Source organism: Thunnus thynnus, chromosome 2, assembly GCF_963924715.1.
Source record: "Thunnus thynnus chromosome 2, fThuThy2.1, whole genome shotgun sequence".
In the NCBI taxonomy this organism is placed as follows: domain Eukaryota; kingdom Metazoa; phylum Chordata; class Actinopteri; order Scombriformes; family Scombridae; genus Thunnus; species Thunnus thynnus.
Window position 1 is genome coordinate 4,583,660 of NC_089518.1, and position 121,896 is coordinate 4,705,555.

General features: G+C 39.7%; 2 protein-coding genes and 1 long non-coding RNA gene across 3 annotated transcripts in view; 2 read left to right on the forward strand and 1 right to left on the reverse strand.

The window, feature by feature from the left end:
* The window catches only part of ptar1 (protein prenyltransferase alpha subunit repeat containing 1), a 17,830-nt gene extending 11,336 nt beyond the window's left edge, over positions 1-6,494 (forward strand). Inside the window, exon 7 of the mRNA XM_067600155.1 lies at positions 3,243-6,494. Within this exon, the coding sequence (XP_067456256.1) occupies positions 3,243-3,621 (379 nt within the window). The 3' untranslated portion in view covers positions 3,622-6,494. The remainder of the gene's footprint in view (positions 1-3,242) is intronic.
* A 19,792-nt stretch (positions 6,495-26,286) lies between these two features.
* apba1a (amyloid beta (A4) precursor protein-binding, family A, member 1a) lies at positions 26,287-118,133 on the forward strand. The gene is made up of 15 exons (XM_067600159.1): positions 26,287-26,486; positions 66,028-66,134; positions 68,089-69,769; positions 82,437-82,535; positions 82,658-82,697; positions 87,035-87,180; positions 92,205-92,237; positions 98,769-98,855; positions 100,049-100,234; positions 102,824-103,003; positions 103,820-104,032; positions 105,159-105,278; positions 105,400-105,540; positions 108,186-117,984; positions 118,043-118,133. The coding sequence occupies exons 3-14, from the start codon at positions 68,189-68,191 to the stop codon at positions 108,255-108,257; spliced, it is 2,898 nt and encodes a 965-aa protein (XP_067456260.1). The 5' UTR covers positions 26,287-26,486; positions 66,028-66,134; positions 68,089-68,188; the 3' UTR covers positions 108,258-117,984; positions 118,043-118,133.
* On the reverse strand, positions 83,816-87,028 carry LOC137190641 (uncharacterized). Its single transcript, XR_010930271.1, has 2 exons — positions 84,079-87,028; positions 83,816-83,999 (listed from the first exon to the last, which is right to left on the reverse strand). It is a non-coding gene; the product is annotated as an uncharacterized lncRNA (long non-coding RNA).
* Positions 118,134-121,896: the final 3,763 nt, after the last annotated feature.

The window sequence follows — 121,896 nt, forward strand, 5'->3', positions numbered from 1 at the left end:
AGTTACTTGTTACTTTACGAATGAACATATTTTATGAAAACAAAACGTCTTTATCAAGGTTTTGTCTATAATTGAGTCCTAAAAGCCTTTTCTTGCACCATTTATAAAATCAATGAACTCCAATTTAAAAACAGGTTGAATTATTTGTACTGCACTAACGGAAGGGTTTTGGACCCAATTATAGACAGAAGCAACATGATCAGATTTTTGTGTTATAGATAGAACAGCCCAATAGTATAGAAACTTGTTAATGATTTCCAGCTCAACAGTACGCTACTTTTACATTAATACATCAATAATAATAATCCAATTAACTAATCTATTTTCAATGTTCAATGGGGCCGTTTTTCTGCATATTAGAATTCTAACTTTTAATACTTTAGGTACATTTAACTGATAATACATCTATTAATAGTACTTTCATTAAAGTCATATTTTTAGTGCAGTACTTTCATTTGTATTGTTATGCTTGTACTGTAATTTTTATATTGCTGTAAGCATCTGAATACTTCTTCTTAGGGCTGCTCTATTAATCGAATTGTATTTTCAATCACCGTTTTTGGCTTCCAACAATTATGAAAACAAGATAAAAGAGATAAAATGATTATTGTGCCGCGTTCCGTTTCGCAATGATGCTCTGGTTTTGTCTTGTTATAAATCTAGTGCATCATGTGTCAGATAGCGGTGTGCCCGAATACAAATACATTATTCGGCAAAGCACAAATAGTGGGTTTTATATAAATATTTGTTTCATACAAATATTTTAAAAATGATTTGTTGGGGGTGTTCCCCAGAGATAAAGCTGAGCTACTGACACAAGCAAAGTGCTCCCAGGGGACTCTCCATAACCTGTTGTTCCCCTTCTCCTTTCCACAAAGTTAGGATGTAAAAAAATAGGCAATAAATGAAAAGTGCAAAGCAATAATCACCTCACAGGCTCTGTGTTATGGGTGTATAAATAGGTAGAGGTCTGTCTGCAATGGGGCGATGAGTAAAGTTTTAGCTCAGTAGTCAGCGCAGTCGTCTATGATCTGGGAGACTCCAGTTCAAGACCAGATGTGGGGACCTCCTTCATAAGGTAGTTTGTTCATGAACACTTATTGTAACACTTTAATTTTCTAAAATTAAAAGTGTAATAAAAACAAAAAGTGGATTTTTAAGCCTCTTTCCACTTTTAATCAAATACAAATACAGATACAGATAATTTTGCTGCCTCAACAAATACAGATACAAATACTGGGATCTCTGCACATCCATAGTGTCGGAGCAGCCAGACAGCACAGCGAGAGACAGACAGGCAGAATGTGTCTGAATTTAACAGTCACATATTCAACGATGGAAATGGACTTATTTAGACATCTACAGGCTACTTTGTTTTAGTTTCAGTCAGACTTTGGATGCTATTATTTTAGATATGATATCTTTCCTTTCATCCAGCTGTTCAGAGCTGTGCTTTCTCTGTCCGCAGTCTTATTGTGCACATGCTTCCTTGTAAAAAGCTGATTAGAAACCTGATTCTGCTCATACATGGCAGAGAAATCAGTGTTCTCCAGGGAGTAAAGTCTACCTGTGGAAACCTGGTTTCTCTGATCCCAGACTCAGATTACAGGAAGAAGGTTTCTGGTTCACATGACAGTTAAGAAATCAGTTCTGGAGAAAAGCGACTGTAACCTGCTTACTCAAGTGCATGTAAACACACTGCATGATAATACAAGTCAATGACCTCTCCCTTCTTAAAGTACCATGATGAATGATCAATCATTTTAGTATTGATCACTCTCCACACAACATGCATCTGAACAATCACTACAGTAATATGATCTCAATTATTTTGGTCTAGTTTAGTTTTATGTATTATTTTTATATATTAAATATATGTTTAGTAGTTTTCAATGTGGTTGTGGAAGTGCACTACAACATACTTGATCTTATTTATTTTTATTAAATGTATATAATTTTATTTATTTATTTCATTGTTTTTTTGTTTTTCAGTTGAATTATATTTCAAGTTCAAGGAAATCCACTGTTAAAAAGACAAGTTTATCTTTTTAAAGTTCAATAAATGCATGATGTTTCCGAAGTCGATGAGTAATCATGTTAAATTATCCTGATCTCAATATTGAGCAAAATAATCATGATTGTGATTTCTGCCCTACTTCTTCCACAAAAGAAGGAACCCTGAAGCTTTGTGTGTTCTGTCCTAAATAGGATGCTTCCTTGTACTTTGGATAGAACCAGTATTGGTATTTAATATGCATATTGCACAAGAGTGAAACTCTTGTGTTTCTGTGTCAGGAGACAACAACATGTGATGTGACCTAAAGCTGGATTTCTGCTTGCTGTAGGAGGTTAACGGTCATCCTGCTACCTGTGTTGTAGGCTTTGATTTATGGTTTAACGTGTGTATCATACGTGATCGGGCAGTAATATCCTTCAATTATATTCCCTACAGTATCTTTTACATAATTTCATTCACTTGGAGATAAATGTGAGAATGGGAAAGGCTGCCTTCATTACTGATTATGAGCCTCCTCCATGCAGTAACCATATTTATGCTCATGGTGAGAAAAGGCATGCAGTGAAAATGGCTTTCCTAGATATATGTTCCATCAAAGAAGTTCATTTTCATGACTGACATTTTATCCTTAATGCATAAACAGTTTTGTTTTTTGTTCACATGAAACTGATGTTGCACATTCTAGTTGACCTGTGAAACCTAGAGTGTCCCAGCTGTCAAGAGCCTCACTTCAAGCTGCAGTTTTAGTTTGAATACCCTAGTTACGTTGGGTCCAGTCAGTAGCTGTTATGAACATGTTTTAAAGATGTGAATTTTCTGCAAAATGTGCTTTGTTCATGATGGGTAAAAAGGGTAATAGTCAGAGACAAGACATGATGAGTCTTCCTCCTCAGGTTAAATGGGTAGCTGTTCTAATAAGATGAAACTTTAATGAGCTCCCCACAAAAATGGCTAATATTATTGATAGTGGTGTTTTTCAGATAATAGCCTCAGCTTTAATGCACTATATGGCCAAAAGTATTTGGACACCCACTATTACACCCATGTGGGATTGTTGTACATGTTATTCAAAAACCACAGAACTAAGAAGCTTAGCCCAATCCATGAAAAACCCTCAGACTAAAGGTACACTACATATATATGGACACTGTGCCAACATACTGTACAATGTTATTTGTCCAGTACATTTGAATATGATGCCGGATGTATTTTTCAACCCTTCCAGGCGGCACGTCTTCTATCTGTGGCACCACTGGAGGAAGGAACACCAGCATCACCACTGCAGCAGCAACGGAGGCAGCGAGTCGGTCCACTTTAACGACGGCGACCTGGGCCTCCAGAAGACAAGTGCTCAGGGCTATGGAGATCAGGAGGATGTTGTAAACGGACAGAGGCATTCTGGTGAAGCTATGGAGGTAGACGGGATGTCTTTGCCAGATTCGCACGACAGCAAGCGTCTGAAGAGAGGCGCCTGCCACCCAACCTTGCCCTCAGAGCACAGTTTTGTGAATGGAATCCTGGACAGCTGCTGTAACCCTGAGCAGAGACGCTTTGCCCTGGCATACAGGAAATGGTTAGACACTGTCATTGGTCAGCAGCCTTGAAAGCGAGAACAATTGGCCCTATCCTTTCTCAACATTGAAGTTGCCTTTAGACACAGATTTCGGATCAGCTTACCTACTTATAGCGCTGACTTTAACCAGTAGAATGATGCAGTGATGACTTTAGAAACCAATCCCGGGGCAACCTAGTTAATATCCTCTCTTCCTGACAGTGAGTAGAGAGGATGGGGTCTGAGAGTAAGGCTGTTTTGGCTTCACCCAGTCCGTTCTTCCTCTTAAACATCTGGATTCTCTTGAGCTTGGTCTAAGCCAGGAACCCCTTCAGAATGGAAATCTGCTCACACAAAGCAAACCGGCTCGCTATGTCTGTCAGTAGATTCTATTCTTATTTCAGGTGTCTCAATGCCTCAGGTCAAAGTCCCACCGCCTTTATTTATTGCCAACTTGGCATTCATCCACACAGCTTGCATAATAAGTTGAAGTATTTCAGCAAAGAACTAAATGAAGCTGCCACATTATCTTTGCAGAGGTGAGAGCAGAGCAGAATGACAGAAATGACTAAAAACTCACTATCAAAACACTTGTTGGATCTGATTGTATAGAAAAACAAAATGGCCAATATTACATTATGAAATAATTATATGAATAGTGATTATTATTATGATCCAGAGGGGATTGGTGACATGTCAGTGGGATAAATGCCGTCATGCAATAAAAATACATTTAAAAAGGGCATTTTTGATAATGTAGCTATAATATAATGAAAAGTGAATTCAATAAAACCTTTACTAAAAATCATTGTATTTTTATATTTTACTCATTTATTAAAATGTTTGTTACTACTAGTTTTTTTTTTTATTTTAATTTTCTTGTTTGTTTTTAGCATTGGCCATTTTGGAGTTCCATAAATTTGAAGCAGGTGTTAAATGACAGCTTTGGAGTGATAGTGACTCTGATTATAAGGATTCTCTCAGCTGCGTGGTCGCTCTACTTTAGATGAATGTCTCGCAACGGCAGGTTTTAAGCACAGCCACACAGATTCTTTAGATTTCCATTCTGAAGGCAGTAACATTTATTAACCATGTCATTTTCTCTTCATCTTTTCCTCTCTTGATCTCTGGTTGCTGCTCCTGGTTGATTTTACCCTCGTACTTTTACTGATGTATATAGTGAATAAGACCTTACTATGTAGCCAAGTGCTAACTTACAGTAGCTTGCAACAGAAAGCCAAAAAGCTGGTCACTAGCTAAGAGAGTACGTTCTGTTTGCTATGTGAAAAGTTAGTCATAGCTAACTTGCAAGTCTTACCTTCTGTCAACCTGAAGCACTAAATACATAACCAGAGAATGTTAGCTTTACCAGTTTAGCGGTACTGATGTTTGACTTTAAAGGAATATAGTGCTAGGGAAGTGAGTTCCTCCTACATTCACTGGTGCTACATGCTGCCGTTACTACAACTACTGCATCTGTTACTGGTGTGTAGTGTGCAACAGGTGAAAACTGAACTGCACTTTTGACTATTTGATCATAATAAGCATCGTTTTGTGAGGTATCACTGATAAACAACAATATTACAACTATTTTTAAAATGTCTGCTATTTGCACCTGGTTAGTTAACAATAGGCCTAGCTGCTGTATTTCACTAGCTTGTCAAACAATAGAGGTATTATCAAAAAGGTCAAAATCTACATCACATCACATTATCTTTGTGTTAAGGAATAATTTGTAGCACTCCTTTTAAAAGTTACATGCTGTATCTGCACATGTCATCCCATCAATAATGTAAAGGATGAAACTGACACTTCCTCCCACTACATTGCCTCAGCTGGATTGATAAGGGAAGAATGGTATTATTGAATTTGTATCTGACAAATCTGAAGTCACCTGTATAGCAGATGATTGGTTGGAAAATATGATGGGCTGCATTTCAAAGAGGATCCATCTTTGTCACTCAAAGATGTTGTTACAGTACATATGTGAGCAAATGCGGGACGCATTAGCATTCACTACAACGGTGATGTCTTAGTGGGAACCTCAATGCAGCGTCTGTATAAAGAGGTTTGATTGGATCGCCTACATTGGCTTGTTCTTAAAGACAGAATGGCATGTTTGAGGGGAAAAATGGAAGGCTTAGTCTAACTACTGCACCTGTAAGTATAAAAGCCACCTGAGACAGCACAGATGTCCACTCATTGTTATACAAACTAGTCCACAAGTGTATCTAACTGCTTAAGACGAATTCATAATTTTCACAAGCCACATGTTCAAATCTTGAACAGAACTCACCACCTTCCGATATCAGATCAAAAGGTAGACGGGTGATAGCAGACAAGTACACAAAGCCATTTAGAGCATTCAGTCATTAGTCTGTAACATTTGTGATGTTTCTTTTCCAGGTTTTCCTTGTGCTTCCATGTAACCCTTACCATGCTGTATTTGGCTTCTCATAAAAAAAAAATGTAAGAATTATGAAGTAAGATGCTTTTATCACCTCAAATCACTGTGTACATGATCATAGATAATCTTGAAACTAGTATTTTTGAGCCATGTATTCTTAAGTTTTGGTCACCATGAATGGGTGTGGACATTTTTAGAACTTTATGGGGGGGTATTTTAACATCCTTGCAGACCTAGAACACAAACTTTGAATACAAGACTATCTATGCAGAAATATTTTTAAAGGTTCAACAAGCTTTTAAAAACAATAATGTAGCTTCTGTTTTTTCTAATTTATTCTTCTGTTGACATCAGTGGAGGGTGTGTCCTTAATGAATAATCCTTAGCATCTTATTAATTTTCTATTTATTTATAGAATTAAGTATAGAATTAAGAATACTTATAAATAAGTATTTTATCTTCACTTTCAGTGTTTTGTCATCCGCTTACTAAGAAAATAAAGTTCATCTGGGATCAAGTGTTTTGTTTTTTGACCTGTTGTTTATTTTGCACGACTGCAATGATGCATAAAGCTCCAACAAAAGCCTGAGAATGAAAGACTTCAAGGTGTTTACTTAGTATTGACTGGGTTAAAGGTTTTTACTGGTCATTACCGTTGGTGAAACATTACAAACTCTAAATATTGAAACAAAATGGAAATTTTTATTTGCTGTACACACAGCTTTTGGAAATTTTGACCTCCAAATTTTCATCAACCTTCTTGAAAACTGGATAGTTTTTTATGCAGCTTTTGATCTCATATTACCAGCAGGAAATTCCTTATTGGCTTCTGAGAAAGTGTCTCAGGAAGTTATGATATATGTTTTAGGGGTCCCACAGGGCAGTTTCCTTCTCTGTATAGATGCTGCCACTGTATGATTTCATCAGGCAAAATAGAATCAATGATCAATGCTGACAGCAATTTAGTCATTTCAGATGAGGCAGATGATTCTAAGGGTTTGACCTCACTTATATATTTGCTATTAATATTTGGATGAACGCAAGGACATTCTTTTAAACACCAAGACTAAGATCTGTCAACTCAGATCAAATCAAAAGAGTTTGGGGTCAACTTGATTCTGATTTAAGTTTCAAAACCTAAATCAGCATCGTCACCAAAACAACATTCTTCCATTTGAGAAACGGTGCATGATCATCAACAGAAGGGAATGTACATTTGGCTTTTTGCAGAAATGTTTGGCTGATGAGCACTACAGTTTCCTCACATTTAATTTGCTTCTGCAGAATAGTTGCAAATCTATGTCATTCACAGAGGATAAAGTTGACTTCAAGTGCTCTCTAATCATATAAAATAGTTATCTGATGAGGCTATGGAAAGGGCTTAAACCCCTTTGGAGGATCTATAGAAGGTTCTGACAGATACACACTGCATGAATAGCGTTTTTGCTGCTTTCAACTCAGTTCATTTTGCTATATTCCTCATTACTGTGGATACATTTAAACTTGCGCTAGTTCTGCTCAAATACTCTTAGCTCTCTCCTCCTTTTAGTGACTTTTCTCGCTGATCCCACAGTTGTTAGTTATTTTAGCTCAGCAGTTAGCTAGGCAGCTACCTCTGCCTCCTTTAGTGATAATGGCACGTGTAATAAATATAGTTTATTTGCAGTGTTGGAAAAAAAACGATCATTAGCTAATGTAGTTAACTGACCTAGTGTAGCTCCTACTCCACTGGTAGCTCCCGAGTGTTAATGATTCTTTACATGATTAAAATGAATGATTTAAGTTTAGAACAATATTTAACAAATACTAACATTTTTGAGAGTACAGTGATCAGGTTTCCATACTTTCAGCAATTCAAACCTTGCTGATTTGACCTGTTACTCCATAACTGAACAAAATAATTTCAAAGAAACCAAAGCTGTCATTAAAAAAAATAAACCTTTTCAAAAACTAACAAAAATACATTTGCAACAAATTAACAAACTGGATCTTAAACTGGTGGTCTGGGGCCATGGGAGGGTCCAGGAGCAGCAGTGTGCTCGTTATGGATCGTGCGCTTTCACTTTGCGCACCAGCAGATCTGTTTCCTCTGCAGAGAAACGCTCCCTCTGACTACTTAGCAAATGCGCCGTCATAATAGCAATCCGCCAAGGTGCAAGCGCATCGTGCTTTTAAAGGGAATGGGACATGACACTCTGATTGGTTTATTGCATGTTACACCCAAAACACACCCATGACTAATTAGGAGATTATGGACAACCCCTTTGAACCATGCACCTGGCGCATTGACCATTTTTTGTGCCGTTAAAATAGCAAAAGTAGATTTGAGCACACCCTAAATGCACTTGCGCTATGCACTTAAGACCGTGCACTTTGGATCGTTAAAATAGGGCCCTGTATCTCTGTCATCCAAAGCAACTCGAGCCTAATTATCAACCCTAAACCTAAATTTAATTATAACTCATTCGAAAGTCTTGTTCTTAGTCTTTCACACTCAACCTGGAAAACTTTACAGCCAATTTTATTAGTTATAGTGTACCATCAAACATAGTCCTTAGTGCAGCTGGCAAACGTCCCTCCCTGGCTACCGTAGGGCTAGACAGGCTGTAGCACCGCCCATTTCCTGGTTGCCAATTTTGTTGGTCTGATATATAAGCTGCACTGAAAAGACCTGGTATGCCGCTGTTCTCCTCTGGCCCCGGGTGCGACAGGTTGTGACTGTTAGCAAGATAACGCTCTGGTAAGGTAGTGCTTTCAGTCCTGTTTTATCCACCAGAGGTCCCGTCCCCCAGCAATCACCTGCTCCCATGTGTTGAGTCTTCTGCCTGATTATTGCGCCATTTGCACATAGAGAGGTAAATATTGATATGTCTGCTTAGAGTATGCCTTTGTTTGGCAGTGTGTTAATCAATTTAACCCGTTTTCTTTTGTAGATACTGTGACTGCCACTGCTGTTTTGTTTTGCTTCGTTTTTGTTGTTTTGATTAGTTTTGTTTGGTCTAGCTTAATTTTTTTCTCCACATTTTGTTTTCATGGTTGCTTTCATAAAATAATTGGTTAGTTTGCTTTAATAGTTTTATTTTTCTTTGTGGTATTAGCCTTTAGTTTCATTATGTGGTCTCTGTTATTGTTAGGCTCTTTTGTTACCTCTTGCCGCCCATCGTGGCGTTGATCATTTCCCCCAAGAAACTAGTAAGGTAGTGTGCCGTCGTTGAACCAGTGTTTCTTTGTTGTAGCGCTGTAGGACCTGTGGCGAGTGTGGCCGCCTGGACGGTGGAGGGTTTTGGTGATAGTCCTCACTGTTGCTGCTCACCCCCATAAACACGTGTTTGGTGGTCATTTTTGCACTTCTTTCACAATTTTTTTTTTCCTTTTGGTTTTTTTCTTCTTCTTGTTAAATTATTAGTTATTTTATTAATACATTTTGTAATCTTGGGGGAACTCCTTGTCTCAGTCCATCACTTACCATCATCTGTATCATTATCAGGGATCTGTGGCCTTTTATCTGGTGTGAGTTGAATATTAAAGGGTCAGTACAGCCTATAATTCTAACAGAACCAAATTTGGGCCTTGCCTGTCTGGGCCCAGCCACATTAATACAGATAAAGTAATTATAATAGGTGATTTTAATATTCATGTGGATGTCGATAATGATAGGCTTAGTACTGCATTTATCTCATTATTAGACTCAATTGGCTTCTCTCAGAGTGTAAATGAATCCACTCACCGTCTTAATCACACCGTTAACCTTGTTCTGATTTATGGCATTGAAATTGAACATGACACAGTTTGTCCACGAAATCCTATTTTATCAGACCATTACTTCATAACAAAACTGTCTTCACTACATGTCTATCTGATAGTGTAGTAGCTAAATTTAAGGAAGCAATTCGATCAGTATTGAATTCAGTGCTATGTCTCAATTCTACAAAGGACTCTGCGAATTTTAGTCCCTCCCAAATTGATCATCATGTTGATTGTGCCGCAGGCTCATTGTGAATAACACTTGACTCCATCCCTTTAAAAAGGAAAATAATAAAACATAAGAGTTTAGCTCCATGGTATAACTCCAAAACTTGCAAATTAAAGCAAACATCGCAAAAATTTGAAAGGATTTGGCGTTCTACCAAACTAGAACAATCTCGCTTAAAACATATAGGAAGGCCCTCTGTAATACCAGAGCTGCCTAATACTCAGCATTAGCTGACCCTTAGTTAGCGCTTCTTTACTAGATATGATCAATCTGTCTTTAGTAATAGTCTATGTACCACAGTCCTTTTACAGTAGTTGTAATTAAACCTCTTCTTAAGAAGCCTACTCTTGATTCAGACGTTTTAGCCAACTATAGACCTATATCTAATCCTCCATTTCTCTCCAAGATCCTTTAGAAAGCAGTCTCTAATCAGTTATGTGACTTTCTACATAATAGTTTATTTGAGGATTTTCAGTCAGGGTTTAGAGTGCATCATAGTACAGAGACAGCACTGGTGAAAGTCACAAATGACCTCCTAACTGCATCGGACAAAAGACTTCTCTCTGCACTTGTCTTGTTTGATCTTGATGCTGCATTTGACACAGTTGACCATCACATCCTATTACAGGGATTGGAACATTTAATTGGCATTGAATTTATCAGTCCAATTTATCAGATCTATCTCAGTTTGTAAAGGTTAATGATGAATCCTCCATGCATGCAAAAGTTAGACATGGAGTTCCACAAGGTTCTGTGCTTGGACAAATACTATTCACCTTATATATGCTTCCTTTAGGTAATATTATTAGGAAACACTCCATAAATTTTCATTGTTATGCAGATGATACGCAATTCTATTTATCAATGAAGCCTGATGAAGTTAGAAGAATCAGTTAAACAAACTCCAAGCATGCCTTAAGGACATAAAGACCTGGATGACCCGCAGTTTTCTGCTACTAAACTCATAAAAAACTATAGTTATTGTACTTGGCCTAAACACCTTAAAAACTCATTATCTAATGATATAGTTACTCTAGATGGCATTACCCTGGCCTCCAGCACCACCGTAATCTAGGAATCTGGGAGTCATCTTTTATCAGGTCATGTCCTTTAACTCCCACATAAACAAATCTCAAGGACTGCCTTTTTTCACTTAGGCTACATAATATTGCAAAAATCAGGCACATCCTTTTTCAAAAAGATGCAGAAAAAATAATGCACGCATGTGTTACTTCTAGGCTGGATTATTGCAATTCCTTATTATCAGGCTGTCCTAACAAGTCTCTAAAGACTCTCCAGCTGGTCCAGAATGCAGCTGCACATGTTCTGACAAAAACTAGAAAAAGAGATCATATTTCTCCCATCTTAGCTTCGATGTATTGGCTTCCAGTAAAATCCAGAATTTAATTTAAACTCCTTCTCCTCACCTACAAAGCTCTTAATGGTCAGGAACCATCACATCTAAAAGAGCTCATAGTACCCTATTACCCCACTAGAACACTGCACTCCCAGAATGCAGGCTTACAGGTGGTTCCTACAGTCTCCAAAAGTAGAATGGGAGGCAGAGCCTTCAGCTATCAGGCTCCTCTCCTGTGGAACCATCTTCCAGATTCAGTCCAGGGTGCAGACACCCTCTCTATGTTTAAGAGTAGGCTTAAAACTTTCCTTTTTGATAAAGCTTATAGTTGGGGCCGACCAAGCTCGCCTTGGACCAGCCCTTAGTTATGCTGCTATAGGCCTAGACTGCCGGGGGACTTGATGCACAGAGCTCCTCTCTCCTCCTCTCCATCTGTATGTATTCATATACCATTAATGCATGTTACTAACTTGGCTTCTTCCCCGGATTTCTTTGTGCTTTCTCATCTGCAGGAGTCCCTGGCATCCAGGCTGTGAGCCTCCCCGATAACAGTAGTCTGTAAGGAGAATTGATTTGTAATTTGTGCTTTCTTTCATTCTTGCAGCTTACATCATGCACTGTAGCACATGGGATGGATGGATGGACATCGGTTGAAAAAAACTGAAGTCAAAAAAGCCCTCGTATACAAATGCTGCTTAAAGACTGTAAGTAGTTGAATGTTGTGCAGCTGAATACTTTTACAGGCACTGTTCTAAAAACATAGTCTTGCTGAGAAGAGGCAAATTTATAGTTCCGATTTTCTAAATGATGTATACATGGAACTAGCTGTTGTTGTATTACAAGTTATAACCTGTTATTACACAGCCATCTGAAATACTTGTTTGGTTTTTTTTGGCCAGTTAGGAAATGTGCAGTCAGTCTTAAAAACTGACAATGATAATGGCAATCTTTTCACAAATAACTAACTAACCAACTTTTTGGATGTTATGTATTGTTGTGCAGCTGTGTGGAACACTGTTACAGACACTGTTCTTCAATCAGTCTTACAGAGAGACACATTTATAATCTATTACACAGCTAGCTGAAATACTAAATTGTTATTGGTCAGTTAAGGCAATCTGCAGTCAGTTATTTCTGAAGTGATCGCCATCGTCAAAACTGTTGTCAAGCTGAAGCCTTATCACATTTCTCTTAAAAGTGTGCTACATGAAGCATTGATGTGTCGTAGACTAAAGCTGGCCATTTTAATAAAGGGTTTTTTTCCAGCATTTTTAAGTGTCCTTGATATATATGGCTCCATACTAGCTCTAGTTTTGCTCATTTTTTTCCAAAGGAGAAATAAAGGAGGCATTTATCATTTAACAAGTTATCTCCATTAAGTCTCAGGTAAGACTCCTGTTGCTAATTGTCCTGTCTCACCTATTTCTCTTTGTGAATTTTAGGTGGAAACATATCAGACAAAATGGAAACTAAAATGAGGCTGAAATGAGAATCACAATTTTGTCTGTAGAAGAGCAAGCTTTGAGCAGTAACATTTTCCTCTTTAGAGTCTTTTCTGAAGATTATTTGAAGATTATTTTGCAAAATGTCCAACTTTTTAGGTCCAAGTTTGAGATGTATTCAGGAGCCACTCTCTCTCATTCCAGAACATTTCTTTGCTTTGTAAACTTTACTTTGTGAACACGAAGACCACACTAGAGCTGAATAAATCAAAATGCATGTCAATACACCCCTAATCCATACATATGACTGAAGAGGGTCCAGTTAACTCACTTCTATATTTCACATAGATTAAGATGAGTAAATATCAAAATGAGGTACAAAACGGCTGATAATAATAAATGAGTAATACAGTTCATATTGCTACCAGTGATAAATGCGCTAACCTTTCTGGCAGAAATACAGTAGATATTAGCTACCACTGATGAATGCACTAATCTTTCTAACAGAAATACAGTAAATATTATTAGTTACCAGTGATGCATGCACTAACCTTTCTCAAAGAAATACAGTAGATAGAACTACCTAATATCACTAACTTTCCTCACAAAAAGATGGTTTATCTTACTAGCTACCAGTGATAAAAAGCTTTTAATTCAGCAGACTGGTAGAAAATTTTGCACTAAATTTGCCTTCAACTGCTAAGGGGCTAATGTTAATGTTAACTTAGCATTTTCTGCAAAAATGTAGCTAGTAAGCAAACATTAGCTAGTTAGCTTATTAACTTTAATATCTTACTAGCTGCCGGTGATGAGATGCTTTTAATTCAGTAGACTCGTTGAAATTTTTCAACTAAATTTGCCTTCAACTGCAAAGGCCCTAACATTAATGTTTACTTAGCATTTTCTGAAAAAATGTAGCTAGCAAGCCAACATTAGGTAGTTAGCTTGTTAACTTTAATACTTGGATTCTGGTTTCTCTGAAGTGATAACAGAGTAGCTTAGGTACACAGTAACTAGTAAGTATTTTGTATTTACTTAAACAGTATAATTTCAGTAACTTTAATACTTACCAATGAAGCAAGCTCTGGATGGTTGGTGGGGAGCTTCATTTGTGGTGAAAGCCGCACGTTAGTAAAAAACGGCACGTCATTGACTGAAGCCTTGTTTGATTCTATTGGCTGCTGGAGGAAAGGGGTAGGATTTCCTCTCAGAAAGCCCTGAAGGCAAACTTCTTCCATGTACGTGCAGACTCTACCTACTTAGGCACACCACAGGGGTACCAGTATGGTGATGGTGCAGACCCATTTACAGCGCACAGTGGGCTGAAGTTGTCATAAAGTAGCGACAACAAAGCCCGCCCATTTAGAGGGAAAATATGGTTATGATCAGTCTGCTTTCGTACTGTCTTTGTTCTACGTTTATTCCATGTTCCTGGTTAGTGTTCCTGTGTTTGTGTCTCCTGCGTTCCTGGTCTGTTCCTGTGAGTTTTGCATTTTCATTAAATATTTCTGCATCAGATCTTGCCTGCCTGCCGTCTCTGCATTTGGGTCCACCTGCTCCACTCACCCACCTCACTGACACCGACAAGTATCTGTAAGACTACCACTACCAAATTGTCCTGGTTTTCACCACAATGAAAATAATTATAATATTATACTTGTTTTCAGTGCTTACATAGATGTCTATACGGTGGCTGTGAAGTGCAAATCACAATGACAAATAGAAAACACAACAACAACAAATTGCAAAGCAAATTAACAAAAGAGAAAACACAACAACAAATCGGAAATCACTACAGTAAAACAGAAACCACAATCACAAAAGCAGAAAACACAACTTCTACCAGAAAAGGTAGGTATCTGCTATCGACAAGGCTTGTCACTGATTGGATGCTCTCCTATTGCCAAAGATCGTTGCTGATTGGAAGGATGCACTGTCCATCTTTTTAACAAGAAATAAAGACACTGCACACCTTCATTTGGGGTCCGTATACCCTCTGTCCAAAGCTGTGTTCAACATGTTTCATAACAGGATAAACAGACAGTGCATTATTTTGTTTTTCTGTTTTTTGTGTGAATGAAAAAAAAAAAACGGAAATCTGCATGCTTTCCCTGTTTTCGTCTTCAAATCACAATTGAAATAGAAATTAAATCCAAACCAGAAAATAACTTGTTTTTCGCTTTTATTGTTAAATCTATACTATACTACTGCATCTCTACAAAAACATTGTCATTGACTATGTTTGCTGTTGCATAGATAGATAGAGGGTGTGATTTGGGGGGAATCCCCGTTTGCTTTTTTTATCCACCTCATATGGATTAAGGCTATGTTTCACCCACAGACCGTATGAAATATCTAAATAAAAATAGGTTATTTAAAAAAAAAAGTAAGCAAAGCACTGCAACGTGAGAACAGTCTATAGTACAAACAACAATAAAATCAGAAATGGACTAGGCTACGTGTTGACAAAGTAAATGGACCAGGGGTTGCCTCCTTCCCTGCTCGGAGATTTGCAAAAATGTGGGTAAAAGAGGGGCAACCCCTTCACAGAAAACTAACGATACTGAAAGGAGTGTTGGGGGGGATTTAATTCTGGCATGAGAAATTAAAAGTTAACCGTTTGTTTTGTTGTATAGGATCACATCTCCCATGTGGACAGGCCATGAACTTCACATCACATCGCTGAGAGTGAAAATATCACACTACTTGATAAGTTAAATTTTAAAAAATGGATTAAGATATTCCTGCTGTTGGGTATTTGACCCCTGAAACTGGTCTGTGGTATAATTGACCACTACAGGGCTCCGGTCAGAGAGCACAGAGTCATCAGTGTCATTTAACTCCTTTACTTGCAGAGTAAGAGTAGTACAAGTAGTGCAGATCGTTACAGTTTCTGAAATAAAGAACAAACAAATATTACATAATGGCTTTGAGTTGTCACTGTTAATATCTGTTGTTACATGGCTAATCATAACCAGTACTAATTAAAACGTTTAAAGTTTGCAGATGAGATCTACATCTTCTCAGGATGAATATTAACCCAAACTGGTGCAGTAATCACTCCTGTTATAATAACACCTGCTGAAACCACCTCAACTGTGTTCACAGTCATACAGCAAACTAACTAGGCTAACAAATTAGCTTAGCACCTAGCGAGGCTAGTTTCTGAACATGCTAATTGCTGAACAAATAATGAACACACTTAGCATAACCTAGACAATGCCATGTCATGAAATACAGAGAGAGTTATCATGCTACATGCACCTTATTGCAGTAATATTGCAACTTACATCATCAGTGACTTCTGCTCCGGGAAAGCCGGCAAACGGAAGAAAAGGAAGTGTAAACAAGAATCGTAATTTCACAATAAAAGTCTCTGAATGTACAGAATTCCCAACAGCCGCCCCCCATTTGGGCAGCAAATGTGTAATAATGGAATTCTTCAAGTGTCTTTAATATTGTCCTTGAGAGCATGGAGCTGGATTAGGCGAGCAACTGGTCTTATGTAGACTTTACCTTTCACCAGGACCTCTACAGTTCTGATGCATCTGTCCTGACTGGTGACTGTCTTAACAACCCTCCCAATGGACCACTGAGCTCTGGGGAGCGATGGATCAATTATCAGGACGACTGAGTCCACAGTCACGTTACCTGATGACCTCTGCCATTTCTGCCATGTCTGAAGAGTAGGTAAGTAGCTCCGTATGTACTGGATCCAAAACTGGTCCACAAGAACCTGACAGTGGCGCCATTGTCGCCGCCCTATGCCCGATGGGACATAGGCCACTTGAGGTAGCGCTGCATCTCGCTGCCCCATGAGTAGGATGTTAGGCGTTATGGGGCCAGGGTCGGCGACGTCAGCTGACACGTACCCTAGCGGTTTCGAGTTTAAGATCCCCTCTAGTTGAGTTGGTGATGTCTGACAGCCTGCCGTCCTCGCAAGATCCAATACTGCCTGCGTATCTCTGCATACACCCGCTCTGTGCCTGGGTGCAACAGACGTTCATCAATGTCTTTGATGAGGAGTTCTGTTGCGGGATGCCTTGGGTCTAGCATGATAGGGTGGATCTCTCCTATGCTTGGGTTCTGCAGTCTCCGTAGCCTCCCTCCCACTCGGAGTACGCAAATGGAAGAAACGGCAGCAACTTCTGGGAAGCTATGGGCTTGACACCCTCTCAACAGGAAGATCTCTGCATCTTGGTGACTAATGAGCTGACTGTTTGCTTTGTCCACTGCCGCCCCATGAGCTCCCTGACATACCTGCCGACCTGCCTCCACCAACCCCTTCCACATACTGAATTGAGAGGCATCAGGGATGCTGATGCTGGGCTCTACAGTTGTAAAACAGCAGAAGGTGATGCTTTTCAGTTCTGATGAGCCCACTGCTGTTGCATGCTCAGGCTTCTTTGGCCAATGTTCAGCACTCTGCTTCAGGAATGGAGGCCCGTGACTCCGACTAGACTCTACCAGAGCCAGGAGTGGCTTACTCCTTGTTATGTCATCAGCCGGATTACTCTGGGTGTCTACGTACCGCCAAGCCTGTCTGTCATTCAGCTCCTGTATCTCTGACACTCGAGTTCCAACAAAAACTTTATATCAACAGGAGTCTGATTGGAGCCACTCCAATACTATGGTGGAGTCAGACCACAGGGTTGTCTGTTGGATGGTGAGTGTCAACTCAGTCTCTACTAGCTTGGCTAGTTGAGCACCAGCCACTGCGGCGCAGAGCTCCATGCAGGGCATAGACTGTTGTCTCTTAGGCGCAACTCTTGACCTAGCCATCACAAAGGAGGTGTGGATGATGTCTCTTACAGGTACAGTGAGGTAGGCCACAGCCCCATATGCCCGTTTGGAGGCGTCGCAAAAGATGTGGAGATCGTACTCTGGGTCGGCACCTTCCACAGAGAATGGTGAGTAGCAGCAGGGAATGGATACTCTGCTAAGGTGTTGCAGCTCATTCTCCCAGGCTTCCCAGTCATGTCGTAGGACTGCAGGAATATCAGGATCATCCCAGCCCCTCTGTTGTGAATGGCACGATGAACCCCAAAGGGTTGTACGGACTGGCCAGTACCTGATATGCCATCCTCACTGTCAGCGCAGCATGCATGATGGGCTGGTACTGGTAGCCAAGGGTGTCAGCAGCACAGTTCCATCTAAGGCCTGTGGTTGGCTCCAGTGGGTTGGTCTGGTTTTGATTTAACCACTGTTCTGTAGTTGAGGATCTCAAATCAGGGGGAAGATGGGCTGACACAGTTGGTTGATTGCTTGCCCACTGCCTGAGATCAAACCCTCCTTCAGCCAGCAGGACATGCAGTTGATCTACTCTTTGTGTGGCTGCAGGTATGGTGGGGAAGCTCTCGAGGCAGTTGTCCACATATTTTCTGCACCGATAGCAGCATACCAGGATAACTGTCTTGGTGTTTACGAGCATGTTGCTGTAAAGCAAAGATGGCACAGCATGGGCTGCTGGTTGTATCAAATGGCAGCACCTGCCATTCGTACACATCTGGTTGGATCTTCACAGTGTAGGTCTCTCCAGCTGAACCGAAGGAGCGGTCTGTCCTCAGGCAGGAGTCGGACCTGATGAAACATGGAGCGGATGTCTCCGCTCACAGCAACCTGGTGTTGCCTGAATCATAGGAGGACACCAAGCAATGAAGGACCAAGCGTGGGCCCAGGCAGGAGTTGGTCATTCACTGAGGCACCCTTGTACCTGAACGAGCAGTTGAAGACTAACCGTGATTTGTTATTGTAGCAAACAATAACAAATCACGGTTATGGGGGAGATACCACGCCTCTGTAGACTGATCCACCTCCTTGGGCCCAAGCTTATTGACATACCCTGCCTGGATAAGCTCGCCGATCTCAGATGAGTAGAGAGCTGCCTTCTGCAGGTCTTTCTTGAGCCACTTCTCTGTGGCCCTCAGGTGAGCCATGACAGAATGTGGGGAACTATTAAGCTTAGGTGCACCAGTCTTCCTCAAGAGAGGGGTGGCATAACGCTGGACTCCCTCAATGTTGACTCGCTGGGTTTTGATTTCAAGAAGGTTCATGGCTTCCTAATCCTCACAAGAGCAAACAACCATTTTCTCATTGCGAAGGGGCAGCACATCGAGTTGCCATAACCTTTCGACATTTCGATACAGGAGGTCATTGGCGCCAGCAACTGAGGTAAGAGGCACTGCTGCACTGAGGTCTGTTCTGGCGCCCACCTGTCAGCACCTTGCAAAGCCCACCCGAGGGCAGTGTGGATTGCTATGGGTCCACCGTTAGCTCCTCTTAGAACTGGCTTAGTGGCAGTAATGAGGTGTACATGATCTGACCCGAGCAACACCAGTGGATGCACATGACTCTGCGTAAGTTAGTGTGCCTTCTTTGAAGCATTTGCACTGGGTAGGTCTGCTTCACCAGGTCTAGACCTGAAGCGGTGAATGCACCCCGCACTTTGTAGCACTTCTGCGGGTTACCTTTGGGGGAGATTTCAAAGTTGACCTTTGACCCTGGGAGGGGTGTAATGTCTGTTTGCAGAGTGCATAAGGCAAGAGTCTCACACTCACCTTTCAACTGGAGCTGCTGGGCAGCAGCCAGTAAAATCATAGTCAATTGTGCTCCATCATCCAAGACAGTGAAAGTCTCTATTAACTTTGAATTGTTGTGCAGCAGGACCGGGACCACCTTCAGGAGCACTTTGCTTGATGCAATGCTGGGTGTCAGATAGACTCGACCTTCTGAGGCCCTTGACTGTGGATTGATGGAGCGACGTTGGGCTGCATCATGTAGGACCTGGAGGTGTATGCCATCGCATTCGCCACAGGGTTTCTTGAGGTTACATGACCCAGGCACATGAGCTCATGCACACTTCCAACAGCGCCTTCCTTCCCCTAGCCACTTCACCAGGTCTGCCACTGGCTGCTCTTTAATGTTGCGACAGCAGCTAATGTAGTGCTCCTTGCTGTCACAGAAGAGGCAATGTATCTTGAATTGTCTCTTATTATTGGATGGTGTGGGATTACTGGAGACGCTGGGTTGTGTGGGCTCTGCACCATGATATACAGCTACACTTTGCCCTTAGACAGGGTCTTCTCCTGTTGGCAGCGCTGCACCAATTGGTTGGACAGACGTTGCTGCTGGGCTTTAACCTAAAGCCATCCATTCAGGTCCTGCAGGTTGTAGGGGTTAAGACTTGTGCTGTTGAGCTTGCCCTGCAGCTGCAGATATTCAATAAACCCATCTCTGTGATAATTGGGTAGCTTACTAAGTAAGTGATGGACATGGGAGCAGCAATTGAGCTCCATACCATGTGGTCCCTCCAAGGAGAGCAGCATACTCACCAAGAGGTGAATTCGTAGGGAGAAGCTCTGGAAAGTATGGGCATCACATCAGATGTGGTTAGAATGGCTGCTATCTCACTTTGTGCCAGCTGGTGTGGCTGACCATACTGGAGCTGCAGAGCTTGCATGGCCGCTGAGTATTGATAAGGGTGATGACGGTCCGATCATCTTGGCCTCAGGCAGCTCGAGATGTTCAAGCAGCACATGATGTTTGTACTTCTCATTCAGCTCCAGGTGAGGTTCAAGCAGGTTATCTAGGGCCAGCTTCAAATTAGCAAACTCCTTTTCACTATCTGTGGAGAAGTCTGGGATTTTGGTTTGCGGCACACCATACTGAGTGAGGTGGTGGGCCAAAGCTGAATGGGGGCACAGTCTGACTAGATGGCAGCTGTGGCTGAACAGTTAGAAGTGAATCACATACTTCTCGAGCAGATAACGGATGCTGAGGTAGTGCCATTGAGGAAGGCTCGGGAACATAGTGAAGTGCCATAGCTTGAAGCCTGAGGTGTCACTTGTAGTGGGTAATAGTGCAGTGCAGCAGGATAACTGTAAGATGCAGCGGTGGGCTTATAGGCAGGGGCTGTAGCAGTTAGCTACTGTCGTGCTTGGGGCTGGAGGCCTCGTCCAGAATCATCATAGAGGCGAGGTGGCACAGTGGTCTGCAGTTGCAGAGGGGCCGGCTTGGTGGGGTACTGCTGACCATGCCATGGTGTCACCATGCCAGATGAGATGGTGGAATGGGGGGAGCATGGACTCTTTAAAGGGGCTGGGTGTACTGGTGTAAATGCAGAGTTTGTTCTCTCCCTTCCTGATACAGAAGTGTAGTCTCTCACCCTAGTCTCCCTCTCTGGTCCCAAAGACACACTCGGTGTTATGTGTCCGCCAGCCTGGGGCTCCATGTTATACACCTGCTTTACGGGTGGAGGAGGAGAATGGCTTGGAGAGATGGGAGTTGTATGAGGGTGAGGGACTGAGGCTGATAATGTGCAAATTCATGGGTCAAGTTCAAGTTCTGTAATTGTTTTATTAAAGTTCATAATTATTTCATAAATGTTACTGTAAAAGCTGCAGGAAATAGCGTTACACGCATTTATAGTGTATATAGGCCCACTGTGTTTCTGATTTATTTGAATGAATGAATTAAAACATTTTGAAAACATCCCCCTCTGATTTTTTCACAAATCGCTCCCTGTATCTGTCTGTCTGTCTGTCCGTCTATCTATCATATAGCAAGCATAGCCAATGCCAATGTTTGTGTAGAGATGCAGTAGGGGCCGATAGTATAGATATAACAATAAAAGCGAAAATCAAGTTGTTTTCTGATTTGGGTTTATTCCAGTAGCCAATTTGAAGACGAAAATGTTTTGCTCTTGGTCTAAGTTTGCAGACATCAAGGCCACACAACAAAAAATGCAGCAATCTCTTTGTCACTCCAAGGCATATGAGATGCATGTAATCCAATGGAAACTGCTGTACACAGAGTATGCCAGCATCAACTAAAGGAGATGGCCCATGTTGGTGCTCTGGATACTGGAGCTGGCTGAACCTGAGATCAGTCCTGGATTCATGACTGGCTATGGACAGGAATGTTTGTTTGGTACTTGATCTTACTGTGTTTTCCACACAACGCTCACAGCCCTGGATAGAATTGGGGCCCTTGATGTTTTTCAGAAAGGCCCTGGCGGGTGCATCACACAGGAATGCCGTAAACCTGAATGTGTGCATTGTGTCGCCATGCATAATGCCACTGGTGTGCAGGTGTTTCAGCTCTGGAACCAAGTCCAGAAGATAATCTTCAACAGGCTTTGGCTTTCCTGTACCACAATAAAGTCCTACGAGAAACGGTTGAGAGTCATGGAAATTTGCAAGTATTGGCCACAACTCTGTTTTGCTGGACATGAATAGTCCCATCAACATTTATACTGAGTTCTATGTCTCCTGTCAATTCAGGGCATACTGACACATAGCGTTTAACTCCTTGTTCCACACCATAATATATGTACTGGCCATTGCATTTTTCCTTCACTAACACTTCCTGTGGGGTACAAAGGAGTGTGCACTTGTCTTTGGGAAGGTTGTGCCCATGCCTTCTAATGTTGTGTTCACACCAAACGCGAAGCAAATTTTTCGTGTGTTGAGATTACATATAAAGTCAATGTAAACACGTGAATAGACGCAAATTTGCATGTATTTGTGCCAGGTGACGCGAATGATGCGAATAACGTGACGCGAATGGCGTGAATACGCGAAATCCGCGCTGTGAATGACGCAAAATTCGCATATTTGCGTATTTGCACAAGCTGAAAATATTCAACTTCAGGGAAAATTTCACGTGTATCATGGAGCTGGACTGGGGGATTAAGCTGCTGAGAGGCGGCCAGCTCTGGAGGAGAGAGCCGGGGAGCACGTTGGTGCTGCTGCTGCTGATTTCTGGAGGAATAAACACACACTGGACCACCACACGAGTCACACCGGATTCTGCTGTAATCCGGAGTTGATGTCGGTATGAATGTTGTTAGCAGGAGGGCTGAGCTGGCAGGCAGGCTGAGCTTCAGTAACATCACTGGCTGGCTCCCATTGTCCAGGTGGGGACTAGGCGGTGCCTGCCATTGGTCACTGGCTGTTTGGGGTAATCCCGCGGCCAAACCTGCATGAATTACATGAATAAAAACAAATGCTCCTGCGTTCAAACTCGCGCCAGTAATACGAGGCAAAAATTCGCTTCGTGTTTGGTGTGAACACAACATAAGAATGCCAAAGCGCATTTAAAGCATGATCCATTTGCCTTGTTTCTGTGGCCCACTTAGCCAGCTCTCGGTCTATTGTCTGTGCCTCCACTTCTGGAGCAATGCTTGCACCAAGAAGTTCTAGTTCAGAGTCACTAGTCTCAACATGCTCATTGTATCTATAGTCATAACTGATGTCATCAGACTCTTCGATTGGAATTGTGGTATCGCCCTCATCTGTGGCATCACCCTCGTATGCAGCTCATGTGAGGTATCATTTATTGGTATATCGCTCTCAGTTGGGGTAACGCCCTCTGGTGTTATATCACCCTCTAGTGAGGTGTCACTGTCTAATGTGTCAATTTCATCATCGGCTTCAACAAAGGCACAAAGCCTCCTGTTAGACCGTTTCCAGTCACGGCCATAGTTGCGATCCATTGAGAACGTTTTTGTTACTTACCACTCAGTTGTTTTTGAAACATGCAAGAAAAAAAGCAGATGTTATAGCTGATCATTTATTGTGTTGAAAAATAGTAGATACAAACACCCACTGTAGCACTTTGGTTTTATTATAAAACATCAGTTTAAACAGAGTTTGTGGGAGGTGTCATGCGTCAGTGTACAAAACCAGGAATGTGGCACCAGCAAGCCAATAGCATTGCATTTTATACTAATATGGTAACTAGCTCAGGGTGTCTACAGGTATCAGCAAGTTAAATTTAAGTCTTTTTAAGACATTTTAATACCACAGTTTAATGAAATTTAAGGCCAATTTTCAAAAAAAATAAGCAATTAATGTAAAAATACAAATGTTTCAACTTGACGACATAACGGACCCAAGTTTATTTCCTGTTGCAGTGCTGCTAATATCAATAACTGACAGGAAATAAACTTGTTCCCAAGCTGTTCCCTAGCAACACAATTCCAGTGAAATCATCTACAGACATTTTATTGTCATAAGTTTCGAGGAGACTACGTTTGTCACTGAGAAAAAATGACTTTCTGTCTCTGTCATGATTTCAGTGTTCACACAGCAGCAGGCGCTTATCATGGGAGTAAAGTACAAAATTAGATTAACGTGGTTTAAAATGTTTTTCCATATGTTGTCATGTATGAAGAGACACAAAATGAACACTGTAGGCGGACTACTTGATTTCTATAGACGGCTTATTTAAACAGCATAAATGTTGTATATGAATGATTCTGTCTCAGAGCTTTTTGATCCATATAAGCAGCTGATCACTATAACTGTAATCACTATAAGCAGTTACCACTGTATACATTTAAACACAGCAGAAGGGCATAGTTTGGACTTTATTTAATTTTCTTTTTGTCTTTACAGCTTGAACAAAATCAGTGAATGAATAAATAAATAACTTCAAAATAACGCTGGCACACTTTTATTTCTTAAATTATAAACGATAAGCTTTTAAATAAAAGGGTTGCGACCGCGAAAAGATACTTGGTGGAACCCTCTTTTGAGAGTCTGTTTCCATCCGTTGGACATTCTTTGACACGCAGCTGAATTAAGCTTGACCGTTAGCCTGCCATGAAGCAGGCTAGTTCTGCTGACTAAGTTACCATGGTTACTGAGTTGGGACTCATATAAGCCGCAGTGATGGAACAGGTCTTTCATTTAAATTAGTGAGCCTTATTGAAATAAGCCAAGCTATCCCGTTAACCAGCTTGATGGACCATCCCCCTGGTCTGTGAGTACCTGGAGTCCAGATCAATAAAAACAAATGACCAGATTAAAAACCTAGGAGTAACCAGCTTCAAGGATCATATCAACAGCATCACCAAGTTTGCCTTTTTCCAACTCAGAGACATTTGCAGAATCAGGGCCAATCCTGTGTTTAAGGGTCTTCCAAACAAAACAATCCATAAATTACAATTTATCCAGAACTCAGCAGCACGAGTTCTAACCAGGACAAAAAGATCAGACCATATAACTCCAGTCCTCTGGAACCTTCACTGGCTACCTGATGTTTTCAGAATACAATTCAAAATCCTCCTTTTGGTTTTCAAAGCACTTGCTGGTCTGGCACCACAGTACATCTCAAACATGTTGTCAGGTTATAACCCCAGCAGATCTCTCCGGTGACAACGAGGTAATCTTCATGTGTCTAGAGCACTTTCACCTTCCTTTTCACTTGAGCATTTTCTTAAATGAACACACTGTATTTGTACAGAATGTTTGTATGTGTGTAGTATATGTGTTTTTATGTGTATGTATGCATGGATGTTTTTGTTTATTTGCACATTTTTGCTGTTTTGCTTTTTGTTTTTGGTGCTATACAATATTGAATAGGATAGCATATGATAAATATAAACACACTAATTGAAACATGTACATGTATATGACTTATATGACTCATGCTCACATTCATGCTCACAAGTGATCTGTTCCATTGTTTGTCAATGAGAGAGCTTTTGTCATTATTTTGGACATTTTGTAGATATAATAACTAATCCAGATTGCAAACAATGTTGCTGTTCAGCATTCAACTCAAAACACATGTTCCCACAAGCAGGTGAATGCACCACCAACGTTTTTAAAACTGTCCCTTTTTCATCTGTACTGCTGCGCAACAATAATGCTATTTTGAAAAAGTATAAAGGTATGAGACTGTTTTTATTATTTATTGTGGTGCAGTTTTGTTGTCAAGCAAGTTTAAATATACACTCAGGTTTAATAGAACAATCGATCTAAAACACTGACATCGGATGACACAAAAGTGCAGTAATTTGTAGTTAATCAACTGAAGCACAGAAATAATAGTATCCTTTAAAGTAATGTGATGTCATTAAAAGACTTTTTAAAAAAATTTTTATTACCCCATCTTGTCTTTCATATGGTAGGGACTGTTTGCAATGATGTGAAAAAGTCCAATTTGAGTCCAATGTAATTTCATGAGAAATTTGACTGAAAAAAACTGTCCTGTTTTATATGATTGAATTGCATTGGTAATTGCTGGTCATTGTTTTAATTAAATAGCAGTAGGATAATAAAATAAATAATTAGACTGTATTATGAGGGTTATTTAAGTGTTATTTGAAGGTACCCTGAGATTACTTTTGTTGTGATTTGGCGCTATAGAAATAAAATTGAATTGAATTTTGCTACAAATACATGACCATTCTCAGGTTATGTAGCAAAATGTACTGAGTTTAGGAACACAAGACATATGCTTTATTGATGAGTAATTTTAGCATACATTTAAATCTAGTTTTGGTAGCATTATGGCAATTATCTGTATGGAAGACATTGTCACCATTTTTTATAACAAGATTTCACTGTCAATTTATTATAATTTTAAAAAATTATTCTGAAAGCCATCCGGGCTTGGGGCTATTTTTTTAATAGATACATTAAAAAACTTTATAATTTCTTGTTTGATTTTATATTAATGTCATTTTGACTCTTATGGTCTTCCATCCTGACACGGATTGAAAGTGCTGCAAACTGTTCAGTACATGTCTTGAATAGTCAAACAGTGGACAGGCCGTGTGTTGTGTCCCATGATGATGTGACGGTGGCGGTGGGAGGAAGGAGGGGCTGGGAGGCTGGCGAACACACACTGATACACATAGACAGCAACCGCTACAGGGAAGATGGAGGACGGTGTGGCAGCGGCGGAGCGGACCTCCAGCCTGCAGCAACATCACCGCTGAAAGCAGGTGAGTTCAGCCGCTCTTTTGGCTCAAACACCGCTCAACGTCCGCCGACACCGGCAGCAGATGACGGTGATACAGAGCAGGAAACAGCTCTGTGGCTGCTGTGTTGTTATTGAGCTGTGGGGATGCGGTGTTGTCGCCGCTCGGTTTGTTGACTGTTTGAGGAGTGGCTAGGGAAAAAGATAACGGCGCGTTTCAGAGGAAATCCCATACTGGGATTCAGATCGAAAGAAACGCAACACTGGCGGTATGTGCGAGGCTTTGTGTCGGGCTGAAGCGCGACCGCCCGCTGGGTTGACATGAATGAAACGGCCCATAGAGGCCCTGTTGTTGGCAGGTGCAGAGTTCCATCACGGTTAACCACAGTCAACACGCACGTCTGGTTGAGTCTTTTCTAGACGCTTTCTGGGTTGGGTTTCTGTCAAACCAAGACTCTGGTTTGGCTTCCGTCACCTCAGGTGATGCACAAGCCTAAGTCAGACGTGTGTTCTGCAGAGGCCAGCCTGTCTGTGTGGCCTGGTTGTTGCTGATAGATGCTGCTGGTTAGTGTGTGGTTGTGCAGTCTGTCAGGGTTGCAGAACCTCTATCAACCTGGGAGAAGCAGGTTCATAAAAGGAACCATACTCATGGGGGTTCTCAGTCTAGCTTTATCTTGTACCAGCTTGTTTATTGCACTCAGCTGTCAGGTGACAGTCAGGGTGTCTCAGGTTTGTCTCCATAGTTCAGCACTGATGGACAATTTTCATAGAAAACAGTTTGACATGTGACAGCAGCAAAGGCACAGGTGTAAACAATAAAATTAATGATGGCTGAATTTCATTTGGCTACTTCAGTTTCAGGGTCCTGGTATTGTGCATGCTGGCTCACTGTCAAACTGTCATGGCATAGTGGGACTGAAATGAACAGAGCCATCATCAATACTATAAGTAACACCTGGGCTTTTCCTGCTATAACAGGTGAAAATGTCTGCTGTGAAGAAGGCATACTCAGTGGACACCAGAGCCAGTGAACTGCCACACCATGGCAAATTATATAGTGATGAGCTACATACTGATATTGAAGTGAAAGTTTGACACTCATAATGTGGAGTATCCTACAGGTGATCAGATGGAGAAGCTGAATTCATCAGTGTGGTAAAAGTAGCAGCACTGAGACAGCCAGAAACTGAAGTGGGTCCAGTATGCTGTTGAGGTGACTCAGCCTGTACAAATGTTGGGAATAATGGGTGACAAAGTAACATTACTGTAATTCCACTACTTTTGGTGGTAGCTAGTAATGTAAATAATTTCTTTTTCAAATTAAATAATGTAATTACAATTACTAAAATTTAAATGGGCTCATTACTCGTTACTTTTGTAGTAGATGAATATAGTGGACAACTGCAGAGGATGGCAGACAAACGCACGCACAACATCATCTGACCTTACCGTGTCTCAGAGTAACATTGTAAAGTCACGTCATTGTAGCCAACTCGAGGTAAAACATTAGCTTTGTTTCTGGAGTTATAATATTGTATATTGTAAATAATACCTGTTACTGAACTGCCACTACTATTCCTGGTTTGAGTTGTGGATCTGCGGTAAAACCCGGCGTGGACTTATGAGTTGTCTTTTTTGTATGTTTGTGAAACTGGATGGAACTGAATTGATATGGTGTTATGAGGAAAACAAAAGGATCTTTTACTGAGTGGATTGAACTCAGATTGTGGGACAAGTTACACTTTTGCATTAAAAGTAACACAAAAGCTACTTTCCCTAGTAACTAATTACTTTTTATATGCAGTAATTGGTAAAGTAATTCAATTACTTTGAGAGAAGTAACTAGTAACTAACTAAACACTAATTTTCAGTAACTTGCCCAACAGCGGTCTGTACAGAAGTGAAAGACTGGTGGCTGGATGCAGGGATAGGCTCTGATTCTTCTGCCTACTCACTGTTTTTTATTAGAAAAGCAAGCAAAGCAAACATATACTGTACTAAGTATTTTTAACCCAATGTGGCTGTCTCCAGTTAAAACAGCGACAGCAGATTAGATCAGCTGTAGCTAATTAACGTTAATTATGTAACAGTTTAAAGGAAAAGTTAATCTGTTCTCTGGTTAATGTGCTCTCTGCACTTGTTGACCTGTATCCACACAAAGATTGTTGGTGAGTAAAGACACATCACTCTGTAACACCACTATACGACCATGAGTGAACTGTGTGTTTACCGTAGATCAAGCAGGAACATAGACTGCAGAAAATATGGATGTAGTCACCCTGATGTCACCCATTGGTTTGTGGACTGCTGTTTTTGAAGCCTCGAGTTTAACAATTTAACCATTGCTGTAATCTTTGATTTTTAGAGCCAGAAGTGACCATATTTGGATGAGAGGGTGGAGCTGACCCTATCACTAGCTGCTCGCTTGGTTAGCACGGTGTATTTATAGTCTATGTTAACTGTTATAATGCTAATGCTAATTTTTGCTAGTGAAAAACAGACCTAAAACCATTAAAACAAAATGTAATTACTGGGAAAAACTGAACATCCAACTCATTAGAGGGTCTTTTAGAACAACCAAATACTGAACAAGACTTTTGTAGGAAACCAAGATGTTACAATTAATTTTCATTAACTGAAAACACACTGTGAAATAGCAGCAGCTGCGCCTATACTCTGTGAATCTGGGATTACGCCATGGTTATGTTACGTAATGTTGTCACCATGGTAGGAACTTGTCAATCACAAGGCAGCCACGCCCTAAGGCATACCCTGCTTTATCATCTATTTTAATTTCAATGTGACCATAATTTTACGAAATGAACATCATGCTGCATTGAAGAAGACTTGAAACTAGCGACTTAGACCATAAATTCATTAGGAAAAAGTTTACTGAGGTAATAAATCAAGTGAGAAGTAGGATCATTTTCTCATAGACTTCCATGCAATCAGACTTTTGCAGCCAGTGGAGTTGCCCACTGCTGGCCATTAGAAAGAATGCAGGTTCAAGGCACTTCTGCATTGGCTTTACTTTTCAGACCGGGAGCTACCCGCTTGATTAGGACCAACAGAGTTGAGACGCTTCTTTAGAGAAATGGTTAGCTGATCACCTCACTTCCATTTAAGAATCTCCCAGTTAACTTTGATTCATAACATTGTAATCGGATCAGCTTCGTAGTTCTGAATCAGGAGCTTCAGTATTTGGAGTAAGTCACATACAAGAATACAGATACAGAATGTACAGATACATGTAATGAATGACCAGATTTAGATGTTCAGTTTCTGCTATTACAGCCATCACATTATGTAATCCTCTCTATACTATGTAGTAACCATTTTAGGCTATAAGTATCAAAATATAGTATATGACAATAGTAACAACTTTACATAGCAACATGATTCCAAGTAAGTGAGAGAATATGCTGTAATCCCAGTACAATGCTGTTTGTGTTTATGGGCAGGTGTGGTGTCCACACCTTTAAATTCATAACACAGAGTGGCACACTCAATAACTATTTATACCAACAGCATGGCAGACAACACAGTACAATATAGTATCAGTCATAAGGCTGATTCTGATTCACAATCTAGTTAAAAATCTGTTAATTGTAGGTCTGAACAACAAAAGAACCATAAACAACTTTCTTCATTTATTAGAAAGATTTTTCTTTTCTTCCTGTTATTTTCCCCCCATTAACTTTTATTATGGATCAAATTAAAGTAAGAAAGAGTCTGTCTGTCAGCAAGACACACAATTCAAACACGTTCTATCATTTATTGTGATTTCCATTCAGTCACATGTGAGGCTGAAAATTCCTGAGTGTTGGGTTTGATATGAGTTACATCATTTCTATTTTCCCTGAAACATTTCCAATAGATCATTGCCAATGTTCAATCCAAGACACCCGAATCATATTCTGGGTTATTAAATAATGAATTCAAAATATCAATAAATACACACTCAAATAATTAATAAATGATATAAATGCATTCTGCTTGTAGAAACAGTACACAGTATAAATACAGAATGCAGGAGTCTGTTAAACAGGTAACAGGCTGCAGAGAGAAAACACTGCTAGTCTGGCAGTGATAACTGTGAGCCTTTTTAGTATGTGCATATGTGTGCAAACAAACTCTATTAAAAATCTGTACAGCTGTTAAAGCAGACTGACAGCTGATCTAGCTGTGATCAACTGCTGCCATCATCAGAAATGGATGTCGCTTCACATGACGCTTCAGAGGAAAAGACCTCTCATTTCTCTAAGAACATATTTCCTTGTTTCTCCTCTCCTTGCATGGTTTACTTGCATCTCTCCACGGATCCTTAGTGGGAGGGATGTAGACACAAGAAAAAGATGCAAGTGAGGGAAATATGGATGCAATTAAGAGACTTGAGATGTCCCCTCTCTAGAAACGATCTGGTTCTCTGGGGCAGTTCACCACTTCCTAAACTAGTGGCAGTTTGAGAAGTAGCTCCTCTGTCTGCTTTGATCACTTGAGTAAAAATCAGAGGAACATTGAATTCATATGTGTATGTCCATTTTGATTAAGGTCAAGTTTACAGCATCTATAGCAACTATAAGTTAGTCTATTTAATTTCAGTGTCACTGGTGAACGGAGGAACGACAGTTGTTTTGAAGCTCTTACTGTTCACATGGTATGCCAGCACGATCCAAATACTGAAGTGAAACCTATACTGATGCCCAACATTGTATGAGGAAGTTGTCCAGCTGTATGTTAGTGGACTTGCCACTCTTTCTAATAAGATTTCCTCATGCAGTGGTAAACCAGACACATATTGAAGTCAGTTGAGGACACACCAAGAGGGAGGCCCACAAAGGAGTCACCATAATACCCTCATACCCTCTGCCTCTAACCTCACAGAGACTTTTCTGACAGAGAGTCAGAAAAGGTTGGGCTTATGGAGGTCTGGAACAGCTGGAAATTAGAGAAATAGGGCTACAACTAACAATTTACATATCAGACAATCTGTAGAACATTTTTTGGATGGACTAATAATTAATTAATTGTTTAATCTTTAGAATGACAGAAAATAGTGTAAAATGTCTGTTATAGTTTTCTCACAGCACACAGTGATATCCTCTAATGTCTTGTTTTATCTTAGCATCAATCCAAAACCCAGAGATTGTCACAGCTGTGTGTACAAGACAATAGGTGGATAACCCTAATGCAGACACACGACAGGTAACTTAAAGGGACTTTATTAGTTCAAAGTAAAAATGAAAAGACTTACAAATCCAGAGGGGTGAGGCAGTTGGAACAGGTAACTAAATGGCTTGAGGCACACTGTATGATGATCTGACAGGGAATGGATGGCAGAGGACTGGTATATAAGATACTGGGACTTGATACTTAGGTAATGAGCAGTAGGTTAGGATAATTGAGGAGTTGCAACAGGTGTGCAGATGGGTGTGGGAACCAGGCAAGAAAGTCCAGGGACATCTGGTGGACAGGTGGAGAATGGCAAAAACAAGGGAAGAGAGAGAGTGGGGCTGAAGGCAAGGACAGAGGCAGAATGGGGAAAGGAAACTAAACAAACAGGACCGAAGCAGGAATCATGACAGATATGTTCAGTTCACAGTTTTATAAAACAGAGAAAACCTGTAAATCCTCAAATGTGAGAAACTGGGACAGAGTATTTTTGTCATTTAAACTTGAAACTAATCAGCACTTGAATGCACTGGACAAGGCTATAGAGAGTGGGTAGAGGTGAGCAATTGAGCTCATACTTGGTTTTACAACCCTGTATTATAATCAGCAATCATTCCTTGAGTGGGGGTTGGTCTTTACTTGGTGTTTCGTTGATCAAGTCCGGGTTTCTTCTGTCAATGATTCAGTCCCATTTATGCGAACTGTAAATCATAACCAGCAGCAACAGAACTTCAGGGGGATCAGTCGATTCCAGGTTTCTTCTGTCAAAGACTCAGTCCTGTTCAGGGCTGGGTGATATGACCAAAATCTCATATCCCTATATAGTTCATTTCATATCCCGATAACAATACCTATCTTGATATTGTGTATATATTTATAGTATACATATATAGACAGAGTAAAAAGCCAAGAAGACAAGGCCTAATTTATCAATGTAATCCACACAAAAGATAGACAGCCTCCAAATGATGAAAAGTAAAAGGTGTAATTTCTGTCACAACAAAATAAATGATAGAGCATAATATGAAATGCTAGATGTTTTTCTATCACCGCACGATACATATCGTCATATCACACAGCCCTAGTCCTGTTTATGCAGACGTAAATCTTAACCAGCAGTGGTGGTAGTGGTAGAAGCTTCACTGGGGTCATCAGGTCAGCACCCTCCTTGCTTGGTGTTTCGTTGATACACCTCCAGAGGGCTCAGTGGTGACACCTGGCATCCCAGGTGCACCCCCCTCCACTTCTACCTCTCCTGCTGGCTGATGGTTATTTTGCCGCTCAGTTATTGTCCTTTCTTTTCAGCCAGAGCCAGTTGCTGCTTCACTCAGCAGCCTCTGCCAGTGACTTGGTAGGCTATTGGAGGGCCTCTCCTTGGACTCCCGGAATCTCTTTCCCTTTCAGCAGCCTGGTGGTTGACATGGCCACAAAACTCCTCTAGCCAGCCTCCACAGGGAGCACCTGTGTTCTCTAGCCCTTTAGTTGTGCTTCAATTGCTAGATCAGAGTACTTCAGCTTTTTGCATTCATATGCTTCACCAACTGCAGTCAGTTCTACGATAAACAGGGCAATGTGTGAGACTGACCACAGGGTCAAAGTTTGGTTGTAATGATCTCCGGTGGGAAGGTGAGCCTCTGGTCTAGACTGACCTTTATCTTCCAATCCTGGGCTGTATCAAATAGGCTTGATTCTTTACCTGCAGTTGACCTCTTTGGTACCTTTCCTCTTGGTACAAAGGCCATGGTGTTTGAGAAGCCAGGGGCTGGGGCAGAGAGGGCGTTGTTGTTTGTCCTCCTTTCTTCCAGCACTATTGCCAGATACTGACGGACCTGGTTGTGCCTCCAGGTGTAGCATCCTTGAGTGAGGCTTGTCTTGCAGCTGGTGAGTATGTTGGGTATGTAGGGTTGCTGGTGTTTGGCAAAGGGGGCATGATGGGTCTTCCCCAAGCCACTGGTTCGGTTTCTTGGGACTGCGATGAACATCATAGATGGCTCTGATGATGAAGCCAAGTCTGCCTCCTTCCATTTCACAAAGATCCTTTCAGGCAAGCTTCCAGTGTTCAAGGTTTTCCCATCTTGTCAAGCGGCCCTGTTTTGCTCTGTGGGCTTGTCTTTGCACATAGTTCTACCTCCTCCTGCTGCTGCTCTTTTACCACCAGCCGAGATGGCTGGTGTTCTAGGCAGTTGTTGCTCTGTGCCATGTGGGTCTACTTGTGCCTAGCCCAAAGCCACCTCTTCAGTGCTGCACTTGGCCCACAATATCTCCGTGCCTGAGAGCAGAGTTTGCCTGCTGTGGGGTCCATTTTCTGCCTGCTGCCACTCTTGGTGCTACTGCCTGTATTGTGGTGTCCTGAGCTTCTGTCAGGGTTATATCTATAGCCTTACCTTTGAGCATTTTTATTCTTCAGTAAGGCCAGTGATAGGCAGTTCCAGAGCCCCTTTCCCATACAAGTAGGGTTGGGCCGATGGGCAATGCCATAGTCATCGATCACTGAGTCTCTACCATAGTAACATCATTATTCAAAATCTGCCTCCCGTCGTCTGTCTATCTTTTGCATGGATTAAATTACTCTTACTGGATTTTTACTCGGGAAGCTTTTATTGCACTTGCAGTAATGTAAGGAATGTAGTTAGTTGTCGTCAACTCAACCTGGTTGACTGTCTCTCCTCTGCTCCGCTCCGTTGAGTACAAAATGCATAAGAGACTATGTTTATTTATGTTATTTACCTAATTTCTGTGCACTTGTTTGATTTCAGCTCAGTGTGAGCATCTCCTGCTTTTATGTTCATACCATATAGTGGAAAACAGCTTAAACCCTCCCCTCAAACAACCCCCATTACCACAGTTAGAGAAGTCAGCTTTCCCATGGAAATGATGATGCTGTAAGCTATACATATGCAAACCAGCCAAGTAATAGGGGAACTGTGATTCCTGTTCTACATTTAATATTTCAAATGTGGAAAACCAAAAGTCAAGTTTACTAATTTAATTTGGTTCATGTTTTTTTAATCATTTAGCCTATATTGCATAGGTTGCTTATACTCCATATACTGTCCATAGTCTCCTAATTAGTCATGGTTGTGTTTTGGGCGTAACATGCAATAAACCAATCAGAGTGTCATCTCCCATCCCCTTTAAGAGCCAGGTGCGTTTGCACCTTAGCGGATTGCTATTATGATGGCACATTTGCCAAGTAGTAAGAAGGGACACTTCTCTGCAGAGGAAATGAATCTGCTTGTGTGCAAATTTAATCCATAATAAGCACACGTACCCCTGCTGCTCCTGGACCCTCCTGTGGTCAGCCCCAGTTTGGTTTTTGAAAACAATTTTATTTCATTACAGTGATTAGTTAATTCTGATAAATGTTATGACTAAGCATTATGTCATGTATTTTTTAAAATATGTTAATGTACACAATAATAATCTTTCACATTGTAATCCTTTTATTTGTAATCTTTTACATGTCTGTGCGCTGCTGGGTGTCCTGTATGTGTAACAAGCAGAGTCTATGTTGTGCACCCGCCTATGTAGCCGCATATCACTGTCTCAATAATGCGCCCTTAAAATAACAGTGAAACACTGCGCCATTGACTTCAGACCAGGTTTTTGTTGGTCAATAGTGCAATCAATTTCTGCTGACTCAAGATAGCAATGCGCCGACAATGTGCCTGACCACACCTCATTTTAAGAACAAACGCTCTGATGGGCGCAAGTACATTCGCTATTTAAACTGCTTTAAAAGCAAGCTGAATGTTAAAGCACAAGCGAAAAGCATCTCCAACCAGGTCTTGCATCCGCTGGGGCACTGAGCACTTGTTGAAATACTAGTGGTAAACTGAGACAATAAATATGGTAAATTGAGATCCCCCTATGATGTAGATACAATATGACCAGGTGCGCCAGAATCATAAGCGGAGCGACCACGGGGGCCCTGCCACGCTCAGTAGGGGCCCTGCTGGGGACGCAGTGCTCAACCCCCTGGACGCAGCAGGAAAAGGGGAACTTAACTCTCGGCTTCATCTATTCATTCTCTATGGTAGTTCTTATCACTATCGATGTAATCCCTCCTCCAACCACAATGTGGACTGCAATGGCAGAGTGGCGCTGTCCGTATTTGTTCTCATTGACTCTGCGGGAAGTGAAGACTGCAGAAGCAGTAATTCAAAGTTTATGACTAATTTTGCTGAAAACTTAATCCAAAATATGAGATATTTGTGTCTTTTTATGTTTATGGTGAATGAAACTCGCCACACAAAGTTTCAGCTGCCTGAGGCTCATTAAGCTGCATGGATGAGGCCAAACTATCCAACCTCACTTTGCTGTGTGTTGAATGGGACATAAACACTAATGAGGACAAAGTGGTTGGCAGGTTTTCCACCATGAAGGAGAGGAAGATGAAGTTTTTAAAAGGACCGTGATATGTACAACGTTTGTTAAACTGTTTGGATTATTTTGAGGATGGAGAAATACACAAATGGACTAACGTTACACTAAACTACAGCAGTCTAAGCAGGGAAAACAACTGGTGAGTGAAACATCCATAATTAGTCTTTATTAACTTAAATTCTGGTTATGAAGAAATCAGTCAGCATATTAGATTTATCTGTTGTTTAACTCCATGCTTATCTCAGCATGTATTTGAACAGGCCTTGTAGTGTTGTAGACCACCGTGTCTCTTTTATGTCTATGTTATTCCCATGTAAGAAAGACATGGTACTGAGACAGAGCACCTGGCTTGTCGCTGTCTATTGGCGGTGGTGCTGAACCATTTATCAATAATTGTATGTAGAGCACGACATGCAGTCCTTAGTGCTGAAACATTTGAACGCAGCTGGCAACCTGTTTTCTTTTCTTTTCTTCAGAACAAGCTTGTCTGAAAGTGGCTGCACTGTATGTTTCCTTAGACATAGGCTTGCATGGCTCAATAATGATTTGTGATTATGACTAGGATATATCAGCTATTTTACAGTTGTGAATTTTAAAATGACTGTTTCAGAAGGGCCCTTTAGAATGCTCTGCACCCTCTGTGCTGAGAGTCTAGCTCTGCCCCTGGCCAGAATGCACCACATGTTCCTCTGAATATTTCCAGGGGTCTAGTGAATGAAACCATGGTACAGAGGGGACTGAGGTAGTCCCGGCACTACCTCAGAACTGTTGTTTTTTGTCAGCTTATCCTGACAAAGAGCTTTTTTTTCCTCTTCTCCCAGGCTTTCTCTAAGTAACTGGCTACTTTATACTCAGTCTTCGTGCATCATCTATATTTACAAAATCAATATCTATTTGTATCTTAGTAACAAAGTATTGTGCAGTTCCCAGTAAGAAGGACAGTAGAAAACAATACGGGATTAATTTTCTTATCATTTAGACAGCATATTGAACAAATCAGCTTTTCTTCTTCTGGATAAACAACGTCCAATTTCAATCAAACAGTAAGTGGTAAACAACAGCTGGGCACATTGAGATCTTTGCTTTTTAGACAAATTATAATTGTCAGTACCATATTAATTTTTTTTTTTTTTTATCATCCTAAGTATACACAGTTTTGGTTTTTGTCCATTTATCATGTTCAACCATATCACTCAGGCCTGGGCTCTAGTAATATGATTCGAAAACTTGCTCACTTTTTGGAGATTAAACCAGCATTGAGTAAATGAGCAGTATACTGTATGTTTGTCATAAATTGTTTGTCCATGTGTCAGCCTGTGGCCTCTGGCCTAATTCTGCATGGTCACTGGGTTTTAGGGTAGATGTGTGCTTTGGGCACAGTCAGGAATCTGTGTGGGTTGTGATCAAGGTGAAGTTAATGTCAGAGCTACAGGCACCTCCACCTCCTCTCAGCTCACAACATGAGAAGACACTGAAAACTGAAAGCTTTCTCCATGTGATGCAACACTGGCAGTCAGTCCAGATATTAGAAATCACACTTTTACCACTGCCTGTTGGTAAACTTGCAATTCATTGCACGTCAAGAACATTGTCATACAATATCGACTTACTTGGGTTTGTGCAAACTCACAGGAATGGAACTGTATCTTCCAGTTCGCTTCTGTTCCACTATCTTATAAACACACATTTTTTGCAATGATCCCTCAAATGTGAATTAACACTTGTGACAAAGATATGTAATGGATGGCATGATATTTTACAGTTTAACAATAAACTTTATTGTACAAAATGACATCAGTGCACTGAAACCGTTAACTTCACTGGGAATTTAATAATTATAAATAAATTATGAATAAAAAAACACAGGACAAAAAACATGTATATATTAAACTTGAATTAAGAAAATGGATCAATTATACATAAAATGCTGCCTATACAGCATTAGAAAAATGAAAAAAAATATATAGGCGCATATCAGACAACATATACGCCGATATCGATATATCTGTGATAGGCCAATGTCTCTAATGTGCAAAGTTCTGTAATGTTTGAGCTCCGTAGCATTCTCATTTTGAAACAAAGTTTATTTGATGTGCATGAAGCTCTGTGGGTTCATTGCCCTCCTCAGTATCGACATAATTCACTCAACAGGAAGTGAGCCATTTTGGATTTCATGCGTCAATTGTCACTTTACGAACACATGTTTGAGGCCTTTAGAATTAGCGGAACCTTATGAAACTTTGTAACTATGTTTGAATTAGTAAGTATTGCAATTAGTATCACAATTGGGCTAGGGCATGGCACATTGGCGCTATAGCGCCCGCTAATTACTTTTAGCATTTTTGACATGCTAGGGGTGCTTGAAAACTCACAAAACTTTGCACATGCATCAAAAGTGGCGTAACTTGATATCTGATATGGGTCTTGGGTATGGGTGTGGCAAAAGGGCTTGAGGGCGCCCCCTAGAAAATTTCAAAGTCAAAGCCCCCACCTTTAAATTTGATGTAGATGTACAAAATTTGGTAGGCAGATGTAACATTTCCAGACTTCAAAAAAAGCCTCTTGGAGCCATACCCTAAGTTGAACAGGAAGTCATTCATTTTGAATCTGCTACTACTGCATTTTTTCCGCAAAGTGAAGCTATTGACAGGTGTTGTATTTTAAGGAACTTTTACTAGAGATTTAACCTGAGCGACTTCAAATTTGGCAGGTTACATATTAACACCTTTGTGATGCTAAATTGTAAAGCTTCTTAGTTTTCATGGAACGCCCTTGGCCTGGCGTGCTGTACAATTTTGCCCAAAACATGTTTGGGGCATTAAACAGGAAGTTGTTGTAACTCGGCTTTACATTGTCCAATCTGCTCCTAATGTCTCATGCTTGATAAGAGTCCAGGCCTGAACACATCTACATGTCAATATTGAGTCATAGTCATAGCGCCACCTACTGACAACAGGAAGTGCTACACCGATTACATGGTGTGGTCTACACATGATATAGAGCAATATGAATTATGATTAGTGGGTGTGCTGCAGCGCCGCATAGTGGACACAGTAAGTGATAGTTATCTCCTTCATGCAATGTCCCATATTCTTCAAAATGTATATTCCTGTCAGTTGCCTTCTGGTAAATGTATTGCTGCATCAATATTTCACTTATGTAGTATTGTCTCCTAGCAACAGGAAGTGAAGCCTTAATGACACATAGTTCATCAAATATATACACATTTTCCAATGTCATTTCCAGTGCCACGTACTGCACACAGTAAATAATATTTTACCCATTCACACAGTGTCTAGTAATCCTGACAATTTAGAGCCATGTGAACAGTTTTCCAGTATTGATACCACAGCTGCCACTCCCTCCAACAGGCACAGGGTGCGAGGGCCTGTTCATTGCTGCTTGCAGCTTTAATTATCATTGTTCTGAATTACAATTGACTATGCAAGTAAGCAAACAAAACAAAAACAAATGATGTAACATGTATTGGGCTAAATTAATTTTTGATAGTCACAATAGCCTGTTACAATGAAATTTTCATTTATTTATATTATTATATTATTTATTTATATTTTATCCAGTTCATCCATTCATCAATACTTTCTGTTTCTGTTTTTATCTATATGGTGCAAGCTACAGAAAAGCCTTTTCCAAACATTATTCATGTTAACAGATTCAAAATGCTGATTAAAAACATGCCATCTTTGATGAAGCAGTAAAATGATACAGTGACGTTGCTGCAGAAACAAGAGAAACGATGAGAGGGAGGGCAACCTTTAGTGTCATTTACTTCTCTCAGTGTGCACATGTTTATTTCTAGTGTTTTTCTGCTTAATAATCCCTCTTTTATTAATAGTTCTAGCCAGCTGTTTTGTTACGTGATGATCAAACAGTAGCTAAGGGGATAAGTAATTCTGAAAAGGCACTGTGTCTCAGTTTCTCTGGTGAATATCAGACATGTGTTTCCAATCCACTGACTGTAACTGTAACATACTAAAATGCGAGTCGTGGATATATTTAATATTATGTCAGTTTGGCAGAATGACTATAACGCTGTATGCTAACAAACAGGCATGTCTGTCATGACTGCTGTCAGGCTTATTTAGCTTGTACAAAAAGGTGAAATCAGGGGGCAAAACCCCGACAAAGATCTTGCAGGTTGAAACTTTGCAAAAAATACTTGTGAACTTGCAAATTTCATTGTGTGGACAGCCTCTTCTTTTCCATGTTGCTGTTTTTGTCCTGCACATGTACCCAGCAAGGGTTGGATCTGCACATTATGTACTTTCTTTTGCTTTTTTGTTATCACTCAAGTCACATATTTCACTCACAAATAAGCACCTTTCCACAAATTCACATAACAGACATACAAACACTGACTCTGTTCTGCTCTGCAGCAGTCAGCTGAGCTATGAAGCTTTCAGTTAACTCACAGAGATGAGTGTGTTGCCAACAGTGGAGTCACAGTGCTCTCCAGTGAACAAACTAAAATAGCTCAAAGACATATCTTTGGCTTTCCATTACTTCAATTTCGTATAACTTATTAGCCGCCATAAACACACATACAGATTTATCTGCAATAAGCTCAAAGTGTCTGCTAAAACCAAGGAATGATGAGAGCATATTGAGATAATTTTTTTTTAAATTAGTTTATTTGTCAGGGACGATGCAAAAAACATTGTAACAGGTTAAAATACCATGAAACAGATGTATTGCATATAGGATTTATCGCCAAGGCTAATTTGCAACCCCTGTCCCTGGTTAGGCTTTTCTACTTAAAATAGTCATAACATGTCACTACCAGAAATACATTAATTAAATAAAGCTCATAATAAATAGTGCCATTCTCAATAACAACAGTATTTACATCATATAACTATCAATTTACATGTGTTGCATATGTATACACGTATGTTCCCAAATTCATGGCAATGATGTGTCTATGTGCATAATATTTATCGGTGTATGTGTCATAATCTGTATCAGTGCATGTATGTTTATCTGTATGTATCTGTTCGTCTATCTATGTGTACATGCACATGGAGACAGATCACAGATCAGTGATTGCAGGTTTGGTTTTGTTTCAGCCAATGTTTCACCTTTTCATTAAATGTTTTCAGATCAGTTTGTATTTTTATTTCTGTTGGTAGGGCATTCCAAAGATGTATCCCTTTTACTGAAAAAGATGACTGACCGAAAGTAGTTTTGTGCTGTGCCATCCTGCAGTTGCCATCTGCTGATCCCCTTGTGGTTATTCTATTGTTGTTTATTTTTGTTACATATGGACAAAGTATAGCTGGGGCAAGATTATTCAAACATTTAAAAATCAGTTTGATAAAAGAAAACTTGATAAAACTGTCATAACTAAGCAACTTGTACTTTTGCAAAATTATACAGTGGTGCCATTTCATTGGTTTTTCATCCATTATTTTCAGTGCTTGTTTATATAATGATTTAACGGGTTTAACAGTTGACTGTGAAGCCTGACTCCATACAGTAACACAATAAGATAAATGTGAAAATATCATGGCATGCATAAACAGTTGAGCTGCCTTAAGGGGTATGTAATGTCTTATTATTCTAAAACAGTTCAGATTGGTCTTGACTGTCTTTCATAGCTTTTTGACATATTTATCAAATTTGAGTTGGGAATCCAAAATAACACTAAAATTTAAAGTCACTTACTTCCTTTATTTCCTCTTGATCTATTTTGATTATAAACTTGTCTTTTGTTTTCCTTCTCATGGAGAAACACATTGACACAGTCTTTTTAAGATTCAGCGTTAGATGATTGTTTTTAAGCCATTGGGATACACCTTCCATTTCATTTGTTGTGCCATCAGCATACATTTGACAACCAGCTCTTTTACAGCTTATTGGCAAATCATTTATGTATTAGCTGAAAAGCAGAGGCCCCAAGATCGAGCCTTGTGGAATGCCCATTCTGGATCGTCGGGGGATTGATAATTTTGCATTGATTTTAACATGTTGCCCTCTACATTCAAGATATGATGCAAACCCGCCAATTGCTTGCTCAGAAAAATTAAAAGTGTTAAGTTTGTTCAGAAGTATGTCATGGTTCACAGTGTCAAAAGCCTTTTTGAGGTCTAAAAACATTTCTCCCACAACATTAGCCTTGTCTAATGAGCTCTTGATATTTTCAGTGAGGTAGCAGTTTCTGCCATTTCTGTTACAGTGTTACAACAGTTGTCTAAGTCACTGGTTTGTAAAACATTATTCCAGTCAATATTATTTAGTTCATTTTCAAATTTTTCATTTTATTTTTAGGAATGACTGCATTTCTTGATTGTGTGTTCATTCATAAATATGGGTAGACGCTGTTTTGTTAGTTTTCTCACAATCAGGGTCATGTTATGGTCAGAAAGGCCCGTTAATAAATTATAGGTCCTTGTGACTCTTTCGAGTCTGTTTGTGACAATCAGATCAATCATGGTTTTACTCATTCGAGTGATTCTTGTTGGACGCTTTACCATCTGTTGAGAATTATGTTTTGACAATATCATCTTCAACTTTTGTTTGCAACTTTTATCTAACCAATTAATATTAAAGTCTCCAAAAAAGAGAGATTCAGAGCGAAAATTTGACAGTTTGAGCAATTCATCTAAATCATGAAAAAAAGAGATGTCATGTGATGGTGGATTGTACAAGATTACAATGTTAAAATTCATCTTTGAGGACAATATACTGTTTAGGTGTTTCCAGAGAGAGGTGCTATTTCCTTCAGATTCCACAATCGGTTGTGTAAAGTATGTAGTTTTTGCCTTTTGCAGTTCCCTAACCACCATATTTCTCAGACCCTAAAAAATGAGATGTCATGTGATGATGGATTGTACAAGATTACAATGTTAAAATTCATCTTGGAGTACAATATTACATTTAAGGCTAAACATTCTAAAGGTGTGTCTAGTTTGATTTCATTGCATTTAAAAGTGTCTCTGACATACAACAATACTCCCCCTCCCCTGCCAGATGATCTATCCTTTCTGTAACAAATGTAGCCGGGAACATCAATCATGCTGGTTACAATATTACTGTTAAGCCAGGTTTCACTCACAGCCAGGAAATCTAGATTAGAGTTCGTCAGAAGATGATGAATTTGATCTCCTTTTGATATTATACTCCAAATGTTCAGGTGTCCACCCAGAATACCTTTAGGTTTTGACATAGAGTCCCATATCACCTTTGCATGATTTACAGTCTGGAAAATCTAAATTCATTTTGTTTTTCACTTTCCTCAGATATGAACAGTGTTGCAGTTTGTTTCTCTTTGGGATTATTTTTATTTCCATCAAGTGGTCAGCAACAAGCAGACAGCTTGACTGCTGACCACTAGCTTTGGTTTTATCCTGTTTGTTTCAGGCCCTCAGAGTCTTTGTCAGTAGACACTGGCTGTGGCAGCCTGCAGTCAGCTGCCTGCTCAGGCAGAGGGAAGATAAAATAAGTGGACATCTTGGCAGTCATGGAAAAAGAGCCCTTTGCCACTGGCGAATAGCGTCTCTATTTGTTCAGAAAGGTTCCTGCTGGTGTGTGTATCAGTGAGCAGACTGGATTTCCCCTGAGAGGCTGGCCAATCCTATGGCCTCCTTAGTGGGAGTGCTCTCAAGTTGGGCAAATACATTAGGAACTGGTGAAATACTGAATCCATTAGGTGATGTAAATGTCTTCCTCCTCAGCATTCAAGGTAGCCTGAAGCAAATAATCCAGCTCTAAAAGCACAGTGGCTGTCAGCTACAAAGTGGCACAAAGGCTGAAACACGATGAGAGGAAATTTTGTGTCAGCTGAAGGCGTTTAGATTTTGTGACCGGTTCAAGATGCAGCCAGATCAGATGCGATGGATGCAGGCCTTGTCACAGAGCAGTGGAACGTGTATGGACCCATTATGTATGGATCCTATAACGTGCATATACTTTTGTCAGCATTGTTTTTGTGATGCAGTACTTGCTCACCTCTGGGGGATGAAAGGTTGATGCGTAGGATAAAGTTGATAAGTAACAAAAAATACTGCAAACTCAGCAGGCTTGCGCTATACTTTATGAAAATTATAGTGATCAAGCTCATGCAAACAGTATATATATCATGATATGGACATTATGGAAGTATTATATAGATTAAATCAGGACTGGGTTATATATCAAATTTATTTGATTAATTTGAATTTTTGTTTTTGCACGATGTGTAAAATGTCTAAATCATAAAATCAAGATTTTAAAATATGCACAAAAAGGTTATTTTCTATAAAAAGTATCAGAGATGTTAGCTGCTACATTAGTTGTCTTGAGCCATGACAGTCCTGTTATTGTAACTGTGATGTGATAAGTTACACTTCATGTTGGCCTGCTGCAGTTTACAGGACTGTGGTGACTCCAGGTGGTGAATTTAACAGTCACATCTTAAAGAAGGACAGACTGAAAAACACTCTGCACACTGATCTGTTCTCTCAGTTTGTGTTAGTTGATGAGGTATCATTTCTGGTTACAGAGTTGAAGTACTGGGAGTCGACTGAACAGTTTCCAGATTCCAAGTTGTTCAGTTTGTCTCTACCTGCTGGGTAGCTAACGTGAGCTAGCAGCAGACTGCAGATATCAGGCTGATGTCTTGTACAGCAGACCCTACTTAGTTGAAGCATCTGGTACTGACAGTCAGTAGCTGTGTGGGATAACCTGTATTTTATCTGTACTGATGACAACCTGCAGGTGGTGCAGGCTTTTTATTATTCTTGCTCAACTGTCTAAAAAAATACGATTTTTCAAGCCAGCATTTTGCAGGGAGACAAAAATCGATTAAAATAGTGAATTGACCCTAAATTCACAAAAAAAAGAAGAAAGAATTGATTTATTCTTTGGTCATATCACCCAGCCCTAGATTATGTGTTATTTTGATTACAAGCAGCCTGTGGATTTTTGGTCGTGTGATCTAGTCTAAACAAAATATTCTAAATGTATAGCCTAATATTGTTGCACCCATTCTGGATGTCTAAGAGGTTGCACTGTGGCCTGTGTGTCAGAACGTTGTGGGTTTGAGTCCTGGTCCTTGCTGTGCCAGACTCTCTCTGTTCTCCAGGCTCTTTGTGTTTAACACTGTAGATAGTAGGGAGTGTGTGTCCAACTGTGTTAGTACTGTGACAGAGTAGTGACCAATGCCCCGGCGCATGCTAGGATAGACTCTAACTGCCTGACACCATTCAAGTGGAAGGAGGAAATTGACTGAACGAGAGGACATGATGGATGTTAGAGCTGAAGATTGGGCAGGGAGGAATGATGGTTGGTGTGAGTGATTATTAGTGGTAAGACAAATAATCCATACAGTACTGTATTGTGATACAGTCACTGGTTAAACATTATTGATGCTATGGCAAGAAGAGTATTGTGATACTCGAGATAAGGTTTGGTGAGATCATATTTTTTCAATCTTCTGTTTTTGCATTTTCCCTTTTTTTGTTGCATTTTGCCTTCACTTGATTGTAACAGTGGAGAAACAGCAAACTGCACAGACTGAGAGGGTTATGACAGGCAACAAAGGTCTGGCCCCCACTTCTGATAATATTTATATTACGTAAGTAATTAGATTTAAAGCAGTATTGATTGATTTTTTTTGGGAGAACAGCAGAACAACATGCAAACACAATATTGACATATCATTTATTACCGTATAAACATGTTATGGTATTTTTTCCTCATATACTTCTTTAGTATGGATTGATAACTATCATCATGTCCTAAGCCCCATTGAGACTGGATGTCTGTCTGGAGGGGAGGTGGGGTGATTTTATCATTACCTGCTGGTCAGTGATTTTAATCCATTCCCTCTCTGTATGTGGCTCACAGACAACTATCACTGAATTACTTTGGTACTGAAGAAAGCTTCTGAAGCCTCTTATTTCTATGGTTTCTAAAGAGGATTTATGGAGGTCTATTGGCGATCGACATCAGAGATAATGATATCCTCAGGAAGTGCAAGTCACCCTGAATATCAATATGTGTTTCATGTCTGTGTGTTCAGATCTGATTGAGTTATTACGCTGAGAAAGAGGATGATTTTACCTCTTCTTCTCCTCACTCATTATCTTTGCCTCACCTTCAACTCTCCGGCGCCCCCCTGGGGAGGCTTCTGGCTTTGTCCTGCTGAATGTCCATGTCTATTATAGACTAGATCCTGTAGACCTGTTACGTATTTTGTTGAGTTGTGTACTTATGTTATCCCAAATGTTTCCAACAATTTTCAAACCCAGGGAAATCCATAAGTTTAATCATCGTAACAGTCTGTTTCATTTGGTCGCCGGTCAATGGCATCGAACCCCCTCTACCAAAGAGTATACAAGCACAAGATGCATGTGTCAGGGACATGGTTGATCGGGGATCATAAATGGACTTTTATTCGGTTTTAAGCCACGTTTTTATGATAAACGTTTTAGATCTTGTTTGATTGATTGATTGATTGATTGAGAGACCCCTAGTGGCAGAAATTAGATATTATAGTGCGTTAAATAGATAGTGCATTTAAAGCTATAATATGTAACTATTACGCATTAAAATGTCCAGAAACAACTAGACCCATGTTATATATTTTGTTAAGTTGTGTACTTATATTATCACAAATGTTTCCAACAATTTTTTAACCTATTGCATGCTCTTTGACTTATCGGTAATTTAAAATGGAGAAGGACACTAGTGAGCAAAGCCATGCTGATTGGATAATCATGACACTGAAACATCTGAGAAGCAGTGTGTGGAAGTGTTTTGGGGTTGATGGCAAAAATGGCAAAACTTTGCCAACTTTGTAAAAAGCAGCTGCCTTACTCCACAACATCAACAAATCTGAAGATTCAGCAGCTAGTGTACCAAATAAGTGAGGCCGTGAAGGCAACAAACGTGCGGAGCAACTCTACAAGCTTGTCTGACCACAAAATACTGTTTGATTGATTTTTTTTTTTTTTAAATGTGAACAATTCATTATATTAATTGCTATTGTCATATTTTATTGATAAAATAATAATAATAAATGAGCTAAGGGTGATCAAAATTAATCTGAACAAGTTTCAACACCCATGCAAATATTAGCATTTGAGTCTGAGATAACTAAGTTACTAAGTCAAAAAAATGACTTAATACACTTTTTTACACATTAAACATTAAATACTGATGAGAAACTTCTCAAGGAGAGACTAGGATGATAGATGCAAGTCATGTAACCGCCGACAGATTTTCCTGATCTGTCTTAACTGAGAAGTGGCTGTCTGCTTACAGAGAAAGGTGTGTGTGTGTGTGTTAACATTGCATCGCACTGAAAAAGTAGCAACCTGTCAGATCTCACAGCAAGTTATAAACTCTGAACTATGTACGTTCATAGGTAGCTAACACTATGCAAAAATATCCTGGTTAGAGATGTCAACAGATAACCACCAAGTATATTTTTGACCAATTATGCATGACGGTCTATAGGTTAATTCACATACACACTCCGCTAACGGCTAAACAAACACTGGTGTAAAACCGCCTCCTACACGGAGTGTTGCATTGTGGTTGGTTTGTTGCTAGGCTAGTGAGTGTCTTAAAGTCTGTTTACAGTCAGTGTGTTAGAGTCAGTCAGCACTAAAAGTGTTTTGTTAGTCCAATTTAATTTGCGGTAGTTTCTAAAGGCTTGAGTTATGTGTTTTTCTGCCACAGAGGAAATAAATTTATGACGAGTGAAAATGAGTCCAAAGTGTTTTCTGATGTCACAGGCGGTTGCTAACTGCTGGAAAAAACCACTTTCAAGAGCCTGGTAGGAGAGCTTTACTGGTAAACTTAAAAACACAACGTGTATTAATATTTACACTGTACAGTGTTTAGCCGCTTGTGCTTATCACGTAACGTTAATCGTTAGCTAATCGTTAGCTAACATTAGCTAACGGGTTAACTGTTAATGTTTACGATAACGTCAGTTACACATACATTTGCGGGACTGGGAGAAATCTAGAGCTACTGTTCATGTCCAGCGTGATGACGGAGACACTGGGAAATGTTGAGTCTGTTTATTTTCTGTGTTGCATGTAGTTTTAAATGGGGAAATCTGCAACTTTCTTTTAAGGGCACAATGGCCAGTTCAAGATGTGCCAAATTGGCCGTGTGGGTAGTTAATTTTAGAAGGGGCATTACGGCCACACTCTGGGGCATTCACAGTACTGGCTGTATATATATATATATATATATACATACATATATGTGTGTGTGTGTGTGTGTATGTGTATATATATATATATATATATATATACATTCACACACACACACACACACACACACACACACACACACACACATGAATATACAGTACAGACCAAAAGTTTGGACACACCTTCTCATTCAATGAGTTTCCTTTCTTTTCATGACTATTGACATTGTAGATTCACACTGAAGGCATCAAAACTATGAATTAACACATGTGGAAATATGTACTTAACAAAAAAGTGTAAAACAACTGAAAATACGCCTTATATTCTAGTTTCTTCAAAGTAGCCACCTTTTGCTCTGATTACTGCTTTGCACACACTCTGCATTCTCTTGATGAGCTTCAAGAGGTAGTCACCTGAAATGGTTTTCACTTCACAGGTGTGCCCTGTCAGGTTTAATAAGTGGGATTTCTTGCCTTATAAATGGGGTTGGGACCATCAGTTGTGTTGTGCAGAAGTCAGGTGGATACACAGCTGATAGTCCTACTGAATAGACTGTTAGAATTTGTATTATGGCAAGAAAAAAGCAGCTAAGTAAAGAAAAAAGAGTGGCCATCATTACTTTAAGAACTGAAGGTCAGTCAGTCTGAAAAATTGGGAAAACTTTGAAAGTGTCCCCACGTGCAGTTGCAAAAACCATCAAGCGCTACAAAGAAACTGGCTCACATGAGGACCGCCCCAGGAAAGGAAGACCAAGAGTCACCTCTGCTGCGGAGGATAAGTTCATCCGAGTCACCAGCCTCAGACATCGCAGGTTAACAGCAGCTCAGATTAGAGACCAGGTCAATGCCACACAGAGTTCTAGCAGCAGACACATCTCTAGAACAACTGTTAAGAGGAGACTGTGTGAATCAAGCCTTCATGGTAGAATAGCTGCTAGGAAACCACTGCTAAGGACAGGCAACAAGCAGAAGAGACTTGTTTGGGCTAAAGAACACAAGGAATGGACATTAAACCAGTGGAAATCTGTGCTTTGGTCTGATGAGTCCAAATTTGAGATCTTTGGTTCCAACCACCGTGTCTTTGTGCGACGCAGAAAAGGTGAACGGATGGACTCTACATGCCTGGTTCCCACCGTGAAGCATGGAGGAGGAGGTGTGATGGTGTGGGGGTGCTTTGCTGGTGACACTGTTGGGGATTTATTCCAAATTGAAGGCATACTGATCCAGCATGGCTACCACAGCATCTTGCAGCGGCATGCTATTCCATCCGGTTTGCGTTTAGTTGGACCATCATTTATTTTTCAACAGGACAATGACCCCAAACACACCTCCAGGCTGTGTAAGGGCTATTTGACCAAGAAGGAGAGTGATGGGGTGCTGCGCCAGATGACCTGGCCTCCACAGTCACCGGACTTGAACCCAATCGAGATGGTTTGGGGTGAGCTGGACCGCAGAGTGAAGGCAAAAGGGCCAACAAGTGCTAAGCATCTCTGGGAACTCCTTCAAGACTGTTGGAAGACCATTTCAGGTGACTACCTCTTGAAGCTCATCAAGAGAATGCCAAGAGTGTGCAAAGCAGTAATCAAAGCAAAAGGTGGCTACTTTGAAGAAACTAGAATATAAGACATATTTTCAGTTGTTTCACACTTTTTTGTTAAGTATATAATTCCACATGTGTTAATTCATAGTTTTGATGCCTTCAGTGTGAATCTACAATTTTCTTAGTCATGAAAATAAAGAAAACTCTTTGAATGAGAAGGTGTGTCCAAACTTTTGGTCTGTACTGTATATATATTGGGGGGGGGGGGGGCAAATTAAAGGAAAAACTGGTCCAGGCCTGAATGCTTGACCCCTACAGTGAGGGGATCTGGTGGCTCTGTTATGCTGTGGGGGGCATTTTGCTGGCATGGATTGAGTCCACTTGTCTTCTTAGAGGGAAGAGTCACTGCAAATCAATACAAAGTTGGTCTGAGTCATCACCTTTATCCTATGATGAAACATTCCTATCCTGATGGGAGTGGTCTCTTCCAGGATGACAAGGTCACAGGGCACGAGGGGTCACTGAATGGTTTGATGAGTATGAAAATTATGTGAATAATATGCTACGACCTTCACAATCACCAGATCTCAACCTAACTGAACACCTATAGGAGATTTTGGACTGATGTGTTAGACAGCGCTCTCCAAAAAACATCATCAAAACACCAGATGAGGGAATATCTTTTTGAAGAATGGTGTTCCTCAGCCTTGGCATTAATTCTACAAGTCTCTGGAACTCTTCTGGAGGGATGAACACCATTTTACCATACATAAAAATATATATAAATATATATACTCTACTGAACGGTAAGACGCTCTGTCTGACAACTGACAGATGGACATTGCCGGTCATATATATTTTTAACAGTCACAGCAAATTGTGTCTGAGATGCATTATAAATAGGTTGAGCTCAAATTAATTCAAACAATCTACTTTTTAGTTTGAATTCATTTAAACTTGACTTTTTGTAAAAGGTGACAGCCCTACAAGTGACACCTTCACATTACACATTGTCATTGTTAATATAAATACAGTATATGAATTGGTGTAGCTTTAACAAATTGTAATTTGAATAAATTTGACAGTCATTACTATTATATATTCAGAAAATGTAAATACTTAAAGTGTCATGTCTAAAATTTAATTATCCCCAGGATCAGGTTTTAGTAGAAATAGGAGAGATGAATGTAACCCTTTGTGCCAGACTACAGTAGACAACAGATATGCTAGTAAAACAAAAGCTAACCTGGAATTGAAGCAGGACTTCAGGACTGTGTTACATCAGCTGTTCGTGAATTCATCACTATGTTTGTGCGTAAATCCTCCCGAAGTAATTAGTAATTACTAACTAGGGCTGGGCGATATGACCAAAATCTCATACCCCGATAAAGGTCATTTCATAACCCAATAACAATACCTATCCTGATATAGCACATTTTAATTCAATGGATAAATAGTTGGTCTGTGCCCCAACCCACCAACCCCCTATCCCTCCAACCCCCTAACCCCCGCGACTATAAATGACAGCAAAACGCAAAACACTGGACGAGTGTTTTAGAGTCTCTGTGTTATAAGCTGCTTCTGTGGACAGAGACACCGAATGCAGGTCAAGTGAGAGGTGGGGAGGCGGCAGAGAGGCGGAGAGGGTGGATGGACTGTTGTGCTCACATGATACCAAATTCATTTCCGCTCATGATAATGTGTGAGAGGAACAGAAATGACTCTACAGCTGACACATCGCTCTGGATTCCACCATATTTCTCTTTTGGTTGTTGCCCTGGAAATGTGCATCTGTGAATATAGGGGCTGGAGCTTCTGAAGGAGCACAAAGGGAGGGGTGCATTTGTTTGGGTGTTGTTCTCCAGAATGACTGACTCTACCTTTAACATTAGACAACATTCAACCTGCAGTTAGTAGTTGTAAATATTTAGTAACAACTCATCTCTATGTAACTTTTCAATTCAGTTCAGTTCAATTCAGTTTTATTTATATATCTATTCAGTTTTATTTATATAGGGCCAAATCATAACAGAAGTTATCTGACATAGAGCAGCTCTAGACCTTGATCTTTATTTTACAGAGACCCAACATTCCCCCATGAGCAGCACGGAAAAACCTCCCCTAAACTAATGACTAGTTTGTAGAGGTGGATCACAAAACTCACGGTTCGGATTGTATCATGGATTTGAGTCACGGATCACGGATCAGCAAAAAACAAAAAAAGGGGGGGGGGGACAAAACTTTGTATTCCATATATTCTGTAAAACATTTACAGCAGGGAACTTTTGCCCATGGTCTTAAATGAAAACAACATTCAAGATGTCCAATCGATAAATAAAATCTTAAATATATAAAATATTTAAAGCTCAATTGTTAAATTAAAGTGCAATATGAAGCATGATACCTTCTTCCTTTAAACATTAGGGGTGCACGATTCAGGAAATCTCACGATTCGATTTGATTTCTTGGGGTCACGATTCGATTCGCAATCGATTCGCGATTCAAAACGATTTGCTATTCAAAATCAGTTCTCAATTCAATACATTCATAGATTTGATTCTAGATTGATGTTTTGAGTTACTCTTTCCATTTGACAGCAGTACACACTTTTATAGGTCTCAAATAAAAAAGATGAATCAAATGAATCAAATGTAAACATTTGCTACTCAATGTCAACCTGAGTAAGATTTATGTTCCTTTAGTCCACTTAGTCAACAGGAAACCAAAGCAGCCTGAGACAAAGGGTCAAATGAATACTTAATACAAAAATAAAATGATCGCAAAGATAAACTGCTAAGTGTAAAACCTCAAATAACTTTGAGGTTTGAGGTTCCTCCTTCAATTTTAAAAAATCAAACAAACAATAGCTGCCTGCTACATTTAGCTGCAAAGTGCAAACAAGAACATTGATCACTATTAGCGAGTGATTATTATGGGCTAACCAATTTTGTTTCTTTTTCTTAATTTCTCATGCAGATTACCATCTAATTGATATTTGTATATTTATTACATGAAATTACATGAATATAAAATAATTGGTATTTTATACCGAACAGCTGTTTAAACGTTTGTTTCGCTGCTGCATCTTGTTGGCTCGTTTTTGGCAGTTTGTCATAAGCTTCAAGGAGACTACGGTTTTCATTGAGAGAAAATTAATTTCTCATTGTCGTCCTCAGATAACCAGCTGGCAGCAGACCTGCTGTGCGTTGTGCGTTTAGGCTGTGGGGGTGGAGGGCTGCAGGGGCCGCAGCGAGAAAGTTGAACCAGAATCAACTTTTAGAGAAACGCAACCTGTAACGCTGTACAACCCTGCCATATGACAAAAATATTACTAGGAAGAGGGGAGGACATTTCTCTTTGTTTGATAACGTTAAAAGTAAAGTTAGGCTTTGCTGACGGTGACTCATTATAAAAAGACGCGAGAGAGAAGCAGTGGTCGAGCGAGCTAGAGAGTGAATGAGGAAAGGGAGTGCTGGTAACGTTAGTGAGGAGGCTGCTGAATCAGATCAATAAAACGTTATTTTCTGACTATTTCACAGCGGTTACAAATAAATAAGCCCACAATGGCACAAACCTGCAGAAGTGCGTTTCAGCGCCTGATAACGGCATTAAGCTACTTCTTCCCTTTGAGATAAGAAAATCAAAAATATATCCAAATGATCGCCTTCATAGCCGATGGACCAGGTTGTATTTGTTTTTCTGTCAGGTACTCCATTGCTCGCAACCTCTCCATGACACACACTTCACTTCCTTCTTGCTCCCGGATTTGGGTCCGGGGCGGCGTCATTGCGTCATCTATGGGATTTAGCAGCTAATTCATGTCAGGAAAAAATGGAAAACAGCGTTGTGGCAAGACTGAAAAATGTGAATCGATTCTTGGAATTTCTGAATCGATTCTGAATGGGCAGAGATAGAATCGCGATTTATGTGAATCGATTTTTTTGTGCACCCCTATTAAACATCGTAGTAAATGAAATAACAGCCTGTGTCCACATCACAAACTTCATAACTTACAAACATGAACACACGTCTCTGCAGTTTAGTTTGTTGAATGAGCCACAAAACTAACATTCACTGGTGAAAAGTACACCGCTAACGTCAGTTAGTAGCTACGTAGCAAATAGATGCTGGTTTGGACGTTGCTCTTCAAAATCCTTGTTAGCGACACACTGTCTGTCCATGACTTGTACTTACAGCAGTTTGTTTACTATATTTTAAATGAGAGATTAAATTTTGCAATTAATCCGCGGTTCACATGCGTGCCGAACCATGGGGGGTGATCCGTATGGAACACGGATCAACTATGATCCGTTGCACCCCTACTAGTTTGTGTGGTGCAACCAGTTCTAATTTAGTGCTGCGTAAATCTGCACATACTTGCATTATAACAAGGCTAAATTTGAACTTAGGAATAGCTGTTGCAACCAGCTCTTGGTCTCCATAGCATTTCTGTCAGCCTGCCTGCTGTACTGTGTGGATGATTATTATTGCATTCACTGCTCAGCCACCCAGAGCTGTTGACTGCAGTGAGTGTATAAATCACAGTTCAACACTCACATTTTACTGGTGTGAAAAGCAGAGGGGAGACTTGAAAAATGCTGCAGGGAGAATCAGACGCCTCACCCCTATTTTGCATTTTGAATGTTTTATGACCTCATGTTTTATTAACTCAGAGAAATGCAACCACGGGTAATATCAGGACATCTTATAAACCAAAACTTTGTATGATAGGTTCATTTAGTGTGATATAAAGGCATCTGTTTGTTGATTAATACATTTTTAACGTACATGATGTGAGGGACTCTAAAAAACACACACAGTGGGATGGGGATGTTGGTGTGGATGGGGTTGGTAGTCCTCCCAAGTTTTTCTTGGTTACAAGAGTATAAAATCCCTTGTTGCCTAAATACTGTTAGACAACAAACCTTGCCATGTATGTGCTACATCACTAAGTATGTGCTCAGATTCATTAGCAGGACAAAGAAAAAGGGAAAGCTGTGTATTAATCAGATCATTTGACAGGAGTAGAGCACAGTCTTGAACCAGCGATATACTGGTTCATCATATAAAAGGCCTCTGCACTCTAGTGCCATTCCTGTCATTTACTTACTAGAGCACTAACATTTCAATCAGTGACCTTTCTCAAAGCATCTTATCTACTCTGCAGTGTGGCAGCTATTACTAATTGCATTTTCTCTGAGTCAATGACAATGAGCACAGACATCACAAGACTGTTTCCTCGCTGATATCCTCTTTAACATCTACACCATTTCCTTCAAAGCATTGGTCAGTTGGCCTTTCTCGTCTCCAGTGCTGCAGCAGCCTCCTACAGCTCTGCTGCTAATTCATGATGAGAGGCAGAGCAAATGGAGCAGAGACAGCATCGGCACTGCATATCAGCAACCTCCACATAAAATGGAAATGATGCAGATGAAATAAGGCTTTGTAAGTCAGAACCTAATAATAGACTCTCTCTACCTTCCTTCTTGGGGATTGCACACCCACACCACTTTAGGGGTGGTACACACTACTTTCTGACACTGACACTGAAACAGAGTCACAAAGTAGCACAAAGAAATAATCCAGATCTTTTTTTTTTTTTTTTTGGTGAGACAATATTTCATATTGTGATATACTCTATGCGGTGTCCTGTGATATGTTATCAGTACCATGGTACTAGTTTCATTATATAGTGTTTTGATGCAAAGACAGATGTTGTTTCTGCAGTTTGACATCTTAAAGCTGCAACAGATTTATCAGACCACTTGGTGGCAGCAGAACAAGCTGTAAACATAACATTGACATATTATGATCTTATAACGTTGTTATATTCATTTTCACATAGTGTGATGTTCTAGGCTCAGGGATAAAATCATTCAGAAACAGTTTGACAGGGTGTTTTCACACTTGGTCCCTTTCAGCCCTCCAAACAAACCGAGCGATTAGTCAGCATTTTTGGTCCATATGAAACGAACCATACTCAGACTTCCTCGGGAGTTGGTCTGAGCACGGTTTGCTTCAAGTCAGTGTTGTGGTTTGCTTAACCTGTGCATTGTGAACACAAAGTTCGCAAGCTTCACTTCGCCCTTTGCCGTTGTATTTTAACACTCTTTTTGTAGACAGATCACATGCTATTGCACTGGGACGCAAGAAAAAACCAATAGATGGAACCATGGCCACTGGTAACGCCAGTAAGACTAGTGGATGAGAGGTAGTTTGGTCTGAGGAAGAAACTACTGCACTTCCTCAGATATGGAACGAAGAACACATCAAACGACAACTGTCTACAATGCACAGAAAGGCTAAGGTATTCCTCCAATTTTCAATTCATATGAAAGCGAGGGCCTTCATTAGGACTGCACTGCAGTGCAGCATTAAAGTAAAAGAACTATGTCAAAAGTACTTTAGCACACGCAATAAAATGAGAAAAAGTAGAGAAACCTCTGACATAAAAGACACATGCCCCTTTTATGACGAACTGGACAGTATTCTGTATGAAGGTGCCTTTGCCAACCTTAAAAATGTCATTGAAGGGGCAAGCGTGAGTGCATGCAGAGTGATGAAGGTATGGTAATGCTAGTTATCGCACTCTCTCTCTCTCTCTCTGTCTCTCTCCCCCCCTCGACCCAATTGTAATTAAACTACTTTTATTGGCATGAAGTACAATTCATTATGTCAAAGATTTTGTGATTGTCAAGGATGATGGTAAAAGTAATAAATGAATAGCAAATAAATAATAACAGTAGGCTAATAAAAATACAGTTTTCTCAACCCCCCCTGTTTTTCCCTCTTTCTCTCTCTCTCTGTCTCACACACACACGGTCGTATTTGTTAATGATAATGCAGAAGTAGGCCCACTGTATTGTGTTACAGTATCATTTAACTTTCTACTGCAGAGAAATGGAGTGCAGTGTTGGTGAAGATGGAGAAGGGGCAGCAAGCATTTCAAACACTTCAGATCCTCCACGTGAAGTGAGGAGCAAACTACCTGCTAAAACCAAAGCCAACACCGGTTGTCCTAAAGCTAGCACTCTCAAGAAGAGCAGTCTGAAGGAGTTCACCACCGTAATATCATCAGTGATAGAACAACAAGGGCGAGACCATGAGCTGTTCATTCTTAAGGAAGACAAACGTTGATGCAGAGAGATGGAATTAGACCGAGAGCCCTATAAACTCCAAATTGAAATGGAAGAAAGAAGCCGACAAGTGCAGGTGGAGAGTGATCAGGCCATTATCATCCAAGTGATGTTCACTGTTGCTTCTGTTCACAGTGCACCAGCCTTGCATGCACATCCCTACCCTAACCTAATGGTCTCTCACAGCTATCTACCAGAAGAACCCTCATTTTACAGTATTACCCCCAGACCACAGCCAAACACTATGGCTTCACGCTATGATCTAGATGCCTCTGTGCTCAGTGCTAATGAACAGCCACTCTCATCTACATTAGCTGCATAAGTTCAACTACATTTTCAAATACATTTCAGCCATAGCCATACGTTCAAGGTTTCCATGTTCCATTGTTGTTAGTGGAAGAAGCATTTTCTTTTGGCTACCTTATGACTAATGAGCATTAATACTTATTAGCCTATTAGCCTTTTTTTGTTCTTTTATGAACAATGCACTGATGATGCAACCTGATGACTGATGAGTGGAAATTATGATCAGCCAGTTAGCCCTTTTGTCTTTTTTTGTAAACACTGATGACTCACAAGTTTCCTTTTATAAACGAGGCACTTTTTTTATTTTTGGCTCTTTGCTCACAACAATTTTAGTGTATCACCTGGCTTCTACATCTTATGGCTATGTGCCTACTCGCTGTTTACTGATAAAGTTGAAGTAAGGCAAATCTGTGTTGGTAACAACTCAAAAGACCTACGATGGTTTACATTTTACATTGCAATGTAGCAATAAAGTATGTTACAACAAGGTTTTGAAAGAGGTGTTTCTTTTATCCAATACAGTAGTAGACAAAACAAGTGCACAGAACTGCATAGCCTGAACTATCTAGGAAGGTCGTAATCCTTGTGTTTAAACATTTCATAACAAAATAACACAAACAAAATTCAAATGTCTGCATTAATTTTGTTCTGTATTTTAGACCTACTGAGAAAAGGCAGAGCAGCTTGGGCCGGTATCATTTCAGAGTTGAGCAAAATACTGAGTCAATGCCCTGCAAGTGTCATGTCCAGTGGCATGGTCAGGGATAGGTCCTTCCTCTTCCATGTCCACCTCTCAGCCACATTTTCCAGAAGATGTGCCTCCATCTCTTCCCCCCTGCTTTTACATATGTTGTGTAATATGCAACAAGCTGTCACCACCTGATTAATAATCTTGACATTGTGATCATTTATTTTGAGTAAGCAACAACAGCAAGCTTTAAGTCTGCCAAAATCCCCTTCAACACACATTCTTGCAAGACTCAGTTTGTAATTAAACTGTTGCTGGTCTTGTGTTATGCCCTGTCCATCAGGATATGGTTTCTGGACCCATGGCACCAGTGGATATGCTGCATCAGCTATTATTGATAAGGGAACACTAACCCCCTGGAATTCCTCAGTCCATCCTTTCTGGAAAAGTATAGAGTTTGCAAACACTCTTGCATCATGTACTTTTAGTAGTTTATCTACTACAGCCTGCAGTATTACTGAATAATGGCCCTTACAATTGTAATAATCTGCTTTGTTGACTTGTGGAGCTATGTTGGGCATGTGTGTGCCATCAATAGCACAAGTACACTGGGGAAAACCCCATTTATACCTAAATCCATTAACAATATCCCTTAAATCAGTCCCTCTTAGGGTTTTGATGAATGTGACTTCAGTACACGTGCAATGGTGGAGACTGTATCTTGGGTTATCATGCAGGCAGTGGAGAGGCCTATACCGAAGAGGTGTGAGATAGAACGGTATTCTGTGTTAGTGGAGAGCCTCCATAATGTAACAGCAACACAGTGGTCCACTGTCAAAGGTATCCTGTATTGAGTCTATGCCGCTAAAGTCTCAAGTGCTGGCAGGAGTAGAGGATGAGTCCCTGCCCTTTCTGAAATTCCAGGCACATGTGATCTCCCACCAAAGTGAGACCTTGGTTTTGTCCAGCATGATCTGTTAACATAAATAGAGTGAGCATCTGAGTCAAACTTAATTGTCAAGTTAACATGCCTGTATGACACAAAGAACGCCACCAAAAAGAGCTAATGTTTGAAGCATAGTTTTTATACTTCTGTTAATGACCATTGGGATGTCGATAGTGGTGGTATGAGAATTAGCTAGGTGTGCAAAAAGAATTGAGTCCTTTTTCTGTTGGTCCACTTTTTAGTCCACTTTAAGGGGACTGAGTTTGGTTTGTTTAAAAAGGGCTAAATGTAAAACACTCATCATTTGTCCACCACAGAGAGCACTGTAAAATGTCCTGCTCACTACATATTTCTGTCCCAATTTGATTTATTTATGGGTTTAAGAGGTTTTTCTCAAAAAAATGTGTTTATGTTAGAAAAGAATATCAACCAATACATCTGTACATCATTTTTTTCAGATATCTATGTTGGTCGGGCTTTAATTGTGGGCGAAACATTATGATTGTATCATATTGTGGGCGACTTGTTGACTCACAGACTTTGTTGTAATATTGATGAATGGACATTAGCTGAGGCAACACTCAAGAGCATATCTGGAGTAACATAGAGACAAGGGTCACTACTACTCTCTTCATTCATTAGCACATGAAGGGCTGTGTGGTCCTTCTCAAACACAGTGTTAGTGTTGTACCCTGTCATGCTGACGTAATGATATCAAGTTGTTGCTTTTTGATGAACTATGTCAGTCTAGTGTAGTGAAGGATCAATGGTGAGTTTAAATCAGGAAGAATCAGGTCAAAAGGGGCCTTTTGAAGTTAATGTTTGCTGTGTGACAAAATCAATTCAACTCAAGGGCCACTTACTATCTTTTTGGGGCTCTCACCCCTCATCACGGTCTTCATCAGCCAGTGGAGCTGGCACTGGTGTCATCATCACCTAATTATAATGTGTTATATATGGAGGGAGATGGTACCCTCTGTCTCTTGTGTTAGATGTGAATGTTTTCCTTGGTCATTGGTGGTGATTCATTTCTTGTAGTATGTGTATACAGTGTGTTTTCGACAACTGGCTGTGAATCCCATGGTGACATTACAGACTTGCTGCCCTGACCGAGTCAGAAGGGTGCAGGATGGGAGGATGCAGAGAGCTGAAAAGACAATGAAGAGGGAAATGGGCAGAGTAGATCAATAAAAACTGTCTCACTCATAGGCATAGTAAATGCACATGACTGGACATCCCAAGAAACACAGTAATGTCACAGTGGCCTGTAAGTCAGTAGACAGTTTCTTTGCCTAGAAAGCTGTGTATGTTGTAGTGTGTATGTTTTCTTCTTTACATACAGTTATACTAGAAAATTATGCCAGGGTTCACTGTAATATTTCTTGATCGTACTATTATTTAGTTCATTTTTGTTGTGACATTATTTTGTGAGGATCCCCTGGAGCCTCCTCAGGGAACGATGGGCACTCTGTCATGGAGTAGTTCAACATTTTGGGAATGTTGAACTGTTTGCTTGATTTATTATTTGCTTTCCCTCTGAAGAGGGAGATGTTCAGATGGATATCATCTCATGTCTGTGTGTTCAGTACAGAGCTGGAGTCAGGACAAAGTTAGCCTGGCTTAGCATAAAGACTAGAAGCAGAATAAAATAGTTAGCCTTCCTCTGTCCAAAGTTCAAAAATACAGCTACCACTGTCTCACCTGTGTGTTCAGCACACACACGGAGGGCTCAGCCCCACCTGTGGTGAACAGCAGAGAGAAGAGCGAGCATAGATAAAAGCAAAACACAGCAGAGATTGTCAGACTGAACTTAAATTAAACAAGTGCACATAAATTTGGTAAATATCATAAATAAAGAAAGTGTCTACTGTGATTTGCTATCATTTTTGGTTGCTGTCTTGCTGCTTCTCTGCTCTCTCTCAGCATGGGCAGGGCTGAGCCCTCCGTGTGTGTAGCGCAGCAGAGGAGAGAGACAGCGGTGGAGAGTTGACGACAACTAAACTCATTATGTTGCTGTAAGTGCAATAAAAGTTTTGCAAGTAAAAAGCCAAGAAGAGTCATTTATCAATGTAATCCGCGCAAAAGATGGACAGACATAAAGAGTATGATTTGCGTCACAACCAAATAAACAATAGAGCATAATATGAAACAATAGACGTTTTTCTATTGTCACGCAATATATATCGTCATATTGCACACAGAAGAACCGGACAGATAAATAAACTGCAGAACCTCAAACCTTTTTTCTATTCTATCTAACAGTTCTTAAAAGGCAGACCTTGATATTTGCATATTCATTGAGAGAGAGAAACACTTTTTTAAAATTATCAGAGGTGCAAAGATTAATTTCCCACTTAAAAGAAACATTTCCTCACATCGAGAAAAGTCATAAATGGTGCCAAAGCAGCTCCAAAGATTGAACGATTTACGATACAAATAATATCGATGTGAAAATCTCTCTTTCACCCTGACTCTCCCATCAACACTTTTATGGTAGATGGTAAAGGGCACACAGTGACAGCCATGGAGGTGGAATTGGGAGAACACCGCTGCCCCCTGGAGAGGTCACCTCCACATCTGCCATCCCACAAAGAGCAATTACCCATCCGTTTCCATGACAACCAGCATTCCTGCCACTGCCTGTGTTCTGACAGTGAGAGAGAGGGGAGAGGAAGTGTAACAATCTGCCAATCAACACCATGCCTAGAAAACAGTAACATCTTTTTATGTTTGCTGCTGAGCTAAGTACATGTCACCACATGATGGTGCTCTGTCAGAGGAGATCAACGTTGAGATGCAACAAATCTCAATGTGAGATGTGAAATGGCATGCCTAAACATCAGTAGAGCTGTATTATAAGCTGCCACAATTCACACCTGTATTATAATAATAATAATAATATGATAATAATCAGAAGTCTTCATATAAATACAACAGGAGAATAATACTTAAGTGGACCACAAATCATAAAACGTAGGACATCGAGTGGCCTTCTATATTAACCTGGTCTCCTCACAATTAGAATTATATGCGACTAATTTGCAGCATCAAGTATTTATTGAAAGAAACATAATGCTGTAGAGATTGTTTTTTATCAGCGTGGGGAAACTGTTAATAAACATATCTGCAAAGTCACTAAATATTGATATGTAACATATCTGCAATTATTTTTCCTTTTTCCTTTCCTTATTGTAGGAAAAAAAGTTTGTTTCCCTACAATAAGGTATTGAAGTAGGGATGGCTGAAAAAATGTATTTCTTCTATGATTCTGAATTGATTCACAAATGCCGGAAATGTGTTTTTGTAATAAAGAAACAAAAAGTTGGAACTCAACTCTGGAGGTGGTGCAGCACCTGGACGGTGTACAGCAAGCACTGTACAAGTTATCTTGTAGTTCAGCTTCAAAAGAGGGAAACCTTAGGGCACATTGGATTTGTTAGTCTAATTATTAGCTTTGTGATACAAAGTTGAGTGTTTAGTGAATACTTGGTACCCCATCACTCAGAGACCGACCATGACCATTAGTGGAGTGGAGCAGCAAACTCCAGCACTAACAAACGAGAGTGGCTGACCAACATACACTGACACTGCAGCACTTCGACTACAAAACATCAACCTGTGAAGAAAATAAGTGGCTTCATCTTCTGTTTCATGTCCTGCAACCCTGCAGCTGTACAGAGTTTTAGATAATGATGGCTTCTCCCCAGTACAGTGCAGCAGAGATGCTGCTCTCTACTGCTGGAGACACATCATTAGTAAAAACACAGTGCATTAGTGGCCTCTTCACTGCAGAACACACACACCAATTTACTGTGCGTTGGTTGGTAAATGACTGTTGGCTTTCATCGTTTTCATACAGGCAGAAGACTGGAAGGTGCTTCCAAATGAATGTTCACTTTCTGAAATATAAAATCTGTGTACTCTCACTTTTCTCTGCTTTTTTGTTTGTCAGACAGACCTTCATCAAGATCAGTTAGTTTACATGCCAGTTAGGTTTCCTGCAGTTCAGTGGACTAAATACTGCCCCCTCTCTATTTATTTAGTGGACAATCGATTCTGAGTTGATTCCCGAAGACACGTAGCTTAAAGCTAGTTTTGTTTTTATGGTTATGTTTTGGCAATTTAAAGCTCTTGGTTAAGGAAAGGGAAAGTTCATGGTCTTGGTTTAATACTGAAATTTCAATATGGACTTGAAGCATAACATGATCTGTTGACTCCTGCAATATTTCATCCAAACCAGTTTCTTTCCTTTACCTTAAAGTCCCCCTCCAATCAAAAATATGTTTTTCATCTTGTTCCTACGATTCGATGTTTGAGCTTCACTGTGCAGAATGATGTATGTGCAGAGTTTGACACTGACACTAACTTTCACACTTGTCTGCTGAAAGTGGAAAATTTCTCTGTGGTCATTGAAAGTCCAATTTTAAGGGTGACATCACAACTACTTTGCTCACATTTTGAAAGTCTGAAAAGTCTGTAATTCTGATTGAATGATTTCAAGATCTGGAAAAGTATGGAAGTTAGGGTGAACACACACATTATGATTGTTGATTGAAATATGAAAAATATGATTTGCCCATAATGACTGCTATTACTACCGTAAGGACTGGTCGGACCTAGTTGGACTGAGTGTGTTCTAGTCTGGGTTACTTATTTTCTGATCCAGTCACTGCCCATCATTCTCATTAACATTGATTTAAACATGTGTGTATATAGCTAGAATCTGGACATTGTCATCACATGTGCAAATTAAAGAAATAATAATAAACCAAAAACAATAAGCAAAAGACAAAGTGCAATGTGTTGTGAGTTCTTTATCCACTTTGCCAGGTAGCACAACAAGACAATGATAACTTGATGTTATTACTCTTTGGAGCCATTTCTAAACACACTAATGTAACCAAACTCTTAATGATAAAGGAACATGTCACCCAGTGCAGTTGTGTGGCTCACTGACATGCTTTTAAGAGTTTTTGGACAACAACAAAGGTCTACAGCACTGAGGAATAAGATGCATCAGGCTTTGAATACACACACAATACTTGTTAATAGATCAGGTCATTGTTGGTTTGACTCCAAACACGAGATTTGCTGATGTATGGAGATTTTTCTCTTACTAATATGAATGTCTCAAAACACAATATATAGTATAAACTGTATAATATATATACAGATTGATCATTACATAAACCTGAAAATGATTGTAGTGTAAAAAAGTAAATGTAAGTAATTCAATTCAATTCAATTTTATTTATATAGCGCCAAATTACAACAAAAGTCATCTCAGGGCATTTTTCACATGGAGCAGGTCTAGACCATAATCTTTAATTTACAGAGAGAGAGACCCAACAATTCCCCCATGAGCAGCACTTGGCGACAGCGGTAAGGAAAACCCCCCCCTTTAACAGGAAGAAACCTCAAGCAGAACCCGGTTTTAGGTGGGCGGCCATCTGCTTTGACCGGTTGGGTTGAGAGAGAGAGAAGAAGGTGGGGGAGTGGGGACACAGAGAATCAAAAAAGTACATAATTGTTAGTGTAAATTAGGCTTCAAACAAATCTCACACTGGCTGCTTGTGTTAGCAGACACTTTCATTTCATCACTATCCAAAGGTCACATCTGAATAATAACAGCTCCTGTGTGAACTTTTTTTTTTTTTTTTCTAGTACGCCATTGCATTTTTGAGTGGTTTAGGATGTTCAAAAACTCATGAAAATTGGCACACATGTAGGAACTGGTGAAAATTGCAAAATTCTGTAGTGACTGGGCATGGGTGTTGCCAATGGGCTCCACAGCACCCCCATACGCAGGGCCATTTTTGAACAAAGTTTCTTTGATGTGTATGAAATTTGGTGGGTTCATTGTTCTTGTCATTCTCGAAATAATACATATTTTTTCAATTCTGGATTTTGTGCATCTATTTTCATTTTACGAACATGTTTGAGGCCTTTAGGATGTGTGAAAACTCATGAAACTTTGTACCTTCCAACCTTCCAAAGGAGAAACTGCACTGAGGAAGCTAAGAGAAGAGTTATTTTGTGAAGATAAGAAGAGAAATGAAGGGGTCCTTGTTGATGGTATTCTCTCTCTCTCTCTCTCTCTCTCTCTCTCTCTCTCTCTCTCTCTCTCTCTCTCTCTCTCTCTCTCTCTCTCTCTCTCTCTATCCCTCTCTCTCACTCTCTCTCTCTGTCCATGAACTGGTGTGATGGTGGTACGACGACGTTTGCAGTGGCCTCTTCTAGTTCTGACTATGCAGTATCTTTGTCAATGTATACGTCTACATTTGTGTCATCGTGTGGAGTGCAAGGGAAATATGTCTATGATCGTCAGTTTGTTTTGGACATTCATAACACAAGAAATACTGGCTGGGAGCTAAATCAGCTGAGTGTTCTTGGTCTGCTATGCCCAGTGGGCCCAAAGAAGACCAAGGCCTTGCCTGGAGCTGCACTGGAGAGGAAACATCGAAAGTAGTGCGACAGGATGTGGAGGCAGGGCAAGCATGGAGGAGTGCAAGCTAGGCTTACTGTTAACCCATACAAACCGGCAGTTCCAACAATCATGCTGCCCAATGTTCTCTGGACAGCAAAATGGATTATACAACTCCTCCATCAGTGTCGGTCACTCGTTGACATGCAAGAGCTGTCTACATCCAACTGAGACATGTACTTTCTTTATCCTTTCTGTTACACTGCTGTGGGCTGGGAGGAACAGCATTTTGTTTTTTTGTGTATGCAAATACACAAGAAAATGACAATAAACTAAATCTAGAATCTTGAATCTTGAACTTTACATGGTGTGGTCTACGCATGATATACAGCAACATGACGTATAATTAGTGGGTGTTCTCTAGCGCCACAGGGTGGACACAGGAAGTTATAGTCATTTCCTACATGCAAAATGTATTTCCATGTCAGTTGCCTTCTAGTAAATGTATTGCTGCATTAATATTTCACTTATGTAGTATTGCCTACATGCAACAAGAATTGAGGCCTAATGACACATAGTTCACCAAATGTATACACATTATCTAATAGGTCATATCCAGCACCATGTACTGCACACCAAAAATAATATTTTACCTATTCAAACAGTTTCAGATAATCCTGAAAATTAAGAGCCATGTATATAGATCTACAGTAGTGATAGCACAGTTGTTGCTCCTTCCAACGTGTGCAAGGTGCGAAGGTCTGTTAATTTACATTGTTTTCTTGTCTCTCTGTTGAAGGTGGGCTGATCTTCCTCCCTGTGTGTGCCGCGAGAAGCCACCAAATACTTTTATATTACTGCTGCTAATAAGACCAATACAAGTTCAGTGCTATCTGATACAAGACGGTGAGTGAGTGCCCAGCAAACTTTCATTTAATGATACGGTCATATGAAAAGGTAGCACTTTACATTACTGCTTGGTAACAACAAGATAATCACAGGATGACATTTTGTAACAACAATATAATATCTGGTTCATGTCATGTTAATTACAGAAATATCAACATGGTGATACGTTAGTAATCATGACAAGAATTATTGATTGAATCTCTGTAATAGGACAATAATGGTGCAAAACAAAAAAGGTAATTAAGGGTGAAAACAATTATGAAATTAGATGAAAGTACAGGATTATCAAATTAAAGTTTTGGTGGGAAACAAAGAAGTGACAAACTAGAAGGCATGTAATGGATCCAATAACAACATTTAACAAGAACTTTGGAACATCATACAGAAATATAAACTTCAGAGAGAAAGAGGAGTGCTGAGCTGCTTTGCATATGATGATATTGGAATTGGTCATTGAGTCCGTATTTTGTGCCTTTGAGTTCCTTTAATTTGCTTTTAATGAGCTGTGTTTGAAATATTCCTGTTTGGCGATGATCGGTTGGGGTGATTTGTTAGTGCAAGAACCAAGACGGTGAACACAGTGGAAAGTGATCTGATTTACGGTGTTGGGTGGGAGTTTGATTTGGGTTTTCATGAAGTCCTTTATCAGTATTTCAGGATTGTCAGATGGGTGTTTGGGGATACTGGAAAAGAGGTTGCCGTGCATGCTTCTGGTTTGAATGATCAATATGGTTTCTTTCATTGGTTTGTTTTCTTTTATCGCCGAGTCCATTTTTTCTCTGAGTGTTTTGACAGAGGTTTGGGGGGAGTTGTTGGGACTGTTCTAATTATTCAATGTATTTGCGGGCGAATTCCAGGCTTGAGCGAAGCTCTTTTATGTCTTCATGAAGTTAAACCAGTAAGTCAAGTTTTTTATTGATGGATTGTGCGACACTGACCTCGATTTCTGTTATCTATAGATCGTCTGTATCTGTGGATGATGTCTTCTCCCTTTTACAAGGCTGTGCCGTATCTTGCTGAGGGGTGCCAGGAGTTTTATCTATTTTGTACTGGTTGTAATGGTGGTTGATGAATGCTTCCAGGTCTGCTAATTCCTCCAGTGCATGAAAAAATGCATTTACGGTTGTGGTTTACAGACTGAGATGTGGGTTACTTTGTTGTTAGTAATAGAAAGAAAAGTATCCAAAAGAAGTCAAATAGTCAAGGATCCGTTTGTTTTTCTCAGTGACCTGACTCACCTCCTTGCGTAACATCTCATGATACTCCTAGAGCATGCAACAGTCTGTTGATAACTGTTGAAATTAAATTCTGATTAAATCTTACATAGTGCATCTCTAAAGCCTGGCGCCACCAGCATTTAAAATAGCTAAGAGCTCTGTGATTTGCTCTTGCAGTGGTGAAGTAAATCTGCACAAATCTTTCAACTTTGGTGAACTCTAATTTGTGCCATCAACCAGTAACAAATTGTCTTGACAGTGCTGATCTTTAAGGGAATGGAGAGCTTGATAGTTGAAAACAGATGAAATGATCATAAACCCATTAGCCATGTTGCACTATGCACTCTGCTCATGTCACCAAGTATCCAGTACCACCTACTTTTCATCTGTGCAAGAACACAGAGAAGAATTTTTCTGTGCCTGTTTCTGACCAGAAACTTAAAAGTGGGTCATCTTATGGATTGTATAGGATAGGTAAAAATAAGCCTTGGGCTTCAGCCCATTCCTTTTTCAGTCACTGATGATGTGAATCTTTATTGTGTGAAATGGATTAGTGTAAACATGTATGAAGATGTTTTTCTCAGTTGCATACCCGCACAAATTGTTAAGTTTTATTCCTTATAATGTATGACAAATAAAATATTCATTCATTCATTCAAAAAAAAAGTGCATTTCTGTCATATCTCTCCCTCTTTGTTTACTCAGATTTCCCCCTTTCTGTCTTCTTCTTTCAGTCTCTTCCCAGCAGCCCTTGTTTGCCCTGGCATATTAGAGGCTCCTGCTGATGATGGACTACTAAAACCATTCTCTGACATCGTTGGACCAACCAGAACCATGAACCCCCAGGAGACGGAGCTTGGCCAGGAGGTGATGGAGGAGGCTGACGCTCCCTCTCGCCATCGCCACAACAACCACAGCAGCCGATCTCGTAACCACAGCAACCAGGAAAAGCGCTACAGACGCTGTGAGACCCCGGCAGGAGGAGGTGCTGGCAGCAGAGCCAGGGGACCTCCGCAGCGCAGGCCACAGGAGGAGCAAGACATGCAGATGCAACATGGAGCTCAGTCTCCACAGTCTCTGCAGCCCCATCCCATTCCCCGAGCCGCAGTGACACGTTACCGCAGACAGGGCGACAGTGAGGCCCGCATCAGAGCCCAGCAGCAGAGGCACAGACAGAGACAGCAGAGAGAAGCAGAGAGAGCACAACACTTAGCACAGCAACAGGAGAAGCAACACCACACAGACATGACCCACGAGGATGAACGAGAGAGGGACGATTCAGTGCTGGCCCGCTCAGCAAGCACTGAGAGCGGTTTCCATACCCACACAGACCGGGCTGAGGGAGATGACGGCCTGGTGATGATGTCTCTGGAACCCGAGGGGCAGCCAGAGGCAGAGGACGAGGCTGGGAACTATGAAGTCCAGCTACGGCCCGAGGCAGAGGGGTACACTGAGAGCGCTGAGGCTGAACAGCAACATCTCCATCCACATCCTAACTATCCTCCTCAGCCCCCACCCCTGCCACATGAGCCTCTACCTGACATCCAAAACCCCCAGAGACAGGATGATGCCGAGGAGATGCTGAACACTGGCTATTCCAACTATGTCTACACTCAACCATTCGGCCACTCTGGAGGAAGGGGTGACGTCTCAGCTGGTCAGAGCTTGGAGAGTTTAGATGCAGGACTTGCAGACGAAGCATATTCTGAGCCATATGACATTTACTCACTCTCTGAGCATGTTTATGAGGAGATCTGTGATGCTCCCACGTCAGTTTCTTCTGCTGCAGATGGGGCTGAGGACACAGAGTCTCTCCAGCAGAGGAGGGCTGGCTTTCATCTGTTAGAGGGCCAGGTGGGAGGTGGAGACTACCATCAGCAGGAGGCGGTGGGCTCCCGTCTTCGCCACTACGACGAACGCTCAGACGGCGAGTCAGACAGTCCAGAGAAAGAGGCTGAGTTCGCACCGTACCCACGTGCCGACAGCTGTGACCAGGAGGAGGACATTAACAACATTGTGGCCGATGTGAAAGAAAGCCTTAGCTCTCAGAGTCTCCAGCGTGCTGCGGAAGACACCATTGATGAAGAAAATGAACTACCGCAGGGAGAAGAAAAATCCCAACCTGAGTCCCAAACTGACTCTGACAAAAACCACAAAGCTGCCAACCGAGGGAAGCCAGCCAGAAAACAGGCTGTCAGCCCCTCAGAAGAGCCGGTGGCAGTGAGGAACAGTCAGGAGAAGCGGGACGCTATATCTCTGGCCATCAAGGACATTAAGGAGGCCATAGAGGAGGTTAAGACCCGAACGGTGAGATCTCCTTACACACCTGATGAGCCCAAGGAGCCCATTTGGGTAATGAGACATGACCTGAGCCCCACTGCTGAGTGTGACCTGCAACCAACACTGGGGGGAGATGTAAGTACAGAAATTCAGATTATTATTGATTGATTTGTATTGGGTAAGGTGACGCCAGTCCTCCCATTCATTTGAATGGGGGTAATGCGTTTCGGCTGCAGCCATTTTGGCCACTGCGGCACCGCACCGGACTGCGGCCGGAAAATTGAGCCAGAGTCAACTTTTCACACCCACAACCCCACACACCTCCACTCAGCCCTGCGGCTGAACGCTGCACCGCCTGATTCGGTCTGAATATGGCCTAACACACAAGATGTTATGATGATGAACTGAAAGGTACGCTGACATGTCGACTACACAAGTACACAGTCACACTGTGGCTGAAGACATCCTGTGTAGATTCTGATGCAGGGCTGCTGACATGCTGCTTTCATTACGCAGCCTGTGTAGACATGGTGTTATACAGTAATTGTCTGGGACAGTACTCACAGTACATTTTACTCTATTATCTATATTTTGCTGCCCTTCCCTGGATTAATTTGCAGATGAACACACAGAACATCAAGACATTTTAAATTATGTGTAGTGTCCGTGCTTTTAGATTTTTCATTTTTTCCTTTTTAGAGAATATAAATGGTTGATTTACACAAATTACAAAAAAGAAAAGAAAAAAAACCCCACATTTCCCTGGTATCTAACCATGCACATTGTTCAGTTTTATTTGCCCAGAATTGAGATATCTGTCTCTGAGATGGTGTACTGTCTCTATTTAAAGCTACTTTTTTTTCCAAAGAAATGGATCTTATGAAAACTGTTAACGCTGTGTTTTTCATTGTTGTGAACAACACAAATTAAATTCCATTATTCTCCATTGTATTGAGTTGGAGGCACAACCATTTTCTGCTTTTATCAGGTATATCCCTGATGAGGGTTGAAGAGAATGAAACATTGGAAACCAATAAATATTCCAGCAGTAAGCGTGACAGTCTGCTGGAGTTTTCTAATTTTTATTATTCAAGTTTTGCTTTCCTCTGATGCACCTGTCATATATTCAGGTGTACAGAGACTTGTTCAATTTATTGAGGCTGTAACAGAAATCTCAGAGACATACAGTATATCTCAAAGCCTGGACAAATGAAACCTATACCACAGTATGTGTGTAGTTAAATACCATTAGAGTTAAAGAACAAGGCTGGCGATTTTCTATATTTTTCTTATTGTAAACATCTCATGTGCAGAGCCAAACTAACAATCAACTGTTTGTTGTCCAAAAACTATTACAAACATGTCAGTGAGCCACACCGCTGCAGTTTGACATGTTGCTTGGCCCTAAAGAATGTGGGCACGGGTTCAAAAGAGTAATAACAGCGATTACATTTTGAATCTCTTTCTTCTCTCTCAGAACTACTCTCTGAGAGAGATAAGCAGTATGTACACACAAATCTGTGCTTAAACCATACGTACAAACGTTTTAAGCTAAATTTCCGGGATTCATCAATATGTTCTTACCTGAATTTGTTCTTACTCTGCAAACAAATTTAAAACTGCCTTAGACCATGTGTATGCACAAATCATAAACGTCTCACAGCCTTAAGAAATGATACAGTCAATATTTATTCAATGTAAACAGAACATTACAACCACAATTATTAAAAAATGATTGGACCAAAGATACAACATTTAAAAGTGTGAAATTGCTAATAATACACATTACAGTAGTGTCCCCTTAGTGTGGACACAGTGTGGATGGTGTTGCTGTTAAAAATATGAACGTGATCATCAGGGATTTGAGTGCTAGGAGCCTGCGCCCTGGTAGAGCTTCAATTATAGCAACACCGTTGCCATGTCTGAATATTTTTGAAAACCACACACAAACACTTGTGAAAGCAAGCAAATGAATGAAATTCAAGAATATGAATGAAATCAATTTGCAGTATCGTACCTAGCATTATCTTTTTGAAGTGTACAGTAGTTCAATGCAGAGACAGAACACGTTTATTCAGTCCTTTATACAGACTCTTTTTGTGTGCTTTTACATGCTATATTGATTTCTCTGCATTTCTGAGTGTGGCAGTCCATGGGCTAATGAACAACACATTGTTTTCAAAGACAACAGAAACTGACATATGCTTCTTTCTATGTCCCTCTTTGTGTGTAGAGTAAATACTACTACAAAGATAGTCATTTCCGTGAAGATGCCAACAATAGCTGGCATGAAGCCTGCTACACAGTCTGTAAACCCCACAGAGAGAAAGAATAGGAGATTTGTGTTAGCACAAGAATGAGCGACTGTTTGAAATATTAACCAAATGAAGTCACTCAAGAAGAAAAGCATCCTCATTAGGATCTTGCACTGACTCCATTCATTTTGTACAGCCTAACCCTAACCCTAACCAACTCATGCCTAACCCTAACCTTAACCTAACCTGAATTCACCTTAACCAGGACCTCAGAAATGACATTTTGCCACATTAGGACTGCGCTTTGGTCCCCATGAGGAGTATAGGTCCCAATAAGGTTTGTGTTTATATCAGAAACAGTCCCAATAAGGATAGAAAAATGCATACACACACACACACACACACACTACTGGTTCCAAGAAAACAGACCATATTGAAGTGAATATCACCACCTATCACCATTCAGCTCTTGTTAGCTAATTTTACTTCTTACATCTTTTTGCAAAAGAAAGTAATACACTATCAACATTAGGTTTATTAATAATGTAACATTAGGCACTAAACACACAAAATAGAACATTGTCATCTTTATATGGGAGCCAAAGGCTGTGAGAAACAATAAAAAATGGTAAGCTCATGAGACAAATATGCCATCAGTAACTGATAAATGACACCTCTCAGATGAGAAAAACAATTTATCTCAAGATCCATAGAATTCAATAGAAACTGGACATAAAATACTGGACAGCAAATGCAAAATAATTATTTGGGCTTTTTCTTTTCAAATAGGGGAGAGGGGAAGATTGGACAGTGTCAAATCCAAACTGGAAATAATCTTCATAACCTTAAATGAAAATAATCATACAGAAAATGTTTTAAAAAATCTATCAATCAAGACTCAAATGAGAGAAAGAATCACTTGCTATTGAGGAAATATGGAGTAAATAGAAATATCAGGCCAATGTTTTTTAAAACAATGAAGACAAATGCAAAACAGTTGAAACAACTGTTTTAAACACAGATTATATGTTACCCTGTATGTATGTTATATTAGCCTGTCACATGTTGGGCTGACATCACATATCACCAGTGGTTCCCAAATTGAAGGCCAGCCAAGGGGTCTCAAGTTGATTAATTTTCCTCTAATCTTTTCTTTTTTATTGTGAAATATGAGATTATTTAACAATTCAGGCCCCCAAGGGTAACAATACTTTATTATACCCTATTTAGCATTAATAAGCAGTGTACAAACATTAAATACATGGTTTATAACATACTATAATGTAGCTGTTAGCAGTTATAAGTGTCTATTAATGTATTAGTCAACAACAACTCCTCCTGTGGGCACCCATAAGTGAATGCTGCTGTATAAACAGATAATGAATGACAGCTGTAATAATGTAAAATATCATCAAAGGAGAAGTTTTAATTGTTGACAAATACCGTACATTAATAAACACGTAAAATGTCCTTATCTGCTTACAACTACATTATGGTGTGTTATAAATAATTTATTAAAAGTTTATATACTGCTTACAAATACTAAATATGGGGACTTAAAGTAAAAGCGTTACCCCTATAAGAAGGGTTTAAATGAACCCATCACTCTGGTGAAACTGCTCAGACCTCACACACATAAACAACCTGTGTGAAGGGGTCGCAAGTAGCTTCATTTTAACAGGCCATTAGTCAAAAAGGTTAGGAACCAAGCACTGCAGCACCTAAGTGGTAAACAGATATCCAGGATTTGAAACCAACAACCTCTGATTAACATCAGACAGCCCTGTAAAGAACTGCTCTGTCTCAGATGACTTTCCTTTGCTGTGTGCTGGATCTTTCATGGTGATTAATCCAAACATCGTTCTTGGCGTGAATAGAAATAACAGTCATGTGTTATTTTTCTCCTACTCCCACCCCCCTACCTCCTGTTGCCTCTCCCCCTCTTTCCCGTCAATGATTTATTCAGTATGGGTGAGAGAGAAAGGTAAAGGGTATGACAAGTTAAATAATTCAGTGAGGATCCAGTAACAGGAGGCTGTTTTCGTGTTGGCATCACCATGAACAGAATATACCTGCAAACTGAGTGTTTGAATAACACTTACTTACTTTCTTTTTAATATTACATTTAAATGAAGTACCCACAATGTACTGCAAATGAATTTGATGAATGAAGATAAAATGACATCACACTGTCAACAGAGTAAATCCAGGCCGGCAGACAGACACAGCCTGTTGATTCCATGATGAATCTGATACCTGGGTGTCACCTGAGCAGCTGACTCACTGTAGACACTGCTGTTACGTTTGTCTACAAGCCGGCATTCATCTGGGACACTTGCTGAAGTTCAGCTGGGTTGGTTTGTGCACTGTCTGACAGCCATGGAAAACTTTTGGATGTATCATGTCGAGAAGCTTGAGGAGGAACAAGCCGAGCAGACACAGCAGTCTGACCAACATGATGAAGATGAGGTTTGGACAGTTTAAAGGGCTTATCATGATCTTTGTCTTGATATGTCCAATTGATGGTCTAACGAGTACAGTCAAATTTGTTGGTGGATCTTGTGATGTGTAGATTGCAGAGGAATTCACACAAAAATATGTTTTTATTAGACCAAAAGTCTCATTTCAAAGCCCTGCTGTGTTGGCTAATATTTATGTATGTCATCTTGAAAATGTTTAAGGATTCCTCAATAATAAATGAAATATTTTGTTATCTTGAGATACCAAACCGTTGTGTCATGATCATTATTTAATTAGTATAAATGTAAATGTAAATGGCGCTCATGACTGGGAAATGACTACATGATGAACCCATTTGAATAGACCATGAAGTATAGAAGCCTGTTAGTCTCAGATAATGACAGTCGTGGAAGAAGTATTCAAATCCTTTCCTGAAGTAAATGGAGAATACTCAGTTACCACTAAAAATCCTTCATTTAAAACATTGCTCAAGTAAAAGTGCAGAAGTATTATCAGCATAATGTTCACACAGTTTCAAAAGTAAAAGAACTCATAATGCAGAATTTTACCTATACATATGTTTTATTGTTATACAGTATATTTTCTAATTATATTATTATCACTGATGCATTAACATGGAAGCAGCATTTTAATGCATGTTGCACTTGGTCTGCTTTATATATTGTTGGGTTATCTATAACAATTCTATAACAATTCAACATATTTTATTTGTTGATAATATGTTTTGTAAGTAAAATCTGCAAAGTCACCAGTAACTAAAGCTATAATGTAGTGGAATATAAAGTAAAAAGTTGTTTCCTGGAAATAGCTTTGTCATTAAAATCTTAATACAGGGAGTCATACCAGAAAAGTGATCTTTGCACACATGTAGTCCAACAAATGGTAAATTTAATGAGTGGCCACAGTATGTGTTGGTACACCATAAGTGCTTGATGAAGGTTGGGCCAAAACATGACTCATGCTAAGTATGAAGGAGCTGATGTTTGTTATTTGGACTGATTATAGATAAAATAGAGACAATGTTCAATTGGTCCATGTCTAGATACTAATTACTAGTGCAACGTTAGTTAGAACACAAGAGATGGATGAAGAAGATGAAAAAATGTGAAATGTGTCCACAGCTAAGCATGCATTTGAATGTAGATAAAGTTAATATAATAATAATTTAACAATAAAATAATATTTATTAGAGTTTAAATGGAGCAGTATAAACCCAATATAACTAAATGTCGGAACTTAGTAACATTTTTTCCTATAATTAGTACCAAATAAAATAATTCTTTCCAGGATACATCCTAGGAAATAATTAGATACTTACAGACTCATTAAGTGAAGTGTGAAGGCATTTTTCTTTTTCAGATAATGAACTTGATTTTTTTTTTAATTATTATTATTTTATTTAAAGTTATCTCAAAATCTTTTATTAGCAACCGGAGCCACTCCGGGCTCCTGTAGGTTTACTCTGATTATTTAATTGACTTAAATCTCATCTCATCATCAATCTCAGTTCATTGACATGATTTCCTCAGGCAGGATATCAACAGGCCCTTTAAAAGGATTGATTCACCAAATTAACAAACATGTATTCTCCCTCTAGTGGTATAAGCAGATAGTTTCAGTTTTTGAAATCTTGTGCTGCAAGAAGACAGATTTTTTAAACTGTAATTTATGAAGGCTCTGGACACCATAAATGAAATTCCCTTCCCATCAGTTGTATTGGGGTGGTGGAAGGAATACCAGAGAGAGACACCTTTAAAATATGGACAAATAAAATCTACACTAACTCACTCCAGCTTTCCAGGGACTTTTGTTGCATGTCATCCCTTTTCCTATGTTTCCTGTCTGTCTCCACTATCTCTATCCATAAAAAAAGAAAATGTTTTACCGTCACTATGATAACTCTCAAATTCATCCAGGACAGTTATAGTGGAACAATTTACACAAGATATACGAAAACCATGAGTGTCCCAGCCAACTGTGACAGCTGTAATCTACAAGATGTTTCCTGCTGCTCTGTTTCTGTGTTATGACATGTGCTGCGCCCCATCTCACACAGAGGTGATATGTTGTGATGTTTTTCCTGTGAGGAGCAATTTGTCCAGTTGGTGCGTGAGCGTACTCTTTCAACTCACCTCATCACAGCTTGTGTATTTCCATTTTGCTGTCTGACACATTCGGACTCAAAAAAAGATATAATGAATTCTGTTGTGCAACTAATGCTCTTTTCGTGGGTGTGTGACTGTGCTCCTGTTTTTTGTTCTGGGCCTTTGGTCTTCCTGCCTTCTTTTGGCTGTAAATGTAAATAGACTCGAAGGTGTCTTTTACACCTCCACATTGTTTGATGCACAATTAATGCCGTCCATCTCCGTTTGAAGTCTTATATGGCTGTGTGTTTGTATCATTCTGCAAGCCTGCCAGTAGTATATCTACGATCAATTGTAGATATCAACAATGGGTTTAGCATTACGGACATATAGCACAGTAGCTCCCACTTCATTTACCATACTTATTGCTGCTTGGACATCCGTGGCACCTGCTGATGCTATTAGCTTATCTGCTAGCCATGCCTGCATGGCTCGTGTTGTGCTCTGTAGCTCTTGTCAACATCTTAATTCACAGAACTGAAACACTAAACTGAAACAAGTATTTCAGTATCAAATGGAAGGATAACTTGGTCTCCAGAGGTCTTGTTTAGGTGGACATTAGTCTCTGTAGATTAATCTCAAATGACTCCAGGATCAAAATTGTGCACCGCTGACCTTGAGGTCTGTGGTGTAGCTCTTCCTCATTTGAGGAACAGTTTGAGAAAAGTCTGACCAAAAGAATATTAGCTATAAAACCAGCTTGTTGTTTTGGCCGTAAAAATCTGAAACCTGCTTAAAAACTCCATAGAGCTGAGAGGAACTGCACAATTGGTGACAATTTCTGTAGGTTAGTGATTACGAGTCACACACAGTCATTTGATGAATTTTTTAATATAATAGTATAGATTAGTGCAGGTATAAATGATATATGGTATTATGATTGATGTCTACTAATAAAACATAAAACTCTATGAAAGTATACTTTCCATGTCAACATGACATATATTTTGTCTTCTACTCATGTGCACAATGGTCTGTGGAGACCTGAGATGCACAACCGAATGTCTGCACTAGTGAGGACACACCTGCATATACAGACTCTCAGTATACAGTTACAGTTAGTATACAGTGCTGCTTGAAAGTTTGTGAACCCTTTAGAATTTGCAATTTATTTGAAGGGGAAATTAGAGTTGGGTGTTTCAATCAATGGGATGACAAGTAAGTGTGAGTCTGAGAGGCCCTGCCTTATTTAAAGAGAGAAATCTGAGTCTTCACAATCAAAGTCTGACCTTCACAACACAGGTTTGTGGAAGTATGTCATGGCTCAAACAAAGGAGATTTCTGAGGACCTTAGAAGAAGAGTTGCTGATGCTCACCAGGCTGGAAAGGGTTTCAAAACCATTTCTAAAGAGTTTGGACTCTACCAGTCGATTGTCAGGCGGATTGTGTGCAAATTGAAGGTAGCAGTGAACAGTAGTACCATAGGGACAGTGACAATAACACTAAATGATAATAAAAAAGAAAAATATTTAAAAAATAAATAAATAAATAAAAAATAAAAAACAAAAGCTAATTAATCTGTGGAAGAGAGGAAAGGGAGAAAAAGAAGAAGAAAAAGCAAAAAAAAAAAAGCCTCACTGAAAGAGATAATAATAAAGTAACATCCTAAGTGTAAAATTCACAGCCAAAAAAAAAGAACTGAAAATGGTTAAGAAAATAAATAAAACACAACAACAGTGTGAAAAAAGAGAAAAAATTATATATATCTATATTAATAAAAATAATAAATGAATAAATAAACAATAATATTAATAATGATAATAATAATGATAATGGTAATAATCATAGTAATAAAATGAGAAAATTGAAAGAAATACAAAGATGAAAGATAATACTGCCATTGTGTTATTATAGAAACGATTATAATAATACTAATAGTAAAAAGAGCAGAAATCACAGGAATAGTGCTGTGTTTGTGTGTTTATGTGTGTGTGAGTTTATTAATTAAAAAGGACGCTTTTTATTATGGTGATGATGACAATAATAATAAAAATAAATGAAATAGTAATAGTGATAACAGTAAAGAAAAAAAAATATATATATAGTAAGAAGAGAGAAGGAGTAAGCAAAAAAAAAAAAAAAGAAACACTTAAGTTTTTTTCTGCTTTTCCAGTTAAAGAGGATGGTCTTCTTGGTGACAGTGAGAGCAATGAGTGTTGTTTTTATGCTGTGATTGGGGAGTGTAATTGATGATAAATCACCTAACAAGCAGAGTGATGGGGAGAGTGGAATCTGGCAGTTCAATATAAGAGACAGTTTGTCAGTGATTTCTTTCCAGAAGTGTTAAGGGGGCAGAGTAGGAAGTTACCTGAGTCTGAGAGACCCATTTGGTGCATTTTTTTGAGTGTGATTTGTGTTCTGTGGTTGATCTTGTACTGTATGAGTTGGAGGTTGGGTTTATTTGTCATAGGGAATGTATTAGTGCAGATTTTGGCTCAGGAGTCGTTATCTAGCGATATGGATAGATCTTTTTCCCATTTTATGGTAGGTAAAGATATTTCAGGCCAGTGTTAAGAAGTTTGTACAATTTGGAGAGGATTTTATGAGGTGTTGTGAGCTTTATTATTTCTTCTGCTAGTGCGGATGATTGGATGTTGTCTTGTTTTAAGTCGATCTTATGTGTTATGGCTGATTTGAGTTTTAGATACTGAAAGAAGGATTTGCAGTCTGAGTTTTGGATTATGTGTCGAAGTTCCTCTGTCTGTCCAAGCAGGGAAGTTAAGTGTTTTTTTGTCTAGAACGAAATCTGGGTCTTTCCATATTGGTGTGTATTTACACAATTTGTTTGTTAAGTGCATGATTTTGTGAGCTCCCTTCCAGGCTGTCAGGGCAGTGGCTATGGTTATGTTGTTAAAGCAGTTATGTATATAACATTTTATGGCGGTGCTAATAAATGGCAGGGTGGATATATCCAGTTCTTTCCAATGTTGTTGTTCAATGTCTAGCCAGGGAGAGGATTGTTCTGTGGGATGGATCCATTTGGTTATAATCTGTAGTTGGTTAGCCAGGAAGTAGTTTAAAAAGTTTGGTGCATCGAGTCCTCCAGTATTTTTGGGTGATTGTAAAGTGGTCAGTTTAATTCTAGGTTTTTTATTTTTCCAGTAAAATTTTGTCATTGTTGAATCTAGAGAGTTGAACCATGTGAGAGGTGGGCATACTGGGATCATTGAGAAAAGGTAGTTTATTTTTGGTAGTATTGTCACCCTGGTGATTGCTATTCTTCCGATTAGTGAAATTGGTAGATACATCCATCTGTTTGTGTCATCTTCTATTGTTTTGATAAGTTGACTGAAATTCAAGTGTACAAGCTCGATAGTCTGGGGGAAATATTAATGCCTAGATATCTTATGGTGTCTGTGCAGGAGGGGATTAGTGGTGGTAGAGCTGCTGGATTCCATCTCTTTATGGAAAGTGGTAGCAGTGTTGATTTTGACCAGTTAATTGAGTAATTTGAAATTTCAGAGAGCTTAGCGAATAGGTTCATGGTTTCTTGTAGTGAGACTAGTGGGATCTGAAGGTAGAGTAAGATGTCATCTGCATATAAACTTATTTTATGGTTTACCGTTGCGGACTGTATACCTTTAACATGATTGTTTTGGGGAGTTACAACGGGAGTTGTATCCATTTTGCACTGGTCGTAATAGTGATCGATGAATGTTTCCAGGTCTGGTAATTCCTCCAGTGTGCAAAAAAAGAAGATGCGTTCCGGTTGTGTTTTTACAGACTGATGTGTTGATTATTGTGATGAAAAATGGAAAGAAAAGTGTCAGAAAGAAGTCAAATAGCCAAGCTGTTTGTTTTTTCTCAGTGACCGGGCGCCGCCATGATGGATCTCACCTCCTTGCGTCTAGATCGTGTACAAATTGTCGTGTCCAACACCATTGTTACCCTCCTCAGAAGTGGCCAAACAACAAAGACCACACCAAGAGCAGGCGTGTAATACTCTGGGAGGCCACAAGAAACTCCATGGTAACGTCAAGGAAACTAAAGGCCTCTCTTGCAGTGGCTACAGTCAATGTTCATGAGTCCACCATCAGGAGAACATTGAACATCAATGGTGCGCATGGCAGAGTTGCAAGGAAAAATGCCACTTCTCTCCAAAAAGGACATTGCTGCCGTCTACGGTTTGCTCAAGACCACATGGAGAAGCCAAGAGGTGATTGGAAAAATGTTCTGTGGCTGGATGAGACCAAAATCGAACTTTTCAGCTTGAATGAGAAGCGTTATGTTTGGTGATGAGCAAACATTGTATTCCAGCATAAGAACCTTAACCCTTCTGTGAAACATGTTGGTGGCAGTATCATGGACCAGGACCAGTATCTCTGGACCAGGACAGCTTACAATCATTGAAGCAGCTATGAGTTCTGAGTTGTACCAGCACATTCTATAGGAAAATGTCAAGATATCTGTCTGCGAACTGAAGCTCAACAGAAAGTGGGTCATGCAGTAAGATGATAACCCTAAACACACAAGTCGCTCTACCAAAGAATGGTTTGAGCAGAAGAAAGATTTTGGAATGGCAGAGTCAAAGTCCTGACCTTAATCCTATAGAAATGTTTTGGAAGGACCTGAAGCGGGCAGTTCATGCAAAGGAGCCCACCAACATCCCTGAGTTGAGACTGTTCTGTAAAGAGGAATGGGCTAAAATTCCTCCAAGCTGATGTACAGGGCTGATAAAACAATTACTGGAAAGGTTTGGTCTGAAAGCAAGGGTTCACATACTTTTGCCTCACACAAATATGTAAGTAGCATTATTAACGTTAACATTATTAATAAGTAAGTAACATTTTCCTCAATAAATAAATGAAAACTTTTTTTTTTTGTCATTTGTTTAATTGGGTTCACTTTATCTAGTTTTAGGACTTGTGTAAATACCTGATCACGCTTTAGGTCATATTTATGAAGAAGTAGAGCAAATGCTAAAGGGTTCACAAACTTTCAAGCAGGACTGTTTACAGAACCTTTGGAGAACACAGGCTTTAGACACTCATGCATCAGGACACTCACATATAGCTGTCATCAGAGTGAAGCCCAGAAAAGGCTTCCGCATAAGACGGAGTGAGTAAACAGCAGAGTTGAACTGATGAGCTGGCTGTGAGTGTGAATGCTGACCAGAGAGCAGAAAAAAGTCTGTGATGTCGCTCCAAAACATGCTCTCCCAACCTAGGTGATTCTACAGCATTGTGGGTACATGTGAGCATCAAAATTACTGAGATTTGAGAATTTTAGATTATTCTCAAATTTGTGCCTAGTTTATACAATTTTAAATGGTTTGGCCCCTCCTCCACTATGTGACTTTCTGTATACTCACTCAGTAAGTTCTATTAGATCCTCCAGAATAACCTCTATATGAGATTGTACCATACCATTTCATTGCACTGCATTTGCACAGTCAGCGTTCCCTGTGAAAGTCACAACTCAGTGGAACATCCTACCTGATGATATGAAGAGCTGCAGTTCCATCAGTACATTTAAAACCAAATTAAAAAGTCTGCTAAAAACTGCTCAGTTCTGTTACCTCTGACTCTACATTTTATCTCATGGTCTTCTCATGAACACAAATAATCCTGCTTTTAATTTGACAAGCTTACATTATTAATTTCTAGTTAACATCGTAGGTGTATGGGATGTGCTATTGTGTGTAGCTTTGTATTTTATATTATGTGTCCTGTGTGTTCTTTGCTTCGTACTGTTTGTTATTATTCTGTTATATGTTTTAATTGTGACCTGCAGAGGGGACTGCAGATGAAAATTAGCCATAAGCTAACTCTGGTACAGTATATCAAATGGTAACATTTATGTTTAACACTGTACATGGTGCCAATAAATACATAAATAAATAAAGATAGTGCTGCTTGATTCTGATATAACAATTACACCTTACAGAATGTACCCTGCTTTCTCCCCCTGTTCTTTCTGCAGTCTCCTGGTTCAGGCTCACCCTCTCCTCTTGGAGCAGAATCATCCAGCAGACATCTGCTGCAGGATGACAGCTTTGAATCCTCTCCCTCCAGTAAAGAGGTGTGTTCAACTTTTCACTATTTATCTGCATTTCACGCACTGTCCTCAGTTTTCGCTTTTACTCATCAAGTTGAAGTATTGTTTGGAGAAATCCTAACATTCTCCTCTCTTTTTGTTAATAGTCCAGGAGAAGCCTTGCATCATTTCCCACATATGTAGAAGGTGAGTACTTCAAGATAGTTACAGGAACACTCACTCTTTCATTAAAGATATTATTATATATTTTTAATTTTACAATATTCAAAGTAAAATAAATATGTTATAAATACAAGCATTATCTTGGACCAACAGGGTGATTACAGGGTAATACAGCTGTTACTGAAGGCAAATAGAAAGGTGATAATAGGATAATGTGCTCACAAAAATAAGATGATATTAGTTTCATGTTTCCACAATACTTACAGGGCAATTTCAGTTTAATACTTTTACATTTACAAGAAAATAGCTGTCAGAATTCTAGTTCACATGCTGTGATTTCATACATGGAAACTCATATGGTAGTTTCTCTGTAATAACCAAGAGCTGTTAAATGCAAAAACATCTATTTTTTTCTTAATTTTATGGTAATAATGCTTCCAGCTAAATACTGAAGGCCAGAGATTTTTCCTGGACACGCAGACTGTAGTTTCTGTACACTATATGATAAATCAGAGATGGAAATCGCTAAACCATGTGTTTCTTGTTATGTTTTAAGTTTTGGTGTTTGGATCCTGTTTTGGAAATTGTCTGAGAACACTAAACACACATATGAAATAATACACAAAACACTGCTGGGTTGAAGATTAAAAAATATTATTGTACAATAAGGAGACAGAAGACAAAGATTTGCATCAGTTCGTCTCACCGAACAAAGAGCAAACCTATTCTATTATAGTGAGAGAAGGAACGGAGAAAAGATCTATGATTGGTCAAATCATACAAACTTGTGGATTACAACTAATGGCAAACAGCCACGGTGTATACATTTACATGCCCATGTATGCTCGATAAGAACCACATCTCCCAAGGACACAGGAAGGCAAAAGCCCGAACCTATATGTGGCCTTTGACCCCTTAACCTGTCCTGTTTACTCCAAGACCCAGGATGTTACCTTATCTGAGCCTAAACAAGAATGGAAAGAGAGGAATGGGCCTCCTAAAACATATTCCTTCTTGCAAGGACATGCACACATTAACAAAGCAAATGATCATCCTTGCACAACTCTGCACGTTAAAATGATAAGCCAACCCTTTGGTCTTTCATTACCTTTACAATCCCAAAATGCAAAGACAGAGGCAAGGACAGTTCTTGGGTAGTTTATTGAAAGAATAATATCTCAATGAAAAAAAGGCAAGAGGCTGGAGGTGGTGGCTGAGGGCTGGCTGGCGTCGCAGGTGAGTTGGCAAATTGACCAGGAGATCCACCGAGGCTGAGCACGAGAAAAACAGTAGCACTGGAGACTGCAGGCGAGGCACACCGGAAAACTATACACAGGAAGAAAACTCAGGTTAGTCCATACTCGAAATAACAAAAAAGGAAAACTCATCAGGGACTCATAGTTACTGACTGCAACGGGATAATCTGGCACAGGAGTGGTGTCTTGACCAGGCTTTTATGGCAGGAGTGATGACTGATGAGCACCAGGTGTGCCTCGTAGTGAAGGCCCCGCTCAGCCAGCCACACCCTCAGCTGCACACACACCGCCAGGGAGAGAAACAGAAAGAGGGAGGGGGGAAAAGAAAACACAGAAAAACCCCAAACACAAAACCAAACACCAAAACAAACGTCACCATGACATTTCTAACCTAATTCTATGGATATTTTACTATAAACTAAATACTTAAGTCCAGAATAGGGTCCTGCAGGGGCCTAAAAGCAAGACCCGAACCCGGCCCATACCTGCGATATCAGAGCCGATCTGACTGAACTGAGTACCCAAACCAACACCAGAGGCTTTATTTATTTCTTCTGCAAAGACAAAGTTATTTGCTTGCTTTGGAAAGGTTTTCTCACACATAAAACTAACAACTGCAACAGACGAACACAAGTCATGGCCCCTTAACACAAAAAATTTAGTGTTGTAAGTTCTACCAGCTGATAAGCACAAATATTGGGTGTTTTATGAATATTTGTTTCATACAAATATTTTAAAAATTATTTGTTTTCAGAAGAAAAAAAACACATGTCAAATACCAGCACACAGGTCGGTTACATCGCTAACTAGTCTCTCTCCTCTGCTCCGCTGTTACGTCTATCAGCAGGTATCAACAAGGGGAGTCACATCCACCTTCTACATGACACACATTTCCTAATTTGGACATCACTCCTGGAGTTGGGGATGTTCCCCAGAGATAAAGCTGAGCTACTGACACACGCAAAATGTCCCCAAGGGACTGTCCATAACCTGTTGTTCACCTTTTCCTTTCCACAAAGTTAGGTTGTAAAAAATAGGCAATAAATGAAAAGTGCAAAGCAAGAATCACCTTTGAAGTTCTTCCCTACACGTTACATGCTGTGCTGTCTCTGTGTTATGGGTGTATAAATAGGTAGAGGTCTGTCTGCAATGAGGCGATGTGTTAAGTTTTAGCTCAGTAGTCAGCACAGTCATCTATCTCATTTCAAATAAACATACCTTATTAAAAATAAAATACATAACAGAGAGCTTTTGAAAAAAATGTGCATCCTAAAGTAAAGTCAATCAATCATATTGGCTTTTAGATAATTTATTTTCTGTGGCTTCAGTTCAGATCATTAGAGTGAGTATATTTGTGCTTATATGAGACATACTGGTTTTGAACTGCCTGTAGGAAGTAACCTAAGAGTCTGTCCATTCGTGAATAAAAGCTGCGTTTTCACTGTTCTTCACTACCTACCTCTCTTTTTAGAGCAGACCATGTGCAAAAATCTTTTTCTGACTTGCTGTATAGCTCTGACTGCTGGCTGTGCTCATGACATGCAGTCTTAGAGCCATGAAACCCTGCCCCACTGCTGTATAGAGTGCTGTTCACTTATTTATTTAAAGTTTATTAATATTAAACCTGTCGCATGTCCAAATTTCACCAGATTTGTCACTGCACTTCCTTGGCTCCCCAGCAATACACCTGCCAAGTTTGAAGTAGATCGAATGAACGGTTCTTGAGATATTTGATGGACATACAGACAGACAGACAGACAGTCCTTGCTTTATAGTTAGATTGCTTAGACATTAATGGCCACACTCATTAGGTGGACACACAGATTGCAGTTTAAGTCTGACAGGCACAATATCAGTGACATGCTGGTAAGCATCCTGAAGAAATGATAGAGGATAGTCTTTTAACCTCTGCCTGAAGATGGCCTGCTGTCAGTGTTTGGTAAGTTGACAGTACCTGGTAACACACAGCTTATTTAACTGCAATGCTGATCTAAGCCAGATGTAAATGCTGCATCAGCATTTCCTAAATGTCAAGACCTTCAGTCGCCAATAGAGAGAGAGAAGGAGAGAGACCACGTGAGGGGGAGAGGGGAACAGGGGAGGTGGATGAGGAAAGATTTCAATTCATCAGTCGCATTACATCAGTGCTTTGTCTCATGGACTAACACACACACACACACACACACACGCTCAGGTTCTCTTTATAATGAACATTTCTCTGGCTGATGTTTATTCTCCTACAGTATGTCAATAAACTGTGTAATTTGGTACAAAGTACAAAGTAGTCTTGAAGTTCTGAGACGGTTTGTATAATTAGTTGTGTTGAGTTTCAAAGCAGTTGTTGATTTCCAGGGGAATTTCCATGATAGATCTACTACATTCAATTTAATATTCATCATCCTTATATTACTGGAAACTTAATTGTCCACATGCGTGTCTCCTTTTACAACTGCAGATGCAGATTATTGTAAGAACCCTTTATGGATGGCTTAATAATACTGAACATTGCAGACGACTTTCTAGCTTTGGTTTGACCACTTATGAGAGAGTGTTTTATATAATAAAATCAAGAAAAAGCCAAAGAAAGCTAGTGAATTTTAGGATGCTTTCTAAAGATGAGCACCAATTGGGCTTCTTAGTAGTTTGTTCTAGTTTAATATAAAATCCAGCTACTGCAAGCCTTGTAGAATAGTTGTGTGTATCAATATTGAAAGATAAATTTTCACAAAAAATTATACTTTGTTATTATGATATTTCTGATATAAAGTAATAATGAATACAGTAACCACAGAATCACAAAGCTAACTTTACTACTGAAACATTTTATTAAAGCACTGCACACTATAGCAACATACTGTATATATTAAAACATATCTGTGTTATATCAAGAAACCTTTCTTGTCATATGTTGTTATAACAAAAAGATTTGTAGCTTAAATAGAACACATCACAACCTACATGATTAAAATTATGTGTGTGTGTGTGTGTTTCATGCGCCACTAGTGGGGTATATTTTCTCTATTTAAGCTCAAAGCGGGTAAATATTGAGACTGAACCACCCTCCTGCTGTCCTCCCTCGTCGTGTTTGTCCTTCCCTCCCTCCAGTCCCAGGCCCATGTGATCCAGAGGACCTGATCGATGGGATCATCTTTGCAGCCAACTACCTGGGCTCCACCCAGCTGCTATCAGATAAGACGCCTTCCAAGAACATCCGCATGATGCAGGCACAGGAGGCTGTCAGCCGCATCAAGGTGAAAAACACACACAGTACGCACTCAGACACACTCCTATGCTGCAGTATTCACACTGGTGTGAAGTTAGTTGATTGTGTTTGTATTTTTGCAAGCCACAGTCAAGTCTCTTATGTTCCAAGCTTATTCAGACTGCTGCATTCTGGCTTTTAACTAGTTCCAAATGAACAGATTATATATTATAGTTTGACATCATATTGTACCTCAAGCCATATTCTAGACCCTGTTTTCTGTTGGTATATGACTATACAACAAGTTGTATCTTTCTGTAGCTCTCTATCTATCTAAACTAAAAGATCCAAAGAAAACTAAAACACCAAACCATTTTTAACTATTTTTTGGTAACACTTAGTTTTACAGGTTTAGAATTTCTTTAGAATTTCTAGGATTTTTTTCTGAAATGAACTACAAAAGCTGTACCAATTGTACAGTGTCTTAATTTTTCTAAAACTAGCTTTCCTATAGGGATGCTATCAGTAACGCAAACCAGTTAAGATGTATACCATTGTATATACGCTTACACTGTCTTATAGACAAAATTAAAGCAGCACAACAATTAAGGACACAAACAGCCTCTGGGTAAGTGCTTTTATAGAACCTGGCTGTCCTGGTTCTGGTACTTTTCAGTCTTTTAAAAAAAGATTTGTTAGGAAACAGGGACCTGTGAAATAAAATGTTATCTTATTTTCAACATGTATGTATGTATGTCATAAAACATGATATCCTGAAATATCTATTTGATCCTTAAGTGTAAAAGCTTCAGTTACACTGACACTTGCGTTAAACACAGCTTTTAAATGATATATAAATAAAAATAAGCTGACAAAGTCCCAGGATGACTGACCTTCAACAGGCTAGTGTAAAAATACTGTAGATGTATAAACAAATGCATGATGTTTGTCATGTGAATCTTCATACAGAGTTTCACTCTTTATTAGTGAATGTGTATGGATATATATTAATTTTCATGTGTTTACCTGTGACTGTTTCACTCCCCCTCACTCCTGTCCTGTCACATGACCAGAGTCCTCGGTTGGGCCCCAACCACCCCACCCTCCCACCACTTGTTTATCGTTCCATATTGTAGCTGACAGTGACTCAGGCATTTTTCAGCCTGTGATAAACACACAGAGCCCTCAGCCAAACACACACACACACACACACACACATACAGTGCTGCTTGAAAGTTTGTGAACCCTTTAGAATTTTCTGTATTTATGCATAAATATGACCTAAAACATGATCAGATTTTCACTCAAGTCCTAAAACTAGATAAAGGAACCCAATTAAACAAATTAGACAAAAACATTAAACTTTTTCATTTATTTATTGAGGAAAATTATCCAATCTTACATATTTGTGTGAGGCAAAAGTATGTGAACCCTTGCTTTCAGTAACTGGTGTGACCCCCTTTTACAGCAATAACTTCAACCAAACCTTTCCAATAATTGTTTTATCAGCCCTGTACATCAGCTTGGAGGAATTTTAGCCCATTCCTCCTTACAGAACAGTCTCAACTCAGGGATGTTGGTGGGCTCCTTTGCATGAACTGCCCGCTTCAGGTCCTTCCACAGCATTTCTATAGGATTAAGGTCAGGACTTTGACTCTGCCATTCCAAAATCTTTCTTCTGCTCAAACCATTCTTTGGTAGAGCGACTTGTGTGTTTAGGGTCATCATCTTGCTGCATGACCCACTTTCTGTTGAGCTTCAGTTCACAGACAGATATCTTGACATTTTCCTATAGAATGTGCTGGTACAACTCAGAACTCATAGCTCCTTCAATGATTGTAAGCTGTCCTGGTTGAGAGATACTGGTCCTGGTCCTGGTCCATGATACTGCCACCAACATGTTTCATGAGAGGGTTAAGGTTCTTATGCTGGAATGCAGTGTTTGCTCATCACCAAACATAACACTTCTCATTCAAGCTGAAAAGTTCGATTTTGGTCTCATCCAGCCACAGAATATTTTTCCAATCACCTCTTGGCTTCTCCATGTGGTCTTGAGCAAACCGTAGACGGCAGCAATGTCCTTTTTGGAAAGAAGTGGCGTTTTTCCTTGCAACTCTGCCATGCGCACCATTGATGTTCAATGTTCTCCTGATTGTGGACTCATGAACATTGACTGTAGCCACTGCAAGGCCTTTAGTGTCCTAGATGTTACTCTGGGGTCCCTTGTGGCCTCCCAGAGTATTACATGCCTGCTCTTGGTGTCCAACACCATTGTTACCCTCCTGAGGAGGGTGTTGGACGTCTTCAATTTGTACATAATCTGCCTGACAGTCAACTGGTGGGGTCCAAACTCTTTCGAAATGGTTTTGAAACCCTTCCCAGCCTGGTGAGCATCAGCAACTCTTCTTCTAAGGTCCTCAGAAATCTCCATTGTTTCATCCATGACACACTTCAACAAACCTGTGTTGTGAAGCTCAGACTTTGATAGTGAAGACCCAGATGTTTCTACTTTAAATAAGGCAGGGCCGCTCAGACTCACACTTGATTGTCATTCCATTGATTGAAGCACCCAACTCTAATTTCCCCTTCAAATAAATTGATAATCCTAGAGGTTCACATACTTTTGCCACGCACAAATATGTTACATTGGATCATTTTCCTCAATTAATTAACATTAAAAAGTGTAAGGTGTTTTCTCATTTGTTTAATTGATGTCTCTTTATCTAGTTTTAGGACTTGCATAGAAATCTGATCATGTTTTACGTCATATTTATGCAGAAATAGAGCAAATTCTAAAGAGTTCACAAACTTTCAAGCAGCACTGTATGTCAAAACTATGTTAGACCTCTCTCTTGAATTTAGTGAGTCTTAGATTTGTTCCTAGTTGACTGCAACAGACCAAACTTAAGACTATTTTGAATCTTAATAGTTGAACCACCCCACACCCAGGCTATTACTGGACTAAAATCTGTGTTTCCATGGTAATGATCATATTGGCACCTGTAGCAGTTTGTATGCACTGTTTATCCTCCAAACAGAGGTGACTGTTCACCAGGGCTGCCATGTATAAGAGGAAACTTTTGGTCTTAAATGTGTCAAATTGTCATGCATAAATGTTCAGTTTGATGGAGGGTAGGCATACTGTAATTGTAGTCCTTATTTTACAACACTTATGAGTTACTACAGACAGCACTGAGGAAGAAAAAAGACCAAAGATACTTTTAGATTCTTCATACAAAGCTCCTCAGGCCTACTTGTTGCGATTTTTATTTGTTTATTCAGAAGTCCACATTTAAGACAATTCTGAAGACAGTCTCTTTGAAATTTTTATAGCTGCAATGTTTAGTGGATTAATCAAGTTGATTGACATAAAAATAATCACCAACTTTTTTGAGAATCATTATTCGTTTAAGTCTGTTCTCAAGCTAAAATGCCAAACATTTGATGGTTTCAGCTTCAAAAATGTGAAGATTTTCAAATTTTCCTTGTTTTAACATTATAGTAAATTCATTAGTTTAAGTGTTAAGTGTTTTTTGGACAAAAGAAGACCACCTTGGCCTGTTGGAAATTGTAATGGCCAGTTTTCTGATGTTTATGTTAGTTGCAGCCCTAGAAATTCCAGAAGTGTCATCTTCCTCATGATTTGAGATTTTCTTCTTTTGAAATGTTTTCCTTGAATTTTTGTACCATGTTTTCAGACTTTATGATCTTTGATGCTCCTTTTACTGTAGAGACAATGAAATATTTTAATTGCTACACTCACCACCAAAATTTCATAAAATGACCTTGACATTATGACATAATTTTGAAGCCACAGATTTTCTGCTTGAGTGAGCAGAGCTGAGCAGTTTGAAGTTGAAATCATTCAAATTGAGTATTCATTTAGACATATTGAATTAGTCCTACCTGAGACAGTCACCCACCAGACAGCTGTGCAGCTGATCAATGTCTATGTGACATCTGATTGTTTGATAGATGTAAGCCAATATTACAGTCTGTCTCTGTGCAGCCAGTCCCTGAAGTCTGCAGCTTGTCACACCAAGAGGACAAAAGTGTTCAAGTGTGTGATGATATAGAGCTGTACAGTCAGTCAACCTCTTGGAGCAAAAGCAACCTGCTGGTAAAAGAAGGCTAATGCAAATACACTTTCTCATTTTCCATTCAATGGGTGCTTGCATCATAACGTTCCTACTGTACCAGTCCGGAGTTGTTCATAGGCAGACTGTGTTGGCTGAGGCTGGGCTGTTCTGGCAGGAAGTGCTCTACAGCTACATTGTGATCAGGACAAATGAAGTCCTTTAGTTTAAGTTGTGGGACAGTCAGAGGTTGAAGGGGCTTCGCCATGTTAGCCTGCCTTTTAGGGGATGGGGTTGTTGAAATCTTAAAATACCCAGGCAGCATTCTATAAACTGAACTGATCAGCTCTCTCTGGGAGGTGCTGCGGTAATACCATGAACATTTAAATTTCATGTTGTAGATACATAATTAATAACAATCGTTGCAACTGCATGGCCTTCCAGTTAGCCAACCTTGTCAGGCTGATTGTGGCTGGGAGTCGGTGCACTCGACTGTGCTCTGGCAACCGAGCACTATAGCATAACTACCAAACTGGGGGCATAGAATGATCCAGGTTTATAACTAGCAGCTCTCAGGCCAACTTTTGGCAAAATATGCTGCATCATTCATCACAAGTCCAGCAAGAACTGGATTTGGGCTGCTGCTGGGCTGACTAGTTTTGGATGCCTGGGCCTGTATCCATCAAGTCTCTCTGAATCCCTTGTAACACTTGCGCTGAAAGTTAAACCCAGACTAAAAAACTCCTACTTCAGGGTTACTGATGAGGCTTTCTTCTCTGACTTTCAGCAGGAGAAGAATGACTCTTGGAAGTGTGACTTTGTGTTTTCACAAACCGAACAGCCACAAAACACAACCTCACAAAAATCTCCTGCACAGGGACTACAGCAGTGACACACTGAACCCCAGTCCCTGCCTCCCCGTTGTGATCCAGTCAGTCTTTCCTGTGCACTGCTCTAACCCATTACTCTCCTGTCTGCTTTATTCCATGCCTGGCAGACGGCCCAGAAATTAGCCCAGAACAAGAAGAAGGTGCAGTACCTACATATCCGTCTCATCCTCCACACTGCTGAGCACAGCATTTCTTCTTCCTATGCTTGGCTCTGTCTGTTTCTGTGTCTGTCTGTGTTGATCACTGTTTTGTTCTTTTCAATATTCTGACACTGATGATTTGTTTTCCTGAATCCAGCAACCAGCTTTGTATTGTTGGAACTGATGTTCATTGCTTAGATCCCGTTCTCGGATCTCCAGTCCCCTCATCATTTTTCATTCCATATCAGACATGTTGTTACCTCCTCAATTTGGATATTTCTATAGTTTGTTCCAATAGCATTGTTTAGCATCACAAGCTTTTGGATGTAATGTCAACTGCTCATCATGGAAGCGGTCCAGTTTGCTGGATGCAGGAAACAGCTGTAATCTCTCTGACACTGTGAGGTCTTACTGATTTTGTGGTTGTATTCAGTGTGTTCTCACTCCAGTGATGATTCTGTATTTGCAGTGATACTGTATGACTGTACATATTCCATTGCAATATTAAATAAAGAGACAGTCCTACAGTATGCTCTGTTCTGCTGTCTTACCCAGAATCGAATCAGAGGACAAGATTTGATATCAAATTATCTCTGTGTGTCCAGAGATCTGGGATGTGAAAACATGACTAAGAGTCTACAGCCATGCTAGCAGCTCTGTGAGGCTGTACTTAGGCACAGCAGTATGCTAACATCAGCATGCTAATGTGCTCACAATCAGAATATTAATTTTTATATTTTTATATTTTTTTTACATGTTCACCATCTTAGTTTGCTAATTAGCACTTAACAAAGTACAGCTGAAGTTGATGGGAATGTCATTAGATTTGCAAGTATTTGGCCATGATTTGACAAAATGAAAACCTGACCACATCTGACACCCCTCATGTATGTTAATTAAGTGGACAAAATATTAGTAAGAGGAAGAATTTATGACAGAGCTGTTGTATTGGAGTGCATTAGATAGCTTATAGAAGTGCTCAGTAAGTCTACATTAATGTACCAAATTTTCTCAAAACCAAAATTGTCAACCTGCTGGTGGCAAAGTAGGAGGATCAACAAAGTCATTAGGATTCATTCCTTGTGGGTCATGAATGTCCACAAACCACCCTGTAGTGATAAGTGTGCATTCCAACAATTCTATTTTGTAACTTTATCAGTGTTGGCACTATATCCAGTGGAAAGTAAATACACTTACTGTGTGTACAATTTTATGACAGCCTGGTCTCTTCAATCTGCGTACAAATAACACCACGGTAAACTTTCAAATTGCGTGCAGTGCATATGCCAAACTCCAATTTTGCGCCAATCCTTCCCAAAGAAGTGACATCAATATAATGCCACTTTCTTTTATTTTATAAAGTTATTTTTGGCCTATTAGGAGGAGGGTTGGGTGGATGGCTAGATAATACGCCAATCCTTCCTAGCAGCAGGAGAGCACTGTTCAAGACCACCAACCAACCAAACACCACCAACCGGACGTGTTCAACAAGATTTTCATCATCACATCTGGCATGTTAACTGGTTTTTACCAGTTTAACCTTAATCCCACATACAATTAACACCCTGCACACAATTTGAAAGTGTAAAGTCGTGTTATTTGTATGCAGATTGTGAGACCAGGTTGAGTATGACCACTTTATGTTACTGTGCTACATGCTACTTCTCACTAGAATTACTTACTTTAACTGATATCTAGTTACTTTGATTTTACATACTAACATATAATTGGTTTGCAAAATATTATACATCATTGGTGATTAAATGACCCAGTAGTTTATTAACAGTATAAATAAATTTTAACCAGCTTTAACATTAAAATGAGAACTGAGAACAATAATGCAATAATATCATTTCAGTCAGCCAACTCATGGAATTATAATATGAATACAGAATATATTCAACAGTGATATATATATCTTGTCACTCCACTCAAGGAAGTGCAAAGCTCAGCACAGCAGGGAGTGGGGAGTGACGATACTAACTTTGCCTTTAGGGGAACATAGACTCAGAGTCTACCGGTGGGTGCTGGGGTGGAGGTGTGGCTTTTGAAATGCTATGAACCAAATAATATAAAACACTCTGAAAATGGCAATGCTTTCAGTCTGTGTGCTAAACTGAAATAAACATGTTTTGAATCAGTCTCTGTGCTGACACACAGAGATGAAACTGATCTTGTCATTTGACTCGGTGTAAGAGAGCAAGAAGTGTGTTTCCCAGAATGTTGGACTGTTCCTTTTGTCCTTTACTCTTTGCACTTTGAATCTTGTGAAACACAAGTTTTCTTACATCACCTGCTTCCACTAAAAACCTGTAGTATTCTAACCTTTGCAGTTTGCTCATGTTTCAAATGGCAATTTAAATTTTGGTTTCAGGGATTCTTTATGTGTGCATGAATGTCACCTTCCTTTTGTGATGTATATAACATGTTTTTTCCTGGGATAGGTGTTTAGAGTTTGCATTTTAAAGGGTTTTTCCTACTTCCCTGGCATTGTTCTTGGTACAGTATACCTGTAATAATTTACTATCAGAGTGCTCTTTGAACTATTAACTTGTGCACAGGAATCCCTTATTTGTGCTCTCAAATTACTGTCAAGTCACCATATCAGTAGGAGCTAAAGATTGCTGTCAGTCAGATTGTTAGCAGCAGGCTAGCAGTTGTGTTTTGGTATTTACATGCCTACAAATACTGAATTAACTACTTTTCTATACATTTGCAATGCCAATTGTGACTTTAGATTAAAAAAAAAAAAAGTATGAAATTATGTAATCTTTCACATATCTTAAATATACTGTATGTTAAAATAATGACAATATTGTTAACGTTGTTCCCTGTTAATTTATGTGCACAGATTATTAATTTGACAACACAAGTTACTAATTTCTGTGCAGAAATTGTGCAGCTTTCATGGCATAGTGATGTGAAAGAATGTGTGGCAGCCAGGAAATGAGGAAAAACATACAACTCTAAAAATACTACCATACATGAAGTAGGGGAGTGTACTCTATGATGTTTCTACAGTCAATGTTAAAGTCTTTGCTTTTGTCAAGACTTTTTTGGTCACACTTAAAAATTCTCAGCAATCTGTAAAGAAAATACAGTTTGATTTTTAGCAAATGCACTAAAACATGCAACACACTGGTGGGGTCCATAAATAGCTAATTATTTTTTTAAGCATTATTTAGATATTGCTTGGAGCAGATAATTAAAGCACACACAATGTGTCCTGGGAACATTATTGAGAATCAGGGATCTAACTAATGTGCCAGCAGACTAACCACTATCCTGGAAACTTGATAATTCACTCAAAACCTCGGTATGAAAGAGATCATACATAGATAGAATATTCACATCTTGCAGACTTGAATTGTTGAAGCAAAATGTCTGTAGTTTGCTTCTTCAGAGAAAGCAGATTGGATTTGCAGTCATTAAACATTGGTTTCCAATACTGACAAGTGTTCATGGCAGAAAAAAGTACCAAAACATTCCTTAGAAACATAAGCGAGTGCTCTAATATGGTTTGTGTACACTTCTGTTGGTTAGGAGAACTTCTCTGTCCTCATTCATTGGCTGCACATCCTAAACTAAACAGAGCATATCTGAGTAGGACTTCTGATCAATGGAAGAGCAGGAGGTGGGTGCCCTAATGTGCTCATATCCATGCACATGCTTGTGAGCTCCACAGGGTCCTGCCTGAGAACTGGAATATACTGGGAATAATAATGAACAGTATAGAGGTGGATAATGCTGCACCAGTGGTTTGAAAAGATTCTCTGGATGTTTTGATACTTTTTTATATTGTGAAACCGGGTTTGCTATTGGAAACCATTGTAACTGACATATATTCAAGCTAACTTCAGTACTTCATACAGTATCTGCTAGCCACACAGGGAGTAATGCTGTGTTCAAAATTATGTTTATGGATTTAAAATTAAACATAAATTTGAAATGGTTTGCTCTTGATGAATTAATTTCATTATTGTAAATATAGCTGGTAATTATGATTCCTCTTGCCATAGTTTCCTGTGGTTTGGCACCTTTCACAGTTTGCAACACCAAGCAGGAAGTATGAGTGACTACAAAAAAATCCCACATGCTCTCCCTCAGACTACAGATTGCTGCCAACAGTTCATGGACAATCCAACATGATGAGAACACATTCCTCCATTCCATTTTTGTATACTTCTAGGTACCTGCTCATTGTATAAACCAAAGGCACAGTGAAAGAAAACATCTTGGTGGAGCGATTCATTCATGCATACCCAGGATAGTATGCTCAGTAAGAAATGCAGATCTTCATGCACATTGATGGATGATTTCAAAAATCTGCAACATGTACAAGTAACACAGTTGGACAGAAAAATAGATCATATTAATACGTTTGATATTTGAGTAAATCTCCAACTCTCATCATATGAACAGACTGTTGCTCAGATTATTTTTAAATCCTCATTGTAGTTCACAAATGATAATGATAATGCTGCCTTGACAAACATATTTCATCAAACTAAATTAGGTGACCGATAATTTCTCTTCATATCACTAAACTATTCTACTGTTTATTGTATCTACTCTGTCACTTCATTTCTATCACTTCACTACATATCACTTACTCTATCACAATGAAGATCATTTTTTACAGTGGCTGTGCTCAGCTTGACTTAATGTAATTACAATGTAGTTTAATGATAACAAGTTCTAGATTTACTTAATGCAGAGCTATTCAGCTGTCCAGCTATTCATCAACATATATAAATGATTTAATTGTAACATAGACCTAATTTAAGCTGATTGTGTATTGTAAGGTGTGTTATGGAAGAAACGGGACAAACAGCCAGTACAGAATGACAGACACAGTCTGTAGTTTTGAAAGGTCAATAACCTGAATAAACTTAGAAACCTAGTAAATGTTGATGACATGACATGTAGCAAAAGCTAAGTGAAGGTGAATAAAGTTGAATGAAGCTACATAAACATAGCACAAAAAGTAAGAAAATTTGTGTTTGGTAGATTATTTCTTTGTTGTAACAGTGTTTCTTGGCAATAAATCATATACCGTTGGAAAGCCTGTTTATTTCCCTTTTAAATGGTGCCACATCTGTAAGGAACATGCATTTGTGGGTTGAGCAGCAGACCTGAGAATGTGGCTTGCGCCCATGAAAAATTTGCCAAATCTTCTCTGCCAATGCCAAACAGCTTATTCTGCCATTGACATTGTTTGGTGGATTGGATGATTGAAGTTTGAAGAAACAAGACATATTGGCAATTTAACAATTTATTCATTTAACAAACAGGAGCCTCAGTAGCATGTGGAAGAACCATACACAGCCACAACAGCCTGGCACCTCCTCCTCATGCTGGTCACCAGCCTGGTCACACACTGCTGTGGGATGGCATCCCATTCTTCAACCAGCATTTGTCGCAAGTCAGCCAGTGTGGTTATGTTGATCACTCTGGCACGAACAGCACGCCCAAGCTGATCCCACAAGTGTTCAATGGGGTTGAGGTCAGGACTGCTGGCAGGCCATTCCATCCTCCCCCATCCCAAATTCTGGAGGTAGTCTCTGATAAACCCCACTGTGGGGGCGAGCGTTGTCATCTTGGAGGATGTGCAAAGTTCGGTCCCAGACTGTGGAGATATGGGATTGCCACTGGTTGCAGAATCTCATCTCGATGTCTTTCTGCATTCAGATTGCCTCCAATTATGACAAGCCTAGTTTTTCCAGTGAGGGAGATGGCGCCCCACACCATCACACTGCCTCCACCAAAAGATGTTACTCTATCGGTGCAGCAATCAGCATAGTGTTCTCCGCGTCTTCTCCACACTTTGACCCTATGAACCCGGGGGTACCACAAGAGCCAGTAGCAACAGCAAAATAAGCTGTTTAGCATTGGCAGAGGGGATTTGGCAAATTTTTCATGGGCGCAAGCCACATACTCAGCTCTGCTGCTCATCCCACAAATGCATGTTCCTTTTGGCACCATTTAAAAGGGAAATAAACAGGCTTTCCAACGGTATAAGATTTATTGCCAAGAAGCATTGTTACAACAAAGAAATAATCTACCAAACACAAATTTCCTTACTTGTTGTGCTATGTTTATATAAGTTCTTTATCTATGAAATATCTATGAAAATAGCAAAGCCTTTAAATGTATTCACCTTGATGTCAATGGACCTGAAATAGTCGTGATAATTAAATTGATAATAATGCTATAAAAAAATAAGATTGTGCTGGTGACAGTGTAGTAAATGAGCCAAAACAAGCAAAAACAATAATAGTATCAGGAGTTGTTATAGTTAACTGTGGAGTTTCCATGATTTTCTCTTGTCAAAGAGTAAAAGATGGAGTTTATGGACTAAAAGGCTCAGTGAATTTAGCAGCTGTTTCATCAGTGTTTTCTTTCACTATGTGCTCTGGTCACAATGAGACATCTGATGTACTGACCTCTAAGCTGCGTCTGTTTATTCATAACATCTGCTCACTAAAGTTTTGGCTTTTTTATGTCTGTATGTTTCATGAATGTGTGTAGGCCCCTGAGGGTGAGCCTCAGCCCATGACAGAGGTGGATCTCTTCATCTCCACCCAGAGAATCAAAGTGCTCAACGCTGACTCCCAGGTAATCACTCTGACTGAAGGTACTGTACGCAAGTACAGGCACTGCATCTCACATGGTATAGTGTTAGCCTGTGCTGCTAACCAGCTAAAAAGAGAACTACCCAGTTTGATTAGGGTTCAGGTAAGATCTTTGTCAGCTTTCTTGGTATGGTTATGCTACCATGTTTTTTAGGGAGTAAATACTGTCTGGTCAGGTAATAAAGCAGGCCACAACAACCAACCTCTGAAATATCTAAACAGAACAACCAGTTGCAACATCAGTTTGAGTAAAATCCATGCTAATACAGTGATATAGCTGTCAGTAGAGTAATTATAATAAGCTCTTGATATAAATATCATCCATAACTGAATCAGTTATTCAAGTGGTATGCATAGCCTTTAATCTGCTAACAGTAGGTGATACAGTAATGGCTGTTTCACCTGCATTTGCTCTCTACCAACGCATATGCATCTCATACTTCCACAAGGGCAGATAGAGGGTGAATTACTGGCCAACAATATCTTTCTGAAGAACATCCACTTTTTCACAGCATAAACACAACTAAATATATCGACACTCAAGAAAGTTTGTGTATTGTTTATGCTGAGATCACAGCAGAAGAAGCATCAGTGCCTTGGTAAAAAACATAATATAAATCTCTGATCAAAACAAAACAATTGTGCAAAGTTTTAAGTCTGCTGCTGACTCTACATCCTGATATACTGCCCCCACTGTTTATGAGCTTAATAGCATGTTACAGACATGTAGAATTAGTTTCTGAAGACACCCACAATCAAAGCTTCAGTGGAAGGCAGAAAGTGCACGTGAACATGTACCTGTACTTAAAAATAACTATATCAGCATTCTTAGATTATCTTTAGCTTGTCATGACTAGGTTGTGATGAAGTCAGACACATGGTATCTCCCTCTGTTTCTGATTAGTATGGAGGCCCTTGGGGGTCACATGTAAGAAAAAAAAATTGATGTGGAAATTGTGCAAATGGCTTGCTACCAAGTAAAAAGATTGGTAAACTGTAAAGGGAAAAAGATTTTGGAGAAGTGCTCATTCAAGTTGCATTCATGGGAACAATGAGAATGAACACAATAAGAACTCAGCTTTGACCAAAAATCTAATATCACTTCCAATATAGACTTATACAGTCCTTTTCATGAGCTGTATCTAAGTGTGACGGTTATGGTTCTGTGACTTCCAGGAGACCATGATGGACCACCCTCTGCGGACCATCTCCTACATTGCAGACATTGGTAACATCGTGGTTCTGATGGCCAGGCGCCGGATGCCTCGACCCGACTCGCATGAGAATGCTGAGGCCTCAGACCTTGGTCAAGACAACAAGCGCCAGTACAAGATGATATGCCACGTGTTTGAGTCTGAGGATGTGAGTCCAAGTTCCATGATGTTAAATGATTTGAACAGAAGGAACAGCCTGTCAGCATCTTGGCATATCTAAGCATTATTATAGAAATCTTTGTTAAAATCCATGTCTGATATCATATTTTCATTAACATAAAGGTCATCTGATGGATAATTATAACAAAGTTTAGGCTTCATGTTTTGTGATTCTGAATCTTTTTGGTTTATAACGGTAACCAGCGTATTAGGTGCATTACCACCACCTTCTGCTCCGGAGTGTGGACCAGAGATCTGTCTGTCTAATGAACTCAATGAAAACTCTACTGCTCCACCCACTTGGCAGGTCTTTCTTGATCATACTTAGTACAATCTATGCTTGCACGTATAATAGTCTCCTCAGCCATCTGGAAAAAAATATGTGCATATATCAGGATCAGCATCGGAAATCAGCCACAGTGAGTTGGAAATATCGGCATATCGGATATCAGCAAAAAATCCAATATTGTGCTTCCCTAATTACAACCTCCATATAATAATGGTTAACGGATGATGGTTGAGAGAGTGAATGATGAGCTGAGGAACCTTTTTAATATTAATCTCATAAAAATGGGACTTTACTCTAACTTCTTTGTACAGATTGTGGTATTTATGGGCTGTATTTTTAGCAATGTTAAATTAGACAGGTATAATGTATACCAACATATCTTAGTTTAGCATGTTAGCATGCTAACAACTGTTGTGCCTCATACGCCACTTGTACATGACAAAGGCAGGCCTGCAAGCAGTCATAAAGCCTGACTGAAGCCTGTAGGGACCTTTACAACCTGATAAAGAAGCGGCACCAAGTTGAACAAAAGGAGTCGAAAACAGATCTTCTCAGCTCGCACCACACTTTTCTCAACTCACACCCAGGTGTGAAATCCAGCAGATTCAAACTCTCGGCTCCCATTGGACACGACCCACCGGAATCCACAAGGGGTCCCAGTCCTCAACCGTGACTTCACCAAGGGTATAAACACCTGAGACACTCCCAAAATGATGCTTCCAGCTGTGGGTACTGCTACCATAGGAAGTACTCCTGTACGTACGTTAACTCTAACTAGGCAGCGCAATCTCAACCTCGCTGGACGAGTACAGATTTTCTTTGCGTACGACCGAGCACATTACTGGATCCAAAGAAGACCACTGTGCAACCCAGCGCTCTAACCCTTTCCTGCAGAAGTGAAGAAGAAGGATAATCCCACTTTTCCTCAGCTGAGTCGACTCTGCTGTTCCTTTGCAACCCCGCTGAGGCTCAGCCACTGTAAAACCCGCCGACAGAGCAAGAACACAGCCCCTGTCATCATCCGAGCCCTGAGGAACCGAGCTGGAACCAAAAGACAGACTGAAACACACTTGACTTGCTTCCTTAAGTGATACAAGTAAGAGGCTTAAGTCTGGGCAGAGATAGGTTACTAAATGTATACAGCTGTATATATATGTGTGTTGTTTTAAGCTTTATTGCTGTTGTGAAGTTGGACCGTGAGTCCGGTTGTTGCTGCTGATAATACTGTGGAAGTACTATTGTTGCTTGCTGTTTGTTCTTGGTTGTGTTATCACACTTGCTGAGGCAGTAAAATGATTTATATTTCTCTTTGTATTTGAATAAAAGTGGGAATAGGTGTAAAAATCCAGTTTTTATTTTTATTATGCTTTTAATTTTAGAATATTAAAATAAGTATTTATTAATAAGCTATCTTATGAGGGTGAAGCTATCTGAAGCTATCTTATTCAAACATTCACTGTTCACCTTATGCATGTTAATGTCTTTGGTTATTGGTCCCTGACCTCAGGGTTATTAATTCAATTCAATTCAATTCACTTTTATTTATATAGCGCCAAATCACAACAAAAGTCATCTCAGGGCACTTTTCACATGGAGCAGGTCTAGACTGTACTCTCTAATTTACAGAGAGAGAGACCCAATAATTCCCCTATGAGCAGCCCTTGGCAACAGTGGTAAGGAAAAACCCCCCTTTAACGGGAAGAAACCTCAAGCAGAACCCAGCTCTAGGTGGGCGGCCATCTGCTTTGACCAGTTGGGTTGAGAGAGAGAGAAGAGGGTGGAGGGGTGGGGACATGCAGAAGCAAATCTTATTAATTTTTTAAAATTGATTTAAATAATTAATAATTATCTTTGGTAATTATTGGTTATTGCTGATAACCAAACCTGCTCCTAACCAAGCCCCAACACAGCTAATTAGCACACCCGCCTCTAAAGTACAGCTTAGGCTGATGGGAATGTCATTAGTTTGGCAGATACAGTTTGTGGTCATAAATCAAAGTGTTGAACAAATTTAAGTTTTAACCTGATGATGGAGCTTGAGGAAAACTCAGAAGATCAACATCAAATTAGGGTTTATCTTTTAGGAACCATGGACGTCTATACAGAATTTCATGGCAATCTATCCAACATTTGTCGAGGTTTCAGTCTGCACCAAAGTGGCAGTCCAACTGACAGTCATTGTCATCTGTAGAGCATAAAGCCAGCCGTAAGATGATACAGATAATGATGTCAATTAATTTAAAAATGTTATACCTTCCATCTCTCCCTCTGATTCACTACAACGTCTAGGCCCAGTTGATTGCCCAGTCCATCGGGCAGGCCTTCAGTGTGGCTTACCAGGAATTCTTGCGGGCCAATGGCATTAACCCTGAGGACCTGAGCCAGAAGGAGTACAGTGACCTGCTCAACACCCAGGACATGTATAATGATGACCTCATCCACTTCTCCAAGTCTGAGAACTGCAAAGATGTAAGTAGGACTGGGTATCACTCAAGCATTTTTATACAGTTTTGAATTAAAAGTTATGTACTGCTTAAAATAGGAAAGTCATTCATCAATTTGGGAAAGGGACAGTCCAGCACATGGTGGTAATGCAACACTTATGGATGCCAACCACCATGAAATTCAACAGGAGAAGAGGGCGAAACTCATGAAACTCAGATCAAACTTTCAAACTATTCAGTCCTGATCAAATATGAATCAAGATTCTGTTACTGCAATGCTTTTTTCTTGGATCAAATGTTTTCAGAAACATATTTTAGATTACTGTTTAGCTGTAAATATGAGAAAGTTTGTGATGTGGCCGCCATGTTGAAAACAGATGAGCCAAAACCAACCCAACTCGTAGTATATCACCCACACATCAAGTCTTGTGATTAGTTTGCTCACTCCGCATGAAAGGATTTTTCATCAGACTGACGTAACCCTTTACGTGCTTGTCCCACAGTCTTACTGCTTTCATTCACAACACAGCTGTGCCGGCATTTTCTCTGAAATGTTACAAGGTCTTGAGTGGAAAATTGGCAGTACAAATTTCCCTGAATATCGATCCCTGCTCCCATTCATACATGATCCCATACAGGAAATGTTCCATTTCAGGGATAGACTGCATGTGTGAAAGGGGCTTTACACAATGAAATAATCACTACAACTACACTATTTTATATTATTTAATATGTTTTTGCATCACAATGTGGAAAATGTAATGAGCAAGCTGAAAAGTCAACTAAAATTGTTTTGTGTTGTTTCTATGTGCGTTTGGCCTGGCTGCTGTGACCTCCTCAGGTGTTCATAGAGAAAGCTAAGGGGGAGATTCTGGGTGTGGTCATTGTGGAGAGCGGGTGGGGTTCCATCCTGCCTACTGTCATCATTGCTAACATGATGCATGCTGGGCCAGCTGAGAGGTCTGGCAGACTGAACATAGGAGATCAGATCATGTCCATTAATGGGACCAGTCTGGTGGGACTGCCACTGTCCACCTGCCAGAGTATCATCAAGGTATGTGCATGATATCATTATTCTTGTATATTTAGTATTCAGGATAATCAGACCATAATTAAATGTTAACAAGAGAAGGGAAACTGAAAAAGGACATTGGATATTGAAATGACAAATTGATATTGTGAAATGGCAATTTGAAAATGAAATCCTAAATGTAGAATAGAAAAGTCTCAATGTAAATGCTTAAATCAAAAGCTGAAATTTAAATGTGCAATTGAAAATGCAAATGAAAACATTTAAAAGAAAAACTGAAATGGTAAATGGTAAATGGACTGTACTTATATAGCGCCCGTCTAGTCTTCCGACCACTCAAAGCGCTTTTACACTACGAATCACATTCACCCATTCACACACATTCATATGCTGAATGGGTACAGGGGTCCCAACCTGCCCATCAGAGGAAACTAACCATTCACACACATGAAAGAGAAAACTAATTATTAAAGTTTTCCTTTTTTTCACTCACTCTTCCTCTGTCCATTTGTCCTTCGCAATTTTCACTTTGGCTTTTTGCTTTAAGTAAATGAGGGGTGTGGCCAAAAGAGTAGAGGGTGGGGCTGGAGGGGAGTCTAACTGCTAAAGAGCACAATGAGTGTCAACAAAATACAGTTAGGTTACTCTTGTTACTGGTCAGTAACCTCCAGATAAGCTGCAGCTGTTCACTAGCTACACCATAGCAAACAGTTTTTCAGCGCTTGTGTCAATGGCTTCAGACTGTAGACTGTATATAAAGATGGATGCTGTGTCAATTGGAAAAGCCAGAAATCTGTCAATAAGAATTTAATGGTCATTTACGTCAAATGCTGCTGTTAAATCAAGTAAAACCAAAACAACATTCTTCCACTGACGAGAATCAGATTCACATTCCTCATAAACACAGTTACTATACAAGACCTCTAGGAGTTGCTTTGGCAACTACCTTTTCAGAATTTTAGAACGGGAAATGGGATGAGGGGGCATCAGGTCCAGATTTCTTGAAAAGATGCAGTGATTGCAGGTGGGAAGCCAGTGAGGGATCAAAACTCTACAGAAGTATTTATACCAAAACCATCAGTGGCTTCTTATCATCTGTCAAAGTACACCTTTTGACATTTCACTGATGCCATATCTTTTCCTTGTGTAGGGTCTCAAGAACCAGTCACGCATCAAGCTGAACATCGTCAGATGTCCCCCAGTGACCACTGTACTCATCAGACGTCCAGACCTCCGCTACCAGCTGGGTTTCAGTGTCCAGAATGGCATTGTGGGTAGCTGTGTGATTCTGCTTCTGATCCTTTTTTGTTTTTTTTTGTTAAATTATACCTGCATATTAAATAGTTTGATTAAAAATCAGATGGATAGACTATTCCCTGTCCCTTCAACAGATCTGTAGCCTTATGCGTGGAGGCATTGCTGAAAGGGGCGGTGTCAGGGTGGGTCACCGCATCATAGAGATCAACAGCCAGAGTGTGGTTGCCACGCCCCATGAAAAAATTGTCCACATCCTGTCCAACGCTGTGGGAGAGGTGAGACGCCACACTGGACATAGACATAACAAACACTGAACTAAAATTTCACATACTTCTATAAAACGGCTTTTGGTAACCACCCCTCAATTGTAAAAAAGTCTAAGGACAGTTACATGAATTTTTGCACTTTATGGCCATATGATTATCAGCAGTATTAGCAGTGAATGACACAGTTCAGTTGCTGAGCAGAAGAAACATCAGATGTCTCCTAATTGGCTGTTCAGCAAAGACTTGCAACTGTGCTCTTTGCTTGGTTATAAACAGCAACAGCAGTTATATGACACCCATAGGTGCATGCCAGTGCAGCCAGTGTAAGCCGCTCAATATTTAGTGCAAGCTTTCAAACAACATCCTGACCTCCCAGTGGAGGGCCTCAAGGTCAGCAGAGTTCAAAATGTCTCTATGGTTGTAATTAGCTTTAGTAACTTTAACTGAATTAATATATGTTCGTACATCTGAAATGGCGAAATAAAACAGAGCCAGTTAATGACAAACCATGGCCAATGAATGAACCTAACTGTGCTCTATCAAACTAGATATGTACAAACCTAATGAGTAGTCAAAACCATTCTGCAGGAAGACAAAAAAAGAGGGATTTGATTTATGTAAATACTAAAATATGACTTTTTTCAACTGTCTTGTAAGCAGCAGTAATTCAGCTCTACAGCCTAATATATGACTAGACCTTTTGGTATAAAGGATACTGTAAGAGGCCAGCTGGGTTGGTAAACATGAGCACACTGGGAGCAGTTAGCTGATGTCACTGTACAGATTTTCTTACCACTGAATTTAAATTTAGCAGAAGAGGCTGATGCATCATGGATGCGTCATGCAGTCATTGTGTGCATTTAACTCTTTGCTTCAGAGCAAAATGTGTATCTCAACAAGTACTGGCCAGGCAGTAATGCAGGTTTTTATCGATATTTCTTCCTTACCTGTCCAATGCCACAGTATTAAAGGGGACCTATTATGCTCATTTGTAGCTCTATATTTTTACTCTGGGACTCCATTAGAGTAGCTATGCATGATTCACAGTTCAAAGAACTCCTTATTTATCTTATACTGGCCCTTTATGCAGCCCTTCAGTTCAGCCTCTGTCTCTTAACAGGCGGTTATAGCTCCTCTCTCTTTACTGCCGTCCCCCGATGAGCCCACTCTGTTCTGATTGGCCGGCTTCAGGAAGCCTAGTGAGGGGCAGCCGTATCAGAGTCGTATTAAGTTACTGCTGATGAAAAGGCAACATTTTCTGCTTTTGCCGCTTCATATTAAAAGCTTTAAATAACGGGGGACTCTTATTGCGAAGAATTTACAGGAAATTAAACATGTTCATCACTGAATTAGCAGAGCTTCATTAGTGGTGCTAAAAACTGGTTGAAACAACAAGATATGGAGATATTTGGACCTGTTTGTTCAGCAGATCAGTTATAAATAATGCAGGGAGAAATAGTACAAGCAGAAACAGCCACAGTGATGATGATGTTTGATGAAGAGCTGCAGACCAAACGTTGGAAACCGAATGTTCAGGGCAGTCCGAAGCTGATGCTTTTTGCTCACAGGGATTACTTAAAGTCTAATGGTCAGATTGGCAAGAGATTAATTCACTTTTTTGATTTTAATGCCCCAATGAAATTTCTTCTTGAAGTAGCCTCAGGACAAACTTTAGTTTAGTGGTTGGTAAAGTAACAGAGAGTGCAGAAGAGAGGGGAGGACGAGAGTGCAGACAGGGTGGAGTGGATGGAGAAGAATGTGACAGGAGGCAGAGCTGGAGGTGGCAGAGTTGAAGATGCTAAGAGAGAGTGATGAGGATGGACAGGATCAGGAATGAGTATATTAGAGGGACAGCTCAGGTTAGACGGTTTGGAGACAAATCGAGCGAGGCGAGACTGAAATGGTTTGGACATGTGTGGAGGAGAAATGCTGGTTACGTTGGGAGAATGATGATGAAGCTGGATCTGCCAGGCAAGAGGAAAAGAGGAAGGCCAAAGAGGAAGTTTTATGGACATGGTGAGGGAACGCATGCAGGTGGTTGGCTTTACAGAGGAAGATGCAGAGGACAGGAAGAGATTAGGGGTTCAACGGATCACAAAACTCACAGTTCGCAGTGTATCACAGTTTTGAGTCATGGAGTAGAACTTTAGAACAGCCAAATTAACACACTACCATCTGCAAAAGGAGAGTAGACATCAGAACGAAGTGTTTTGTTTCTTGGGAGCAAAGAAGAAGGCAGAACATGAGAAGAACTGATGTTACACAGTAGGAAGGTGATGTTAGCCACTACAGCAGGGACTGTGGCAGTTACTAGTTTCCAGAGGGATTTCTGGGCCTGGTATCTACACAGAAAATCTTTCAGTCGCCTTTTTCAGCCGCCCGTCTCACTTATGTCTGATGGAACAGATACGTTTCTATTTTAATCAATACAGCTGTCTACACAGTCTGTGTAATGGCTTGTGTTTCACTCATGCTATATGTGTGTAGCCGCCAGTTGAAGCGTATTTTTCTGTTTTAAGCTTAACTACAGTGATTATGTATTAGACTCTGAGCACTGCCAAAAGACTGGTGACCTACTGGTGTACTCACAGTGTAAGATTTACTTTTAATAATTCCATGAACTGAATATTTTGTTCTGTTTCTGACTGTCTCAGATCCACATGAAGACGATGCCTGCAGCCATGTACCGCCTGCTGACCGCCCAGGAGCAGCCTGTTTACATTTAACAAGACAAAACCCTGACCTCACACACCCTTTAAACTTCAACTGTCACTCCCCAACCTGTCCCTCTCCACTCAGCCCAGTGCTTATCCTGTAACCTTCTCTCCACAGGTGATGGACCACAGTTGTTGGAAGGAGTGTTCTTCACTGTCTTCACTAAAAGATCTGTTTTCCTACTTAAGCTAAGGCTTAAGATAATGTTCCAGGATGTTTGTTCCAGGATGTTTACACGTGATGTGTTTCAACACGTGTGTGTTCAGCACTCTATTGGGCTCCAGAATAGCAAACTTGGTTCACTGTTGATATTTAAAAATTTGGCACATTTCACAAGTTAAAAGACTTGGGGGCACTACTGGGCACTATAACTAGATCAGTTGGTGTATCTAATGTTGAGTTTAGATAACTAAGGCAGTTTGATGAAGGTTTTGGTCATTGTTAAATAAAATAATAATAATCTTCTCTCACAGTAGGAAGCTTATTTTCATGAGCTGGGAACTGAACCCTGGTTGTGAAGCTGAAGGTAATCAGCACATCCAACCTCTCACCATCACACCCTGACTGTACTTTCTGCCATGCTGCTATTTCACTGGCAGAACACTGTCTGTCTAGTTATTATTCCTTCACCAAATCCTTTTTGTGAGAAAAGCAGTTTTTTGCTTGCTTGTTTGTTTAATGTGCATTTTTTCACACTCATGATGTAGCTACATTCCATAGGACCAAGCTTACTCTTGCTCCCAGCTTACCCTCCCTCTGTCCTGCTGCTGTAATCCACTCATAATAGGCCGCAGTCCTTTGCACAACACATAGCTCTCCACAGAGAAAGTATGTGGATCCTGCTGACAAATGAACACACGCCCCCTCATCACATTCCATGCGTTTACTGCATTGTTGAAGAGTTGATGCTGCAGCTCCATTTTGCACTTCACATTTCCTACAGGAAAGCTTTCCAACTCTACTGCAGTTGATTGTGTTTTCATTCCGTGAGTTAAACTTTTGTATTCTCTCAACAGAGAAAAGAGTCTGTCAGCGGTAGCCCTGGTCAGCATGTAACCCCCATCACACCACAGACCCATGTCCAACCAGTATGTCTAATCACAGAGCTGACTCACATCTGATCCTATTACACCAAACCTGATGACCCACCATCTCCCCATGCCCAGGTGTTTGAACAAGACACAGGAATGGGATGTGATTCACACACCGATAAATATATAATTTCAGTCTTTCTCCCCTTAAATTGAGAAAGAAAGAGTAAATCATTACTCTGCCTATTTAATCACACAACAGCCAGTCCCTCCAGGATTTTGCTGAGTTTTTTTAAGATAATTGTGGCCAGAAATGCAATACAATTTGCAATGTTTTATGTGCTCTTTTTCTGGTGAAATTGCAGGAATTGTGAAAAAAGAGTCCAATAAAGAGTCATATATCACTTTCCTTGATAAAAAGCATACTGCATATCACAGAAACAAACTATATTTCAGTGCAATTTACTTTCTGAAGATGAGAACCATGGGCTTGAAGTAAGAAAAAAAAAATACTGTACTTGAGTTCCATTTATAAGCTTTTTATTAAACTTTCACCACAACATCAGCACCAAAATAAAATCAGTCAATGATTCCATAAAAATAAATCTATTAAAGCTAGAGTGCGGGACTTTTGTCTCTCCCCTATGGCAGTGAGGGTAAAGGGGGCGCTTGGCTGTGAGTACCTGACACAGGTATGCAGCACGATCTCATGTGCACCATGAATGATGGGCACACAGAGAGGGCCGGTAAATATGGATATGTTTCAACAGCCCACCAGCCCAAAGATATATTTTTTGATGGTCCACCAGCCCACTGGGATTTGTCTTAGTATGCCTGCACACCACTGGCCGTAACGTACTGTTGCGTCTGTAAAATGGTGGATAAATTATTTTGATCCCTCACAAAATGACTAGTTTCACTATCAGAATTTGATCCATTTGATCCTGTAACATTTGGAAAGTCTAGAAGAGCCGCACAATTAACGGCAAAAACAGCCACGCCTGACATGAGATTTAAAAACTATGTAAACTCTGTATACTGTGAAATACAGAGAGATTTAACTGGCGGTGATAGGCTTCATCAGCATTGTGTGAACTCGTTTGGCAAGGGTTTGAATGTAACAGATGTTCATTTATATGTAAAAGTTCCGCACTGCAGGTTTAACATAAAAATATAGTTTCATTTCCAAAGTGCCCATTTTATGTTAGGGTTAGGGTTATTATGTCCATCTCTGCTGTCTGAACAACATCAACTTGTATTCTTTTGACTAACTGAATCCAACCATAGTGCAGGTTAGATGAAAAACAAAGTTAAACAAAACATTTCGAAATTGTTTTGCATGGTCTATGGCAGTAATTTTAGTTGGCAGGTGAGATTTGTCTTTGATCTTCCACCTGAATATGCCTGAATCCTTGCTGAACGCGTGCTGCGATGACGAAAGTTACCACAACACCAGATGCAACCACTGGTCCAAATCACAAGCGGTCTGTTGATTTGATTTAATGTGAAAAAGTTGCTGTGATTTAGCAAAATTGCAAGCTCTCACAAATATTGCAGAGATTTCTTGAATTTGCGTTAATTATTGTGATCGCAAAATCGCAGTTTCCTGGAGGGACTGAATCAACTACCAATACAATACAATGCTTATGTAGACGAAGTCATCATGTTGCTTGGTGTTGGAGTGAGCTTGGTCAACACTGCCTAAAGAATGTAATCTGTATATAATGTAAACACTGCTTGTAGTAAATACTGTAATTACTGTCACTTCACAAATAACGGCCAAATACCTGTCCAATAAAGGACGTTTTCTAATGAAGGCCATAATGTACATTTCCACAGCACTACTACAACTGAGTCATGTGATGGTAACCAATATGCTATGCAGAGTCTCTCTTTTTTTTTAAACAAAACACTGTTCACTTGTTAATTAACCCCATATCACTTCTACTTTGCAGGGGTTTTTTAATCGCTTTTAAGCTTTAAGGTCTTTTCAGACGGTAAGTGACACTGTACCGTCTTGGATCCGCAGGGTCTCACTGTGCTCCTCGTGAATACACAGGCACTCTATGTGTAGTAACTGTGGAAACGGCTTCTGTTCACAACTGTATCCCTGCCAGTACAACTGTATTTTCTTTATAGCCTATATATAGCAACATATTAAAATATTTCTTCTAGAAATATTAAAAGAAAGAGTCTGTAACTAAATAACATAACTACTAAATTTCAAGTTAGCTCAGTTAGTAAGTTTACTAGTGAGTTGAGTTGAGTTTAGTTGTATACACTAGCTAACTTAGTTCCAGGTGAGTAGGCCTGGTGTTTAGTTTAGCCATGGACTGGCGGCGAAGAGTGCTGCTCCAGCTGTGTCAAGTCATTAGATTATTTCTAATGAACAAGAGAAATCAACAGAGGTCATTGTGGGTACATCCTATCCTGACTGTGTCCAGATAACAGTTATATATCTCAGGGAGCTCACAAATAGCAAGGATCAGTCTCTTGTCCATTGATTTGCACTGCATATTATGTACAACAAAGTTCAAGTCACTCCTCACTAAAAGTGAATTATGGAATTGAATGACAGAGAGTGATTGACGGGACCAATTGACGCTGTAATTCATTTTCAATGATAGGTGTAGCTCATTCATTTTCAATGAGAGGTGAGCGGGCAGGGAGGGGGGCGCGGGCAATGTGACAGGCAGAGCAACAAGCGGGCGCAATCCCACGTTTTTGTGGTTGTGCTTGTCTCACACACACACGTCCACCTGCTGCCAGTTTAATCATCTTGAACTTTTTTCTACATGACACGCAGTGTCATGCAATCCTTGCCGTTTGGGAGTTCCCTGAGATATATAACTGTTATCAGGACATAGTCAGGATAGGATTTACCTACAATGATTGCTGCTTTTCTTGTTCATTAAAAATAATCTATTGACTCGACACAGCTGGACCACCACTCCTCAACGCCGGTCCATGGCTAAACTAAACACTAGGCCTACCCGCATAGAACTAAGTTAGCTAGCATACTCAACTAAACTAAACTCAACTCACTAGTAAACATCTTCTTCTTCTATTTCTAGAAGATATATTTTAATATGTTGCTATAGCCTATAAATAAAATACAGTTGTACTGGCAGGGATACAGTAGTGCACAGAAGCCATATCCATGGTTACGCTCATGGAGCACTTTTCTGCATGTCCATTCACGAGGAGTGCAGTGAGACCCCACGGATCTAAGTAGGTACGCAGCAGAGTGGTGAGTATGACATGACTCTATGGTTGTACTGATGGAATCAGTGCTGTGGAAATGTACATTATTCTGAATTCATTAACAGGTAAACATGGAGGAAGACTTTAGCTTGCACCTTAAAAAAACAGCAGATCAGAAAACAGGGAGGCATCACTAAAATATGATCAGATATAATTATAAAACAAGGGATGTCTGACATGAGCTGGTTTTGTATAAAGGCCTGTTTCTTTTTGCTGTTGAGGTAAATAAAGGCCCTGGCTCCAAATTGAGGATTTATGGCAAAAAACAAACACAACTAAGCACCAGGTGCAGCTCCTGAGCATTTAACAGACCATTACTTTCATCAGAATTTGTAGCTGATGGTGTAATTATTCTGTTAATAAATATTCCATTCATGAAGTAAATGTTACTGCTAGACAGACATTTACCGTGATCACCAAAGACATCTCCCATACGTGCTCCTTCCTTTTTACATGTAGCATCATTTAATAGCCAAATTTGTGAATAGGTGACAGAATTTTAGTATCATTTTAATATGACATTTTCTGATATTTTTAATGTTCTTATAACTGTAATACATGGTAATAGTTCAGTCATGATCAATAAGAATAAGGTTTTATTAAGGGTGGGAAGGAGAAACATTTTACATGAATGAGAAATATATTATCAGGATCATTACACTACTTTTAATTATGAAGGAAGTACAGTTAAGTTCAGTTTAACCCAACTGAAACACGGAGTGTGTATTCTGACAAAGCTGTAGTTTTTGCTCTGTGACTGAGGTGTAGTCAGTCACCACTGATCAGGCTTCACATCATACAGCGTCATATTGAAGGACATTCAATGAGAGAGAAAACGGACAGCGGCTCAGCAAATGTTCACTACACCAGACTTTGATGTCCACCAAAGCTCAACTGCAGGCTCCATTTAGTTTTCCCTCAGAAGTGAATTTTCTGTTCCTGCATTGCAAAATTGTTCACGGGTTATTGAAAGTGCAATGGTTTTTTGTGTTGATTTTTTTTATTTACAACTTGAAACATGATTCTTTTAGTCATATTTGTCTTATTTTAATGTTTTGAGGTAATTTAATAATATTCCATATTTATACACAAAATAACTGTAGCTTGTTTTTCACATTTGAATGGTGCTTATCATAAGACTATATAAAATGTACCCTCAAATGATTGTACCAGTGTTACTGTATGTTTTAACCTACTTTCGACAAACCACATATTCTTTGCATTACTGCTGGCCATAATTATACTGTTGATTTTTCCACCTTGAGACTTGAAACTTGGAATGGAAATCAAAGGCTGCCTGAAAGATCCAATCTCAGTTAAACATATATTACTGTGTGCTGTGAGAAATGGTCAACGGTCACGCAAAGAAATGGGCTAATGGGCTAAAACATCCAAAAACACTGTTTATATTCTCAGTTATTCACTGTTTTGAATTGAAGGTACATTGAGTAGACATGTAAAGTATGTTTACAGTAGTAAAAGTACTGAGATCATACAAGTCAAAAGATGAACAGAAGACTTAACACCAGAAACAGAATGAGGTTCTTTCTGTCTGTCCTCTTTTAGTGAAGATATGTGTTAACATGTTAAGGTTTTCTTTGTGATACAAATGTGCACTCTGAAAGATGTATTTTATCACTAAAACACATACAAGCACCTTTAACTGGTTTAGTTTTATGAGGGTCCCTGAACTTAAAAATGGCTTATAACACACAATAATGTAGTTTGAAGCAAATACAAGATGCATTTTCAGCAGACTGGACCTCTGCTGTCAATCAGCTCACCATAGAGAAACAAAACTCTAATAACATATAACATGTCAAGTAACAACCAAATATTCTAATTTTGAGCATTTTTTAAAATTTCATGCACAAATGTGTGAAATAACATTAAACTGTTTTGTTTGATTTGGACTCAATACTGGAATTACTCGGACTCATTTGTGGTCTTGGCTACAGCTCTGACCACAGGTACATGTCTGACCCAGTAAAACTAAACCGAATAGGGCTTAGGGTTAGGGTTAGGGTTAGGGTTATGCTTTACACATATATACTGTATGACTTATGATGTTCTGCAGCTATGTAACACCCACTGGTCTTCCTTGCAATATGAAAGTCAAGTCAACAGGGATTGTGTTGTAGTTACAACTGAAGTTGAAACTGAAAATCAGCTGATTGGAAGGCACTTCCATTTGATCTTATGTGAATCTGGAGCGTCTTTCCTCCAATTTACAAAAGCGTTTTTTTTGTTTGATTGTAGGGAATGCTTCTACAAGTGTTCAAGGCGAAACAACAACATGTTGCCTCTTGTAGCCACCAACTTCAAAACCCACTGCTTATTCAAAATGTCTGTCCTCGTCATTGAAGCTCATCTTGGCCTTACTACTACTACTGGACTTTTTATGATATAGAAACTGATACTGAAGAGGAATACATGTGACAGCAGCCATTTTTGGACTTTTAACATGGGCTTCTCCAGAGCCATGTGATTAAGCTGTACCGTTCTTGCTTTTTAGTGTGTGTGTGTGCGCGTGGTGTGTGATTACAACCAATGTACTCCATGTTCAAACAAAAACCAGCTGGATATATAAAATACACATATAGATGACATAAATAGAAAAACTATGTAAAGGTATATACTTTTAATGGTTGTTGTGTGTGTTTGGGAAGGCCTGTTGGCAAGATTCAGTCATAGAAAGCAATGTTAAGGGTCTTTTAAGGTGAGTGGAATGTAGGAAACTGATTGTGTCAAATGACATTCATGTATATATACAGCTAGAGCACAAGATGATTTATGGTGCGTGTGATATTTTCTCTTTCCTGGTCTGTCAGGGATTGTAGGCTAGCGTGACACAATGAAGCTAACCAAGGAAACAAGCACTTGAAGCTGGTGGCAGGCAGCATGGTTGGCTAACAAGTATATACAAGTGCACTCATTTTGAATGTAACTGAAATGTTAACTTTCATTGTGAAAAAACATACAAGACAAACGCCATTTCTGTAAAGCAACAGCAGCAATGTTTATTTATTTGCTAGCTTTTTCTGTGATGTTCTAGCTATTGGAGCTACATTGCTGTACCAGAGCCAGAATGTTTGTAACAGCATTTACAACAATAAATGACTTGCAGAAGGACTTTGGCTTGGACTGTGGTTTATAAAAGAGTCCTGCATGAGCTTCTTCATGAGAATTTTATGCAGTTAGGAGTTTTTATTCCTGTAAAAGATGTTGTCAGCAGTACCATCATCCTGCATGACACTTACATTGAGCTCTAATATTAAGGTTTTGTTGGGCCAGTGGCCCAGGTTTTTCTACCCAGGTCTTGACAATACAGCAGGCTGATTATATGTCTGGATGAGAATTCAGATGTGCAAAATCTATAGAAAAAATCTATATGTTTCTTAAAATATTTTATTTTCTCTTAAGTCTCTTAGTCCATCACGTTGGTCCAAATATATTGAATAATAGTTTGTAAAATTTGCAATGAAAATTTGTACAGACACTAAAGGTCACCGCAGGATAAATCCTGATGACTTTGGTGATCCCTGACCTTTTATCTGACGTTTAAGTGCCATTTTCAGGTTAAAAATTCAGTTAGTCCAAATCAAGGTGTGACAACTTGAGAAGCACATGAGAGATGTGGGGACAGCCCTGTTAGATTCCCCATGAAAGATACTGTTTGTATATGTCCTGTTAATAGTCATACAAGAAAACAATCAAAAAACAGTCTTTGCAGGAAAGTTAAATTATATTGTGCTTCAAATAATCTAAATTACTGAAAGTGTATGAAAAGCAATTTCTAACACTAATTTATTTTCATGAATTAATATGGTTAAGTCTAAGATCAATTTACCATTGTCTGTGTTTCATTTATCCTGACAGTGACTCATCTACTGTACGACTCATTTCAATCTGGTTTTCGTAAACTGCATTCAACAGAAACAGGCCGCAGAGAGCACCACCAGGTGGCTCTGGTTGAAGACGTTTGAACTTTGGTTAGTTCCTACTGCTGCCAACACAAGGTGGGGCCTTTTCAACCCTGGCTGGGTTGCCTGGGTGAGGGTGTCTGATGTTGAAAGACCCAAAAACACCCAATGACCCCAGGTTACATCACTGAGGATGTGTCCCAGTGCATCCATAGGATGTATCTCACTACCAGCTGCTGTGTGACTGCTGCACATACTAAAGTCTAAGGAAAAAAAATCACACAGCCAGTCGTTGGCAACAAACAGAACATCAGTACTGATATTTCTGCAATATCTGGATACATTCAGTAACACCTGAGCAACATTATTGATAATATTGATTAATCACATGAATTAACAGTTGTATTTTGACATTTTAATATGCTATATATATGAAATAGTAGAGAGAGGTAAAAGAGGCAAAACTCAACATACATGAAAGTTGATTTTAGATGTTAGAGAGCTCTGTGTGTGTGCACCCTTGCTTACTAAAGATGTGCAAATTGTGGTATATCTTGAATCCCCTAAATCAATTAATTTTACTTGTGTTCTGCCATAGTCTTTCTTTACCATCATTTCATACCATACAATAGTTAATTGCATACCTGTATTGAACAGACACTATGTTAATTGGTTAGTCCTTCTAATGCAAGATACACTGTGTAGAGGTGTTGTAGGCTGTGGAGAGATCATAGAGACAAGGGTTGAGCTGAGGGGCATTTGTCTGTTGAAGATCCTTCAACAACACTTAACTGGTGCATTTATAAAGAGTGGCTAAGAATACAGTGCATATATATAATGTAGCTGCATGATGTGCTCTCTGGTGGGAAGATCATTTCTCGATCCTCAATCTTCAAAATAGCACAGCTGTGCTCTTACCTACTGAGCCACCATCTTAGTTTTGTTCTGACCATTGTAACTACAACCTCTGGAGGGATGAGCTCATGAGCCAAGAAAATGCCCTAAATTTATTTTCTTTTTGGAGAGACTTTTTGGCAGTTGACCTTCCTTATCTATTTTTCCTTTATTGTGGATGGTGGGAGGGCTTGGGGGCTACAGTATGGAAGGATGCTGAAGCCAGGAATTGAACCCTAGTCTCCTGGGAAAAAGGGACCTGGGGCCTGGGAGCTGGCTGCCCTGTTGGGGTTAGTATGTGGGAGCTGAGAGCTGGTTTCCCTACAGATTGCACCTAGGGTCTGTCCTTCTCTACAAAACAGGTGTGACATATCAATAGTGATTTAACTGATACTAGAAGCTGGATTGAAGTGACAGAAGATCAGAAATTTAAGAGAATCAAGGTAATAAATCTAATATTTAAGCAAGCTTGACTTTAGCTAAGGATTTTATGGTGAAAGGTGGACCATTTTAAATTCTAGCATTTCTTTCTTGTTTTTTTTTTTTTTTTTTTTTTTTGTAGAAACGAATGCGGAAGCCCTGAAAGGCAAGCAAGAATTTTTTTTTTCCAGAGATCCATTTTCTAAGTCTGATCTAAATTCTTTTCTCTCTTGTGTTTATGAGTTAGGAACAAGTGAAAAAAAGGTTTTGCCAGGATAATCTTTCTAAGTTCCATAAAAATATAATAAAAAAATTTTCATCTGTGAAACAGGTGAAAAAAAAAAGTTTTGCCAGGATCATTTTTAAAGTTTTTTTCCATGTGTGAAAGTAGTAGGTGAAAAAAAAAATTGTCAGGATTTTTCTAAGTGTTTGTTGGTTTTTTTATAATGCACTGCACATTGTACAATCCTAACTGTGTTTCACATAAAAGTATTCATGTGGTAAGACTAACAACACATTCTTATTTTCTCTCTGAGCACTTTCATCTGCCAGCAAAATCAAGTTTAACTCATTGTTCTAAAATGTTTGGGTCATACTTTATAACATCTCACCTACGCACAGTTGATCAGGTTTGAATTTCTCCCCAACAGTGTGTAGGTCTCAGTCTGTCCTCTGTGAAACATCTGAAGCATCATTCAGTCATAGTGGCTGTTAAGTATTTTATTCATTAAATAAATAAACAAAGCTTATAAACCTTACATGGCCTCCTCCTTATATGAATAATAACCATATTAAACTAAATTGCCAAAATCAAAATCCCTTAGCAAGTGTCGAAATGTGCCACTCATAAGTTTTTTATTTTTTAATCTTTACTTGTAAAACAGCCCACTCATAAGGGATGAAATGTCCCCATTAACCAGGTTGCAGCTGTTAGCCATGAACAATATGTTAGCCCGCTAGCTAGCACGCTAACAGCCGTTAGCCCGCTAGCTATCGGGCTAACAGCTAACGTCCGTATAGCTAACTCTAATGGCAGATTAGCAACAGTGATGTTACATAACTTGCTAATACACAATATATGTACCTTGTGTTTAGAGGGTAAGGAGCTATTAAAACTCACCTGGAATAAAACATGAATGCTTTCAGTCCTATTTAGAACATGAGGTAGTGGTACACTTAAGCCCCTTGTGGCCAAAATGAGTGCTACAACAACAAACACTTCAACAAACAAATCCCGATAGAAAAAAAATATTTTTTTCACCTGCTACTTTCACACATGAAAAAAAGAAAAAAAAACTTAGAAAAATGATCCTGGCAAAAAAAAAATTTCCACCTGGCAAAACTTTTTTTTTTCCCACCTGTTTCACAGATGAAAATTTTTTATTTTTTTATTTTTATGGAACTTAGAAAGATTATCCTGGCAAAACCTTTTTTTCACTTGTTCTCAACTCATAAACACAAGAGAGAAAAGAATTTAGATTAGACTTAGAAATTGGATCTCCAGAAATTTTTATTTTTCGCTTGCCTTTCAGGGCTTCCGTAAATTAGTTATACAGCCAGGACAAAAAATGACGTGTGCTAGTGGCTTGAACAAGAGGGTTTGGGTAATTACTCAAACTACTAACACTACTAACTGATTGTGTGCCAGTGGAGGCTCTTAGTATAGGAGTTGTAGGACAGGCTTAATCAATCTGTTCTACTGTCACCATTATTATGTGCCCATACTTCGATTGCTCTCATTGGATCATGCATTACTTTGTTGTTTGTAGATGGCTTATTGCTTCATCTGATGTAGTAAGTGTACCTTGGATTGATGCTACTAACTGGTTTTTTTCTCTCTCCCCTCTCTGCTATGTCATCATTACCGGAGATTACATAAATTCACCTGCTGAGAATAGCCTGATGTGCCTGGCTTCTGTCCTATTTGTCATGGTGCTGATTCCACTGGTCTCATGCTCACTGTGTAGGTCCCCCCAGGACCTACACAGCCTCTACTGTTCTGTTGGCTTATCCTCAGAGAATCTTCCCCACCTTATCCATCACTGTTACATTTTTCTCATTAAAATTGTTTGAGTGTTTTCTCAATGGCAACATTGTAAACATTGGTAATTGTAACATAGATTGTTAAAATGATGGATGACCACAATATACAATATATGGGATTCAATAATTTTTTGCATGATCGGTAGAATACAATATGGTTCTTCATAGCACCCTCAGAAGACAAGAGGGTTCTAGATGAAACCCTTGAAATATGAAAAGGTTCTTGGTGGAATTCGCTGTGTGGGTGCTAGATAAAACCCTTGAAATATGAAAGGTTTCTTGGTGGAACTCCCTAGATGCGTTCTAGATAAAACCCTTGAAATATGAAAGGGTTCTTGGTGGAACTCCCTGGGTGGGTTCTAGATGAAACCCTTAGAAGGTGAAAAGGTTCTGGATAGAACCCCCAGTGAGGGTTCTGGGTGACACCATTACACCATAGAAGGGTTCTTCACAGATGGGGTTCAAGGTGTAATCCTTTATGTTGGGTTCTAAGTAGAACCCTCTGAAACGGTTCCAGGTGGAACCTTTATGAAAGGTTCTACCAGGAACCAAAAAGGTTTCTTCTATGAGGACAAGCCAAAGAACCTTATATGGTTATAGTCAGTACCTTTATTTCTAAGAGTGTATCATTACGCACAGGCTGGAATTTCAGTGTTATTATTGTGTTTTGACTTGATGGTTGTGGAGGTGAACACCTGGACCTCTTTCCTAACAATCCATTTAAAGGGTCAGTTCAACCCATTTTTCTCTCTTACCTCTAGGAGTATCTCTCCATTAAGATATAGGCCTTTTCCATACACATGTGCTGGCTTGGTTTGACCCGATGTGTAAGCCCAGCATGGCAGGGATTTGTATCTCCGTTACAACAGGGCTACCCACTTGAAGGTTTGTCTTTAACTGATGACACACTTATCTTAAGCCGAAAAGCAGCAGGATGTGTACATCATGGCTGTGACTAGTGGTCAAAGTTGCGGCTGTAAAACGGTGGATAAACAAATTTCATTTCCTATAAATTCTTCACAATAAAAGTCCCCCGTTATTTTGTTAATTGAAAGCTTTTAATATGAAGCAGCAGCAGCAGGAGATGTTTTCATCAGCAGTAACTTAACGTGGCTCCGATACGGCTGAGGCCAATCAGGAAACGCTAAAACAAAGCAGATATCTTAAAGTACAAACAGAAACACAGGAGAGAAACTACAAAACCTCAAACTTAAAACCACAGAGATTAAGTTAGAAGCTATGAAACACACAGAGGCTTTTAAAAACATCTGTCTCTCTGGTCTCCAGACATGAGTTTAGTCTAGCAACACTCACCTGCTTGAGGGAGAGAAGCGGGGAGGAGGAGGGCCATCACAGGTTGGCCGTGGCTGGCGAGACATCACTGCAACCCACTTGAAGGCTGGCCGGGTGTGCTTTCGCCCAACTCTGGAGATGGTTCATCTCGGGTGTGACTCAGCACAAATCAGCCAGTTTAAACTGGTAATGGAAACGCAAATCAACGCAGCATGGTTTGACTCAGCGTGGCCAAAAGTGCCATTGGAAAACCATAATAGTCTTAGTTTCACTAACCAAGACTACATCAAAAACAAAATGGATTCCAAATATAAACTATTTGGAAATTGAGATAATGTAAGAGCTGAGATGTTGAATGATGGGTGGGTTGGAGAATCCGAGGAAGGGATTAGGGCTGGAGGGATGAAGTGATGGAGGGAGGGGGGGGTGAGGGTAGAGGGATGAGGGGTGAGTGTCGAGGAACATGGGATGGAGGGTTAAAGGGATGAGGACTCTGAGTGGGGGAGCTGTCTCATCAGTCCATTGGCTGTTTCTGTGTTAAAAGAAAGGAGAGAGAATGGTTAATAAAAGGGGTTAGGGTCGGAGGGACTTGCAAACTGAGACAAAAGGGTAGAGGAACGGATAAGGTGTGCCTAAATACTCTATTGTACGGAAATGGGATGTGTATGAGGCGTGTTCTTTGTTCCTGAACTTTGTTTATAATTCTATAAACTTCATTTTATTTGTCCAGGCTCTCTCTCTCTCTCTTTGTGATTGTTGCCTCGATCTCAATACTGTGGCTC

What these genes read in the sequence shown, in the direction of transcription:
- apba1a (XM_067600159.1), top strand. Translation starts at nt 68,189, where the DNA reads ATGAACCCCCAGGAGACGGAGCTTGGCCAGGAGGTGATGGAGGAGGCT. An exon ending in AACCAACACTGGGGGGAGAT is followed by an intron (nt 69,770 to 82,436) that starts GTAAGTACAGAA and finishes TTCTTTCTGCAG; the next exon opens with TCTCCTGGTTCAGGCTCACC. An exon ending in TGCTCAACGCTGACTCCCAG is followed by an intron (nt 98,856 to 100,048) that starts GTAATCACTCTG and finishes TGTGACTTCCAG; the next exon opens with GAGACCATGATGGACCACCC.